A 126,672-nucleotide genomic window follows, 5' to 3' on the forward strand; every position below is an offset into this window, starting at 1 on the left:
CCGCCTTTGCAACACCGGACGGTTTATACGAATTCAATGTAATGCCTTTTGGACTCTGCAACGCTCCTGCTACATTCGAGCGTATGATTGACACAGTTCTCCGCGGCCTCAAATGGAAAACATGTCTCTGTTACTTAGATGACATCGTCATTTTTTCTTCGTCATTTCCTGATCACCTTACTCGTCTCGATGAAGTTTTGACAGCACTTTCCAGCGCTGGCCTACAGCTAAACACGAAGAAATGCCGTTTTGCATCAAAATCCATTAAAGTTCTTGGCCATCTCGTAAGCAGCGAAGGAATTAAGCCTGACCCTGAAAAAATCGCTGCTGCGCTGCACTTTCCCCGTCCAACTCGGGTCAAAGATCTCCGCAGTTTCCTCGGCTTGGCATCATACTTCCGCAGATTCATCCGCAATTTCGCCTCTATTGCCTCACCTTTACATGCGCTTCTTCACAACGACACGCCTTTCATCTGGTCTCCTGCTTGCGAAGAAGCATTTGAAACTCTGAAGCGTGCTCTGACTTCGGGTCCCGTCCTCTGCCATTTTGATGATAAAGCACCGACAATTTTGCACACCGACGCCAGTAGCCATGGCATTGGCGCTGTCCTTCTGCAACGCCAAAACACCTCTACAGAAAATGTTGTTGCCTATGCGAGCCGAACTCTGACTTCTGCGGAACAAAACTACACTATTACCGAACAAGAATGTCTCGCCGTCGTCTGGGCTGTTCAGAAGTTTCGTCCTTACCTGTACGGCCGTCACTTCACAGTCGTCACTGACCACCACGCCCTATGCTGGTTATCCACTTTGAAAAATCTGTCCGGTCGTCTCGGGCGGTGGATCCTCCGCCTTCAAGAGTACGACTTTACTGTCACTTACAAATCGGGCAAGAAGCACAAGGACGCCGACGCTCTCTCTCGTTGCCCTATTGCTTTGCCGTCGCAACCCATGTCCTCGCATTCCTCTCCTGTCCCAACGGAGTCAAGCCATTTAAACCCTACAGTTATGCAGTCTTTGAGCGCCGCCTCTATTGCTCCCATGCCAGATATACACTGCAATCTTGCTCACCACCAGAGTGCTGACCCTTACTGTCAAAAGCTGATTGATAGTCTCAGCGGTGTTATTAGACCTCCAAATGCCCGTCTCCGTCGTCGGCTCAAAAATTTCAAGTTACAGGATGGCACATTATTTTGGCACAACTACAGCCCACTGGGCCACACATGGGTTCCCGTAATTCCTTCTTCCCTGCGTCCTCAAGTTCTACAAGCCTTTCACGACGACCCCACCGCAGGTCACCTTGGGTACCACAAAACCTACGACCGCATCAAACGTCGTTTCTTCTGGCCTGGCCTTTCAACCTCAGTATTAAAATACGTAGCGTCTTGCATCCCTTGTCAACGACGCAAGCGGTCTACGTCGCCTCCTGCCGGTCTCTTGCAACCTCTCCCATGTCCTTCCACACCTTTCGAAGTCGTCGGAATCGACTTGTATGGACCCCTGCCCTTGACTCCAGCTGGCAACCGCTGGGTCGTTACTGCCGTTGACCACCTCACCCGATACGCTGAAACCGCAGCACTTCCTTCCGGCTCCGCTTCCGAAATCGCCAACTTCTTCCTCCACACCATACTTCTTCGCCACGGCGCCCCTCGCCTCCTCCTTAGCGATCGTGGCAAGTCGTTCCTCTCCACCGTCCTCGCCGCAGTGCTTCATGCTTCAGGCACGGTGCATAAAACTACATCTCCTTACCACCCTCAGACCAATGGCCTCACAGAACGCTTTCATCGCACCCTTTCTGATATGCTATCCACCTACATTCACCCTCAGCACAACAACTGGGACTCTTTACTCCCCTTTGTAACCTTCGCCTACAACACTGCCGTTCAACGAACCACCACCTACTCTCCGTTTTTTCTTGTTTATGCCCGCCATCCTACCTTCTCCCTCGAAGCATCTTTCTTCACAGCTTCTACTCCTTCTGCCGCGCCTTCCCACGAACAGTTCGTGTCTCGTATCGCCCACTGCCGTGATCGTGCCCGCCTTCAAACTGAAGCCACTCAAGCTTCCAGGAAAAGCACGTATGATGCGACTCATCGCTCAGTGTCTTTCCGCCCTGGAGACGAAGTGCTACTCTGGACACCTACTCGCATCCCCGGCCTGTGTGAAAAGTTTCTGAGCCGTTTTATTGGCCCGTACACGGTTCTGGAACAAACTTCCCCTGTAAACTATCTCATCACACCTGCATCGCCTGTTCGCGATCGTCGGTGTCGCGGCACCGAGATTGTGCACGTGTCGCGCTTGAAACCCTTTAACCGCCGACCTTAAGATTTAATTTGCGACCAGGATGGTCGCTTTCGTTCGGGAGGGGGAATGTTGTAAGCACTGTGAGTGACCTTCATCTTCATCTCAGCGTAATCATCATCGGTCATCGGGTCGTGCGAAGAAGACGAAGTGTTGCTAAGCTGTGGCTAGTCGGTAGCTGCTGCTTCGGCCTACCTGAAGTAAAAAGGTGAATTTGCTGGTGCGTTCTTCTGCCTCACAATATATATTTAGGAGCCTTCTTACGTTCACTGTACTGGGGACATATCGCTAACTGTTATCTTTTCGAGTAATGCTCCATTCCAGCACCCATCACAATTCGTAATCTGACTCACAGGTATGGGCCAATGCACTAGCACAGCGCACTAGACCATTGTTTAGGGCAACCCCAAAGGGAACTATTTCTTATAAGGAAGCATAATTACTCATTATCATCCACCCAAACATAGTAAGTGACTACGAACGAGGAACAGATTTCCTTCAACTGCGAAGTTTCTATAGAAGCTGTATCACCTTGCTTTAATTGTAGCCACATAGCTGCCGTTGGGATGGATGCTAATGAGTAATTACTCCCTCCTTGTTTACAGCCTGTGTTTGGCTAGCAGCAAGATGATGTTCAGCTTATTTCTAAATCATTTGGCACTACATTGTAGCACATATTGTCAAGTCGAACTGAGTTTTTCCTTTGTCACGAAACCTGCCACAACCAGTCTGCCTAGCGAAAAAAATAAACGCACTAGGATCAATCACAGTATTAGCAAGGCTAATGACAATGTTAGAAGGAAAACATATAAAATACGATCGCATATCGTGTAGAGTTAAAGCTGTGGTGCGTCAGGGCGAGTTTTAAAACACACTTTTATGTGGGGACCAGAGCAGCTTAATGAGTCAGCAGCTGAATAAGCGCATTCATTGTCCTTTACTTAGCGCTGAATCGCAGTCCGGAATTTCTCCGCAACTTCGAAAAGTTTCTTTGATCAGTACCCTGAAAGCTAAGCGTGCTCACAACCAACGTTAGTCCATAAACTGTTATATTTCTGTCCATCATCTACACGCACTATGATTCACTTCATATTCTAAACGCGCAAAGCGAGAAAAATGACTGCAGTGACACTTTTAGTATTGAATTCGCAGTTGTCTTTTATCCTGATTTAAACTGAGAAATCCCACTACAAAGGCAATTTCATTTCCTTCGTTTCAAACCTCACAAATCCTGCTTCTTCCTTCGGCTCACGAAACGGGCCATTTGATTAAAGCGGCATCCTTCGAAGGAGCGGTGCACCTTTCATCTTTCAACTCGCTTTGCAAAAACGTCGTAGACTTTTGTCCAGGCTCAAGCCAGCGTCACAGTCATAACGTCAAAAAGGGAGCTTTTCTTTTTTTCGACGAACCGCCGTTCGAAAACAAGCGCAGGGAAAATGTCATTCGCGCATATAGGAACGACTGTGAAGTCCTCATTTCGCCGCTGACCTTTCCCCTCTCTGCATGGGAAAAATTAAACATACCAAAAGCTCAAGCAGAAACAATAAAAACGAAATTCCATTCTTGTGACCATTACACCCCTGCAGCAACGTTGTCCTCCGCTGCCGAAATGGATTTTCATAGGCGGAAATGTATGCATAAAACATCCAGGGAAGACGAAGGCCGAGCGAGCTCCCTATAACAAAAGGCAAGCTGCAGAGACACTCTTGCTCGGGCCGTTTGTAGAGCATAGTTGCCGAAATTTGTTTTTTATACTTACTTCGATTATTCTCCGCACGCGCTATAGGTATGCACGAAAGCGAGCACATTTTCGCATGCATAATGTATCCCGCTTCGGCTTCGCCTTCGACCCTCCAAGAAATCATTTTCTTTTCTTTCTTTTTTTATTCCCAGCCACTTTAGCGTCTCAGACCAAGAACCACCACCACCACGCTAGCAGCCACTAAGGCCGCCTTCGTGGTCTAGCTGGGAGAAACGTGAAGAGCGAGAGAATCAGAGAGAGAGAGAGAGAGAGAGAGAGAGAAGAAATATTTAGCTTTGATGGTTTTGCTAGCTGGGCACGCGACCTCTACACATCGCCCAAGAACTTCAAGAAAAACATAAAGAACCTTGTCGTGATGATAAATTTCCCGTTGTCGCTGTGGAAAAGGTAATACGGAAATCTTATTTGGCTATAACCGTTTCTGTCAGGGTCAACATGCAGCCATCCTTGTTGGTGTTATATCACCTTTGCAACGAAAGCGCACAATTTCACAAACAGAACTCGAGCAGTTCCGCTTTCATAAGATAGAAATATTGCGAACAGCTCGCGGAAGTATAGTTTGAGGTTCAACCGCAAGTGGGAGCAAATAGAGTGCTGTACAGAGCATAAGCTGAAAGTTTAAATTGGACGTGACCGCGACCAGAAGCGCCATAATTAGGTGAAATTCACATAGCATTTATTCTTGACAACATTCTTAGGTCCTAGCAATATTGCAACACTGTTTTAAAAAAAAGACTGATCTCAGTTAAGCAGAAATACGCCAGCTTGCATAAATTCAGGCTTAACAGAAATTGTCAACACATGGGAAGCTCGAACGGTTATAAGACAGGAGTATGCAAATACGCAAATGAGTACGAAGGGATCAAGGAACCTAGGTGCGCGCGTGCGTGCATGTGTGCGTGTGTGCGTGCGTGTATATGCATTTGCATGCGATTGCGCCTGCTTATGTGCGTGTACGTCCGTGCGCGCTCACGTGTGTGTGTGTGTGTGTGTGTGTGTGTGTGTGTGTGTGTGTGTGTGTGTGTGCGTGCGTGCGTGCGTGTGTGCGCGCTCACGTGTGTGTGTGTGTGTGTGTGTGTGTGTGTGTGTGTGTGTGTGTGTGTGTGTGTGTGTGTGTGTGTGTGTGTGTGTGTGTGTGTGTGTGTGTGTGTGTGTGTGTGTGTGTGTGTGTGTGTGTGTGTGTGTGTGTGTGTGTGTGTGTGTGTGTGTGTGTGTGTGTGTGTGTGTGTGTGTGTGTGTGTGTGTGTGTGTGTGTGTGTGTGTGTGTGTGTGTGTGTGTGTGTGTGTGTGTGTGTGTGTGTGTGTGTGTGTGTGTGTGTGTGTGTGTGTGTGTGTGTGTGTGTGTGTGTGTGTGTGTGTGTGTGTGTGTGTGTGTGTGTGTGTGTGTGTGTGTGTGTGTGTGTGTGTGTGTGTGTGTGTGTGTGTGTGTGTGTGCGTATGTGTGTGTCCCGGTAAGCGGAAATGAATCCTTAGGAAATTTTGCTTCGGAAGCACATCTGCGCTCAGGGCTAGCACGCAGTTGGCAAGAAGAAGAAAAAGAAAAAAAAGAAAAAGAAGTAGAAGAAGCGTGATAGGAGAATAATGTAGCAGGCAAAAGAAGCTTCCGCCGCTGCTATCGCAATTCAACTAGGGTTACCCAGAGTTAAACCACAACTAATGTTTTTCTTACTTCCCCTCAAAATATGCACAAGCGAACTAAGCTCAACGTTAAAGCTAATGATGATATGAGCAATGTGTAGAGGTAGAACATGTGGTCTCGTGAAATTCTACTTTGTTCCAACTTTCAGCTTTATTTTTTACCTTTATTCCACTATAAAAGCAGCTGCTACGTTGTTAACGGGAAGGTGACATGGTAGGGCACTACTGACTGGCCGGCGGATTGAGTGAAACTGTGTGGCGAGTTGTATAGCAACAGCTTTGAACTCGGGACCCTCTTTTGAGATGGAAAGATGAGATGAGAATCCAATTTAGACAGGCTGAAAGCTCTTTACTAGAATTACAAAATGCGCACCAGCAGTAGGTATCCTATCAATCCTCTCTGCAACGCAAACATTTTTAAGCTAGCTTCATTAGCCTCGGTAGCATTAGTAGCTCATTAGTAATCATGGGCGAACGAAAATGATGCTCCTCCTCTCTCCCCTCAACTCAACCCATGCCGGCGCGCAAGAAAAAAGGAAGAAAACAAGTCGGGACGGCGCCCCAGCACTACCTGTCCCGCTCGCCTAACTTGGGAGCGTTGAATGAGCGGGCGCGCCCAGCAAACTCGCTGACGTCATTGGGGTTTGCGTGCTGCGGTGTGTCGCCCAAGTCGGCTGCGAGCGGTCGCCAGAAGCATTTCTCTAAAAGTATTTGTAAATATAGGTATCCACGCAAAGCTTTCAAATCTGACTGGAATACTAACAAAGACCGCGCATATCCGTACGGAGCGGGGTTTTAAATCTGCGTCAGGTGGTGTCAGATAATGTGCTAGCCTATGACTCTATGATAATGATTATGTGTAAGATAAGAGAGACAGCAATTAGGCGAGTAGCGAAGTGCATGTATGCGAATGAGGATCCAAAAAGGAGGTGCAGGTGGGAGCCATTAACATTGTCGTGTCATAGCCTTAAAGGCTGATCTTAAGTGTTCCCCAAAGCACTGACAGTGCAGTGGTTGTTACAACCAAAGGATAAGGGCAGCTGCAACCGATGGATAGGATGCTAATATAGTTCATTTTGTACCTCGCCAATGTGGTCAGTAATATCATGTCCGGTGCCGTTAGAATGCGTTTCCTAGTGTGCATGGAAAGGCAGAGCACTGCGTGTGAGTACGCTTTTGCAACTCGCTCTGTGAAAATGCGCATAATAAATCTTTCAATATCTACCAGAAAATTCTGCATTGATATATTTTTACTGATATTGCCTTCAATTTACAATTGATAACACCTGTATAAAAAGGGCAAAGACAACAGCGCAGTCTAAAGAGTACAACATTCTGGTGGGTTAGTTGGTTCATAATTGATTCACATAAAATAACACCTTCCAGAATGTCTTGCTTTTGCAAACCGGTCACTGGTTCCGACCCGCGCGCACGCGCGCGCGCTGCGTGCCGGTGTCTGTCATGTGTTAGGTACTTAAATATATGTGTGTCATGCTGACATAGCTGACCGAGCTGGAGTGAGTATGAGTCGGCGAGCCCAATTAATTCTGCCTCCTAATAGATTTGCGCCTTAATAAATGTGCGGTTGACGTCTAGTATGGTGAACATCGCGTCAGTGTGGCCTTGGATTAATACACTTTTACCGTGAATGCGACTTGGTTTCGTTCATTATTATTACAAGCTAGGTTCGCAGCTGCTTCCTGGGGGTTTTGAACTAGCATGAAATTTAGGATACGCTAATGCATTCGATTGACTCAGGAGGAGGTTGATGCACATTGAACCGAATGTTGGGACTTTTTTTTTTCCTAAGTGATTTTCTTTGTGATCTAGTATCTTGCACTGCCTGCTCCATCCGGCAATATGCTTTTCTACATAAAAACGTGCATATCCCCCCTCCCCCCCCCCCCCCCCCCCCCGCTCCTTTCAAAAAATCAAAATGGATGCACCATTTGCTCATTTGCCTGGGGTTATCTGGCATATTCAGACGTTGCTAGTTGAAGTCTGCAACAAAAAAGATAATTTTCAGCCATTTACAAATCTTTATTGCTTTAAAAATTACGATCGAAGCGCCTGTGTGGCTTGCTGAGATGGATTTTACAAGACGGGCATCATGTGCGTGATATACTTTAATGATTACATGATTATTTTCTATAAATTTACAAAATAAATTCTCATTTCTTTTATTGAGGCGGTAATATTATATTGCGAAATCGATCGCCCATCCTATCGTGTTCCGACTCTTTTTTTTCCTTTTAATTGGCACATCTCTGGTTGATGCTCGAATAAGTCATAGAGAGAGGCGACTGGCAATTAGAATTGGGCAAAAATAATTGTCACAACGCGGTTTTATGTTCATTTCATTCTTTATATCCACTGCTTATGAAGCAGTTAAAAGGAGCAGTAAAAGACACCGTTAATTATGCCTGCCGAGAAGATAGTGCGCGGAAAAAGTGGACATCATTATTATCGCTTTCCATGCGTACCCACGATAATATATCTACATTCACATTGAAAGTGCGACTTGATAAATAAAACTCATTAGCACGCGAAACAAAAATATGCAGCCTTATAATTTAGCGTTCAAGTAGTAGGCACTAGCAAGTCTTTCTAGCTTATTTTCTGCGAAGCTGCGTAGTGATAGCCGCTGGGTCTCGCTTTCAGACCTCTGGTTTTGCCGCTCGCCCTTCGCACTAGAGTATTCATTCTCGGTGTCATGAACTTTAAATCCTTTTCAAACCTCTCGGTGACCTCCGTTTTCAAACGGGAGAGCATTTTTTTTTTTTCCTTGTCTCAAGCTCATTTCACCTGCGCCTTCAAGAGAGCAGCTGTTTGCCTCACGCAATATTGTCGCCTCCGACAAAGAAGCACAAGTTTATCGCAATTTCTTAACATAAGAGTGGGAATATAAAGGCTGACTCTGCGAGCAGTCATGCGTAAAGCCGCTATACTGAATCACTTCCAACGCTCACTACAGGTAATAAAAATTGCCAATAGAGAAGCTATATAGCTGTAAATGTTTGAGCCAAAATAAGGTGACAGGTAAAAGAAAAATTTACAGGCGGTTACCCTAGCTTGAAAAGATGGAGCACTTAATGAGACCGGTTTGTCGCTGCTGGTGCTGTTCTTGATGCTTGTTTTCTTTGGACGAGAGTGAGGAAATGACACGACCACTGAATCACATGACTGAATATTCTCGCTACGCAGAAATATTGACATCACGGGGCATGCCAAGTGACTTATGTGGATGGGGTCAGTGCTAAAATGAGAAAGAAATAGCTCTACTTGTTATAGTTCATTTCAAATGCTTTCAGAGAAAACAAATTACCTAGTCGAGCAGCGGCGAATGAGGAAGAAAATCAGGGCCGGCTTGCACGATAAAGTCCGAGTGAAGTCCAGACTTAAATGGTGTCTTTAGAAAGACCAAGCTTATTTAAGACGGCTCGTGTTCCGAACGTCGAACGCTTCGGGTTCATGTTCACCAGAGTGGCTTCCCAGAACGGCCTCAGCAACCACTTGGGGCATTTTTCCTCGTAACACAATCTTATGCCGCAAAAAGCAATGTCACGGATTTTACACAACGCAAAATTGACAGAATGTGTACATCATAAAGCAGGGACAGTGCCAGCGCATCCCTGTATTTCCCTAATTTCTCTACTTAGACACCTGCGTCCTTGTGTCTTAACCAAGACAGCACTAGAGTCGTTATCACACAAGCGACTTATTCAAGTCAGGACTGAAGCCCAGTCTTTACTCCAGTCTTAAGCCGCCATGCTAGTGGCCTATTCTTTAGACTCCAGTTAAGTCTGGACTTAGCTAAGACAGTCTTAAGATTGTTTTGTGCAAGCGGGCCCAGATGTTTAAACTACCGCAAGTAGAGACTCGCAAATGGGGCAACTAGGCTGATAAGCACTGAGACACAAGGTTAAGCTCTGCTCTCGGAATTCCACTGTGCGTAAGGCGATGCGAGCAGCCATTTCTGGCAATCGGACAAAGACGGGGCTTGTGGAACAGTGCGGAATCCGGCGGCTAAACGCATTAAGCATCCAGCTCCGCTACTGATATTTGTTAATCACACTGACAGCGAATAAAAATGACTGTGAGCAAAGTGTGTTCACTCTCTCGCTCTCTCTTTCAGAGTTTTTTTCCATGAAAGTTCCCTTTCACCTCGGCGTGGTATTTAGTCTTGTCGATTTTGTGAGAGCACCCTATACCATGTTTTTTTCTGCTGTGTTTGACACTTTTCACGAAATAGACAGTAGCTCACGTCATTACAACATTGGTTTGGCTGGACCACTGGTCAATGTTTGAGAAAACAATATTTCAACATTGTGCCTATTACACATTAAGGGTGTGGTCATGTTTTGCTTCAATCAATCTATACAGGTCTTCTTGATGTGTACCCCAGTCCAGTTCAAAAGCTCTGCGTGAATCTCATAATTTGCAATATATATTTTAACTTCTCCAGACCACCTCTTGCAACCGGGCGTTTGAGCTGGCCCCGTACAGTGACATCAACTGGGATTTCTGAGTGTGCCTTCTTAATAAGTGGGATGCGGCGCAGTGCGGTGTCGTAGCAGCTTTCTTTCTTAATTTTTTTTTTTTGCGTGCTTCGACGTGTGTTCAGGGGGAAGAGGAGAGCATCCTTTTTTAATTACCGGCATTTTCGACGTTAGTGAAGCTATATTTCGATTTTTTGTTGTTGTGGAGATGATTGATAGAATACCGATCGTTCGTGCGCATTTCCTAGTTTCAGTTGATCTTTTTCATGGACCCTGTGACTAATAAGACTGTAAGATAGTTCTGTGGTTTCTCAACGCGACTGGTTGGTTGGTTGGTTGGTTGGTTGGTTCATAGGAAGGGAAAGGCGCAGTATCTGTCACACTTGCTCTGTGGACACCTGAACCGCGCCGTAAGGGAAGGGATGAAGGTGGGAGTGAAAGTGGATAGAGAGAAAGTGGGGCCGTAGTGGAGGGCTACGGAGTAATTTCGACCACCTGGGGATCTTTAACGTGCGCTGACATCGCACAGCACACGGACGCCACTTCGTTTCGCCTCCATCGAAACGCAGCCGCCGAGGCCGGGATTCGATCCCGGGAACTCCGGCACAGTAGTCGGGCGTCCTACCACTGCACCACCCCGGCGGGGCGCGACTGGTTTCCTGAAACGTTTTTCTGTAGGGCGATTCCTTTCCACGCACATACCACCTCACTTCCTTCCTTTCTTTTTTTTTCTAACCCACGCATTCGCTCTACTAAATACAGGATATAGTAAACCACATTGCAATTTGCATCACTGGCTCTCTATTTCTCTTAACCTTTCTCAGACTGGTTTATTGATTTATTTATAGGAAAGGAAAGGCGCGGTAACTGTCTCACTTGTTTTATGTGGACACCTCAACCGCGCCGTTGAGGGAAGGGAGGAAGGTGGGAATGAAAGTGGAAAGAGAGAAAGAGGAGCCGTAGTGGAGGGCTACGGAGTAATGGAAGAGAGGAAGGTGGAGAGAGAAAGAGGAGCCGTAGTGGAGGGCTACGGAGTAATTTCTCAGACTGGTTTACTCCTCTTTGGTCATGCGTTTCAGTACAGCTGGCTTCTCCTCAAGAAGAGTCACCTTGCAACGAAGCATCCCAATCGGCTGCAGGAAAAGAAGTTAGCGTTTTCTGCAATGCAGCATTGCAGTTCGGCGTATGAGAAAGCCATCAGCTGTCGTTGTGAAATGCACACGTAGATTTATTTTGAATTTTCCATCACCAGTAGCTGTGAGCTGTGAGAACCATTTGCTGCCACTAACCAGCCCAGATTCACCCTCAAGTTAGATACCTCGGTTAGATGGCATCTCAGTCGTCAAGCTGAAAAGATGGCATAACGAGACTATAGGGGTGAGAGTTGGGAAAGTGATCATTACATGGAAGGTGCACAGTGCAATAGACGCAAGAGTTCATATGAGCCCCAACTGCAGAGGCATGCTCGGGAGCCTGACAAAACTGACGCTGTATTTTCTGCAGAACAGGCTTTCATTTCTGTCGCGTTAATAAATATACTACTCACTAGAAGGATTTCGCTAGAGCATGGCATGTACCTTGGACATGACATGACTTGGACATGAGGACATGACTGGGCATTGATTCGTTGACAGCAGAATGAGTCAGTACTTAAATAAGTAGCGTATTCTAAGTTGCCGACTTTGTACAAACATTTCTCATAGTTATGACTCACATCATACTCATATGTAACACACCGAGACTCGGTAATTTATAAATTAACGTTATGTAATTTAACGTAACGCTTTCATGTTCTCACACATAGCAGTCTTAAATGTTTCTGCTGACTTTTTGCCTCTAGAATTTCACACTTGCTCAGTAGGATACAGTCGTAAGCTGCAATATTATGTGAAAGATCATACACAGTCCCCACTTCAACCGAGCCGTACGAACGTGCCTCCATGGCATAGCGGCGGCTTGTCCGAGTAGGAATAAAGCGGTCCCTGGTTGGACTTCTATCTCACTCTCCGTAAGTGTCCCTTTCTTCTCAAATCATTTACTTTTCAAACTCGCCGCTCTACATGTGACATCATGCCTTTTCCCTCAACCATGATTTCCCGATGCGTCGGCGCCTTAACGCTATCGCATTAAATAATAAAAATACCCCTGTTTTCACATGGTAATACCCTGTGCACACGCCTAAGCCATTCGCTCGTATGATGGACGCTGTGCTTGTTGTAGCTAAGGCAATGTACGTCAAGATCATTCTGAAAAGGCAACTGAGCACAACCATACAATCAATCCACCAGGAAAATTTCGCATTAAAGCCACTTCTCGTGCCAGCCCAGAGCCGCCTTTTTCGCGCTCGTTGCAACACGTGATGTACTAAAGTGATATTCTATACTTTAGTTTATGAATTAACTGCGTAACGACTTGTTTCACCATCACACTCGTAACTACGTCATCAGTGTTTTTTCATAGACTTTTCGTGCTAAGGAAACTAAAGAAAACAATTCATGGGTGACCTGGATGTATTTTGTTTTATTTCTATTAGTATTGGAGTGGGTTTTTGTTTAGTTCTATTACTCAACAGAAATCATGTGATTTTTATAATGGGGTTTGAGACGTGCACGTATGATAAATATTTCTACAACACCAAAGCATAACAGGTAACACGACTAGTATCCTTTCTTTGCAGATATCACAGTAAAAACGGTGGACTAGCATTCACCAAATAAAAGAACCGCATGCAGAAACGTCGCTGACGGAAAGAAATCAATAAAACATAGCAAGAAGCATGAGTGCTCTCTTATACAAGTTCGCTAAATTACGCAAACGCTGTGTGACAAATCACGAGGTCTTTTCACAATCTGAATTATTTCGCTCATTTTAATATAATATTTTCCGTGCGTTAAGAATATGTGAAAAACTTGCTTTTTTTTCAACGAAGTCCCGACAAATGAAGCGATAATGTAAAAATTGTGTGCTAAAGTACCTTCCGATGCACTGCTTTCTTGTTTGACAGAGCTGTCATAATAGAATGCAAAGCAATGACATAAGTATATCTTGTACCTGAACAAGTTCTCACGCCAAGTGAATGCAAAGTCTAGTTGACCCAGACGCCAACACGATAGAGTTGTACAACTTAAACTTTAAGCGTCCTTTCACTTCAGAATTCATATACAGACTTACAGGGGCACACACAAAATATACAGAGGTCGCATACTATCCGGGTTAGTTCAAGTGTGACCAAAAATAAACGTTTCACGGTATTCTATTATCTACTATATGAAATCTATAGTAGGTACGCCTTTGACATAGTGATTTGAATGTTTGGCAGTTTCGACTCGCTCGCCGAATGCTATATATCACAGGAGGCGTGGCTGAATTCAGATAAATAAACTAATTCTGCGAATTAAACGAATTTGTCTTCATCAGATTCAACTTCATTTAACTTGATTTGGCATAATGATCGATTCGACTGGATTAAAAGTGAACTTATATTAAATTTTAAATTCCCACCTGAAGTTATCAACGGTATGTGCACGAAAAACTATTGAGTAGAGTTCCGCTGACAAGAGAGAAAAATCCTTCAATGAAACAGGTAAAGCCTAGTTGCAGCGGTGAAGGAAAATAATTGCTCAGCTTAGTCCACCTCGCCAATCGCCAGTGGGAGTAAACTGCTTCAAGTGGCTCGATCGTGTGGTGCACGTCAATGATGTGGCGGTGCCAGTTCATTAAACGCGCCGGCGTTCAGTTTCTAGAAGTTAAGCTTATCGCCACGGATGCCAGTGACGACAGCAGCAGAATGATGGAAGCTGTTTGCGTCGAGGCTACTCCCGGGCAGTGGGGGTAGACGGAGGAGATGCTCAGATAATGTTTGCCACGAAGCTCGGCGCTGGCGTTGTGGCCCATGACTCCGCAGGCCACCTGGTCGCACGACATGCACTTGTTGTTCTTGTAGGCGCGGTAGTTAGAACATGGCAGCGCCGGATAGCTGCAGGTGCGGATCGAGTTGGCGTAGTACAGAGTAGCTCGCGAGTGAGAGCAGTCCAGGCCTTTCTTCCGAAACAGATGAGTGAGGGAAAGGAAAAGGAAACAAAGACACGCATTATTCTCTTTTCTTGGTGGTTACCAAATGGAAAGATAACATGGCTAAATGAATCGAAGTCAAGATAAATCCATGTGTATATATGGACGTGATATGCGTAGACCACTGAAACATACATCATAGGAGGGAGTGCCTGAGATATAATAACGGCAAAATCAAATGCTGTTCTCCAGAATGCGCAGAGAGCGACACATCAATACGCGTTGCAGAGAACACTTTCGCGAAAGCTAGACATTAAAGGGGCGATGACAGGGTCGGTCGATGCATTGCCGTTTTGTACGTCTGTGAATAATATACAGGTCTGTGATTCTACTCGCAAAGTTTTAGTTCCTAGTGCGCGGCGCATATTACAAAAAAACGCGATAGAAATCGGAATCTAGAAGCTCCTGCCACCGAGAGCGACCGCCATTTTGAAATGCTCGTGTGACGTCACAAAGAATACGCGGCGGAGCGTCATCTTCAATGCTGGCTGCAGTACCGAATGACACACACCTCTCTCTCTCTCTCTCTCTCTCTCTCTCTCTCTCTCTCTCTCTCTCTCTCTCTCTCTCTCTCTCTCTCTCTCTCTCTCTCTCTCTCTCTCTTTTGTGGGCGATTGACACAGTGGTCGTCCCTCATGCCGGTGTGCTCGATGAAGATATGTTACCGCACGAAAGCGATGTAGAATATGGCATAATATGGCATGTTCTCTTCAGCATAAGGCACCGTCACAGTCAGTGAGCTGCACGGTTAGGTTCCTTAGCTTATCGACGCACTGATCTGTAGCATTACACGGGCAACGACGCCAGCACGAGGTTTTCGGCGCCGCGACGCCGACGGAATTGATCAGCGGCCGGTCACCCGATCTGTTTTGGTCGGATCGGAGGCCGAGCGAGAACTTGACACCCGATGAGTTAACGGCTTGAATGTCAGAGCTTTTCTGTACCATAACTGTGTTAAAAAACAAATAAAACAGGCGGCTACATTTTATATGTTCCCCTTTCTCATCAGCAATGACCTTGGCCAGAAATGTTAGTCGGCGCCGAACTGCCAGCCTGTTCCGCGATGAGTATAGCGCGAGAACGCGGGGTTCGGGTCTACAGTTTCGGCGATTAGGGATCGAGCGCGCATTCACATGCTTTAGCGGTAGCATGTGGCCATCGAGTGCAATTCTGGCAGTAGCAACCCCAAATTTACGACTGCTTACATCACAAAGCGCGTGCACTTAGCGGAAGCGTCGATGTGACCCTGTCTGGCGAGCGCAGCCTGCAGATGTCGGTGCCGCTTGTGGGTAAACAAACGCGCTGGGGGCGCAGTCGTAATCCGTGAATCGGCACATTCCTGTGGGAGTTTAGAGCTCACACACTACATACTAAATGGTGTATGTTTATTTTTGTTTACGTTGAAGCACTCACGAGATGTTGTTTGGCTCGGGAGTCGGTCGCAGTCGCGCGTGCGGCTGCGGGGGAGGCGAGACGGAGACGGCTGCAGATGGGAGGCTCTTGTTGGGTGCGGGCAGTGAAGTTCATTCGAATCGCGTTGGGTTTTGCGATATGTCTTGTGATACTATTCTGACATCTTTATTTATTGTTACAAGACATTTAAATCAAGACCGTTTGTTGGCAGCTGTTCGTCTTCATATATAATCAGCACAAAACAAGTAAACATCTCCAAAACTTTCATCATCTGCTTATTATCATCAGTATCAGCTAGGCTAAATCAGGTATATTTCAAATTAGTCCGGTTATGTACGAGGCGCGTTTGCCTCATTCCAGCAGGTTGCCCTTCTCAGCGCCCACACTGTCTTCCTGCTTGTCCCGAGAATATAGGCTTAATGTCTAGCTCTCGCGAAAGTGTTCTCCACAACGCGTTTTGAAGTGTCGTTCTCTGCGCTTTCTGGAAAACAACATTTGATTTTATCGATATTATATCCCAGGCGGTAAGGATATCATGAAAGAGTTTGCCATTGTTAACCATTAAATAATTAAGACAACATCGTATTTTACGGCCGGATACAGTGAATGCTCTGAGCAACATCGTCACTATTGCTTTGCGGAAGTGATAATTGTCAGCCAACAGAAGGCATCGCAACATTGTAGAGTTGCCTCATACTAAGGTCACGGGTCTGAAGAAAGAGCTGACATCAGGTTTGGGGCTTTTCATATAATCTAGACGAGAGCTCTCAGTGACTGCGGAATGGAAGGATATATGCTCCCTACACGATCCAAACTAACATTAGAGTGCCAAAAGCATTATATTATGTCACTTTATTTTTTATACATTATTCGACGACTAAATGAAAAGATGGCATCGGGTTTGTCATCAGCAGTGGTGCAGGAAGAAAATTGCTATTAAAGTACTATAACTAAATGTTTAGCGAATTTGGCCCAACTTTGCTCAGCCGTTCGATATTTTATCATACCCAACACACCCATTCAGATAAAGTCGCGTCAAATTTGTTGACGAGCGAATACATTTAGCTGGTGCGAATTTCCAAGGATTCAATTTTTGTCGGGTCTTTTCTTTAGGATCGAGCAAAACTGTCGTTATGGTGAACGCGACAAACGCGCATCCTGACACTTACGGCCGAAAGGGCGACAGCCGGGCTGCTGTCTTCCTCCGTTGGGGTAGAAATCCACGTGTCCGGAGCTCTTCGTCATGCCCATGCGGCCCCGGAAGAAGTTGAAGCCCATGCCCATGCTGGTGTGAATGATGTCTACGAAGTCGGCATGCTCCTTTCGCAAGTGAGCGTCGAAATACTCGAACATCGGGCCCGCGGGATCAAGGCCTGAGTGCAGGCGTTGAGAAATGCCATACAAACGAATAATTTGTGGTGTACTGAAGTTTCAAAAGATTTCTGTTCACTGTTACGCCTTTTCTGGCAACCATCTGCTCTGATGCGGTGCACCAGTGTTTAGGGCGGTCGGCTGGACACTAAGATTCTATCCCGGCCATGGCCGCATATCGAAGAAGGTGAAATGCAATTCAGTGCACATGTCAGTGCACACAATAAAGAAAAAAAAAAACGCGGGTGGTTGAAACTACCCGGAGATTTCCACTAAGGCATTCCTAGTAGCTTGAGTTACTTTGGGACACAAACCCCACATGGTTTGCATAGTTTAACTGAGGTGTGCACAGTTTGACGGTCTATGTTAGAGGAACGCTCAAGCTTCGCCTTAAAGAGTAGAGACGATAGAGCCTTCAACATCGCCTATTCATTCCGCAATTTTTTATAATACTTTTTTGTTTAAGCTGGTTTTTGGATGAATGAAGGCTCAGCATCTTTCTCACTTCCCGGTGGACATCTATGTTATTGGTCATTCTGATTCAGCGAAGCGAGGTCAAGGTGAGTTGGACCCTGCGAGGCGAAATCCGAAATTGCACCCCAAGTAGTTGAGTTCGCTCTAAAGCATCGTAATTCAATTCGATTCAATTCAATCTTTTTTCGGCATTTTTACAGACAAAAAAACAAAAAGCGGGCAAAAAGTTGCTCTGCGATGAAAACAAATTACTGTCCTAGCCTTGCATACCGTTTTGTGGCTTTTTTACCGTTTTTTTTTTTGGCTTTTATTAAGCTATGAGCAGTCACATCTGCCACAATTCATTGGTGATATCAGTCGTACGCAAGAAAAATTATCTAATAATTCTTGGCTGAACATGAACTTTGGGTGGAGGTGAGTAACCTCTACATTGCTTGGGCTCGATTCCGTTTGAAGACATCGCTGTTTGTCGGTCCCCTGCTCACTTAAGCGAATAATGAATTTGATATCTATTTGAATCGGTTTAACTTGACATTCATGAACCAAATCAAGCTTGGGACCAGCCTTATTTCTGTCAAAGCCTCGGAGAAGGAAATAAATCGAGCACCATCTTGCACGTCTGTCCCTGATCGTTGACCGCCGTGACAATGAAGCAGATATATGTCATCGGCTTTTCTTGCTTCTTGATTCAGCAGCAAGTAAGTGTAGCCGTGGGAAAGAATGCGAACTGTGGCGACCTTTTGAAATACGCCATATCCAAAAGTTTAGGTGGGGCCGCGTAGGACATGCATACCTTATGAATATACAGGACTTCAAATTCCATTCTTTCATGGCCTAAACATGCAGAAAAAATAACCGCCAATTCATTTTCGCACATTCAACTCTTTATGCGAAACAAAACCTTCGTAGCCAACCACTTTTAATCGAAATCTAGCTTATTTCATTTTTTTCGCTCTTAACTAAGCTTTTGATATCTGGTCAGCTTAGCAAACATATCTAATCCAATTTTTGCCAGTTTTCAAAAATAGCGCATCACGTTTAGTTTTCAGTGTAATTAACATAAACTTTATTTATATCCAGATCTTCGAAGTTAGTTTTGTCACTTGTGCTATTTAAATATTCCTTAGTTACCCATATTGCTCTGAAATCAGCAGGTTCATAGAGGCATTGTACTCATCTGCTTATTGCACGAACGTATCTGCAGCTATCATATATGCACATTGTCCTTCGCCTGACCAGATCTCACTTTACGTTGATCGCACTGCCGCGGTGGTGCAGTGGTTAGGGCGCTCGACTACTGCGCCCAAGGATGCGGGATCGAATCCCAGACGCAGAGGTCGCCTTTAGACGGAAGCGAAAAGCAAGGCGCCCGTGTGCTGTGCGATTTCAGTGCACGTTAAAGAACCCCAGGTAGTCAAAATTTCCGAAGTCCTCCAAACGGCGTCTCTCATAGCCTGAGTTTCTTTTGGACGTTAAGCCCCATAAACTAAATTAAACTTCACATTGATTACATAACAACCTAAGCTTTGGCTACTCGGCCGGAATACGCGCATTAACTCCACCGCATCACGAGCTATGTATGGTGTTGGAGTGTTAATAAAATGTAATCCACTAAGGTACCTAAACAAATTGAGGTACCTAAACAACTTGCTCTGTGGGCACCTGAACCGCGCCGTAAGGGAAGGGATGAAGGTGGGAGTGAAAGTGGATAGAGAGAAAGGGGGGCCGTAGTGGAGGGCTACGGAGTAATTTCGACCACCTGGGGATCTTTAACGTGCGCTGACATCGCACAGCACACGGACGCCACTTCGTTTCGCCTCCATCGAAACGCAGCCGCCGAGGCCGGGATTCGATCCCGGGAACTCCGGCACAGTAGTCGGGCGTCTTACCACTGCACCACCCCGGCGGTGCACCTGCAGTCGTTGATACATTATTTCTAAAATATTCACAGTGCTCATTTTTATTGTGAAATTGTGCTAACTATTGCGCAGTGATTTATATGATACGTTTTCACATATGTTACGCTGTATTTACTGGAAATTAAGATTATATATGATAATTTATTTTTTGCATTCCTTGACACCACAATTTCTTGACACACACTTTCCACAGCCCATCTGACGCAATATTAAAAGTTTCCAATCCGTGATGAGGGTCGTTCATACTTAGTTTAAACAAGGCCGCTGTCTTCAAAGTGGCATGACACCCGTCGTATATCGCAACGAAGTGACACAGACACAGAATGATCTGGGGGGATAGTGCTTCAGCTACTTAGATTCATTACGCGACCGGGTCAGGCGCAATGGCCTTTTTAAGACAATGACTTTGTGCAAACTAAGAATGGGCGGCCCTGTAAATGAAAAAAATAAAAAAGGTCATCAAACTGTGCAGCCCACCTGTTATTCTTCTCACTTTGGCTCCGGTCATGTTTTGCACATCCTGCCCGAAGAATCCGCCTGCCTGGGCGCCCAGGCTGTGGCCAATGTAGTGGACGTTCGAGGGAGTCAGCGTGCCAGTGTTAACAAGTGTCTTGACCATCGTGGCCGCCAGGCGTGCGACGGTGCGCGTACTGGCTGCAGCCACGCTGTAGTTCTTAACGCGCGAGGCCGCCGACCAGTCCACTACGACCACAGTGGCCTTGTCTTCCTCCTGCACTCGACGGGCAGAGAGTGAGGCACTTTTAAAGAGAAAAGCTCACGCCGACTGCAACAAGCGGAAAAATGAGGCACTGGGCCTCGCCGAGCCCCGAAATAAGCGATATACGAGCTTTTTGACAGGGCTGAAGCGCTATCACAACAGATAGCCTCTTGAGAACTGTTCGAAGAAATCTGCTTTCCGGGGGCACTGGAGTAATCACACCAGAGTTACCGGTAAACCACCTACCACAGAATGTATTTGTTTCAGAGGAATCATACATATAAACCGTACTCTAATGGATAGTGAGGTTGGAATGAAACGCGAATGCGCATATGCCGTACTTTGATTATTGGCAGCAACACATTACACTTTAGATTGAACCTGTTAATATTTCCTTCGCTATAACGTTCACCGAAAAACACGAGTCAGGCTAGTTGTGTCTCAAAACTGAAATAACGCAAGTAAAATATTTTGTTTTGATCTCAATTTTTGCTCCCTTGTTATTCCGGTCTGACTGTATGGGGCGTACTTGTACAAGTGCTCCTCTATTGCGCTGTTTCCATGGATAGTCGAGTAAGGATAGACTAAGAGAAGGACCGAAGAAGGAAGCGCTACGCCCAGCGAATCGTCTTTTGCTCATGTTACGCACTTCTTGCAACAAACTTCTTGCACAGCACCACATACGTACCAGGGCGAGTATCTCGTCCTTGATGCGCTGCACCCATTGCGCTTTGCCCTTGCTGCGGTATCCATGCACCACGAAGTACAGGGTGCCGCCTTTTGCAACGTGCTTGGCTACGGCCCCGAAGTCGTCATCGTGACGTAGCACCAGGACGGGTTCTCGCGCAGGTGCATTGGTGGATGTGCCCGCTTCGGTGGTGTTGGTGTAGACCAGGAAGTGCGGATCGACGCTCTTGACATGGTCAAGATAAGAAAATATGCTTATATCAAGTGGTAGTAAACTGGAAAATGCTCTAACAACTACTGCTGTAACAAGTACAGTGACCTCGACAATACACAAATCATTTTCGCCTGTTCCTCATCATGTTTCCATGAGTTGTTTTTCTACTAGAAGGTAACCGCAGCACCTCCTTCTGCAGTCCGACACTTGCCACATATAGGATTCGGCTGCTGGGCGCAGGTTTGGAAGGTTTGATTCCGCTCACGGTGGTAGCATGAACTCGTATTTGATTCGTTTATGGGGTATAACGTTCCAAAGCGACTCTGGCTATGAGTGGTGGCGGAGTGTGGGACTCCGGATGATTTAGAGCACCGGAGAGCGCATTGTCGTGCACTGACATCGCATATTTATAGGCTTTTTGTATTTCACCTACGACGAAACGTGGCCGTATTCAAACCCAGGTCACCTTGCACAGTTGTCTAGAACCCAAACCGCTGAACTACCACGACAGGGTTGCTGAGATCTGAATGAACACTGTGTGATTTGCGTTCAATGCAACCCTCCTATACGCATTGAGCGTTCTGAGCTATGTTGCGTCCTGAGATGCTGCGATTAAGGGGCATAACCGCTGCTTCCAATGATCTATTGGAATCATAATTGTAGACTGCGCAAATAATATCTGAATGCAGTCTCTTAGTTTGCAAGGGAAACTGAGCAAAAGGCAACAGCTGAAACCGAGAAAAAAAAAAAACGGAACTGAAAAATTTAAAACAAGCTGATTCCTATCATTTGATGATGTAGATAACTATATCTTTATTAACCGTTTTTTAGCGTTTACGGTGGCTTAGATCTGCCTGTACCTTGGGAGGACGGGGCCAAAGGTGCGCCAGGTTCCGGGAGACGTCAAAAATTCCTGGCAATCCTGCGATTTTAACGGTGGGTGATACATCGTCGCTATAAGCTCGAGTGTTTTCCTGAAAGCGCCTGAGGGCCTTCTCCACATCTTCGATGTCAGGAACACTCAGGTCCGCGTACTCGTCTTCGTCTTCAGTGTCAGCCAAGGCAGCAGGTGAAAGGGGTGTGCCAAAGGCCAGCAACACGCCGCTTCCTGTCCATGCGAATGAGCAAAAGAATCTGTATTAGTCCACGTCACCAAGTAAGGGCTATAAACGTTATAGTGGTCGCAATGAATGAAGCTAAAATGCAGGGGCAGAAGATTCTTTATATGATGTCAAACTAAGATGTATAGGTATTCCGCTAATGGGGGGAAAGAGGGTCAGGGCGAAGAAAGAGATTGTAGACATTTAAGTAAGGAAAACTTGACCTGGCCATGAAAGGGCTGGGATGACAAGCGCAGACCTTTCCGGAAACCATCCAGTCACATTGTGCAGACTGAGCTCCTGGCATGCTCGGAGCTAGGCTGTTCTACGGACACACATTAAACATCTGCCTCGCTTCACAGGAGCCTTTCACTCATTCGTAGAGCTTCCATCTACGAATGAGGTCCACGTCTGCAGTCACCTTCAGGTGCTACATCGTTACTTAACGAGCTTTTATGCCAACAGCGATACCTATAGGCTTACCGTTGTTTAGCCCTTATTTAAAATTTATCGATTTCAGTAATACTACCAGCCTTTGGGCCTTGCAAAGAGTGGGTATCACATAAAATGTACATTCAATAAAAAAAAAAACTAACAAGGCAGTAATGTACAAGAAAAAGCAATAACATGACGTCAGCGAGATGAAATATGTCTATCGCGTAGTTGCTCAGGTTAAATGAAGGAGCGACGCAGTTAGAACTTGAAGACCACGAGGCTTGCTGCCCAGCGCGAGCGTTCAAGGTCAAATGCTCAGAGCCAGATGACCTTTAGGTTTAGCGTGAGAGAGTTAGAGCTTCCGATCTAAATATAGCCAAGCTGTTTAATTACTTCCAGAAAGTCATGGCAGTCTAAATATGGCATCGATTCTTGCATCGTGCGCTCACTTGAGCCCGAACACGCGCTGCTATAAACTGTGATTAACATGTGCAGAATGTCTGCGCTACTGCTAGCGTAGTTTAGTGAGTAATAAGGTGGTGCTCTGTTAGGTGAACTTATTGCGAAGTTTTGTACGCGCGACGCTATGCGTGACCTCACCTGTTGTCGTACAGGACAAATATGTAAAAGTGATTGTCACATTACTAAATACTGTCGGTATTTCCCATAACTAGATCAGGTTAAAGCAGCACAACGCGCGTACGAAAACAGTGTGACAAATTGATCAACATGCAAGAATTGCGACATCAAACTATAGAGAACAAGCTCACTACATAGAAAATGTCTGATTAGCACAGGTAGTGGCCGCAGATCCGGGTCACAGAAGGGCAATAACTGGAAGAATTAGATTGGGATGAAGCACATTTTGCAAGTACTCTAATATCATGAACGTCAGCTCGCCAGAACGAATCAGGATCTAACCATATACTCCCGATACTCCCATGAGGCAGAAACATGAAGGGTAACGAAAAGGGCTCAACTTAATTAACGACAACTCAGAGAGCTATGGAAGGGAAAATTGTTGGTATGCCATTCGGATAGAGAAACTGAGCAGAGTGGATCAGAGTACAAGGCGAGTTATTGGCATTTAGTTGAAATTAAGAATAAGAGAACTGACAGACAGTTTGACTCCACCAACCAACTTAGTAACGTGCGAAAGAGTCCAATCTTGGCTGTACATCCACATTTAGGGACTTTCCGACCTAATTATGGCGGCGGCCTCCGAAATTTTGGGGGTGGACCAAGGCTATTTTGAGATTTGATCACGTCAATTTTTAACGTGGGTCAACGCACACTTTTTATTTCATTTTTTTTTAGAATGCTGAAAGCTATATTTGGAGGTTGGCCAAGCCCATTCGTCAAACCATCTCTCAACTTCGACGCATCTAAATAGGGCGATGCGACAGCGGTGTATTTTGATCCATTGCTCACGGATAGAAATTGATTGAGACGATGACAAGCAATGCACAGCATGGAGGGACATGTTTTGCGAAGGCAAAATAACCAATGGTCGCAATGGGTGACAGACCGGATACTATGAGAAGGCAGAAGGCAAGCGCAGTACAAAGGGTGACAGAAAGTTAGGTCGGCGGATGGGATTACTCAGTTTGACTGGATTATGTGTATCCAGCTGGCACAGCTATAGGGCCGGGTTAGCCGGAAGAATGTGTGAGAGGCCTTTGCCACGCAGTGGGTTCAGTCACCCTGATAATGAGGATGAGAAAGCAAACCATTTAAACTGTCATTTTGAGGCTTATAGACACGTAAAGCAATTGAAAACTTGCTTCGCTGGGGAACTTCATGGCGCCAAACAAATTATTTTGCGGTAGCATATGTAAAGCTGTCAGAGACTTTAGCGACGGATACTTGATACTGAAGCCGGGGAAAAAGGCCGAGGTGGTGATTGCAACAGAAAATAAGTTTTCTATCGCGGTGCAATAGCGCGGAATTATTGTGTCTTATCGAGCGGGCTCCGGGGAAAACCGGAGTGAAGGAAGCACTTACAAAACCTGTGTGCGCGAACGTCTACTCGTTATCTTACTCCCCACAGTTATCCTCTATTTCATCGCCCTCTCTTTCTCTTCACTATGACACCGCAGTATATTACACCAATCTTTCCACCGTAATTCTCGAAGTGCATTCTTCTGCTGATTTCATTATATTTGTACAAATTTTGCGCAAGCTATTCTGTATAAACACCGTTTAACGTACCAAGCAGTGCGCATAGAAGTTCTGGCAGCCTCATAATGTAGTCGAGTATATTAGTTGAGTCTGAAACGAGAAAAAAAAAGAAACGGAGGAAAGATGACCCACAATAATTAAAGACGTGAAAGAGATCGCACACTATAGCATTAACTTTGAGGCTGGAGCATTTCTTTTCTTCTTCTTTTTTTTTTTTTTTACCTCTAATAGGTACGCTAGTGGAGAGCTCCAGAAATTTCTATCACCCAGAGATCTTTGACGTGCACTAATATCGCACAAAATGTAGGGCTTCCCTTTTCGCCTGCACAGAAAGGTGACGTCAAGAATGCTTACATATAAATGATAAGAATGGTTGCCTAATATAATAACTTCGCGCGCAGCAATTGCACCCGTAATCAATGAGAAAATCGACCTCATTTGCAATACGTTCTATATCGACTTGCAAAAAGGCAACGCTTATCCACTCGCATAACGTTGATCCCGGATGTTTCCTCGTTATTCTGACAGCAGCCAATGAGGGAAACATAGGATAAGCTTATTCCCTTGCTATTTCACATACTTGCTCATTTCGCTCATTACATTTTGTGAGATGGCTTTGCCTTTGATAGTGTGAAACCGCACGTCAAAAACGATACGATTCAACCTCATTCGTGCTGCAATATATTGCCTGATATCATGGTCAGTGCAGAAAAAAAAAGACTTCATAGATCTTTATCGCGTGCTGTGAATGTACCATTTCATGTATACAATAGATTGCCGGTACAGATATAGTACGCGTACCTTATTTACTTTTTGCGCATCAGTTCATACTAGAAAAGGAAAAAAAGTTAAAAATTTAGCTCCTATCCTGTCAATATCTGAGCCTGAAATCCTAACTATTCAGAAAAATTATTACTGCTGCCATAATTATCATTTCGCTTGAATTTTCATGCATTTATGCTCACGCAGTATGAATGACGCGAATCAAGATTATGTACCATTAACACGGAATTATGCGTGGGATCATAATCTCATCCTATTATCCTGGTTTTGATAAATTAATTGATCTTGTTATCGGCTCAAAAAAGCAAGTGCTTGTACAGACACAGCTGACATTCCGGGATCCAGTAAGTGCAAGTAAATGAAAAGATGCAGAACTTTAGATAGCAAGCTTAGCCTACATTTTTCTTGTTAGGGAAGTCGATTTCGGGTTCAGGAAAGAGCGCTATACAGACAACAGCGAAGACTGCATTTAATTAACAGTTCGCTCATATATTGAACGGGCGTTGTAGCAGTGCAACCGGGAAGCAGCCTAAGGAGAGAACAAAACGAACTAGGCGGACGCAGCGACTCGTCATCATTATTGAACAGGTCCCATCCCTCCGCGGCCTATGCACTGACCTATTTTTTTACTTTCCCTCAATGATTTTTGATTCTTTCAAAATTTCATCGTAAACTATTTTCCTCGCGAAGACCCTCGGAAATCATACGATCGTTTCTGTCCAAACACAGGGAGGTGCAAATGATGGAGGAAATATGAAACCGAGCACCTCATGAAGATCCAACCATTGATTAAACCCAGAATATGGATGAAAAGTCGTTTTGTTTTTGTAAGTGCAGTTTTCTTTTGAACGAATGAAGGGTGAATGTAAAATTCGCTCTTCAGTAGTTAAGTGTAAGCATTTGTGATAGACGTGCATGTTTAGTCGAGCCTCGTTAATATTGATACTGGGTTTCCGAACAAAACTGCACATTAAGTGAGCAGTCAGTAACAAAGAATCGGAAGGAAAAGAATATTCAGAAAAATACGTGCTATGGTTGAGGTCTGCTTTTGCTCATAGTGATGGCTAGTGAAGTTGAAATTAGACGTAATTTTGTGGAGGTACAAATCTATTATCCCAGTGATTATTATGCTGGAAATAATATGCGGTGCAACCAGACGCGCTTAGTGGTTCATGATATAGGCTTCGAATATGGCAGCTCGTGAATAAATGACTTCAGTTCTACTGCAACTGCTGCTTAATTCGGCTTTCTACGTGGCACAAGTTCAACGCCAATCATGCAATGCAGAGAATGCGAGGATGTATCAAGTGGGTGAATCATGCAATGCGGAGAATGAGAGGATGTATCAAGTGGGTGAATAATGCAATGCGGAGAATGAGAGGATGTATCAAGTGGGTGAATCATGCAATGTGGAGAATGAGAGGATGTATCAAGTGGGCAACTTCACCCTGTAAAATGAGTATGCGCAAAAGAGAAAGCTGTCGTTCAGTGATCTGCACATTTAATCAGGTTCCTCTAGCACCCGAACTCAAAATGGAAATTTGTAAATGGTTTGGTTTGGTTTATGTGGTTTAACGTCCCAAAGCGACTCAGGCTATGAGAGGGGCCATAGGGGAGGACTCCGGAAATTTCGACCACCTGGGGTTCTTTAACGTGCACTGACATCGCACAGCACACGGGCTCCTTGCTTTTCGCCTTCATCGAAAAGCGACCGCCGAGGCCGGGATTCTATCCCGCACCCTTGGGAACAATAGCCGAGCCCGCAACCACTACACCGCCTCGGAGGGGCAAATGCTGTAAATGCTCTCATTCATCAATAGAGCCTGGCTAAACCTAGATATCTTGCTTGGGAACATCATCAAAATCTTCCCTAATGAAGTTCACCTTGACCAGCTCGTATTTGCATGGGTTCTTTTTAATTAATTAATTAATTAATTGATTGATTGATTAATTGATTGATTGATTGATTGATTGATTGATTGGTTGATTGATTGATTGATTGATTGATTGCTCAAGGGTCTTTGGTGACACATTGCATGAGGGAGCTGACGTTACGTGGATGGACAAGTGCAATGAAAATCCCAGTTAAATGCTTTAGATGAGCCGCTTGAATGATGGGGTCGATGATTGTGATAACCTCGGTGGGCAGGCCATAACAGTCTCGCGCTGTATTATGTGCTTGTGAGGGATGCACTGCATTAAAGTGACTGGAGCGAGTGATGCGGTGTGTTCCTTTTATGTACGAGTTATCAGGACGCAAACAATAAAAATATTTATGAAAAAAGTCATGACGCGTTATTTTACGTCTTGAGGCCAGAAAAGGCAAGTATATTTGTGCTTTTAGCGCTGAGATGCTCGAATATAGAAATAATTAGACAAGATGAATCGTGTTGCTCCGTTCCGAGCGCACACAAGCCTTCAGTGAGGTCATTTTCGTATGAGTAAAAAAATTATTAGCATACTCTAATTTTGGTCAAACGAACATTTATAAAGCAAGTTACTTGATAGCGGAACAAGCGAGAGAACGATTATGGATATATGGCCTAGAGAACTGTTAGTAGAATTTATTATTTGGTCAACGTGGCGTGTTCAAGTTAGGTCGCAAGTATGCACACAGGGATATTTGACTGATTCAGTTTTTGCATTCTGTGTGTCATTGGTGCTATAATCAGGAAGAATGCATTTACGACGAGGTGAATGGACAGGCGGATAGTTTTAGAGACATTTAATGACGTGATAATGTCATTAAATTGTGTAAAATTTGGCTCGAGCCAAGTCTTCCGCCAGTCCTGTATACGAGAGAGGTCATTGTAATGTGAGAAGGTCGGTTGTATCTGCTATTGCACGGTAAACGGCACAGCCATCAGCGAAAAGGTAGATATAGGATGAAATATCAAAGGGAAGGCCATTAGTTAACATCAGGAAAAGGAGGGGCCGAGGCACAGGGTACCTAGCGGTACGCCTGAAAGCATCGGTGCTAAGGATGAACAGTGTGAGTTGGCATACACGAACTGCTAAAAATGAGTTAAAAATCCTCGAATCCAGCTCAGAACACAAGGATTAATGTTAAGACGTAATAACTTCAACAAGAGACGACGATGAGGATCATTATTGAACGCTTTTTCGAAATTTAAAATATTGCGTCAGTTGGGATGCTGCTATATCTAGCCTTAAATGTAGATCGTGCAGTGTGTGGGGCTATGTGAAGATCGCTAGAAGTGCTATGACCACCCCAAAAAGTAGCCCTGTGGAGATAATGCTACCTTTTGAAGATGCCTAATGTGTATGCACCTGTTGCCCATCAATTCGTCGCTTAAAAACGTGTGATAGATTCTAGCTGAACGAAATATTGGGGCTGGCGTAAAATTTATGCCAGAAGTTGTTGTTGTTGTTGTTGTTTTTTTGCAAATTATGGGAGAGAGCCTTTGAACTTAATTTTAATTTACATATCTTATAACTGCACCATAATAATCAACATATCAACCTTGTAGCCTTTTGCTTTTCATTTTCGAAAACACACAGCACTGGTTTTACTAGCATTTTTAAACTCGTTGTGGGCATAGGACAAACTTCAGATGTATTGAGAGTTTAAATCGTATTTCAATCATTGTCTTCATAAAAGTACCTCACAAATGTGTTCCCCAGTTCTCTCATAATTAATTGAAAGAGCACCTGATTTATCTTATATAGTAGCCTTAATTATTCGTTGTTAGTGCTTGGTAAACCTCAGAGGCAAATATTCGCTACTTATAGGAATCTGAGACCATTCGTACCAATGCGTTCATAATAGTATCCTACAATATTCCATGACTGCCTCACAGTTACAAGATGTCCCAGAAAGCTGGACTTCAGTCTTGAACAGCCGCACATATACGTCGACGCCAAGACATAAAAAAAGAAAAAAATCACCTCTTCGTGCATTCATAACCGCAGTCGCTAAAATGTTGAGAGGTGCTATCAGCCGCTCCACGTATTTATGTTAGCATTCATTCAGAATTCTCATTTGTAAACGAACGTCTTCACACGATCCCTATCCCAAAGAAAGAAACTTTTGTTGCAGCCAAATCATATATAACAGGTCGAAAGACTCACTTGCAAGAAAGGGAGTAACCAACCAAGAAACTAGGTTTTTCTCTGCAACATCGTAGGCTGTGGCGAGCCGGCGAGACCTGGCTGCAAACTGCCATCCCCGATAACGCGGCACCGACGCTAGCGCCGATAACAGTGAGTGGCTGCCTGCAATACAGCTCGACCGTAGATGTTATAGGCTCAAAGCCGGTTATCTATTCTTATCCACCACTTTTGGCACAAGCGTGCACTCGTCGTACAAGGTATATGCGGGCGTGCAATCTATAGATATTCCTCGACGTTCCTGGAACATGCAGGCACTTCGCGAATACATAGAGTTGGTGTATATTACCGGGTGGAGTGCCGAGTTCCTCCATCGCATTACCGCGTAGCGTGTATGAGTGCCAGACGGCTCTGTCAAAATCAGGAGTAGCGTGCGCGCGGGGCCGGAGCGATATTTATGGGGAGTCAACTTTGTCGGTTTCGCTTTCAGGTTCAGCTCCTGAGCGGAAACGCGTTCACTCAGAATCGGACTTTTGCACAGACAACACCTGCTGGGAGAAACAAGAAAATAATTAAATCGCAGTAAACCAAGCGACCTGGCTTCATATTTGATATGAGTTTCGCGCAAGTTTCAATCGTCACAATAAAAAAAAAAAAAGCAGAACGAAGGTTGATTCAGCAGTGCTGCTACTGTAACCGGAACTGGTATATGGTATGGTATGGTATGGTATGGTATGGTATGGTATGGCATGGCATGGTATGGTATGGTATGGTATGGTATGGTATGGTATGGTATGGTATGGTATGGTATGGTATGGTGTGGTGTGGTGTGGTGTGGTGTGGTGTGGTACGTTATGGCATTGTATGGTGTATAGTGGTATGGTATGATGTGGTATGACGTGGTATGGTATGATATGATGTGGTGTGGTATGACATGGTACGGTATGGTACATGGCATGGCATGGTATGGTATGGTATGGTATGGTGTGGTGTGGTATGGAATGGTATGGTATGGCATGATATGGTATGTATGGTATGATATAGTATGACATGACATGGTATAGTATGATATAGTATGACATGGCATGGTATGGTATGGTGTGGTATGGCATGACATGATATGGTGTGGTATGGTATGGTATGGTATGGTATGGTGTGGCATGGTATGGTATGGTGTGATATGTCAAGGTATGGTATTGACCGTATTGTATGGTACGGCATGGCATGGGGGCATGGTATTGTATAGTATTTTATGGTATGGTATGATATGGTATGGTGTGGTATGGTGTGGTATGATATGGCATGATACGGTACGACATATGGCATGGTATGGTATGGCATGGCATGACATGGTATGGTATGACATGGCATGCCATGATATGGTATGTATGGTATGGTATAGTATGGTATGACAGCATGGTATGGCATGGCATGACATGGTATGGTATGACATGGCATGCCATGATATGATATGTATGGTATGGTATAGTATGGTATGACAGCATGGTATGGCATGGCATTGTATGGTGTGGCATGGTATGATATGGTATGTCATGGCATGACAGGGTATGGTATGGCATGGTATTCAGACAAATTTTACGAAGAGTAATGCCGACCACGTGGGTTTTTAAAGTAGAAAATAAGCACCGCACAGTGCACGGTCGCTTAAACATTTCGCCTCCGTCGAAATGCCGCGGTGCCGGCCAGGATTCGATCCGGCCGCCTTGGGCTCATCGTTACCTTGAGGTGGGTGAAACTGGATGTCAAAACGAGTCTGTAATCTGTTATGGGCTAGGTGGTTCGTAAGATTTGTCTGAACAGAAAAATTATGAACAAATCATTGAAAAGGCGAGGCGGCGCTGCTTTCTGTATATTTTTCGCACGTTCTGTACAAACAAGAGCAAACACAGCTGTCAACTCTAACGATAGCTTGCGCATGCACAACCCCTTTGTATGTTTTCAATTCCTCCTTTGTCCACTAGTGTCGATCTGAGTAAATTTAAGGCTTCGCACCTTTCAGTCACGCAATTATGATCTTTTATACGAACTTTTCTTCCTTCACGTGTTTGAAGCTCGCTGTTTCAAGCAAAACAAGAATTAAATAGTGATGATAATTACCGGATAAAAATTTGAGAGGATTGCGAGAAATTGCTGCAGTTTAGGGTGGTCATAACGCGTACCAGCACTGTGGACAAAAACGACGTAAGTGTATAATCTTTAATGGCATACATTTTGAGGCGAGGGTTGACAGATCCATTATTTAATGAGCTGGCGAGCGCATGAGAATCACTCACTGCTGGAAGCGTATCATAGCCAAGTTGCGCGGTTGTCCCTTAGTGCCGCAATATGCGACTGCTGTCACTGCCTTTAATATAGTGCACCCTATACATGAACCGCACTTCATTTATGCATTTTTCTTGAATCGCAATCAGCTCGGATAGAGAGACATAAGTCTATCGGAAAGGCCAAGCCCTGTTGGGTGTAAAAAAAGTATCCTTTGCATGCGCCGCATTTATTCAAGCGAGAAAATATCTTAGCTTTGATGCACTGCGTGCGGTATATTTCAGTGTATTTCATTGCCGTCTGACATATTAATCCATTTACGCATTTAAAAAGGGGCGTTAACAATAATAGCATTAATACCATGACGCTCGTCACAAGAACCACTCTTCAGATACTTTAATATAATGAGTTTCTAAATAATTCACGATTACAACACTGCATTTTTGGTGAACACCATTCATTATAAAGGCAAATACGCCATACAATTCTTCCATTCTGGAACTACGTTCAAGTTACACTAAACACTCTGATAGCAGTAACCACATGTAGAACATGCAATGTATACGAACGTCAAACAGTAGCATTTTTCAGCGCTAAATCTTATGGGAACAAGTTAGCGCCAAACGGACAAAACATGGGAGAGGCGGACACGACGACGCGTTTCTTGTCCGCCTTCCTTCCCCTCCGAAGCGCTTTATCCTGTCCGCCTCTCCTGTGTTTTGTCCGTCGTGCGCTAACGTTTTTCCATAAGACTACACGCCAACTGTCCCAGCAATAAGTTTTACGTCAGCGCTAAAGTTCGGATTACCATTAATGACATTACGTTAATTAGCGTTTTTTTTTAAAATTTCTTATGATTAGATATCTACATGTAAAATAATCTCGATACAATCTAACCTTTTTCTAAAATATCATTGTTCCCATCTCTGTGTCGAGTACGGCGGTCAAAGGTATATCAGAGAACTAAAATAGTGCCAAGGTGCAATTTCATCATCAATAGAAGCACTGACATTACTTCAGTATCCTGGGAGAGCTACAGGGCTCCCACTCCTCTTAAACTGTCGGTTGTGATTAGCGAATGTTTTCGTATGAGTTCATCACAACTTCCGACATGTACTTTCCCCATTACATATATATAGGAAACGATAAAACGACCATTGGTCTGATGTTATCTATACCGCTGTTTTCCCCCTTCGATGTATTGGGCATAAAATTGACATCTCCATTTGCGATGCATATCTTTTCTTGAAGTAAATAAGCTATTTATAATGCCATCAAATATGCACCCTGGTTTTCCGATATTAGCTCGCAGGTCGCGAAGCCTCGAAATATCATAAACTGATGTCTTCTAACTGAAAAAAAAAAAAAAAAAAAAAAAAGACATAACGTTAAAGAGTCTGTGATTTCAGGCAAAACTACTGACTCTACTGTAAGCCACTTTATTGCTTAGTGGTTGACGAATAATAATTGATTCCCAGGAAGGGAAAGGCGCAGCCTGTCATACGTACGCGTTTCTGTGGACACCTGTACCGCGCCGTAATTGAAGGGACGAAGGTGGGAGTGAACGTGGAAATAGGGAAAGAGGAGCCTTCGGAGAGGGCTACGAAGTAATTTCGACCACTGTAGGGGTAGGAGGGTGGCTGATCCTGGCCCTGATGGGGCTGGGACAGGTATGTCAACGCCGCTTCGGATTAGGCTAATGCTAATGATTACTGTCACGTGAATCTCATTTATTGCATTCTGTGTTTTGTTTTTTTTTTAAGGTTCAGTGCACTTAAAATGAAATAGTGCAGCACGGGTCAGGGTGTGGAGGGACAGATAAGAGAGGAGGAGGGCTACATGTACTACATCAGCCCGGCACTGGTGGTGGTAGAAACATTTCTTCCGTTTGCCGCATGCCTGTCACACTGCTATAACACACTGCCGAATAAAATATTTTTCGTGATCATTGAATAGTGCAGCAAATCGCCGTTGAACCAGTTGAACCAGTTGAACGGTTGAACTTCTCAGCTTGACATGCGTTTTGGAACACAGGTGACACAGGCAGGCAATCTTGTCCGTCATCTTTTCTGAACTCGCAGTAAACAAAACTTTATTAAAGGCCCTTTTTCTTTGTATTACCAATGATTACAGAATAAATAAGTGCATATTTGCAGGATTCACAAAAGTTTACGCCTTTACAAGATGAATGTGACAAGCTGACGAAGGGTGGATAGCGATTGACTAATTTTAGCCATTTCTCGATGGTGTGCTGCCCACACTGGTATAAACAACCGCGGGGTGAGCCGGGCGGGGTGTGTGAAACTTGCACCACGCTTGCACGTTTTTAGTTTCGCGAAAAAGCATGGAGCTGCGACTGTTGTGAGCATAGTAGTGTGGCCTCTTCGCATAAAATGGAAACCCCTGTTGTCAGTTCGTTTACCGAGAGTGAAAGAGCCAGCGTTTATGAGCCAGCAGAGGACAGCTTTCTCTTGATAGATGCACTGGAAAAAGAGCTCTCTGAAATTCTGCTCAGAAGGTAAGGCTCAAAACACACCTCTTATGGTTTATAACATGATCATATTTCAGGCCATCGGTGTGTGTCGAAGTTGGCTCCGGCTCAGGAATTGTCAGCGCAGCCATTGCAAAAGCTTTAGGTAACAGCTGTTACTGCATGTAAGTGATGTCATTGCAGGAACATTGTTGCATGTGCTAAGCTGCTAAACTTTTGTTTACAGAGCCACTGACATAAATGAAAAGGCCGCTGCAATGACGAAAACAACTTGTGAAAGAAACGGAGCAAATGTTGACGTCATAGTGAACGATCTCGTGAGCAGTTAGCTTGCCTGTGGCCTGTTTCATTGATGCCTGCTCATGCAACCATGGTACAGGGCTAATACTGCTAATACGTTAATCCGTCGGGTATGTTACTGGTGCTTTCAGGTAGGATGCCTTGCGGACCGTCTGCGCCACCAAGTCGACCTTTTGATCTTCAATCCACCGTATGTCGTAACTCTGCCTGAAGAGGTAACTGTTTCCGCTGATATTCATCTACTATGAGGGCTCCATTTCTATTCTGCATCCCGTAATCTGCGTTGTGATATGTTTACAAAGGGACATGTGATTTATGTTGAACTTCAGACGGCCTTTCATGGGTACCATTATGTAGCTTGCTTTCGCTAGCCAATCTGAAAGTAAGACCCATTGCTCCTTTATCGTGTACATTCGTGTGACACGAAAACCGTGGTGCAGGCGTTATTTTTTCATCTTTGTGAATGCTTCCACATTACTGTCAAGCATATGGATTCTTATTGCACCTCCGGCGCACCTATTTCACCTGCCCTTGTGCGAGGCAGATTTAGCTGGAGATTTTGGGTGCAAAGCATATGTTTAAGGATTTTCATATATCTATTCCTTTTTATATTCTACTTCAGATAATGGATAATTTCTGCTACCTGTAATCTTAACAGTACGAGCTACTGAAATGCTATGCTGATGGTTGATTCAGAAGCTATCCTTGTCAGCGTCAAAGAATATAAGGTTGGTTGGTTTGTGGGGTTTAACGTCCCAAAGCGACTCAGGCTGAGAGACGCCGTAGTAGAGGACTCCGGAAATTTCGACCACTGACATCGCACAGCACACGGGCGCCTTGCTTTTCGCCTCCAAAAAGCGGCCGCCGAGGCCGGGATTCGATCCTGCGTCCTTGGTTACAGTAGTCGAGCGCCGTAACCGCTGCGCCACCCCGGCGGGGTAAAGAATATAAGCCCGACGCTAATAGCACTGCAGTGTGGAAGGCCCAGCCTTTTAAAAACAAACATGCATTCATATTTTAGGTACACACCGGCCAGCTGCTGACTCGATCCTGGGCTGGTGGCGCAAAAGGTCGTGAAGTCATGGACAGGCTGGCACCATACGTACCTGAAATGCTGAGTGATCGTGGCCTGTATTTTCTGCTTGTCATCAAAGAAAATGACCCTGGTATGGCTTTTAGATGTGCACCCGATACTTTCTGGTATCGTACAGACCATAGCATACATCAGGGAATAGACTATGTGATTTTTGTTTTACAGGTGACGTTTGCAACTTGATGTCTGCACATGGCCTGCGAGGAGAAACTGTTATTTCAAGGCGATGTGGGGCAGAGTCGCTCAGCGTGCTGCGGTTTGAAAAGTTGAAAAAAAATTCTTGACATACAAGAACTGCTTTCCTACTTTTGAGTACAGTCTCAACAGTAAGAGTTCTGTACAGATCTCTTGCATTACTCAGCATGCATGCCAGCTGTGCATCAGAAGCTGACGCAGTGCATACATTCAAGGAGAAAAGCTTTATGGAACAAAAGTGCACTTGAATATTCATCTGTGTACATGCATATGGCGTCTGTGTTCAGATAGTGTAAAAAAATACAAGGGAGATAAAATAACTAAGTAGAGATAACTTAATGAAATAATGTATGCCCCTCAAAGGATACCCGCCACGTAAAGGCATCAACCGACTGTCACGATGTCCTGAATTCCCTTGTACTTCCTAGCATAACATTGCAGAGGGCTGACAGACACAAGGATATTAACGAATTTACAGTGACAAATGCCACTGGCTGGAAGGCTTCTTTTAAGGGGCATTGCTGCTTCTATCGAGTTGTCTCCAACTAGAGAGGCTGTTAATGTTACATGATGGGTAGTACCATGTTGTCCAGTGCGGAGCTTCAGCAAAGCAAGCAGAGACAGAAGGCTAAAATCCCCACACCAGCGGAGCTTTGCAGTGCTCCACACACAACAAAAATGGTGGCCGCTGCGATTTTGGTGAAAATTCCCCCATGAATGACATTGCACTTGAATCGTGCTGCTTCTTCCTTCATCTCCAATTTTCTGTATAAATGATGAAAATGTTTATCACCTTTCCCACTCTCATTCATCTATCCTGGACAGCTTATTGCGGGCACAGATATAAATGCCGTGGGCGTCCTAATGCATGATGCTGGCTGCCTTGAAACTGTTGTGATAATAAATGGTAGTGAAATTACGGAAGGCAAACCTTTGTAGCCATTGCAGCTAGCTATGTGTAGACATGAGTTTCTGCTCTTAAACCAGTTCATTTAAAGGTAGCTCACGGCGACATGAGTTCACATTCACACAGACTTGGCAGCTTTCAGCGAGAGCAGCCCGATCCACACCCAGTACCTTCAGTATGAAAACACGCTTTTTCAACTGAAGTATACTTGTGCATAGCACGCAATGGGCTACAGGTTCATAACAGGACTACTGCTGAACTGCAACTGCCAAGCACCACACCAATGACACCAAACAGGCTTTATTTTTCTTGAGTGGGAAGCATTCCAAAAAGAGCTTGGAAACATCACCTTCGTTGACAGTTCACTTCTGTAGCTATATTACACTGAAATTGGGTGCATGAGAAGGCGAGAAAAGTTGTCATTCCGTACTCCATACCTGCGCACTCTTTCTTGAATCCCAATTCCTTGCACATATGAAAGCAACTTGCACGTTGTCACACAATAAAACAAACAGCTTCATTTACAGCTCTCATACCTCAAAAAACAAACAAAAACTAAACTTGTATGGAACACATGGCTTTGACGTAAACACATGCCATTATGCAAACAACTTAGCCTCCAGCAAGGAAACAATTCTTGGAGTAAGAACATGCTTATCAGCAAAAGAGTTCCCAAAATATAACTCTAGAAAGTATATGAAGTATATATCACCATAATGTTGCAGCTAACTAATAAACGGAACAGTATACTACTACTTTCTTTCAACGCCAGTATCGACGTCTGCCTCTTACAAAAAAGTCCCAAGTTTCACTGTACAGTAATGCTCCTCAGATTTGAAGCGGCACAGTTATACAGACGTTTACGGTCATTGAATAAATGGCTACTTTCGTGATCAACAAATACCAATGTTTTTTTTTTTTTCTTTTTGTAGATAATTCATTTCAAATCAAGGCTTGCTTCATGCTACACCTGTATGTTCACATGAAAATAAAACTTTAAAGTGAAAAGCTCACAATGTGGAGATACACATTGTAGCTGTTTCATGCATTACACATGGCAGATACCACCCTTATGACCATGTGCTGCGTTGATCACAGTTCTCCTCTTATTTAATGAAAACAATATACAGTCTTGCAGTTTGTCCTTTCTTCAAACGTTCGTTATCGAGCGCACAGAATTACCATGTTATGAGTGCACACACAAAAATATACATTGCAGGGCACGTAGAGTTGTGGGCCTGCATGCGGAAGGAACTGGGTAGGTGGAGATGTCGCACTTTTCTTTGCAGCCACTTTATTAACTGTGCATGTTATTTGTGTTGGGATTCACAGCTTACGTAGAAGTGCAAGCTTGTCTTCCTTATTCCTCAAGTAGCTCAACAATCGGGAACTGGCTTATATGGTCATCGCTCTAGTGTGCTCAACATCGAGTAGCTAGATCTCCTGGTGGGGTTTAAATTGCAACCAGATATAGTGACATCAAGATTTCACTCCTTAAAAAGCATGCAGTCAGCCCTCTTTGAGACAAACCCTGTTAAGCAACATTAATAGTGTGAACTAAGAACTCAGCTTAGATGCTATAATACATTCATTCACCTTTTGTACAACGAACTAACTGTCGAATGAATGAAAAACAAAACAAGTAGTAGATGGGATGCACATTACAATCATCTCTAATCAACTTGGCAGACTGTTCACATTAATTGTGAACACTGGTTAATACGAACTCCTGCAACGTTGCAAGTGTATAATGGACCAGGTATGTGTGTGCAGGTTCCACCCAGCCTAGCATGTGGCCTTATGTGCAACAAAGTCAGACATACTTTACTCTCTGGATGCAGCAACAATAACTGCAAGCACTTTTTCTAATAGGCAAAGGAACTCCTACACCATGTACTGCTAACACAAATACAAACCTGCAGAGGTGTAGCATGTGCGATATCCGAGCAGAGTTGGCAGGTTGAGATTTATGGCATACCATTTGTGTCTCAAAGAGAGCTTACTGCAACCCCAAAGAAGAACGTGCATTTCATTGAAGGCTATTACGTCAGCTGCTGCAAAGAATACAAGCTGCTTATGCATCAGGGGCCACGCTGATCCTCAACGATGCTGCCGCACCACAGATTAAACAGGATGATAGTTTCCAGGTCCCTCCTGTTCCAAATATGCTACCTATAATTACATAAACCGGGCCATGGTAGTAATAACCGCTGTGAACAAAGAAAACGCCCATAGATAGGGGAAATGTTTTTTCTCAAAGAAAAAAAAGGGAACAGCGCAAGCACATTCCACCGAGCAGCTTTTTTCTTTTAGGACAGAGGCTTCTTTTCTTCGGAGATTGGGCTTGTCGTAGGAGTTGCAGAGACAGATGTATTGCTTGGATGGTGGCTGTTCAGTGCATCTTCAAAACTGTTGACGCTGCTGCTTCGTGATGACACCTTGGACTGTAGAAGCAGACGGGTTGTTCAAAAGGGAAGGCCAAGAAAAAAGGAATGGAACAGGAAGAAGATGTGCAAAGCCAGTTTTAGGTGAAAAAAACAGACAGGCTCATTTTTATTCAACATACTTAGGTCCACCAGTTTACCGCTAAGATAAAATGGTTCCCCAGTAAGATGACTCTAGAGTAAAATGCTTATAATATGCAATGTGATTTTTTTCTTTTTCGTTTTTATGCAAAGAATCAGTATGGCAGTAGAGCAGCTGCAGATGATGTTAGTATAATATGTGCTGAATCTTCGCTAGATGGCGCCACCTATTTTGCCACACTGTGATCAATCAGGCAGAGGAAGTGGCATGAATTTAAAGTTCAACTTCTTAATATGCTATTAGCATCACCACATGGCATAAGTGAGGAAAGGGAGCTACAGAACTTAATTTTTTGCACTTCGGTCTAAGCTTCTAAGCTATTCTTATCTAGGAAACATCTACTTATATTGAATTTGATAGCAGTGCAGTCGCCTTGAAACAACATTTATCTTTTTGTAGTTAGTCAATAAGGATATGGCATGACTAGAGCATACACGCCCTATAGGTTGCCCGCTGCTAATGTGACTATGTGCATGCAACCACAATGTGCAGGTCGTATCATACCGTGTAGCTTCAAAAGATCTCTTGGTAACTATGCCCTTCAATTGTGATGCCTCGAATCCCAAGAAAACTATATTAACTCATCAAATAATTTTGAACAGCGGTCCGCACCGGGTCTGGTGAAAACCTGGTTTTGCAATACAGAGGCGTTGTACGAATGTGCATCACGAGAGCCATCCACCATTGCACAGTCCTCAAGCTTGGTGCATTTGTAGAAGCAAAGGTTATGAACCAAGAATTTTTACAGTTATAATGCATAGGTAAGAAAGACGTGTAGCCTGCAGATTTGGTGTGAGGACCTTTTCTGTGACTGTGTGCATAGGTGACAAGGAAGTTTAGCTCCATGGCTTTTGCATTGCATACAAAAACTGCCGCCATAAACACAAGGCCGTTTTTGGCATAGCGCCCAGTTATCCATTAATCCCCACAAGACATCTAAAACAGAATTGCATCACTGACATTCTCGGCAAACTGCGCTACCGGCACCAGCAGACACAAATGGAATTCAATCAGTTGCCTTGGTGTGCAAATATACAAGGAAGTTGCAAGTAATGGATAATTATGCAATGATGCCAAACAGTAGCGTTGACGCATGTAGCTTACAATCCAGATAGCATGCAGTCAGAAGGATAACCCAGACACACGACAAGCAAAAGACAGGTGCAGGCTTTATTAACAAAGCAAGTAAAAAAAAAATAATAATAAAAATAAAGAGGAGTGGAACTCAAAAAACTAAATGCAGAAAAAAAAATAACGAAGGGGGGACAAAAGCCTCGCCCTAAATGCACAAGACTTTGCTGCCTGAATTCAAAAAGTATGCAATGCGTTATTCAGCCTGTACACATTGGTAGGAACTTGGGGAGACTAACTGCTGCTGCACAAGAGGGAGTGGTCAAGCCAAATTAAACAAATTAAGTTTAAAAAAAAAATGACAACCAGCACGGCCACAAAAAAAAAAAAAAAACATTCGCTATCAAGCAGCCAGCATCTAGACTTCGAGAAGGGTGGTGCCCCAAGAGCTTCCTATGAAAACAAGCTACGCTTTTGGCTCAAGAGACCGACTCCTGCAACGAAAGAAAGCACACAAAAGTAACATTACACCTAGGAGAGAAACAAAGCCAAAGGACTGATAACGTCACAAAACACAAGCAAAATGGATTAATTTTTGCTGGCAACTATGTGGCATGCAGTCATTCCACGTACCTTCACATTGGTGTAGACAGACCCAACTTTCTCCTCGACAGACTTAAAAGCAGTAGAATTTCTGCAATAAAATAAAGAACAGGAAGGAGCAATGAAACTGTCGCCACCCTAGAAAAAACCTTGTAACGTCAAGAGATCAGGCACGATCTTTCAAAGGATCTCAAATGCATCACTGTTCACAACAGTAAGCTCTCAGCAACTATACTTGACCAGCCCCAAATTCTTCACTAGATTAAAAGATGAATATAGCAAAGAGGAATAAATAGTAATGCCAATCATACCTAACTCACCCCATGATGCATTCTTTTCCTTGCAGCTCAAATACATTAGTACACAGTTTATTCCTCACTTCACCTCCGCGAAGTAAAATGCATGGTATCATGATCTTACGGCATTTCAAAACAATCACCGTCTGCTCAGTAAACTTCAGTGAACAGGCTGTAACTGCCAGGCAACAATGTTACTCTCCTTCAATGTGACCACTTTTTTTGTGTTACCAAGGAATTTGTTTTCAATTTCCATAACAGAATATTTTACTTCAGTTTCATTCTGCATGCCTACATTCTTTATGGTCTGTCAATAAATTGTGCCTAGGTTGTATGGACAAAAATGTTGAAGTCACCAAGAATTTATTTTTGTACATCACAGATATTTCTTGAATTATATTTTGTGACATTTTAACAACCTAGTTTGCACACAATGGAACAGCTCAATCTTATAAGAGTGTAACAATAAAATCGTGCATTAGTTTTTTGTACCCTCATGTCTTGAGCAATCAGCACCACTCAACCCTCCACTATCCCAGAATGAATAATAAAATGTTCCCATGTCAAACAAATGGGTGAAGTGAAATACTGAAGAATGAAATAAGATTACAACGTCTTATTCTAAAGGTTGTATTGCTTCTGCAGCTCTCTATAAACACAATGTCAACAAATGAGCAAAATTTATTTTCCAAATGGCTGTTCTGGGTACAGCAGTAAACTAACCAATGCCAGTACATAAAATACAACTTCGTGAGAACAATTACACAAGTTTTAAAAACTGACCAGTTAAGATTACGATAACTAAAGACCTTGCTTTCTGCACCTGGAGAAGTTAAGTACCTTAACATCAACTTGCACCAACATCAGCAAGAGTACTCAAGTCCTTCATATTTCAGTAAATTTCATGTAAGAATATGCAAAATGGTTTAAACTGCCAGGCATTTCCTGTTAGGGTCAACACATCCAGAGTCCGTCACACACATAGCACCTATAAACTAAGCCCGATCAGCTAGTTTGGAGAGAACAGTCTCATTCTATCCTGATTTGTAAACCCATCAAGCAGACATACATAAAGTAATACTATAAACTTGAAGTTTCCTGGCACACACTGGTAGTTTGTATGAATTGTAACAGTAAATGCTTACATGTTCGTAGTGAAACCCAGTTATATAAGGAGGCCCTGCAATGATGTCATGCTGCCCGTTAAATATGCGGAACGGTTGTGCCTGTATGAAGACAATGCTGTGCAGGCTGTGCATTGTGCACTGATTTTTCAATATACACAAAGAACACCAAGGTGAATACTAACTCGGCAAGGCCAGAGATTTCAAGCCTGTTTTATTCCACTTTTAGTTTTTCGGGCCTTGTGCATGTCGAGAATAAGGCTAATTTCAGGCACTATAGGTTCTAGTCCCCCTTCCAGTTGCTCAGGCATTCTGCGTGACGATACTAAAATTAATTTCAGGCAAATATAAGACAGGTCAGCTTAACCAGCCTTGACTGGGTGTACTAAGCTGCCAGTATAGATTAGTATTTTTATACAGACTGCGTCGCCCAAGATATCTGTTGTGTAATAAGACTTGGAAATTGTGGTTGCATTCAAGAAAGTGAAGACTAAGACAAATTTAAAGGGACCGTGAAAACTTAGTGCCCCCAAGAAATATGTGTGAGCATATCGGGTGTGCCCAAATACGCATCTGTTGCACAAACACAATGAATAAAATGGCCTTTCAATGGAAAGATAATTGCAAAAGGAACATTTATTGCAGTATGCATGACCAAAGCAAAAAGAGTAAAGACATGACATGCTCATATGATCTCTATCAAAAACGATGTAGTTGAAAGTCCTGTGTTTTGCTTTTCCACTGGTCTTAAGCACTCCAAGAGCCCTCGGTCTAGCTGTACGGCACAGATTACATAACCACAAGACTGTCTTTTCTTTCTGTTCTGCCACCAGCACGGCTGTCATCAATTTTATGAGCTGGCACAACCCTACATTTATGCGCCTTTTCATCCAAAGCAAGAGCCATTCATAGCTGTTGTAAAAATTTGCCCATCTTCACAAAGTTTGCCTTGACGGCAGTACAACGTATCAAAAGAGCTGCTCTCACAACCATGTTTCTCTTTCATTTTTTTGTTCTGCAGGCCAGCAATTCAACACCACTCCTAGCCACCTACCCTCCATTCTTAGCACAATTCCGATAGATATGGCCTAGAGTGCAAGCTTCAACTTTACTTCTCAAAGAAGCACAAAATGACACCTCTGAACATTCCAAGCATGAAGAACAGGACTGCATTACTTCATCTCTCCCAGTTTCTTGGACATGCTGGCACCCAGGCTTCCTAGAGCAGTAGTGGTCTTCTCTCCAGCAGTTTTGATTGTGGCACTAGTCTTCTGGTAGCTGCAGGAGATAGGGGGAAAGAAAAGCAAACAAAAGGAAACAGCATTAGTTTAACAGAGGATACTCAATCTGGTGACAGGCGTTATTCTACATTAGCAGGGTTCCAAAACAAGGTTACTACCGCATGCAAAACACCAACTTTCACCAGCGTGCTTCAAAAGAAGCAAAGAGAGAAAAACATTAATTGCACATCTTCAGTGACTTGGTAACAGCATGCAAAGAACCCCTAAATATGTTTTAATAACATCATTTCCGTAATACACGGCAGAACCCCACTGCTACATTTTTATGACCCAGCCTCGTCCATGACCCCACAGAAACCCACGCAGACTTTGCGTTGCAACTAAGGCGAAATTCTTGCATGCAACAACAATGTCATCTCCGTTTTCCTAGACACCCTCAGCTTCGAAACGAGAGAACTGAACAGTCTTTTTTTTTGCACTAGCACAACAACAGGCGATGACCAGGAACTGGACGATGGGCATATGATGTTGCGTGCAAGCATGTCACCAACATTTTCCTGAATAACCTTGTGCTCAGTTGAAGGCATACGATATGGCCGGCGTCCAATAGATGACACTGTAGGATGAAAGCGGCTGTCTGAAAAAGCTCAGAAGCATGGATTTGCACCCGAACTTCGCCCATTCTGCATCTAGTATTATGCTGCTGCTCAGTCGTCTTGGAAATTCCAGAAAAGCTAAAGGCGCTTCCTAGAAAAAAAAAAAGCACTGCTGACAACAATCTATCTTTTTTTTATGCATGTTTGAGAATGCTTCCCAGCTACTATATTTTTCATCTAGCAACCTTTCTTTTCTCCCATGGTCTTGCGGAAATGTAACAGTGCGCTTCCCGTATAAGCCACATGTAGCACTCATTACCAGTATTCGGCATGTCGTTGTATGCAGCTCAATAATTTAGGGATTATTTTTTTGTGCCTAAATTAGAGCACACCTCAGTCGGTTCTGTTTGCAAATTAAAAGCAATTATCTATAAACCTCCCATAAGCCACTTTCTAAGCCTCCACAGTGCCCTATGCTGTAGTCTGTTTACCGATGGTCATTACAGAAATGCGGTTCCCGCAAATTAAACATATTTTCGCATCAAAAGGAGCAAGTGACAATAACAGGCGAAGTGCGCACATTCACGGCAAATGTTCCACGCCTGAGTGATGCAAGGCTTAACGATAGAAGAAAACAGCGCAAAGGCTAACTAAGCTGAATTACATCAAGAGCGAAATATTCTGATGCTGCAATAAGGAGACAGCTAGCTCTCACTTAAGTCTACACTACCAAGCATTTAAGGTACGTTTTCCAAAAGCCATACCTAAATGTACAAACTGATAGCTGGGACATGAACACTGCCAACCATGTGCATTTAGTTGTGCCTCAGTCCTTGTGCACTGTTCTAGTCAATGACCTCTCTCCTTTACTCTTCTTTTTAGGCTATTTAACTCTTTCCCTACCGCGCCCATTGAGCATCGTTAGCCCGCTAAAGATGACTTCGCGCGCCGATTTTGAGCCCTTCCGCGTCACTCACGGACACGCTATGCTATCTAGTGTGTAGTCAGATAACTGAATTTTCGATTTTGATGTTGTTTACATTTTTCCCATGAAGCGACTATTTTTGAGCACGCTCCAAAATAGCGGCAGCATCTCAGTCGCATGCGAGAATGGCGGCATCCGTGCCGACGACACGCGCTTCTAAATGTCGCAAATCTGACGACTACGCACTATCTACGATCGATGTTATCGATGACCCAATCAGAAACGACTCTGAAGATGCTGTCAATTATCGTCAGAATTCAGTTCCGACCCCGCTGACGACGGAATCCAGCCCGGAACACCAGCGGCCGCACTTTAGCCCGCTAACGATGACTTCGCACGCAAATTTTGACCCTTTCCGCGTCACTCACGGACACGCTACGCCATCTAGCGTGTAGTTGGGTAACTGAAGCTTAGATTTTATTGATGTGCAATTTTTTCCCGCGAGGTGGCTATTTTTGAACGCGCGCCGAGCACGCGGCAGCGTCGAAGTCGCATGCGAGAATGGTGGCATCCGCATCGGCGACGCACACTTCGAAACGTCGCAAATCTGACGATTCTAAACTGTCTACGACAGATTTTGTCGATGACCCACGTAGAAGTGACTCTGAAGATGCTGCCTTATCGTCAGCATTCAGTTCCGACCCCAATGACAATGGAAACCAGCCCGGAACATCAGCGGCCACACTTTGTGAGCCTGTTTTACATGCGTCTGGGACCACTCTGAATGTTTCTTTTTGTGTTGTTCGGGTCACTCATCTCATTTCCAGGGTTTCAACATCATTTGGATACCATATCTTGCCTCTCGCATAACAGGGAGTGGCATTCTACCCAAGAAGGGAACTGGGCAACCGTTTTGACATGGCGCTCTGCAGCGGCCCCCGTTGATTGCTCAATATGCATCAAGAACACTATTCAATACTACGCTTTTATTTTTTCACAGGGAGTGGCCAATATAATGCTCTGCATTTTATATATCTCGAAAATTTTTTAAACACTTTTGTTGTTTCATTTACAAGTGCATTTTGTCAAGCTTTGTTCAATTTTTTTCTAAGATCTGGTTTTTGGGAAATTATATTCTGTGTTACAACCCACAACTTCATATTCAAAGTTGTATGCCTAAAAAGCTAATCTATTCAGCTTTCTTTTCGTGTATTGCATAAAATTTTAGACATGATAGTTTTTACAGAAAAAAACCCTACTGAAACCTACAGAAAGGCCATTTTGCCCACAGTAGGGAAAGAGTTAAGATGCAAAGGTGTCCGTGGGAGACATTCAGCATAATTAAGGAAAAGCATAACCATGCTTAAGCCACCAATTAGAATAACTACCAATACCCATTTGGTATTCCCCGTAATGTCACAGAAAACAGCTGTTTTGGAGCTTGCACAGAGACTACCATATCACAGGCACCAAGAACTACTAAAAGGAGATTGAGAAGTGTCATTAGAGTCTAAGTTTACATGTCATTCAGTAAACAGCTTTGAAAGAACAAATCCGTGTGCACAATTTCAAACAATGCCTTGCTGTGGCATAGCCTATAAGCTACATACAGATTTATTAAATCCCGGCATAATCATGATGTCACTTAGCAGCTGAGCGGCCTTTACGTAGTAGACCCTTCAGATCACCATCGCAAAACCACAGATTTCAAACTTATACCTCTGGCTTGCACACAACTCCCCCAAACCTCCTTCTGTTCCTCCTCGATGGTGTTGTCGCAATATCACGTGGCTAACAAGCTTTTCGGAGAATGTACATAAAACTATCTACGCAGTTTAAAAACATTTAAAAGACTTGCTGATTGCTTTTTTCAAAGTAAAATCACCTTGACACCGTGACCGAAGAAAATGATTGTACTTTATGAAATATTTTAATACAATAATAATAGTGTTACTTTGTAAGTGTAACAGGCATGCGCGCAACTTTACAAGCACAGTGGTTTTGTCTGCTCTGCTGGCCACAATGTGCTCCTGCTTTCTTAGAATCTAATGTAGCCACTAGAAACATCTTTATCCAGGCCCGAATACTCATGTAATGTGATAAAAGCGTTACAATTGAATAAAAATGAAATGAAAGCAAACATTTCTGTTTTAAAGAACTTAAAATCAGTGGGAACGAAGCTACAGTGCAGTCCACTTATAACAATATTGAGAAAACCTGAAAATCCAATTGTTATAACAGATTATCGTTATATCTGGACCGGCAAAAAAAAAAGAAAAGGCACTCCCATGTATTTTCCCATGTTGTAGGCTTGCCTACTTACTAGCGATGAGTAATCAGGTTGAACAATGCTACTCATCGTAAAGAGCACTAAACACTTTCTTACAGTATACATCAGTACCCATAAAGTAACTTAAGCATACTTAAAGAAGTCGGAAATTTGCGCTCGCTTGAGCAGCAGCTGAAGAAAATCGCTGTGAGCATCGCTTCCAGTAGCGTGTACGCTGGCAGCAGTACTTTTTGCTTGCACGAAACCAATTTGTGGCTGGATGAACTGAAGGACATCCCCAGCCTTGATGATCGTTAAAATCAAGTGCAAATGTCCATATTTTTTCATGAGGCTTCCAACCTTGAAACCCTGCGAAAAATCCCCATGAATTTGCCGTTTCATCCCATGAGCTATCGCGCCGTCCGTCTATGTGGCCGTCGCCATCTTCCACAGATGCGGAATCCGTGATGGCGATGACGATACAGCCGCAGCAGAACCCTTTGCGCGATTGCGATGATGATAGTGCTCATTTTATTCTGTTTTCATCGCATATCACTGATTCTTTTATTGAAATTCAGTCAAATTTTCATGGTAAACACCTGCCGGGCGGTGATAAATTTATCGTTGTATCCGATGTACCGCCGACAATCGTTATATCTGGTTTATTTTTACATAGGTGCAATGAAAAAAAATGATAAATCACAAGAATTTGATCGCTATAAGCGATATATCTGGTATTGTTATAAGTGGACTGCACTGTACTCGCTTTGCCTGTTTGAGCAAGGTGATCGTGCGACATGCCATTTATCTCCGTCGAGATGAAGATTACTCTGGAAGAAGGAAGTTCAGTCGTGCCTGTGTCACAGGTGGTATAACATTTCAACCAAACTAAAACCCATTGTATCTAATTGCTTAGTAAAACAACATTTTCACATTATGATCAAATGAAACCTCAGCTGACAGTCCAATGCATATGGCAAGACACAAAGCAGAAAGGAGAGAAAAAGCATCCCACGTACGTGGTAGAGTTAAAGATGCCTGGGAAGCTTTGACTGAGAGCACAGACATGCGAAGAAAACATGGTCACATTATAAGCAGGCAAGTTAACGGGGTAAAAGAAGTTGAAAAGGCACAAGAGGTCAGGCCATGAAAAGACCGCTGACAGGGTACCTGCCACCTAATTTGTTTCCCCAAAAGCAGGAAGAAAGCAACACATCAGCAAGGCTTTCGGGCAGAAGCATAATGACACAGTCCATGTTCAAGCAACTTGGTAGCATACATGTGAGCATAAGCAAGGAGCGTATACATACAGACAGAAACAGTAGAATATGGGGAAAACATGAGAAAAGCAAAGGAACACATTTGACAAAAGGTTGCTTTCACAATGCGCAATTTGCAAATACATGACTGTATTTGAGGAGGTTGAAATTTGGCAATCATACGTCATGTAAAACTTCGTATTCAGAGAGATTTCAAATTACCAGTGTGGTGCCAGCTGGTTCTAGGACTAAGATGCACCTCCGAAAATTGCTACACATACAAGTAGGCAATGTGACACAACAATAAGATAATTAAGGCTGGCGAACCTCACACGCATTGTGAAAGCTCCCTTAACCGCTCTAAGTTTGTGCAATGGTATCAAGTCAGCCTGGAGCACTAAACAGCAAGTTTAGACCTGCCTACATCAAATAAAAAACACTCAAAAATGTTTTCTAAGCGCAATGACTGCAGCACACCCCAGGCATGACATGGTGCCATTGCAAAGGTGCATATGTAAGTTTTCAAGAATGTCACATGACATGACGGAGGACAGGACTGGTGGCTATAGCAGCATGGCTAGTTTGCACAACAGTTGGGTTGGGGAACTCACATGGGAGCGCTTGTGATAGCAGCATTCCATTCGACCAATTTCCCACTGACATCCTTAAACCTGAGTCAACAAAAGAGTCAAACAAAAAGTTTCCTCAAGTATGAGTGAGTCTCCACCATGACTACTACAGTAAAGATGAGAAAGTTATCCCAAGTTTACCCATAATCAATAGAAACATTCAATTAAATTTATTCTCATCATGTTCAAAGATGCTTCAGAACTTTCCTTTCTGGAGAACGAACTATGCTCTCTAAGAAAACAAAGTGAGTGGGTAAGATGAAGTTACAGATGCATGGTGCATGAAAAGATCATGACTTACGTTTGTGGCAACAAAAACGTAACCAGGGTGTCTAGCAAACCACTATTTTCAATATCCCCGACTTTTCCAGGTTTTTCCTCGATTATTTCAGTTCAAGTTCCCTGACGAGTGAACAGGCTAAAAGATGTAGCTGCTGACGATAATAAGCACAGACGAATAGTTCACAATGAAAAACTATTTATTAATCAAATTCTGCAATTTACAATAGTTAAAATGCTGTCATTAGTGTTAATGGCCATTAAAAGTTTACTGAAAATTAAAAGCACTGATGCCAGCCTCAGAGCACGCGAGCTGCCCACCCCGCAAACAGCCGAGCCAATCCAATTCAATAAGGCTGCACGCACGCGCTTGGTAGCACAGCCCGCAGATTGCTTTCGCGATGGCCGCTACCGGTGCAGTTACTCCTGCTTTTTGTCGCGTACTACTCTCACGCAGCGCTCCTGCATATTTAATTGAGTACCCACCTCCCGCTCGTATTGGTTCTTCTATTGTGGCAGCTCAGGGATGCGGTGGCGTCTAAGTAATTATATCGCGCCTCACCTTGCGGCGGGACTGTCGCTGGAGAGACAGCACAAAAAAATCTGCATAAATAATATACTTGCTTTGCGCAAGCTTAAAATAAAAATGCACTGCAAAATATATTGTGCGATTTTCCCAGATTTGGCAAAATTTTAATGGTTTCGCTGATATTTCATTGATTTTTCCTAGTGCATAAAATTTCCCTGACAATTCCCAGTTGCTAGACACCCCGGTAACTTAATGACCTTAAGATGTCAACAAACTAACACATGGAGGCTCGTAATACAATAACAGTAACGGTGCCAAGGGGAGGCAAGGTGGCAGTCACCACCCCAGAGGTGTTTGGCTCTTAAGAAATTTGCATAGCATTTACTTCTTACCTGTCAAGACAAATAACCTTGATAACGCAGCCTTAATTAGGGCCACTAATCAGTCAGCATGTAGAGCTACTGCTGCAGTATTTTATTTCATTTATTTATTCGGTATTTATGAGCAGTGATGTAGCAATACACATAACGCCTGCCTGAAGGTGAACTTGCCACCCTCCTTTGCAGATCATCCCTTACTTGCTAACCTTTACATGACCAGGTCAACATTCATTACGTTACTACTCATGTTACTTCGGAGCCCCAGTAAATCAACTCATATTTTCATTTAAAGAACAGACACAATTCCCCCAGCCCCAAGAGGTTGCTCATAAAAGCTCCTTAAATATGTGACTATCCGTATATCACTGAAGTGCACAGGCTACTACTAGCCGCATTTTCTTTTTTCCCGTTTTAATTGAGCGTACGCTCGGGAAGTGATTCAAACTGACCATCATATGCATAGTTATTAATTTGACTACTGTCTGGCATATGCTTTTCAAATGCTTTGCCACTATTTCTGGCATTATGAAAATGTCAAGAACATTTAACTAATGCGAGCCTAGCACACAAACATTCAAGTCTACAAGTGCATCTTGTATCACGGAGGCAGCGAAGTTGCACCTTACTTAGTGACACCAAAATAATAACGCCTGGCCTGGCTACTCGTACAAAGCAATATGTAACCTTAACAAAATAGTTTATGTACAAAGGCCAAGACAGTAACTCAGATATCACATTTAGAGAGGCTACGGCTCCAGATTATATGCAGCCACCATGAATTATTTATTGTGCCCAATGTTGTTTTTGCACAAATAAGTTATTTGAGTAAAGCAGGAGTACCTCAGCACAAACTATACATACCATAACGGTGCTATGTTATGATTGAATAAATAAGATCCCTCAATGACATGCTGTGATTGCATAGCATGCTAGTTGCCATAGCCAGTAACAAGAAGCAGGAATTCAAGCCCATCACTACTAGTTGCAAATATAACACAACACAAAACATTTCAGATGCTCTAAATGTTCTCAGATTGCATCCCTACAGTGCAGTAGACTGCCCTACAGCAGTTAAAATTAAATTATCTGCAAGCCATGCACTTCTTACTGAAGGAGTAGACACACCAAAATTATGGGGTGCTTGTTTTCTTCCCTTTACAGTAGTGCGCAAGACTGCACCATACATGAGGCGCGACTTGGAATTCACCTATGCCAACTAAATATTTATAACTGAATTTTTTCTCGTGCAGTTTTGGTTTCAACTGCTGAATGACGACTGATGTCTCAAACCAGTTCAGAGATCATGTGAGTAAAGAAAAGAAAATAAACCTGCCACATTTTCACTGCTTAGTATTTTTTTTTTAGATTCCAGCTCCTAGACTTCAGTAGTCTTGCATTTTATTACAAAGACACAGCAATAAAAATAAAATAAAGTAGTCTGGGCACTGCTTTTTCTCTAAGAGAGGGACTAACATCCAAGTTTGAGGCACAGTAACCGTTCGAAATTTGACAACACAACTTCACGCAACTCACCGATTAACAGTTCATTTGCTTTGTTATATTTTGCCACCCCTTAGCAACGAGGGAGATATGGGAGAATGGGGGCATAGCTGTTTCAATAGTATGCTCTGAACACCAACTCTGCAATGAAGTAACTGATGCTGCACTGGCTCGAAGGATGTAGCTCAATGTTGTGTGAAGAGACCGATAGGAAACCAACACTTTTTTCAATAAATTTTAAGAATGTTCACACCGGAAGTAAGCTTTCTCCTGAAGTCCGACAAAACTGCCGCAATTCTTTCCGATCCGATTTGCTCAGAACATTAATTTATGCCTTAATGCATTCCACAACACTCTGAAGTATTTCCACACGCCAACATTCGTCCACAACATCTGCTGTTCAATAGCCAAGCTGCCAACAGCCAATGCTTGCGATGGAGTGTATGCTAATCAATATTAGACAAGATTCCTTTCAACAAGAGTTTTTGTAATAAAACAAAAACTATTCATTCTAGGAGGAAAATCACTGCATTCTTGGCATAAGCGTATCCGAAACCAAAAATAAAACTTAGTAGAAATAGACCTTTTAAAAAATTCAAAGACCAGGATCTTTATAGCAGTAACGACTTGACTCCAGTGCCAGCACGTACCTGAATTTTTCTGCTCGAATAGGAGCACTTCCAGATTGCAATGCAAAAGAACATTTTGTGGCTCTAATGTTTGTATGACATTCTTTCGTCGACATTTTGGAAGCATGCACAGCAAAAGGGATTGAGAAGCGCTCCCAGAAGAGGAAGGTCGTCCCTTACGCCGCAGTGTCCTGGATGTTCTTGATGCCCTGCTCCATGTCATCCTTGAGCTCCTTCCAGACTGTGATGCCCAGCTGGCGCTTCAGCTCTTGAGACCTGGCCACTTTGGTGGATAGCACGGTCCGCAGGGACTGGATCTCCTCCTCCACCTGTGCAGTATACACGCACAGTATGTATACAGTGAAATATTAATACGACAGCACTAATTAAGGGCCCAGTTCACCAGAAATCTGGCGTCGGCACTGTAATTGCGAGGAAAAAAATCAAGAGCATAGCGCTGGCGGGCAGTAGCTATTCCAAGGGTTGCCTGACATTACGTTCGGTAGTATCTGACAGCTCTGGCCTCTCCTTTCGTATGGGAGGGCGGTACCAGAATGAGCCTGTCAGGACCCTTGCATTTATATTACCCTAGGCCATGCAGGCACATTTATACGGATTGGTTAAACCGGAGCTTTATATGCTGGGTGGTGGCCTACGTTGTCGCATCATACCCTTAAAGGCAGAGCTTAAATATCCTCAATGTGTTTTTTTTGTTAATTCGGATAATTTGAACTAGGAGCAGAGCACCGGCTGATGCCATGCAAGTCTACAGCGTCGAACATTTGTTAATTAGGACGTGAATGGGGCACGTTGTTCAATTCAAATGAGCGGTCACGTCGAGATACAACCCACGAAGCAGACAATTGTCCAAACATGAACTGTGTGGCACAGTGATGCCCGCGCACCTCAAGAATGCGCGCTATGGCAGGCATGAGGACGATCAGAAGTTCTCTACTGACAAAATATAGCCCAAGATCATAGCTTCAGTTTCACTTATCTTAAATTCACGCCATCCCGCTGCTGCCAGCAAACTTGCGCGCCCACCTGTAACGTCGTTTCGGACACTGCTTTGCACATCACTGGTATTTTTGTTTTGGTATAATGCTGCACCGTTCTAATGCCCACTTTGTCTCGCATCAATGTGCCTCCTTTGCTCTTCACATACACTGAGCCATTTGTGAAGAGTCGCCACTGCAACTGAGTCACATTGTGAAAAGGGTCGCAGGGGTACTCAAGATTTTGGAGCAATTCTTCGACATCCCCAACAACGTGTGAAAAGCAAAGCACTTGACAAAATTCTGAGAAATCATCGCAGTCGCTTAGTTTCATCTGATATTGACAACCACATTCCAGACAATCATTAGATAAAGTTGCCATGACGAAAATGGTTTTTGCCAGTTTCTTTAGGGCCATTCAATAATACAAACTTCTGGATGGTTTGGACATCTCCCCCTCTCCACTCTTTATCTGTATACAGCAGTTTTGTTTCAATAGAGCAGTGACAACCCATCATAACGGGCCTATGTATGCCCATGGTCAAGGAACACAAAAAGTAAAAAAGAAAAATTACAGTGGTTCAACCATAGCTAACCACAAGTTTTATGTGCGAAAGTGAGAAGTGGTTTTGCACTAAACAGGCTTAGGAGGGTGCAATTACGCCAATGTGCGTACAGACCGGTTTAGGCTACATTTTCTAGCCTGTGTTTCACACAGGTTTAATTGGTGTTGATAAGGCGTAATTAGCTTTCACTTCAACCGTGGTTGTGGTCATGATACCCACAGTAGTTCATCTGCCATAGCATGACCATGTATAGCTTATCTAGGATTGGTTGTCCCCACAGAAACACACTGTACAGCGGACGGAATCTGGAAATTAAACTCCACTGCGCAGGGCTAGAAGTGTTTTCATACTGAAAGCAGCAGTTTATCTTGCCCAAGCACGGATACACATGCAGGAGCAATGCTTGGCACTCATTTAACCATTTTTTGCTTCGTTTAGCTTTGCACTGACACACCTTGCCATGTTTAGCTAAGTTTTGCTTCATCCCAACTTGTACTTCTGTCACAGCACTGTCGCCATTCCAACTGCCAGTAGTAGCAACAGCACAGAGAAAATGAAGACTGACAAGGCGAGGAATCTAAATGCATTTTATAGTCCTTTGCATCGGGCAAGGAGGTTAAAACACCTCCTCTCTGGGCTGTTGCAAACCAGTTCCGCTGTCGCTTCCACCGTGTTGACGTCAGGTGCACACAACAGCCCAGCGAGCATTATGGAGATGCCTGGGGGCCCTCGTTGCAAAGGTATATACAGAACCACTTTGTTTTTCCATGGGCTGCCATGTTTAGCCAAGGATTTAACGGGTGCATTAGGCTTTTATTAGAATGAAAGAGACCTAATTTATGTCTTTGACACAACATTGCCAGAGGAGGCTAAGATGAACTGTGAACTCGATGACATCCGAAGGGCAGCATGAAGAGCTAGTCACTTAGCAAGTGAAGAAACCGGCTACTGGGATAGTGCAATGGTCGAACACAGTGGCCAGTAAAGCTGATCTCTATGCCATGGCTTGGGCTGGAATGTACTGGTGGTTTTTTCCTAGCAGTTGCTCAAAGGGGGCTTCACAGCCACCTCGGCGAAGCACATGAACGTGGGTAGTAATACTTCTGCATTAAAGCTTCATAACCAAGCCAAACGAACGTGCCTGCATCATAGAGTGAGGGAAGTCAACTGTGCCCCACCTACATAAATGCAGACTTCCCGCTGAATTTATCCACAGTAAAGAAAGCACCGCAGGATCAGCCTCGCAGCAGAAGGGAACCAAAGCGCATCACGCTATGTTTCCTGTGACCTAACAAACTGTTTGATTCGGTTTGGTTTATGGGGTTTAACGTCCCAAAGCGACTAAGGCTCTAAGAGGCACCATAGTGGAGAGCTCTGGAAGTTTCTACCACCTGGGGTTCTTTAACGTGCCGCCGATGCCGGCATTTGATCCCCCATCCTTGGGCACTGTAGTCGAGCGCCCTAACCACAGAACAACCTGGCGGGGCCCCAACAAAGTGTGTTGGGCCTATCTCGGGGGCCAGCAAACAGCCAAAAAGTAAAGGGAATAAATACCCTATTCTAAGAATACTGAAAGCTGCCTCTTTTTTTTTTCCCCCGAAAGCATGACAAGAGCCATACGTCAGAATGCTAAGTGACTAAAAACGCATTCCACCAACATGTTTGCTCAGGCGTAAAGAAATGCACACTGCTGAAGGCCTACAAAATGAAACACATTCTTCTACAGATTTACTAAGGGAGTTATTTGAAAAGAAAAGTATCTAAATTTTCTCTATGCACCAAGTTGCAACGTATCAGCATAGACATGATTTAAGCACACTTCAAATATGCATGGTAGTTCAGTGCACAGCCCGTAGATGCCCATGGATGATGCAAGTCAGAGAGACTGAAATGCGAAATACAAATGTGCCTGTTCAATACACGTCTCAGCTATTGCGTTCTGGATAGCTGGCCCCATTCTATTTTAATCAGGTCACAGAGGCACCGCAAACAGCTGTCGTTTCTCCAGAGTCACAGAATCTCACCTGTGCCAGTTCATCCCTCCAAGCAGCCTCTTGACGAGCCTTCTCCTCGGGATCCATTCCCGAAAGGTCGTGCACTCCGCTGTCCGGGGTGGCGTCACTCGCCTTCACGTCGGTACTCGCATCAAAGAAGTTCTCTGTGGGAGAAAAAAAGAAATGAAATTAAGATACCAGTCCCTCAGTTTCTTTTTTGCTTTGAGCAAAGGCAAAACAAAATAGATAGGTTGACAATCACTTTCTTTCTACTGCACACAGAAAAAAAACTGCTCGCTCATTACATAACTGAATACGTTCTTCCTATAGTACCCGCATAAGCTCCAAGCCAGTGGCCATTCCCAAAACGTAGAGAGATGCCACCATAGCAGTTAAACAGCCTGGTGCTGCTACTGCTAGCAACAGCCACTCTATTTGTGTACCGTCTGATTGACACATAAGTGTTAGCTGACACATACACTGGATTGCAACAGGTGCTTAACAAATCTCACAAGAAACTAAGCAAACCTGGTTTATATACATCAAGCTATTTTTCTAGGTGATGCAGACAAGGGAGTTGTACCAACGTTAGCCTGAGAACCAGAAAAATGCAGACCAACAAATCTCATACTAGTTTTTTAAGTCACTTGCAAGAGAAAATGTTTCGAATATTAAACAATAAATGCACAATACTACATGTTAACAAAAAAAGTGGTCACAATCTCGCGCAGATTTCAACAGGCGTTAAATTTTAAAAACAAAATTTCATATTGCCCAGAGAAAGAAACATAAGGTCCAATCCTGAGCATGTAGCAGAGTAAATAAAAGCATCTACTGAGGGGCCCAGTTCAGTGCAAATTGGGCATGCATCCAAAACCACGCAGAGGCCCCTGACAGACGTGTCAACAATGTGACAGGCCTGTGTTTGCTTTTCAAGATCTGTCATGCTGTGATCAAGAAGGTGTATCCAGACAACAATGGCAGCTTGAACCACAGCGTGCCAAGAAAACAGACGAGGAGCTTAGCCTGATGAGGCAGAACTGCGCAGTAACATGGAGCTGACAATAATGTTCACATGAAATGCACTGCAGTTGAATATGCATGCATGAACGATGTGCCTCAGCTATTTTTGACAAAATATGACACACACTGGTGTGTACAGTGCTAAAAAAAAAAAATCGAAAAAAGATGTCTGATGGCAAGAACGGGGAAAAAGCAGAAAGCCTGGACATTAAATGCACTATTACAAGGCCTGGAATGAAGCATAAAAAAATTGCAGCTGTAATGCAAAATATCATTTTTGACTGTAAGCTACAGCCCCCGTTATAAAGTGCAGGTGGTATGATAAACAGTGAACACACCCCAGCACTGGTTTAGTTTAATAAACAAGGCGCAAATGACTTTACAGAGCAAGAAGAAAAAACGCAACAAATGACCATGAGGCAGAAGTCGCGCGCCGTGCCCATTCATTCATTCATTCAGTCTAACAGCTGTTCGCGAAGTGTACCAGCTGGGATTCCCCTAAAGAGGACTGCAGTAGCCCCCGCACCTAAATACAACATCGTTCCAGCTCGCAAGTGACAGCGCGGCACAGAAGATAAAACGACCAAAGCAAATGAAAAATGAGCTAGCAGCCAGATAACGGACGAGCGTGCGCAGCCACCAAGCCGGATCACGAGGCACAACTCCAGCAGATATCGCGTCCGTCTTCGACTCTTTGAACCACCATTCCGACACAAAACCACAAAAAGGCAGCATCAGAATTGCGATGCTCCCCTCACCGTGATGCAACTCTTCGATCTCTTCGCCAGCGGCTAGCCTGAGGAGGCTGCGCCCTTCGTCGTCGAGCGTCGGGTCGGTGGCGCCCACCTGTCCCAGGTCCTGGCCCGAGTCGTAAGCGGGCGACTCCTCTTCGCCGGCCTTGCAGTCGGGCAGGTACGGGTCTTCCTCGTACGTCACGGCCCCGGCGCGGTCCATGCGAGCGCCGCTCGCTCCGAGGCGACGACGACGACGCGCGCGCGCTCACCGGTCGACGGCGGCGGGGACCTATCCGTTCTTCAGCAGCGGCTACGCCAGTGCCTGCCGGTGCGTCCACTCGACGTGGCGGCGACCGGCTCGAGGGGCGCGCAACACGGAACGCGGTCACCGCGACGAGGAGGAAAGGCACGCCGACGGCATCGCAGAGCGAGCCGCGCCGCACACGACGTCGCCGTCTCTCGCCGCGGCCATCCGGCCGGGCAGCACCACGCTAGCCACGCCACACCACACCGGTCCACCGGCCATCACCCTTTCTCGCCGCCGTCGAGTTCTTTCTTTCTTTCCCCATTGTTACGCTACCTGGCAGCTCGGTGGAACGGCCCTTCTCAACGGCGTGCTGCACGTCGTGTGTGACTCATGCGCGCGCCCTTGCTTTTCCCGGGCCTTCTGTTTTTTTTTTTTTACTTTTTCTCTTCTGATTACTCGTCGTCGCCCTCGTAGCGGGCCCTTCTCTCACGGAGACAACCGCGTGGCGGCTCGCTGTCCTACCTGCGCCTCTTTTCTAACCATTTCTCGCCAGTTCGTGTTCCGCTGCTCGCCTTTTCACCGTCTTGGTCGAGGAGCGGCCAATGCGCAGATGCTGCAGCAGACGCCGACGGCACCCCCTCTTCTTTCCAGCCCATTCGTCCATCCCGAGCGGCACACATCCCCGTCAGCCCGGCCGGGTCAGCGCGGGCCTTTGAACCGTCGCGTCAACTTTATCGTGCCTCTTCTTTCTTACCCTCGCAACGCGGTCAGACGCAACTCCCCGTTTCTTGAGATCCGGGCGAAACAAACAAAATCGAGCGACGTGGCCAAGCATATGCAACGGACTCCGAACGCGGCAATCGATCGCTCGCTGACCACAAGCGATGCCAGAAGCCCCAGTCGCCGCGCATGCTAAAAGAACGATCATGAACGCTAAAATTATGCGGAATGATAACCACCATGAACCAAAATTATTTTGCAAAGTGAAAAAAGAAACGATTTCCGATGTGTTAGACGGTGTTTCACTGAATTGAAACCTGTCATTTTCACGTGTCTTTAATGAAATAATGAGTAAAATAACGTAAGAAAAGAAAGATGTTGAGGGCTGGGCAAAGACGCTTCAAAAAAAGTTATTCTATACCGATACTCGGTACCCTGAAAAATTGAATTTCTGATACTGATACCGATACAAGATACAGAAGCGAAATCGATTTTCGATACAGATACTCGATACCCGATACATCACGGAAATATCGAATATAATAAAGATTGTTTTAAATTTTGCGAAGTTTACTTCACGGAAATAGCAATCTAACAAAGCTGGTAAATCCATTTTCAAAGTTAAACTTACCCATTGTTTCTGGAACCATCAGTGTATCCCTACAGCGTGCCTTTAATGCGAAAGTAAAATCGTTTCAAAACCCCGTTGTGAGGTACAGAAATTAATCGATGGTGGTAAAACTTTATAAGAAATGAAAATAAAATGAATGTTGTCCACTGAGCGCGCCAACCACCAATCTACGTCGACTTCCTGACACTGAGCCCATAATTCTTGTCTAGCGTAAGAACGTCGGAGGGCTGAAAGGGTAATGACAAGTTGACAACAGCGGCGCTGGGGAGGAGGAGGAGGAAATTGTCAACGACAGCGACGCGATCGCAGCGCACTCGCCCGCCTTTTATACGTCGCCGCGCGGAATCACGAATTTCATTCCACATCGCTATTGGTGACGACGCACCAGGTGTAGTCGCAGGCATGTAATCTCACTCGCCGTATTCGCCGTTAGGAAGTGGATGTGGAAAATACGTGCGTTAATGTTTAAAGTGTGTACTTGTAGAGTTCAATTTCACAGAGAGTGATTGAAGGAGAAAGCCTAGTTGGAAGTTTTGTTAAACTTTTTCATCTTTCACATTCATAAAGAATTCTCGTGAGCATCTTTATGAATGTGAGCATGGCGGTGACCGCTTTACTTGGCCGGCCGTTTTCCAACACATCAAGCTGTCACACTTAGATGTACTATGTATAGATCCGCAGACAAGCTTTTTTTTTCTTTTTTTTTTTTCGAACGCCGACGAGCAGCAGAACTTACTACCTGTGTACGCAACTACGCCCCACACACCGTTAATCTTGGACGGCTGCAGACAAAACTGCAACTCGGCAGCGCGTCCAGGAAGCCGAGCATGCACAAAAAGTGTGAGGCGGCGCAACATATAATCGCCCTAGCTAAAGCCCCTCAAGTCAGTGCGAAAAAAAGGAGTCACCCTGTTTTTCCGCTGTCTGACGTTACTAAAACGTAACGTACCGAACGCACTATAACGACATCGTGAAGCATCGCGGCAGACCGCATGTCACACAATGATCCCAAGATCCGTCCATTCTAGTACTATGCATCGAGACACCCTATCTGGTAAAAGCATATGAGGACATCTAGCTCACATGAAATCGTCTTCCGCCACCTAAAATCGCCAACCAATATGACTCACCAGCATACTCTCAGAACTAGCTGTCGTCTTTATTACGCGAAATATGGAAAAAAAAAAAAAAAAGGGAGATATTAAAGCACAGCTGGTCTAAACCGCCAAGAGCAATGCATTACGCTGATGCCTTGAATGCCCACTACCCACGCTTCAATTCCAAAGTGGACCCAAAGGGAAACTGTAGCGATCTTATAAAGCATGTAGTTTAAGCCTGCGAATGGCGCTAGCATTTGAAGCAATGACGAAATTAGCGATTCATAAAACCGCGACAGCTTTTAGGCTTCTTCACAGTGCACTGCGCAGTGTGGAGGGTGCATGAATGACACCACGTACAGTACCCGTATGCTTGTTTCGAAAGAGCAAAAACAATGCTACCGAAATACCGGAAGCAAGTCCCCAAAATATTGTTCGGTGGCATCCCATTACGCGCTGCAGCGTGTGGGCGAAGACAGCAAATATAAGAAATTATCGTGCATGCCGTCATCACCAATATTCTCCAAAGCTTCGAAAAAAAAAAAAATCGAGTTTTAATCGTAGATTACGCCGTCAATTACATTGCTAGAGCCAAAATACTTTGCATACTTCACCTATCGATTTGAATCCTTGAATATCGCAAAAATTTCAAAAGGAGATGCAGCCGGCCTCTAAAATTACCATGCGCGAATTGCAATTTATGTGCTTCACATTAAAAAAAAAAAAAAAATGAAGCTTCGCGTATTGCCGTGACATTCCCAGCATATTTCAGTAACTTGCCATCGTTAGTGCGAATACTAATATCAGTCCTTTCCCACCCCCCACCCACACACACAAAGAAAACTGACCACAGTGGTCTTTCTCAAGAAGTCCACTGCCGTTTCCAAAGCCGGAATTAGACTGAAGAGCTTATCGGCGCCTTTTGTTGGCGAATAATTACTCTTCCGGTTGCAACCGGGACCGAGGCACGTGCACATGTCGAAACCCACACGAACCGGGATACGTTCCGGCATATTGTAGCTGCGGAGGACAACCGAACCGTAGCAACCATGCTACTTTTACAACAGCAACCAACCGTGCAGCAAAAGCTCGCACTAAACATCACGGGCGGCGGACAGGCCTACTAGCTCTTGGGAAAGATGATGAACCATCGATAAAACAGCGCAACCGACCGCCACGCACGACAGGTCGACCTTGAAAGCAACACCCGTTGCCCGGGAAACTCGAGCAGGGTTAACGGCGCCGGCGCACGTAACAGGCACGGGTCGGCCCTGCGCAGACCTTGCACTGCGCTGAAATTTTGCCAACACGAGCACTTATCGACTGCTGCAGCACACAGTTCAGACTCTGCTGAGTGATAGGCAAAGTACGTCCTGATCACCTCTCCCCCCCTGCCTATTATGAAAAAATACATAATAAATAAAAGACGCGCGGTGATGCCAACGAATGAGCTGAGATTAGCCCACGGAAGTGATGAAGAAAATACGTAAAAAAAATCGCTTGAAGTACGGCACAGCCAGTAAATGGAGACAGGAGGGAAGCCTGAGTAGACATCGCAAGAAATCTGCGAACCGAAGCGATGAAATGCCGCACATGATTCGAACGGCAGTGGGCAAGCTTGCCAAGCCAACGCGATACCGGCACGGCGCCAGTCGTTATAAAGCCTGTCATTATTCACCTGCTACACGAGAAAATTTAATGTCATTAGGTTCGAATGACATTATTCGTCGAATGAGTTTGGTAAATGCATTAGCATTCGATCGTGAACCGAATGTGCACTCTCGAAGCCAGATACGCAGCAGAACCAAGCAACGCAACAAAATATTCTGCGCACAGTGAAAGTTATATAGATTTTGTTTTAAAAACTTAATTTAGGTGTAAAATTATTCGCACGGCAGGCTCTCGTGGAATACAATTACTCTCGGTCACAGAAGTGGTTGGTCTAGTCATGCCAGCCACTCACGATCATTTTAGGTTCTGTGTTCCTTGGTGGCCGCTTCTCCCCGTGCATTTATCTCAGAACTATTTAAAGTTGTGACTGAGTGCTTAACAGCTTCTACGTGTCTCCGTGCGTCTCCGCACTGTGTATACGCGCTTTGCTGTGGTCAACTCGATACTTGGCTTGGATTTTTTTATGGCTGAAGTGCTACAACACAGCCAGAAGTAATGTTTTTCACTTGAATTAACGTACAGAAATATTTAAATCAGCTTTAAAATGCTACACAGTTATTTCAAACGGCGTTTGTGCGCACTGATGTTCCTTAAGTACAGTATTATTTTATAGCTGATCGTAATTGTCACCATTTGCGAATGACATAATTCACTGTGTAGCACCGAAAGAAACCAATTGACATTCGATTTGAATAAAATTAGATCTGCTAGTGTGACAGAGGTATAACGACGGTGAATAATGCCGAAAGTTGGGCAAGTTGGTTAACATTCATGATGGAAAATAGCGCGAAAGTATACGAAGGACGGAAGGAAGTAAGACAGGGACAAGCACTAACGGTAGCGCTTGTCAGTGTCTTACTTCCTTCCGTCCTTCGTGTACCTTCGCGCTATTTTCCATCATGAATATAACAACGGTGCCCTCGGACGTCCAGTCAAATATGGACGAATATTCATGGCTGAGAAAAACCCTTCAGGCCTTTCTCGCTTGTTTCAACAGTTACATAAAAAGACACCGAGAACTGCTCGACGAAGCGGAAGCGGAATGCTTAAGAGGCAATTATCGGGGAAAGAGCAACAAAGAAGAGAGTTCTCCCAAATGCAGCATCGAATATCACAGTGAAAAGAGGATCGCGAACGCGCAATCGACACTGCTCAAGCAACAACAAAGCAGCAAGGAAGGTTCTTCATGCAAGCGGTTCACCTCTCTCCCCCAATTGAAACGGTGAAACAATGGGACGGAAATGGGCGTCCAATGTAGGCAAACATTTAGTCCACCGTGGCTGGACCTGGTCCGCAGCCAGAGACGAATGCCGGCCAAGTGGAACTAGTACACGATGGTGTTACATGCGACGTCATTAATTTCGCTATCCACTCGGCGCATATGGTAACAGCGCTTACTTCCCGCTGATTCGTTGATTTCAGGTAGACAGTACTGCAACATGTATCGGTACACTTGATCGTCAGTACTAGTAAAACGAGGGAAATAACAAAACACACACGAAACAGCCAATCTGAATAGTGGCATGTGCAGATGTTAAAATATATACTTCTCACTCGATAACAAAAGTCAGGGCCCTCTGACGCATTCGCCACTACGAGGCGTCACTCTCGCAACTTCAGCTTTGCTTGTTTCAACATTTTATTTCAGCGAAAGGAGAGAAACGCCACCGCTATCTGCTGCGCCGCGCCGAAATGCGCGATAGTGTGCCCCTGCCACTGCGCAGTTGGTGCTCTGGGCGGAGAGAGCTAGGACTTCCTCGTCGCAAGAAAAAAAAAAAAAATTAAAAAGCCAGCGAAGTCTGCTATCCTCATCTACCATTTTCCGTCTGTTCGGCCGCCGCGCCAAGATCTTCTTGGGTTGCTAAGCGGCCCAAGAACCGCTACTACGAGTATGACTAAACAGTGCTTTCCTTCCAATTCTGCGAAATTTCCTTCAAAAAATTGGTGCCTAAACAAAGCCGACGAATGTGAGACTAATCATACAGCAAATTCAGACTGTCATTGAAATACGGATCGCCGTTGCGAATACTTCACTAGCTTGGAGAACTCGTGCCAGTTGAATACATTTTCTTTTTTTTTTTTTTTTTTTTTTTTTTGCGAACGCTAAAAGGACAAGTTGACACACGAGCGCAGCTGTGAGCAGAAAAGGGAAAGAGAAAATGAGTCACGCGGTTTACGTTCCAATCGAGTATGTCAAGCTGAAACGGCCCTTCGCAGCGAAAAAATAAATAAATAAAACACACACACAACAAACGATGCCAACCTCTACAGCAGCAGCCAGCAGGACAATGGGAAAACAGAGGCGAGGATAAAGCAAGAACCCGTTGCGAGCGGAAAGTAAAAGCGCGTTCGGATACGAGAGAAGAGTTACAGAATCATTGCAGTACGGCCTCCCGAGAACAGCCTTGACGTCAAGATGGCGGTGCGGTGCAACTCTGCAGAGCGGAGCTACGGGCAAGCAGTGCTCGCGTGAGGCTTTTATGCGTGACCTACCGGCTTCAGCGGCCTGCATAAAGCGTTACACTTCGCTTGCCCGATCCCCGAACAGCAAATTGCTGCACAGAAGCGAAGCTTCAAGACTCCCTGTTTGAGCCTCTGCGGAGAAACGAACTTTAAAACTGCGCAATTGTTTCTTCTCGGTGTTCCATCGAGACATTCGAGGTGCGATTGCCGTTTAAATATCTGCGCTTGCAGACAATAGAGACTGCCGATGTAACGGAGCAGCGTTTCGACGCTGACTGGGCGACCACTTGCCATCGAGTGCGTTGGATAGGCATATGTTGCACGTGCGAAGTGTAACACACCGCATAAAATGCTGACAAAACCCCGCGCAGGAGGGAAGAAACCTTCGCTCAAAAGGCATTTAATCTGCCGACATCGAGATCATTTGGCCTACACCCTTGCAAATGCTATGGGCTGCATAAAAGTCTCAAACATTTTCCGTAAACACGACAGGCATTTCCATATCAATAGGCACTGCACGAAGCCGGGTGTTGCACACTGTTTCTGACGGTTACAGCGGTACAACGGGTGGCATCGACCGGTTATGCAAGGCGCCTAGACTTAGACTGAATGAAAACCCTGCTTTTGCGGGGCGCCTGTCAAAAGGCGGGCTTCAGGTAATCAGAACCTTCAGGAATTTTCCCGAATTTCTCACGTCAAATTGATCCACCCATTTACAGTAACACTGGCTTGTCTCGCGGAAGACAAACATGCGGCGACGGAATGAGCCGTCACGACACGTGCGTGTGGAGTTTTCGCGGATTTGTCGCTTATTTAGTGCACAGAAGGTTTTAGCTCCGGAACAAAGCGAAGCCCACATTCACGCATGTTTTTACAGTCGTGGGTGAAGGAAGGGGAGGGGGACTTGCTGACAGTGCCCTTGCCCAACTTTCAACACGATGGTCGAAAAGGCTTCACCGAACCCGGAATTGAAAAAAAGAGAGAGAAAAAAAAAAAAGGAAGAAAACGTATCGAAAAATAATAATAAAAGCGCACATGATTTCGCATCAAAACTGTGACGCAACCGTTCTTGTGCAGCTTTCGCGGCGGTGTCATAACAGTTTGCGTCTACCTGCTAGTCGAACCAGATGCTACAGTGTTTGCGATATGGATTCCAACCAACGACATATGTGCCTCCAATTGCACGCCATTGTAAGCGTAAATGTCAACCGAAAAATGAGGCGGATACTGCGCCTTTCCATTCTCCCCAAAAATCGAACCAACTAAAGACGTTTACCACTTTGGCAAACTCGGTCACAGTCAACAAAAAAATTAAAAAAAAAAAAATGTCGTGGAATGAAAAAAAGGTGTTAAAGGCGCTATCGTGTCTACTCTCATAGCAAAGGATATATCCGCTCCTTCAAGGAAGTGTAAAACTTAGAGGGCGAGAGCACTACTTTCGGCCCGTTTTCCCCATGCACAAGACAATGCGCGCAATAAGTCTCCAAAAAGCACGCCATCATCCATGCAACTACAACGACCACATCATTATTGATTTTTCGATCTCGAGTCACATTCTGCACTCCAGACGGCTTATCTAAAATACAGAAGAGGCGATACGTCAAACGCGTCAAACGGCAAATACTGACCCCCCCCCCCCCAAAAAAAAAAAAAATAAATAAAAACTTGGATAATCACTGACACCACATTAAGACCGAACTAGTCATGAAGCAGTGCTGACATCTTTCCTTTTTATTTTTTTATTGTTCTAAACTAACTGAGGGAAAAATGCCGAGCTGCATGCACCTGTACCGTCTACTGACCTCGCACATTTCGAACGCCAATCACTGCGAGCAAAATGTTTTGCAGCCGCTTATGTACCTCCACTCGTAGCTTTCATAATGCTGTGGCATTTAAGATTAACTTCAATCCTGTCCCGCCTCCATCCACCGCTACAAGATTTTTCTTTTTTGTTCTCAACTCTTTTCGTTTCTCACTTCTTTACACTGAGCTTTCACTTCACGGCCACACTGAGACCCAGAGAAAGGAGACTGATAAGCACCTAATTAGCGTTTTTCTACCTTAACTAAGGTTAGGTGAGCCGGGACCAGCTGGGGACTTCGTTAAGTAAGCGCTGCAGCTGCACATGCCTCCTGTCCCAACGCTTCAATTATTTTTCCTCTGTGCTTCATCGCTATTTTCCTAAATCTAGCCGTGCAATTTCCTTGGCTGTGGGCGATTTAGAAGAAACTTCAAAACATTTTCCAAACTCAAATGTAATTTCAGGCAGACAACCCGTTTACGCGCGTTTCTACCAAACTGCGATTTAAACCCTCCTCGCCTTCCCATCCCCTCACAACCATTAACAAAAAGCTAGAAGGGGAATGTAGCGCATTCTAATTATGGGTCGAAGGAAAAGGGTCAATTCGTTAAAAAAAAGTGCAAAGGAACTGGACGCAGTGCAGCGTAGCTTCTCGATTACTGCTTACGCATGCTAATAGCATTTACCCAACGGGATGCATAGTGGGCTCGTTAATTTGAACCACGGTGTACGATTTGAATTTCCGCTTCATTTGAACTGGCGCGCTTCAGCCCCGTAATCATCAAGCGCATCGAAGAGCCTTGTCAAATTGAACGCCGCAAGATTCGAACAAATCTTCGGGCCCCCGCTCGGGCTCAAATTATCTGGATGACTGCATTGCACAGTGACAGAGAACCTGACTGTTCAGAGGCGCCCGCAAAAAAATAGACAACACAGCCCGCAATTACCGCATAGGGGGCCCCGGTGCCGAAAGCTGAAATGATGGCTGAGCGGCAGCCGGCGATGGACGAATCATCGACACACCCATTAGCGCCGCACGGCACGTGTCCATAACCGCACGTCGATTCCCCACAGTCATCGTGGTCGGCGCGGCAGCACTCTAGGGGATCCCGTTGGCTGCCATCCAATCGCCCCCTCCGTGTGCCCCCGCGCGCCTGGCTTTGCTGCATTTCCTCGAAGCACCGACAACCCCGAATCGAAAATAGAGCCCGTCAGAGCGGTGGTTCCCCCTCGGATCGACGTACGACTGCCTTCACTTGGTGCCCAAACTCATAATCCAAAGCATAAGTTGAAATAACCTGGTATGCTGGGAGATGTTTATTGACTGTGCAGCACCACAGAAATAAATTTCATAGGAAAATAAAGCAAACGTGGGTGTGATCTGTTGGCTTCGAACACAACAGAGACAAGATGATCTCTGAAAGAAAATTTTTTGCAGGTTTGATCTTTGGTTTCGTATACATTCCATGTATGTGTGTTTATATTTGCACTTTTCAAAACATAACAGGAGTTAGTAGTGCAAGCCTTGTTGGTGTATGTTCCTCATTCACAAAGCCCCTAAAAGACCAGCCCGTCGCCCTATCAGTCTTTACATGCACTACCGTAGGTGGGTATCCTACATCAGGTGACCACAGCATGTCATTTCCCAGTACTACAGCGACCTTGTGTGTAATAAGTCACACTAAAATTACGCAACTTTCCTCTTCGCATGCTAGCTCCCTATGTGCATTATCATGATGCCAGTGATAATGGCCCACAAAATGCAACGCATATATAAGTGCTAATTAAGTGGCCCCACAGTGAAACTTCACTTGAACTAATTTCAAGGGACCTCAGGGCAATGTTTGTTAATGTGAACATTAAACTGAAATAAGCGTAGACTTTTCTGAAATGCCCAGCGCACAGTCTTAAGGGCGAGGCCGAGCTCTAAACTTTCTGATGTGGCCACATTTGCTCGGTGCCGGCTTATTCGTAGACAGTGCTGACACTGGAATCCCTGAATACCTTCGCAGTGTCAAGTTGGCGCTACCCTGAGTCCAGCCTAAGTAAAATATCCCATTTTTGATCTAGAGTAAGGTGTTTTCGTTTGGCAATCATAGTTAGCCAGCACGCGTACATACGCTATTCTTGAAGCTTGAACGAAGGGCTAGTTGGGCTGAACCTCTGGCTATGGCTAACTATTGCTGTGACGCCAATTAAATGTGCAAAGCCAGCTATGAACTCATTTAGGTAGCCAATTCAGTCTAAAGACAAATGGAGGCCACTTTTCATCATGCAGTAATGGAGTGCGGTTCTCAACATAAAAATGCGCAATAAAAATTGCGGGTTGCACATGTGCTCAATACGACCTCGCAGACACAGGGTGTCACCGCGGAAAATGTTCGTACAAGTGAAATGCACACTGTGCTGATTTTCGTTAAACTGAAGGGTGTTTGCCATGCGTTCAATGGCACTTCGGCGGGCAATTTAAAAAAGTTTGTACAAATGAATAGTTCGTTAAAGAGGTGTTTATTCAAGTGGTATTTTACTGTATAAAGCCACGAATAGTGCTAAAAATTTTATCTAATCTATTTTGCACCTGCATTACCCTACTGTAGGCATGGATGCAAGCTGTGAAGTGTTTTGACCTCATCCCTACACAATATAACGAGTGACCAATTTATGACCTATCGCACACAACTACAAGGACCTTCAGGTAAAAACCGATCTTGTGCAATTGTTCAGAGATATTATAACCGCACACTGTTCACAGGAACAAAAAAAAAAAAAAGAAACAATGCAAAATGCAGTGTTGATCCAATAGAGAAAAATGACTAATGCACTAGTGAACCCACTTCTTATGCCAAACAATATATATATATATATATATATATATACATATGTTTCTTTTAACGAGAACTTTTTGTTAGAGCTTTCACCTCTCAAGGGAACCGCAACTTTTTAGTTCAAAACATGTCATGAGTGGTCGCTCACAATATACTAAATGTGAAAATTTCTTTTGGGGGACCCAGAAAAGTGAACTATGAAAGAGTAAAACAAAGGTGAAAATGTGGTATATGAACTTCTTCTCAGAAAGAAATAGAAACTAATATCAAAGGTTTTGCCATGAAAACAATTTCGGCCCGCGACAATGTCGCAACTGCACAGTTATCACATGTGCCCAATGTTGTTCAGTTAAAACCAAAGGGTAATTTTCATACCTGTAAACTAAACAACACTTTGTGGATTAAATTTGTGGGCACATTCTAGGTTGACAATTCCTCTACTGGGCCCCTGTGCCAGCCCTACACAGCCGCAGATTACTAATTCATTTACATTTTGACAAATTGTGTAACGCTTCTTGCAGCTTCAGCTTGCTCACTTCAATGCGTCATTTCAGCGACGGATGCCCCCTCTTAAAAGCTTTATCACGTAATCAGGGCCAAAAAAAAAAAAAAAAAAAGCAATCAGGTCATTCTCTAAAGTGCTGATACACTCGCATGAAAAGGTAGTAAACATGTTTTGCATTGGAAATATGTAAGAGAAGCATTAATAATTTTGTAGATTTTTCTCACTGATTTCACAATCAGTAAGCAGTGGGCAGATACTATGCCAGACAGGTGCTCCATATGCCAGCATTATCGGTCAATGAGGTAGAGGATAACAGTGATTGCTGAGACAATGGATACAATGTAGGCAAAAGTTGGAGCTCTACATACGATTAAAATCAATCTGCTACAACAGCATTTCTGCAGTGCTGCACAGCAGCATTCGATTTTCACCAAGCAATTGATAATGGGATAACGGACGAAAGTTATCCCTGTCTGTCATTGATTCTAACGTCCATCTCGCTTCGAAATTGCTGGTACACTTCGAATCCGCGTTGGGAGCCCTCTCATCGGCCGCTCCCATTTCGTGCCGGCGAGACCGACCGACCCACCCACACGCTGTGGGCAGCCGGGCGAAACAGGCAAATGCGGAAGAACGAAAAAAAAAAAAAAATGCACCGGATATGCCGAAAACCGATCACATATAGACTAGGCTTGTGACTGGTTTACCTCACGGAAACAGGTTCCTTTTGTCTGCGAGTGTGGGACTGGAAGCGAACGACCGAGTCGCGAGCAGCAGTCGTTCGTTGCACAATGCCAACAGTAGCTGCTCGTTCAGAGAGGTCATGTTCCCAGCTCGCGGCGCACATGACATCATTAGAACTTCAGCACACCAAAATTATCGCACACAGTTTGTCGTAGTTGCCTGTCGAAACTGGCAAGATGGGAACTCTAGCGGTGAACATTAAATCAGCTCTATTTCAACGTTCGAAAGCGACGAGAGAAAAAGCAATGGCCCGCTTAACAGCAAATCTAATGCTGTAATACAGGGTGCATGCGCGGACATGCGCACGACTGCGCAGTGAAATGTATTAGAGATAGCGGAAATAAAAAAAAGATGACGTTTTGGCAACAAGTGCAAAAAGCATGGGGAAGTTCGAAGTAATGCTGCGAGACACGGCAGCCCAACTGCGGAATTTATCGATTTTGGTACGCCTCCTCAGCACCAACGTGGATTTCGCGTTTCCGCGGATGCGGGTTGGGGCAAAGGCCATGACAAGACGCTCTTCAGCTTGGTTTACGACAATGAGGCAACTCACACTGGCATGCAGCATCACGACGAAACCAACGAAACACAACAGCTGCTAAGCTATCGCAGTGTGGGTAACGCCAACATGCCAACTCAACCGGCGAAGCAGCTGATGCCGCGATGACTAAGCCTACAAGACGATGAGTTCTGAAACAAAGCATAAAAGCTGCTCTTACCGCCGCTCGACATCGTGAAAGCCTTCCGTTCTTCCCTTGGAGTAGTGGACATAGATGCCAACACGCCTGTCAAACACGGAGGAGGCGATTCTTCAGTGGATTTGTTTACGCCGACGCAAAGTCGCTGCCGCTTTCAACACCCTCCACAAGCGTACTTGAGTTGGCCGCCAGACCAGCTTGCCTTGGCTCTTTACGGTAACCTCAAAAAAAAAAGAAGAAGCATTATTGTTTTTGAAAACGAAACATTTATTATATTAATAACGTTTGAATGTACATTGTGTGAAACTTTTGAAAATATTAAATTAATTTGAAATAATTTGTCATTACGTTTTGTAGAGTTTTAGCTAAATTGGGCCAAGTCAGGCCAAGTCAAGCCGCAGCGAGTCAAAACAAAACGCAATCATGGCGATGCAAAGGAAGACAAGCGTAAGTTATATATTAGTTTGTCCATTTTACACTTCATGTGGGTTATTTATCATGCTGTACAGAAGCCAAAAATACCTTCAAGCATAGTGCACACATTAATTTATTTCTTGTTTTGTTGTTCCTTGAGTCCTCTGCACAGCAAACGACCGCGGGGTCGCATCTGTCCGTCAGCGTCTTTCAGCTGATTTTTGCTTTCTCCGCTGTAGGTTCGACTGCCGCCAGAAGTAAACAGGATACTGTACGTGAGAAATCTGCCCTACAAAATCTCTGGCGAAGAAATGTACGACATCTTCGGCAAATACGGAGCGATCAGACAGATCAGAGTGTAAGTGAGATTGTTTTCGTCTAGAAATTGGTGAAAGTTTTAGCAACGCTGTGTGGTTTTGACGGCAACTTCTGTACTTTGTTTTTTTATCTTAACCTGGAACGTCATGGTTCCATACATATCAGTGTATGTCATGCTGATATGATTGTTGTTGTTCTCTAAATTGATGGCACATACCCACACAGGGGGGGGGGGGGGGGGATCGGCCAAGATTTGAGATGCAGAGATATTGGTTTTGGAGATGTATGAGCTGTTACTACTTCTCGTTTTCTTTTTTCTTTTTTTTCAGTGGAAACACACCCGAGACTCGTGGCACGGCCTTTGTTGTTTACGAAGACATCTTCGATGCCAAAAATGCCTGCGATCACCTTTCAGGCTTCAACGTCTGTAATCGGTACCTTGTTGTACTGTACTATCAGCCTACAAAGGTATGTATTGGCCCTGTGCTCGCTTCACAGTGTCGCACTGTATCTATACAATAGTCATGTATGTATTGTATTCGAACTGCAATATGCAAAAGCAATATGCAAAAGCAATATACAAAAGCACATCGTAGGTGATGTGGAATGACCATTTTTATTTGGTTGAAGGGCACACTGAAGGAAACACAACACATAATAAATTACACTGAAAATGGTAGCGTTTTGCCGGAAGAGGTCACTTCAGTTGGTTTTGTGCGATTTTCAATGCCACATAAAAATAATAGATCTTCATTTCTTGGATATACTATGAGGCAAGACGTTTTCAATGCCATCATCAACTCGTGACACATTTTGATCTGTGATCGGTCTCTTTGGAATTATTCTGGACATCACAAGAACTGCAGTTCTTATACCTAGGGGTGGGTCATGCGAGTTTAAACAGAACAGATAAAAAAAAAAAAGAAAAGAAGAAGAAGAAAACAATAAATGTGCACCATCTTCAATTCTAAAAAACGTTTTCAGCCAAGAAAAGAAGCTAGGGGCATGGTGTAATGGCGGAACTGTTCATTTACTGCAGTTGTGCATTTTTAGGCACTTCTTTGCTACCTTACACAACATCTGCTAACAAATCACTGTTTGTTCACTGTCATTGCCCGTTTAGGGCAATTACTTAGTCTTGTAGGTTTCTCCATTGTGTGTGAGGACACAGAAGCAAAACCATGCATAAGTCCCAGGAAATGGCATCATGCTGTGGCTACCACTCCAGTTTACCAGCAGTTCCACCCCTGCCATAATACTAAACCTATGTAACATCACATTCTCTTCTCAACACAACGTAACAAGCCATTGATAACAGGGTGACCCAGTTTTGGAAGTGAACTGCCGCTTGCAGTTTTGTCTGACGGCTGCTGCGTTTATCTTTTATTGCCTTCAGCCTTCGTTTTTTAATGACGATATCACTTCCTTCTACAAACACAGCTCTAAATATGATGATTGTTGCGCTTATTACTAGTAAATTGTTTGCTCTCCAACAAAAAGGCCAAGGTGACCTTTTTACTAACGTCATGACTGCACAGTAATACCACATTATCGTGAAAAAAGAAAAAAAGCTAGTAATTGATACATAGGAAACAATATGTGGTGATAAAAAAAATTACAATTCAGATAGATACCAAAAGATATTCCCCAAATTTTCGAAAGATAGAAATGAAAAGTGCCTTCCAGTACTTACAGCCCACAGCATTACTTTAGCATAAAAACTCATCAGTGAAAGAAAACCCCCGAGTTTTTGTTTCTTGATTTTGTTATTAAATGGAACAAGTGCAAACCAGCCTAATGTTCTAGGAAAAAAGCAGCGCACCTGCACAAACACGAGGGAGGAAGAGTCTTGTCTCTTCCTCCCTCATGTTTGTGCAGGTGCGCTGCTTTTTTCCTAGAATGTCGTACCAACTCGCCCATCAGTCTACGTTTCTGCAGCCTAATGGGCTGTTTATTGGTTCTCTGCAATGCACTGTGCACTACACTGCATTGCACTGCTGTAATTTCAATGCATAACTTACATGCAGTATTCGTGTCAGCCGCTACATTGAAAAATTTGTGCTGGAGGCCCATCGTATGAAACATACTGTGTAGAGCACTCGTTGATATAACTGACTTTTTGTTGTTGTTGTTGTTACTTCATTCCTTCACCATGATGATTGGCCTTTCTTGCCTTTATCACAGGCCTTCAAGCGAGTTGACCAAGAAAAGAAGAAAGAAGAAATTGAGAGAGTCAAGAAAAAGTATGGTGTGTCTGATGACTGAAGCAGTCTTACCAAGCATCACGCTCATGCATTTCAATAAACGAGCCCTCCCATTCATGCCCTTAACTGGTTGCTGTTTTGATTCCTCACATCATAGCTTCTCTTGAAAGTGAGCCTCTAAAACATTAGCTGCATGAGGCTACTTCAGTTAAGGGGGTAACTAGAAAATTTTGTAGGAATTTGTGATTTCTGGAGGATGCTGTACACTTGAAAACCATTGGTGGCACAGTGATATGCAACTTTTTTTCCACTAGCATAAGGTTGTGGTTACAGAAGGATTGAAAATGGTGAAAAAATTCTTTAGGACGGCTTATTAGCAGTTGGAGCACCAGCGGCCAGCACAAAAAAAGGATACCCTCTGAGGAGACGAAACTGATGAAGTTCGGGCTTGCCCTGAGAACTGCTACCCTTTGACGCAAAAGCATTTTAAGTAAAGATCCTTGCCATACAAATTGGCTGGTTTGTCTCACTACAGTACAGGTTTGAAGTGTTAAGAGAATGCAGTTTTATCTGAAGCAAGTGTCGGCATAGGATGGTTGATAGTGGCAGCAGTTAGTCCAGGAAGTTAGTTAGCTCTGTTCGCCTCAAATGTTAGTCGCAACAGGTGTTTTTAGGACGTTTAAATTTTATGTGACTAGTAAAAACCATTTTATGTTCTAATTTTGTTATCGATTGCAGATGGGGGGGGGGGGGGGAGGGGGGAAATGTGTGATAGTGAAACTACCAGTTCACTGAGCAAATGGGGTTGTGTTGAATGGCTTTATGAAGTAACGAAGATAAAAATATGAGGTACAAGAAGAGATAGATGGAAGTAAAACCTGGGCTAGTTGGTGCATTCTAAAGGAAAAAAAAAAGTTCCATAGTGCTAAAACATGACAAGCACACAGACAAGAACATGATGGATGCTGAACTCCGACTGGTTTTATTTCTTCCAAACATGCAGCAACAAGAACTTTCGCAATGCAAATGTCCTCGAACACCTTTACACTGCCGGTAAGCATAAAAACCTCACTTTTGAATACTTTTATCTGATCAAACTTGGCAGACTTTCGCCAAAGTGTGAGCCAAAGATGAGAGAATTCGAAGCAAGAGCACGGACACATTTGCTCGTAAATTTCTCTAAGTTTGTTTTATCGAAACGCTGGGTTCTAATTCCCTCGGCGTCTTTTTTTGAAGACGTCCGTCTGCTAAGTTCTATTAGATAGGTGTGCTTTAAAGTGAGGTTCATATGCTCAACAGCAGTGTGAAGTTGTTTGAGGGTGTTTACATAGCCAATTTTTTATTCATGCTCGGAAAATTCTTGCTGTTACTCGTTTGTAAGAAATGAAACCAGTTGGAGTTAAGCGCCCATCCTGTCCTTGTTTACCTGTATGCTTGTCTTATTTAGCGCTGTGGAACTTTTCCATTAGATAAAAGGTTTCTTTGCAAAACTATACATACAGTATGACGACTGTGCTTGTGTGGAATGAAATGAACTTCATCGTTAATAACTAAGGTAATCGCTAATAGAATTGAAGCAAGCTTAGACACTTGAACAAATGAAACAGGCTAGGTTTGGAAAGAGTACTTCCTGACAGTGGACCATACCATCAAACAGGTTACAGAAACTGAGCTGATGAAGGTGATCTTTATGAAATTACAGAAGTTTAAGTACCATGTAGATGCAGCCCCATTATAGTTTACCACAATAGTTTACCATGCATGTAGCTCAATGTGAGTAAACTTAGCTGCTTCAAGAGAACATTAGAGACAGTAGGTAGTTGATGTGAATTGTGCCCAATAGGGTTTTCTCAGGTACTGCACCTGTATTTGGTAGCAGTAATGTCATCTTGAAAAAAATAATGCAAATTTTGTTCTTTACCTAATGGGAGGCTGCACATTTGTTGACATATGAGTGTATGCTAAAGGATGCATAATGTAGTGACTTGTTAACCTAGATAAACTCATCCTTGTGGTACGCCAGGAGGAATGTAGCTTAATGGCAAATTAAAAGTTGTTAGGAATCACAAACTGCAGGCGGCAAACACAACTATTATGAATGATTACGACAGAGATTTAGTTTGCATAGTTTTAAAGTAGTTGATAGAATATTCTTTAAAATCTATAAATTGTGATAAGAAATGCTACTAGAGTGGTATTAAAGTAGAACGATGTGACGAAGATGGCTACACAATATCAGATGAAACTGAACAAAAGTTCAGAGGGAGCCTCAGCCCTTAAGCCAACATGTCGACAAGAGGACCTGTCATCGTTAACTTAGTAAAAACTGCCTTAAATTTCATATAAAAATGTGTTACATAAACTATGTTGTGTGCCAGAAAGCAAAGTTTGTTAAAGGAATGTTTACGTTGCTAGAAGTAGAAAATCTGCAAACAAAATTTTGCAGGGGCACTAATTGATATTATACTCCTTCTAAGCCTCTATGGTTTAGTCTGTAAGGCGTGCCACACTCTTCTTGTGAGGATGTTGGCCGCAAGAAAGAATTGAGCGGCAGTTTAGCATAACTAAGCAAAGATATACATTCAAAAGCATAATTTAGCACTTGTTTAGGCAAGTTTTACTTTGTTTAACATTTTCTGCTTCTCTCACAGCACCGTCATCGTCTGAACCAGCTGCAGCAGCAGCAAAGTGATGACTAAGCAGCTGCTCAATTAGCTCTGCTTTACTACATCTTGCCAAGTTCAGCAAAGTATTTAATGGATGTTTTCAGTTTTTGTTAGGAAGAAGGCCTACTTAAGATCTCTAGTACGACTTTGTCAGAGGAGATAAGATGACATTTGAAGCACAGCATGAAAGAAGCACATGAAGCCAGCTATCGGTGTGGCGCAGTGGTCTCAGTGCCCCGCGAAGCTGTTCTCTTTGCCTCGGCCTAAGGTTGAAATCTACTGGCAACAAATTTTTTATGAGCAGTTGCTCGATGGAAACTTCACAGCCACATCTGTGAAATCCAAGAATGCAGGTAGTAATGCTTCTGTGTTGGAACATGTCACCCAATCTGGGACCAGGATTGTTTGGCTTCTCTCACTAAAGCTCTACAAGCAAAGGTCGCGCACATAGTGAATGAAATAAACATAGAAATGAAGGGATGCCAACCCTCTACTTTTGTCAATTGCATGCAACACCACACAACTCATATGAAAAAGGTTTGGCAGAATAAGTCATGGTATTGCAGCATACAAAGAAAATAGTTTATGGGCGATTTTTTTTCTATTTATTCTTTGTATGTCATCCATGTTTCATGCTTGAAGGTACAAAAATAAAGGCCTGCTTTGCATGAGACAGGAGGGCGATTCATTTTACGATTTGGTTCCTATGCCAGTATTGTTATCAGTATAAAAGAGCATAAAATAACTCAGTATGTAATATATTTTGTTGCTGTTAATGTTTTTATCCACTCAAATGAGAGGAAAAAATTTGCACTTGCTTTTTGCACCAGTATGACATCATGTGGTCAAGAACAAAAAGGAGCATTATTCTTCTATTAGGCTCCACCTGAGCCGATCTATGCGTTCACTTCAAAGTGTACACTCTTGTTATTATACTCTTACTTGAGCATTCTGCAGCAACTCACGCCAGAAAAATGCACCAAAGGTGTTTTTTTGGCCATTGCAGACCAAACTCATTGGTTTATTACCTTACGCAAAATGAATAGTCGAACATTAAAACATTTAACCATATTATTTTATTAATCTGTCTAAACAAGAAAAGCAAGTTAGAGAACGAACAGACATTCCTACGAATCTGCCTTCTCGGGGTTGTCGCTCTGTTCAGTCGTGTTGTCACTAACAGCAGCAGCCTTGCTGTCATCGCTGCCCGTTGTACCGATGGCCATAAGTTTGGCGAGCATCTTTTCTTGTTTCGCTTTCTTCCTTGCCTCTCTCTGGGCTTTCTTCCTCTCTTCCTCCTTCATCTCCATAACCTCCTTGAACTTGGGATCGGAAGGCTCCACATTGTAGCCAATGTACTCGCGAACTTCCAGTATCATTTGTTCACGCTTTAGCCGCTCTTCCTCGGCCTTGGTCTTCATTCCAGCCTCCCTTTCTAACATTGCTATCCTCGCGCTCGCCAATTTAGCCATGTTTCGATCGATTTCCTCTTCACGAAGCCGCCGCGCTTCCACCTCGGCCCGCTGCTTAGCCTTGTCTTCGTCAAAAAGTTGTTGAAGCGTCGGGTAGAACTTCTTTTCGATGTATACAAGGTCTTGGAGCTCATCTTTGGAAGGCCACATAATTCCTGGGTTGATGCCCGTCGCTCTACCAAACTTGGCGTAGTCCTTGCGCATGTTTTTGATATTGTATTCGAAATGCATCGTGGGGTAAGTGTATTCCAGCTTGACGGCTCTGGCATAATCACGCGGCGGAAGGCGGGATACATCACGCTTTCTGTCGATTTCTTCCCTGGACAATGTTCTTACCGCGGTGCTCGTGGATACGGCCGCCGATGCTTCAGATGTGGAGCCGGTGCAACGACGAAGAGAGTTCGACGCGACTTTCGGCGACAAAATTGCGCTTCTGAAGGCAACCAACATGTTTGTCGATACTGAAGAGTAAAATATAAAGTTGACCGCTTTTCCAATTCACGACAATGAACCAATTTACAGGCGCGCAAAGTTCATACTCAAGCCAGCGCAGGTCTCTCGCAAAAAGTACCCACCGTACTCGTAACCACGCACGCCGCCATCTTAATGGACGCAAGTGCCAGGAGAAATAGAGAAATAACAGTTCGCTGCCCGGAGGGGCAGGCATACCTCCATGGGCCATGGGGGCATATGACATCGCTTTATGGTAGCATAATGGTAGTGACCCATTTGTGTCAAGTTCAGACTGGTTCAGAACTTTCTGAGCACACTTTTCTTGGTAACCTTTCAGTATCTAACTACAGGTATAAACGCGCCGTTTTTTTTTTTTTTAAATTTATTGCGTGGTGTTGCACAACGCTTACTTGTTATCAGCATCATCGCTGCTGCCGAAAGTGAAACCAAAACTTGGCGCATCACTCCGCATAACGCAGTTGCGTCATATCATGGCTGTAAATTAAACGCTAATAAAATAGTTAAGGTTTGTTATCTAATGGAGAAAGCGTAGTTAAACTGATAAAGAAATATTTCAGTGGATCCAGCTAACATAGAGGAGAAGGCGTGGCTCTATGGGCTATATTTAGGCGCACTGACCCTGGTGCAGGCCCCAAAACTGTTCTCGATGCTCTCGCAATTCTAGGCGACAGAGGTGCACATCTCCGAAGGTATTTCGCGACCCTTGTGCGGGCTATCTGTGAACTGCATACAATGGATCTGCACGGCAGGATAAAGCGGCCACGCCATGTCAGAATCATTACAGTCGGAAACGTAGAAGCTGGAAAGGTACTATTGCATGAAAGATGCGTGCATTTTGAACTTTGCACGTTTCGATTCACGTAGCTCGTCGTACAGAGAGCATTGAAGAAGCCACCTGACGGCATGTACAAATTATATGAGGCAAATGTTACACTAGTTGCGCATGACTGGTTCATGAAATAGTGCAAATAAAATCCCGTATACACTTTTTGAATGGCACCAACTAGTAGTACTCGTTCATGCACATTTTCCTTTTTTTTTTTTTGTACAGGTAATTGTGTAAGGTGGATTTATTGACTGGAGGCTAATTATAGTACAAAGCAAGGCACCCGTGTGCTGTGCGATGTCAGTGCACGTTAAAGAACCCCAGGTGGTCAAAATTTCCGGCGTCCTCCACTACGGCATCTCTCATAGCCTGAGTCGCTTTGGGACGTTAAACCCCACAAACCAAACCAAACCAATTATTAAGTCTCAGAGCAGCAGTACAACACACATACACTGACGAAGATTCAATAAACGTTTGCAGACCAGCATAATCAAAAGGTACTGCGATGGAAGATTTTCTTCGAAGTATCAAGCAACAGTAGGCGTTGACTTTGGAGCAACCAGGTATGCTTCAAATGATATGAATGTGTTTTTTAAGCTTAGCATAGCCCTTTCATCATTTCTAAACTTTAATTTTGTTTTGTGCTTTGTTACTGCCACAGGGTTTCTGTTGACAGCACACAAGTTCTGGCCAACATATTTGACCTTTCTGGACATCCTATATTCAAAATAGTGAGTCCATAAACCAAAGAAATAGATAGATTTCCCACCAAACTATATGACTTCTATATCTGTCTTAGGTACGTATGGAATTCTACTCAAACATTGATGCAGTTCTCCTTGTATATGACATCAGCAACAGTTCAATGAGCTCTGAAACACTTGAGCGATGGCTCAGCGAGATGGCACAAGGCATGGACAATACATCAGTGGTCTGCGTGGTGTGTGGAAACAAGGTATTAACTAAGCATTCTCCCATGTATAGTGACCAGTTTATGTTGGAAGGCACTCTCTCGCACAACATAGTGATTGAACCATTCCCTCTGTTCCATATATCCAGAGCGACAAAGCACACGCACCAAACAAAGAAGTTGAGAAATGGGTGGACCTGCACAAATTCTCACATTTCATTGTGTCTGCATGCACTGGCACTGGCATCCAAGAAATGTTTCAGGTATGTTATTACATTCTCCCAGAAAAAAAAAAAAAAAGCATTTGGTGATTTTCTGTACCTACAGGTGTGTTGAATAAAAAAAAAAATCCTGAACCAAAAAAGCCTATGGGTCTTCCGGGTTCTGTGGAATAATTTCCTCGTCAAGGTGCCATCCACAGGGCAAGCAGTGGCGTTTTGAATCAAATCTCTCAGGAAGTAGCACAATACCTCTCCCAGAAAGGTGGAGAAAAATAAGTCAATTTTTATGTAGCCAAAAGATTGGAACGCAAGAGAGTATATCTTGGAGAATTTATTGCGGACGCCAAGTGTACTCGTGAGCTAAATGGTGACAGAGTACAACAGATTACGGGATGAGCACGCACCGGAAGGAAGACATGATCATCACCGTGTTTGTCTACTGCTTCCATTGACCATAAATTTTTGCGCGGTAGAAGCTGATCGTGTGAATGCTGGGTATGCTAGACAAGAGTTTACAAACTTAAAATAATTATTAGAGTGCTGACCAAGCTGCTGGACTGCAATAAATGCATCTTGCTTTTTTTTTTATTCCTCCATTATTCATATAGAGCCTCCTAATGCAAGTCCTTGAAGTGCATGACAGGGGAAGGGACCCAGTAGCACTATGGTCTTCATGCAATTACAGTAAGGAGGAACTCCAGGCAGTCCATCAAGTACGTTGGTCCCGATCAGAATACGAGAAGTTGGGTGTTGACTCCAGGGCATCTAGGTAAGTGATGAAAGTAGCACACTCACAAAACATACAGCGTAACAAGTAATCAGTAAACACCAGTTGAAAGAAGAAGTGCGATATAGTCAGTGAAAAGCATGGAGGAAGGAAAGAACTTGGGAGAGGCCCTGACATCGTTTGTTTTGAAGCCGGCGCGGCCGCGCCACGATCGGATGCTGCAACATCTCCTCCTCCTTTACCCTCCACATTTTCTTTCTCAGCGACGCTTACGTACCTAGGGCCCTTAGCAACGCTGTTGCTAGTGGCCAGAGTTTTCATAGCAACAGCATCGCCGTTGCTAATGGCCCGACTTGGCTAACCCTAAATTTTGACGTCACTTCCGCCACACTTTCTCCAACGCATTGGGAATGGCAAGGGCCTCTCCTAAGTTGTTTCCTTCCTCCATGGTGAAAAATCTTGTCTGCAGTACTCAGAGTGGTCAGTTAGCATCGCCTGAATTGAAGCAGTCGCAAGAAACTTGAGCCTTATAATTTTGATTACTGTGTTGTATTATTGAAAAGAACAACAAATGAAACACAGAAAAAATCATTACTGCACACAGCTCCATTCTTTTAAGTTAGCCATTAATTAAATAATAATGGTGCCAGGTCTAACGTTGTCAGATGCCTTATAAACAATACCAGAAGCAATCTATAGCATTTTGCTCAATATATCCACAGATTGTGTAAAATTTTGTTCAACTGTCACAGCAGATGCTATCAGGCAGATTGAAGCAGAGAGAATTTACATGACAGAGCACACACATACACAGTTCTGCATATCACACATATGCCCCTACCAATAAATGGTTACCAAAATTGGGATGAAACTGCCACTAAAAGGCACTGAGCTGCCGCAATTGCTGTCTTCATCAAAAATATAAAGCTCAAGAAATATAAATTCCACAGATGGTGAAAAGTAGAATTCCTCACATCTCAAAGGAATTCAAAATACCTACTGACAATCCAATTTAAGCTACACTGTGCGGATCACACGAAAACCCGATGGGCTGAATATTTTTCACCTTCATCACATATCTATTAAAAAGCGAAACTAATGTATGATGTTGACAGTGGTTTCTTGTTTTTGTCAAAATTGGTTGCAGGGACGATATCAACAGGTCTTACCGTCGCCTAGCAGTCCTGCTTCACCCAGACAAGAGCACGGCTCCAGGATGCGAGGAGGCATTCAAGATGTTAGCAGCGGCACGAACTGCGTTGCTCAAACGTGTACTCCATTGACAGGGACTACCACTTAGTCGTGCATTCACTTGAAATTTCACCTCGCACGTTTCTATACCTACCATCCTTTCACGAGTGTTGTCTCCAGTTTTAGCACCAGACGATCAGGTTCATTTATTCTAAAGCCTTGCCATGAGCATTACCTCAACTTTTGCCACCAGATGAACAGGATTATTTTATTTAAAGAGATGCTGTGCCCTGTATTAAGTACATTTGAAGTCATGAGATTTTGCCATGGCTTGGCACACAACTATGTTACACTATCAGAAGTTTTAGAGGGCACTAAAATGGAAATAGATTTTTTTTTTTTCTGAGAATCTGTAGAAAAGATGAGACATAAAATGCAGGGCAGGCATTATGGAAGCAGTTCAGTGAATAACGTTGTTGAAGGCATTAAGACAGACTTTCTAGAATTTAGCCTCTGGTCAAAAGTTTATAATTTTGGCACGACAAAATAAATATTTTTCACAAATATGGTGCTCTGTACACCTTCAAATACAGACATACGCCCCCACTGACATACAAGAAATAAGACATTTTATCAACTGATCCACAGACACAATCTGCTGCTGAAAATTCGCATATTTCGATGACCCGAGGGCTGAGGCCCAAAGAAAGAGGCACATCTATAATTGAAAGTATAGTATTTAATAAACACCTTGCAACTAGAGAGACTAAACATGCATATTTTGCTCTGTATGATAGGAGGGGTAACCTTCACATGAAGCCAACAACTTTCAAGAATATTTGCATAAAGCATAACATTGCAACTAGTACAGTGTGACTAGAACTAGAATAAGCAGTGAATCTAATTAGAGTAAATATATATGCTGTGATGTGTTAGACGCATTCATACAAGCAAGTGGCAACGCATTGCCATCAAACTGCAAAGCATATGTGGCACGCAGGAAAATAGTGGCAGAACAGGTGGCACCAATCCACAAAGTAGCAGCAAACTGTACTGAGTTTGTCTCAAAATAATAAAAAAGACCTTCCACACAGTCGCCACATTATGTTTCACACATGTGCCGAAGTGTGTCACACACATCTGATCGTGAAAATCTCCCGGAACATCGAGCAAAGCAGAAATTTCGTCGTCAACTAACATTTTTTCATCTTTGTTCTTAATATTCTTTGTTCGTGCTTTTGAGCAGATGTGGGTTAATCAACATGCAGTCTAAATGTCACGTGCCCACGGGCAATATATGCGCACAATATGCCGATAAAACCTGGAAACTTAAAATGTGAAATTTTCAACAGGTAAGAACAAAAATAAAAGTTCGCAGCCACTTTGTTAAATCTTTCATGACAGCACAGCAGAGTAGAGCCTCCTACAGTCACTCAAAACGCTCGCTAAAAAGCTCAAAGACACACACTTTAATATTTGGCTACGTGTTTCTTATTTCAGAAAGCAAACATCATTATTGCTCCATCTCACATACTATATACTGCCCATCTTCAGCCACACAGAAATGATGCTATATTCTTCCCTCGAAGTCTAGATGTTTAGACTGTTGAAAGACAAAGTGGCTGCAGCCATGTGTGCCAACATGCTGAAAATACACGATTCAAGCAAGTTTCTGACTTTGTAGTCTTGGGATTGATTCCCCGGAGGAATAAAAAGCAAGCATTGTATAATAGGTCATTTTTGATTATAGTTACAGCCAATATTACCAACTAAAACCTGGTGCAAGGCATGCTTGGTGGCCCATATGGTGATATTAAAAAGGGCATGCCATACAACCAGTTGATGCACTTGCAAGCATACCGCCTTATAACTTTGGTGTTAAAATATATCTTTCATATCTCTATCGCAAGATCAAAACGCTATTTATTCACATCAAACACACCTCCTGAACAAGTGTCCAACACCAAAGTCTCCATTCATGCAATGTATATAGCACCCAAAATTCCACCTCTATCTATGAGCTGCAAGGCGTGGGTTACTAACTTTGATGTGTACAAAACAGGTGGGAAGAAAAAAGGAAAACCTTGCCTTACACGCCTATAGCACCCAATCCCAACAGTCACACAACCAAGGTTATTAGATCTTGGAACCACACTCGATAGGCAGTGAATGCAGCGATAGGTTTCAAAAGAATTTAAAACAATAGTACAGAACAGCCGTGCTCAAAAGTGCTTTGAATGACTCAATAAAAATATATGCTTTGTTACGATGGCAGCCTCATTAAATAATAACAATAATTAATAATAATAATATGGACGTTGTAACAGATGCCTGCGTACAGAGGAGGGGCAGTGCAATAATTAACCGAACAAGAAGCGTTGCCCTTCTGCACAACGCAAACAAAAATGTGCATAAAGCACAAAGCAAAGTCACTTAATAATTAAGGGTAAAATACGATTAAGTAAAACATAGCGCACCAAAAAATAAAACTCGCAACATGAGCGACGAAAAATTAAAAGCCAGAATATGCTAGCTGGAACGCACATGGCCTATGCATTCCTTTACATGAAATCAAAGACCGCATGCCTGCAAGGATCGGCATCTGTGTAACAATAAAATAGCTTCGTGTAAATAGTATTTGCAAAAACCACAATGCAAGTTTCGATTCTGCATGGAACAACAACGACACTGTCAACGAACAGCAACATAACATCAGTCCCTCTTTGCAAAGAGTAAAAAAAAATGGCGTCAAGCATAAGACGCTAATCTCGGTGCCATAAAATCATGGGATAGGAGTGCACTAGGTTAGATTCGCGGTTGCATTATTGCGGGCTCATTTCGCCTCTTCCGCAAAGTACTGGTGTGCCAGACTACCCTTCCGCGTGCATTCAATACGCTGCCAGGTTTCTCCTGTGCTCTTCAACTACTCTGGGCGCTGCAGATGTCTTAAGGCGCTTGCACGACGTGTTACCACTGTCATGCTAGGAGAGCTCTCCAATGGGAGCATTCTGAAGCCACAGCTCGTGCATGAACATGTAGAGGTTGTCCGAGACAGACACCTGTTTTGAGGGGTTCCAAAAAGAAAAAAAAATGGGTCAAAAAAGGCAGGGATGCAAAAGAAAACTGCAAATGCACTCGGAGAAGAAATACACAAAAGGGCAAGCAAAAGTCAGCGGAAAAGCGAAGTTTATGAGGGACACTTCAAGAGTATGGTGCAATAGCTTAGGCTACAATCTATCATATAAAGCCCCACTTCAACCGAACCGTATGAACGTACCTGCGTGGCCTAGGAGTAGTATCCCTGACTCAAGATCAAAGAGCACTCGAAGGTTGATTCTTATTAGTATGGGCAGCTCTACACATTTACCTTCAGTGACCAGAATAAAATTTCCAGTTATAAAAATGTTCACCATTTTGGCCCCGGCCACAAAGGCATCTTTAAGATCGAGCAGCAGTAGCAATTCAAGCAATTAGAAAAGGCAGATTACTGAAGTCATCTGCTTGAGGCATGTTATGCTATACTCACCTGTGCAACCTAACGAAAAGGCATGTTCATCCTGGCATGCATTTTTCATGAAAAGATCAGACATGACACATTTTGGAGAACTGAATTTGATGCACTGTATCTTTACCAATAAGAGACCTTGAAAGTTATTAGTATTTTGGGGCAACTCAGACATCTTCTCTTAATATCTGTGCCATTTTTCATTCCAACTGCATGCTTCGTATCATATCTATAAAGTAGAGTACCATTATTATTTCTCAATTTTTACAAACCATGGTCTACAATGTCTCCGATCACATTCTTTGACAATATGTTGGAAGTTTTTAAGGGGGTTATGGGCCATGGAATACGGGATTAGTGAATAAGTGAGCTGAAGAGTGCATGTAAGCAAACGAGTATCCTCGGGGGAAGCTGCCGATGGGAACCTTCAACGCTGTCACGTCGCACCGATAAAGGTGGAGCTTAAGTTCCCCTTACCTTTTTGTCCATTAGACGTTATGAAAAGGTAAATATAGTTTTTCTTTCTTGAAAAAAGTTTATGCAGTGCAGATTCTAAGTAAAAGAAACAACTTTTTTCGGTAAAAGAAACAATTGTTTTCAATGCTGGGCAAAGTAGGCAAATGAGGAGCATAGCTATGCGAATAGACATGTGTGTTCCATCTGCTGGATTGAATATTAGCTAGTTAGGTACCAAGGCAATACAGAAATATTTTCTTTCCCATAAATCCGCATCCTGAAAACTGTTGTCCATGACTGTGCTCGCTGCAGGACAACACTTTGTAAACCACTTTGTAAACACTTTGTAAACCACTTTGTATGAGAGGCCTGAATATGTTTTTCAAAGCATGCAAAAACAAAAGTATTTATTTTCATTACAAGAGCAACAAATGCCAGCCAGAATATGTCTTTATGTGCGAGGATATGGCATTCACGCTAGAGACAACAAAAGAATCCAGAGTGATATGAAACAGGCCTCGATCACTCATAGCCTCCTTTATACTTTCTCGGCCTGGCAACTAAGTGCTCCGTGGCTGTCGTTGCCACTCCTCCTCCGTAGAGAAGTTACGGCATTCACTGCCAAGAGACGGCAACAGTGACGTTAGGGTGACCAGCACTGGTGAGTGCTGGTGTGCCAGGTTCCAATGCAGCTCAGCGGCCAGCCATGTTGTGCTGTCGTGCTTTCGCTGTGTCGTGAATCGTTTTTCTGTTTGCAAGGCCTTGCTTCTACTTTTTTTTTTTCTGCCTTCGGCTGCTGCAGAATTACAGCATTGCTCAGGTGTTAAGTGCCAGCTTTGGTTTATCCCTCCGGTGATCGCTGTATGCTTCTCTTGCATCGGAAATGGCAAAACTTTTATTCACCCGCAACGAGGCCCTTTAACGACAATGAAAGCAACAAAAACTGTATTTATTATGCGTCAATACTGCAATAATAACATTAGATGCACATGCGCGCTTTCTGGACTGCGATGCTATTTTCTTCCCTGCCTAGCTCGGCTGCGTAGTATGTTGCATGTGCTCTCCTGTGCAAAGTTTCTTTTTTTTTTCTTTTTTTTTTTTTATTTGCAGTAGGAACAAATTGTTCAAATCTGTGATAAAATCAAAACAAGCTTTTCCTAATGTCACACTGAGTACCTTGAAGTGACTGCACCCGAACGACGCAAAACGTGTAATAATAATTAGTTTCTCTTGTTTGGAAAGTTTGAAAAGTTTTGTTTGCACGAGGTGCTGAACGATTGAAACAAATAGTCTATTCCAAGAACGTTCTTTCTTACACGTTCTCGTTACAGATCACAATGGCATACTGCTGCGTGCCACTGTGCTGGTAAGGCAGCAGAAAGGAGCAGCATGGCATTTCCCGATATTCCATGAGACCCCAGCTGAAGCTGCGCTGTGCGAGCAGTGGCTGACAGCAATACGAAGAGACGACTGGGTCCCAAACTGCAACTTATTCAAGGGAATCCAGCACACATTTCCAACACTCCGATTTTGCAAAGGGTGAAAGGTGCCGCCTGAAGAAGGGAGTTGTGCCATCAGTGTTCACCGACTACCACTCATACAGTTGCAATGTCAAACTTTGAAGGAGAGGAACAGTGTAAACATAAAAGAGAGCAGATCTGGAAACCCACCACAGACAAGGTGAGCCCATAACAAAAGCGTGAATGTGGAAATGATAACGTCTGACACTGACAGCCAGGTAGCTTAAACTCTCCAAGTGGCAGCTATTTTGAAGTGACACAACTGCATTCAAGAGACGTTTGTACAAACCAAGATAAAGAACTTCTTGTTCTCGTCGACAAAACAACTCAAGCTGACATCAGATCTTCCAACCTTCTGTGGAAAAAATGAACCGTCTGATAGCAGCAAGAATGAAGTGGAAGAGGAGGGAGAGAGACCTAAAGACGCAACTAGTCTCTTGTTACCACAGTAGATCAATTTAAAATGGAGCTGAAAAGGCTTAAATAAGTCCAGTTTTAAAGATATGACATCTATAAAAAAAAAAAAAAAAAATGAAAGAAAGAATTGTTGCAGTTTTCCTGCTGTACCATGCTGTCAATTTCAAGCTAAAAAATGCCAATATGGTCGGAAGACGCAGTACGACACTCGCACAAAGGCCTATGAGCTACTCTTGTAGTTACTCTTGTAGTTACTCTTGTAGTTACTCTTGTAGTTACTCTTGTAGTTTTCTTGTAGTTACTCTTGTAGTTACTCTTGTAGTTACTTCTGAGGCACAGCTGCTGCTGTGAAATATTTAAATGTTCCTAAATTTCGCTCCATCTCATTGTGCACTACCAAATAATTTTCTAGTTACCAATGGCGCGAGTGGAACACAAGTGAGGCCGAGTCGTGCGGTGCTTTGAGCCATGCACACACTGCATAAAACTGCGCCAAATAAAATGCCATAGCATTGGTGCTACTGCCTAGTACGTGTCGTAATCGCTTCTTACACTTACAGCCAGTTGGCTTTAAAAGTAAATATACTGAATAGGTACAAGTCATGCTTAGCAGCAGTTATTCCACGAGCAGGTAACAGTGCCCGCCCCGCCAACATTCATACCCCGGTGCCTCAACATCAGTGGCGCCCTCAGCAACGGGGGCAGTGGTGCCACTGCACTGTTTGCGCAGCGCGTTGACAAGCATAGAAAGTATAAAGAAGGCTACGGCTCACACTTTGACACCTGCCAGCAGTAAATATTTCTCCAACACTTTAATCAAAGGCAGGACAATTCTGTGGCACATATAGGCCTAATCTACAAAGTTCTTGAATATGATGATTAAGGGAAGCTTATGCAACCATTTCACACACTGGAAATGGTGCAGTGTTGTTTCGTCAGCAGTAGCCTAAAATGGATGGCATCTTACACCTGCGATCAGCATGCAGCGCAGCAAAGGAGCCACATCGACAGCTGCCCCAGTCCTCAAAATGTCACCACGAAACGTCTTGACTAATCACAGGCGGCGGCGGCGCGACCCGCGGTGAGCGCCGCTGCGCGGGCTGCGCATTTTGGCTGAAGAAGGGCGATTTCTGCTTTATTCTGCGCAATTTCAATCTGATATTCGACTTCGTAGTATGAAAAGCTAAATTTTTGCAAAAAGTGCTCCAGTGTCCCCTTAAGTGTCCGCAATAATTTTGTAGCGAGAGCTACATTGGCCCCAGTCTCACCATTTCGCCGCGCCTGTAAAAAGAAGAAGGAGGAGAAGAAGGCAGTCGTGGGGGGCGGTAGCTGGCAGCTGACATGGCCGAGCACTAACTGGACCTCCTGACATTACATTTGGCAGGAGCTACCAACTCGGGCCTCTCCTTTCATATGGGAGGGTTATATCACAATCAGCCTGAAAAAACCCTTGCATTCACGCTATCCTTAGGCCACGCAGGTGCATTCACACGGCTCGGTTAAAGCAGGGCTTTATATTGTAATGTGGTGGCATGACAAGCGATGGAACGGCGACACAACAGAAATAAAACGACGTGATGACATGACTATGAATATGCTTTTATGGCCAGCGGGCCTGGCGCGAGCACTCCGCCCCACGCCACTGCCCGCTTCGTCATCTGCGTAGCATTACCCGGGGCCACCGAGCGATCGTCCCAATCGATTGCTAGAAATTGGCTGGTAGCTTACGCTATGGCGTCATCGCGAAGGTGGCAATAAAAAGAGAGAGAAAGAGGTGTCGTAGTGGAGGGCTTCAGACCACCGCGTAATAGAGGCTTTCGCCTCATCGCACTTTAGTGGTCAAAAGTGCCCCCTATGGCATAAATAAAGCTGAAACCATAGGGTAAACTACTATGTGCAAAAGCTATGACTCTACTTCAAGTCGAACCTAAGCGTAGCCATGCAGATAGCTCTCGCATAAGTCCAGGTTTAACCATAAGCTAAACCACAGCTAATTTTTTTGTAGTGTTCATTGAACAGGGCCACTGAGCGGACAGCATTTAGACCGAACCAAAGCAAGTTTGGCAGCATTTAAGAAAACTCTTTCCAGTTAAAAATTTGACCAAACATGGAGCATAGCAACACACACATACAGGATGTTGCAATTGCATAGCTTATAAACAGTCTAAGCTAGAGACAACCAGTTACAGAAACGATAGCCTTCTTGCTCGAACGTACCTTGTATGGTGTTGGGTTCAGGGTTCGCTTGATGTCCGGACGAAGGGTTTTCAACGACTCTCCAACTCTGTTTCGTATGGCATCAAGGGACGGTAGTTTCCTTGCAATCTGAACAAATTGTGCACCATATGGCACCTTTAGTGAACGACTCTGTACCTTACAGGGCTAATGCCACGAACGTGTGATTAATTTCCAGTATTAACTGTATATGAAGGAAGCCAGAAGTCATCAGAACTAGTACAGGAAGTATGATGTCCACCGCTATGGACAAGGGTGGCATTGGTGAACGCTCTTAAGACTAGGCTACACAGAACATAAATACCGATGAGAATACAGAAGATTGGCCAACCGCTGCAGTAAGCTCAGTTGGCATAGCACTGTACATAAAATTCAGAGGTCGTTGGTTAGGATCCTACCAGCAGCACGTGATTATTTTTTGCTTTTACTTTCTAATCAATTATCTTTCAGTCACAAAGTGATTACATAAGTAGTTCCCCACTGATCAACACCACAGATAATAAAAAATTATTTCATCGCTTTCCTTGGTTTCAGTGATTACTGGCTTCCTTCATGTGCATTCCACAATAAACCCTTCATTTTTCTGCCTTTCCCAGCTCAATATTGTAACTGTAGTTGTTGCAGGAAAAATTCAACAGGGGATAAACAAAGAACTGCACATTGCAAGACCTCTTCACGATCCATGCCTGTGGTACAACACAAGCTATTTCTTTAACCTGCTCCTGCTGCTCACTATTATATCTGCAAGAAAGCATACTAATACCAGGTATGTTGTAAATCCCAATAATCTTTAAAACCAGAGAGAGCCTTGAAGAGTCACAGTAGAGCAAATGCCATATAAGATGCAGATATCATGAAGCCTTAAACAACAACAAAATAAGAGACAGCTGACCAACGTTTAAACAGAAAGAAAAACATTACAGGGAGGTGAAAAAAAGAAATGCCTAATGATGGCTACTCCTGTGATATGTACAATAGTAGTGCTAACTTGTTTACACCTTGCGCTTTTGTTTTACACAGGGCCAAAAGTGCTTATTTTTGTCAGAAATGTGTTGATCCAAATTTGACCATGTAATAATTTCAACACACAACCTTGAGTGCCATTGCAAGGCATTCTGTACTACAGTCTTGTTGCAGCTGTGCACCCCGCCTGACAACGATGAAGTAGTGCAAGACACGCGCAGGAGCTATGTGTACAAGGTGTTCACATTAGAGCAGATGCTTTCAGGAAACAAATGCCACTATGCGCTTGCCGAGAACCTTTGCCATAACAGCTAGTGCTAAACAAGTCTTTTGATCCCGCTTGCATCCAAAAGATTAAAGATCAACGTTAAGAATGCATCCAGCTTTTCTTGCATAGGCATCCATATATCCCAAGCAATACTAGAGTGACGATGATGTTAGGAGCTGTAGCCGAGGCAAGGCAGCCATGGCATGAAGCCTCCTGCAGTAACACTTCCATTTTTTGATCTGTTCTGATTCTAAATTTTATAAGGAGAACATTTTTCGAATGCATGTGGTGGTAGTAGTAGTAGTATAAAATATTTGCGTTCCATGATTTATGGGTTAAGGGAAGGGTTGGTTAGGTCCACAGTCCGGGACTCCGTTGGCTGATGCCGCTGCCCGACCTCTCGCCAACAAGGTCCTTTATGCCGCAAGGTCGCAGCTGGACAGGGCCACCTCCCAATCTGCCCACTTTGGGATTTCTTTGCGAGGTGGCTTGGTATTCTTGGCAAGCCCATGCCATATGGTAAAGGTCTGCTTTCTGGCCATAATATGTGCATTTAGGTGAGAAAGTACCTAGACTAATTTTGTGCAGTCTAGCTGGGCTGTTGTAGGACAATGTTTGTAAACGCCTGAGGTGACGCTCCTCTGCATTATTGAACCCTTTAGCAGGTGCTGGGAATGTTTGTCTCGCTAAGCGGACGTGTTGCAGTATCTCACGATATTTAGTCAAGGGCTGAGGGTGGTCATGTGAAGGGAGTGATGAGGGAGCCTAGGAAAGGAATGCTCGGACGGCGGCGTGTGCATACTTGTTTCCCTCTACCCTTTGATAACCAGGTACCCAGATTAGTTCTTTGTCTGAGGCCTGGTGTCTGGCTTGAGATAGAATTTTACAGGCCAAGGGAGAGTGATCCCTACTATTATTTCTAGAAGCACAAGGACCTTTGGGCGTGCAATAATTTGCCACAATGTGTCGCAAAGCCTTTTAAGGTAATCCCCGTGCATGCATATGTGTGACATGACGTGAAACGTGTCAAAAAAGTAAAGCAGATAATAGGTCTGAAGCACTTGCCTTGCCGCGATCCCACCACAACAGGCACAGATCTTCAATGAGGTCAGGAATCACATATGCACGCTTCGATTCCTGTTTTTTGAGGGAGACAAGCATAGTTTAAGTACTGCCAGCAGTTTATGAAACATATCTAACACAGTGCATATTCAATATCGGCTACTTAATTATATCAACTCATACAGTAGTAGTAGTAACTCTGAATCAGAAGTTGACCTGAAATGGATGCCGACAGAGAACTCGCTTTCCCTTCTCCGGTGGGGGATCGTCCATTCGCTGCATCAGGTCCAGAAGGGCATAGCCTGTGCAAGCAGTACATTAAGTAACAATGTGCATGCAAGAAATCCATGCAGTTAGAGTAAACACTGGCAGCTTCCCAACCTACGGTACCTGTCAGATGCCTGTCTAACAAAGGCATCTTGCTTCACACAAAGAGCAACAGCTGAGAGAGGTGGCAGTCCACAGCTCCAAAAGCTAATGAACGCTCGGTGGCACACATACACTGCAGACGACAATAGTAGCGAAAGCTTCAAAATTAATGCAGGAGATCTAACCGAGCAAGAATATTTAACGATGAAACATAATTGTATCATTTTGCCACAATGAAATGGCCACAGATTCGTCAAACAAAACTCACAAAACTAATTTATAACCTTGTACTGAGTTGTGTAGCTCTCTTTTGGTCCCTATACGCTGTTTAAAATCAGCAGTCATAATTTAGCTACAAAAGTAGCATTCAACACTTCACTCGGGTGACCTCTTTAACATTTTAAGGTCAAAGCATAGACGGATAACTGTCTATCGATTTCTTCTAAATATGGCTGGCAGGAGCAATACCTGAACTTAGTTTTTTTTTTTCTAGCTTTTCTATCCAATGAAATCTACATTTTCATCAAAGGTACAGCCTTTTTGCTAACAAAGTTAGGCCTAACTTTGATCTGCCTTCTCATGTGGTTATTCTCACCTTGTTGCCCATAGAGGCGATAACAGGCCTTCTTCCCTGGTATTGTCACCTTCTGGATGTCGAGGCTGAGCTTGATGCACGAGACGTTCTTCACTTCCACCAGCTTCGCAAGCAACCAACAAGACATTTTTAGCAAGGTGTAGAGAAATGCTGTTCACAGCAACTACATAAGCCTACACAGCACAAATCCGTGTCCGCACCCATAAACTTCTTGCAGCCTGTGGCCCAGCACACAAAAGCAAAAACATACATGCTTGTGAGCATGTTGAAGATGTACAATTGAGCCTTAAGAACTATCAGTAAAAAGTGATCAAAGGGCACCGTTAAAAGCAGCTGCACTCTCAAGGGCACAATAAGCTGTATGATATGTATATAGAATGTCCGCTGAACGAAAGTTTGATGACAGCGAACAATATTGCAAAGCTTTTCAAGCAGGATCGCTTGATATAAGCAATAACTTGACATATCCAAGCTCGATTGTACCATCATGTACAAACTGATCAGGGACTGTATTCTGAGTCAGCATAGTTTCCAGAAGTGTCTATTTCGCTGTTTTTGCTCTCATTTCCTTGGTGGAGATTCAGGAACCGAAAGTATGGCAACTCAACTCACATCCAGTTTCGGTGTTCTTACCAATCAGGCAACTATGTGAGGGCAAAAACAGCACTTCTGAAAACAATAAAAACTCTTAATGCGGAAGCAGAAATGGCGAAGTAATGATTAAAGAATAACCATGACATTGAGCATCCCAAGCCAATCACAAGATAAACACTGACATGAAAGTGCATGCAAGAACACCTGGAGAGGCGCGTTTAGTGCTAACCCTTTCTCGACAGCAAAAAATGAACAAAAATGGGACCAAATATACCGGAAGTTTTTTTTCATTCAGTTCATAAAACTTTTGTTCTGAATAAAATGAGGCTATTTTTTTAACTTCGTGGGGTTCTTTTACTTCAGAAACTGAATGAAAGAAATTGCTTAAAAATGGCTTTACTAGATGGCGCACATGTCTTGGGGAAAAGCATCTTGCAGATTTCGGTGCACAGTGAAATAAAGAATATGAAAAGAAAATGATAAGATGGAACAACATAGATGTGAATAGCACATACATTTCATAGCACATCAAGCACAGTTAGTAGGTCACTTTCGTTTGGAAGGATTTGATACATGACGCAGCACAGGGGCCCGCAGCACAGGGGCCCGCACCACACTGTTCGCACTAGTACCACGTTTCCCTTCTTTGCTTTTCTTCTTTGATACACCTTTGGTTCCAGACTGGTAGCAAACAATGCACCTGTGCGTGGGTGTTGCTTTCATCTCTATGGGGGGGATGCTCTTCTCTATGTAGCGTCAACAAGCTGCTTTCGGGGCATTTCACTCACTGCGGCATCTTCTCTTCATCTATATTTTTCTGCAGCAGTTATTCCGCAAGTTTTACCCAGAAATCAAGATGAGTGCCTTTTCCACGAGACTTTTAGCACAGAATAAAGGCATTGCAAATAGCCCTATCCATAAGGTGTCAGAAAACTTCCTTCTGGCCATTTCTAGTACAAGGGTAATAAGACAAATTTTGGTCGCATTTCTCCACACCACATATTGTGTTGTTGTAGTTCCATAAAATAGTTGGCTTCCGTTTTACATCACCTCTTCTGTTCAGAACTGTCCCCATAGTTGTTGCAGCGGGCCAAGGTGTATTTTTCTCGGGCGGGCTGGGCCGGACACCCCGATTCCGAGCCCATGCAACTTTTGAGAACGCACAAATATGGCCATGGTGCGATAAAAAGCGTCTAGAATGCACAATATTTCCCACGTCCTTTCCATGCAAGACCTTCAGAGTTTTTTCGCCGGCATCAACCCACCTGTGCTCCGCGCCATGAACGAATCTTAGCTAGCCGGCTAACTGTCAATGACGGAGCAGAGGGGCTGCTTGTGGGCTATAAATTTTGAGTTTCACACCTCCGCTTCGGTAACGCTGGCGCAGATGTTTAGGCATCCATTTCAAGATGCGTGCCATGCTGTCGCCTTTCACACGCTGTTGAAGCAACGCATAGCTCACAGCATTCGTGGTGCTTGAGTTTCCTCTGTCTGTGCAGGCAATGCAGTGGCATGCCTTGCCGGCACCATGAAAAGCACACATTAAACACACGCAGTGAGCCAGATAAGCTCACCGAGTACTTCACCACAAAATCAATCCTATTTTTGGATTTATAGCTAGCGCATTTTTGGAGAAGCAAAAAAGCTGCTTAATAATAATATTAATTGGTTGAAACGAAAAGAAAGGTGCAGTATCTCTCACACTTGTACTGTGGACACCTGAACCACGCCAAAAGTCACTTACCCAAAACTTGCTTTCCTTGCTAAGAACGTGTTATTCATTCCAGCTACAAGTTGGAGCACCGAAAGAAACTTCAGCGCTACCGCATTCATTATCCAGGAGCAACGTGAATAAACGCCTCAAACCTTCATGAATGCAGAACTTGTTGTTTTGCATAATAAATAGAATTGTAAAGAAAATGACCTGGCGCCAGCATGAGACGAAAGCGCTAGCTATTCAAGCTAGGACCTGCAAGCGCCACTTGTTTTTTGCATAATAATAAAATTGTAAAGAAGAAGATGACCTGGCGCCAGCGCGCTGGCACAAGACGCGAGCACCAGCTGTTCGAGCCAGGACCAGCAAGCGCCTACCTTGACCTAGCCCTAGCAAGCGAGCTCACCCTACTATAAAGCTCGTTATAATCTTGGTGGAGTGTGCGAGAACTGATCCTGGAGCTATGCAGTCGTACCCTCGGTACCACGATGCAATCCGACGCCATCCAACCAATCGCTTCTTTACAGCCGCCCGCAACCTGCCCTGGTGCGCTTAGTCAACGGGATCCTGCTATTTTCAGTGGCACTGAAGACCATGATGTGGAGGACTAGCTGTCCTCCTACGACCAGGTGAGCGCTCACAACCGGTGGGACGACAGCATGAAGCTGACAAATGTTTTCTACTTGACGAATGTTGCGAACCTTTAGTTCAAAAACCATGAATCGGTCTTCGGCACCTGGTTCGCTTTCAAGAACGCCTTTATTGACATCTTCGGGCGTCTGGCCGTGCGCAAACCTCGCGCTGGGCAGTGTCTTCACTCTCGTTCCGAGCAGGCTGGTGAAAGCTTCACCAGCTACATCGAAGACGTCCTCGACCTATGCAAGCGCGTCAGTGCATCAATGATGCAGACTCACAGCGTCAAACATGTGCTTAAGGGCATTGAGGAAGACGCCTTTCACCTGCTTGCAGCCAAACGCCCCATCTCTGGCTGCACCGTTATGGCCGTCATCAATCCATTCAATTGTCTTTTCTTCGTGGTGAGTGTCTGGTACAGGTCCAGCCTTTTGCCTCGATGCTGGAATGCGACACCTGCGATGATTACCCTTGTGATATACCGGTCGTCGAGCTTACTGCTACTTCTGCTGGTTCATCTCCAGTAGACATCTTCGCCAGTTCTATTGACGATAAGCTCACGCCGACTCAACAGACCCAGCTTCTTGCCCTGCTTAACTAGTTCCGTTCCTCTTTGATTTGTCACATCATAGTTTAGGCTGCACATCAGTTATTAAACATCGGATTGACTCCAGTACCCATTCGCCCCTGCGCCAATGACCTTACCGCGTTTCCGCGACCGAACGTCAAATCATCGACGAACAAGTGGCCGACATACTTAAGCGTGGCATTATTCAACCTTTGCACAGTCCTTGGGCCTCTCCCGTCGTTCTTGATACCAAGAAAGACTGCTCTATTTGTTCTTGCGTTGACTATCGGCGCTTGAACGAAATCACCCGTAAGGACGTCCATCCCTTGCTTCAAATTGACGACGCCCTTGACTGTTTGCAAGGCGCTGAATTTTTCTCATCTTTGGACCTCCATTCCGGGTACTGGCAAGTACCACTGGCCGATATAGACCGTGCCAAGACAGCTTTTGCGATGCCAGACGGACTGTACGAATTTAATGTCATGCAGCTCGGACTGTGTAATGAACCTGCCACGTTCGAGCGCATGAGGGACACAATATTGCGCGGCCTCAAGTGGAAAACCTGCCTGTGCTATTTGGACGACATTGTTGTTGTTTCGCTGGATTTCCCAACGCATCTCACTTGATTGAAATATGTGTTGGAATGCATTACTGCAGCTGGCCTCCAACTAAATTTAAAGAAATGTCACTTAGCCGAATGCGAATTGACAATTTGGGCCATGTCGTTTCTAAAGACGGCATGCTCTCCAACTCAGCTAAACTTCGTGCTGTCACTGCGTTCCCGAAACCATCTACGATAAAGGATCTCTAAATTTTCATAGGCTTCTGCTCTTACTTCCGACGCTTCATCCAAAATTTTGCGTCATCATGCCATTGACAACCCTCTTTCGTAGAAGCAACGACCTCTCCAGCTGGTGTTCTGCCTATGATGAAGCGTTTAGTACACTGTGCCGACTACTTACCTCACCGCTCATACTGCGGCATTTTGACCCTGATGCTCCTACTAAGAACCACACTGATGCAAGCGGCACAGGTATCGGTGCTATTCTAGAGCAACGTGAACCCGGGTGTGCTGACTATGTTGTCGCCTACGCGAGCCACACCTTGACGAAGCCGGAACTAAACTACTCAGTTACTGAGGAGTGTCTAGCCATAGTTTGGGCAATAGGGAAATTCCGCCCTTATGTGTACGGCTGACCCTTCGAAGTCATTACGGACCACCATTCCCTGTGTTGGCTGTCCTCCCTTGAAGCCGCCTCACTTGCTGGGCGTTACGGCTTCAAGATTGTGATATTCGCGTTGTGTGGAAGAAAGTATATGATGCTGACGCACTGTCTCGCTCCCCTCTACTCCCTGAAAGTGTTTGCGATTTCCTCATCGACTGCAGTTCCTTGTCTTTGACCAACATGGCAGTCGAGCAGCCCAGAGATCCCTGGATCGCATTCCTTCTCGCTTTCCTTTCGGATCCTTTGCCCATTTCGATGCCTCGAGCAATTAGCTGCCAGGCTGCTCATTTTACACTTCGCGACGACCTCTTATACCACCAAAATTATCTTTTTTACAGCCACAAATGGCTATGTGTCATTCCTCGACACTTGTGTTCAGAAGTCTGCGCTTCATTTCACACTGATCCACAAGCCGCTCCCACTGGAGCATTCAAGACTTATACTCGGCTTCGCTTGCATAACTACTGGCACGGAATGTACACCTACGACTGCAAGTTCATCCGCTCATGCCTCGATTGTCAACACCGCAAGGTCGGCCATCGCCATTTCACCGGCCCCATGCACCCTCTCCCTTGCCCGTCAAGACCTTTCGACCGAGTAGGCATTGACCTCTATGGCCTGCTTCCCTACACTGCAGCCAGAAACCGCTGGGTCATTGTAGCGGTAGATCATCTCACCCGCTACACCGAAACCGCCGCTCTACCTGCTGCTACGGCACGCCTTCATCTTACACCACTTCATCCTTCGGTACAGAGCACCACAGGAACTGCTGAGCAACCATGGTCATTTATTTTTATCTGAAGTGGTTTCATCCCTCCTGGAGCAATGTAACATCACTCACTGCACTACTACAGCCTACTACCCACACACTAATGTTCTGACTGAAAGATTCAACCGAACCCTAGGCAACGTGTTGTCAATGTACATGGCTGCCGACCATTCCAACTGGGACACATTGCTACCCTTCGTCACGCATGCATACAACACTGCTACGCCAATCACTACGGGATTCTTGCCATTTTTCCTATTATATAGACGTGAGCCATCCTCACCAATCGACACCATACTTCCTTACCGGCCTGACTCTTCTGAAGCCACCACTGTGTCTAAAGTCTCTAGACACGCTGAGGAGTGCAGGAAGCTCGCCTGTTCGTTCACATCTTCCGACCAGGGCCGACAGAAAAATCGTTTTAACACCACTTACGCCACCGACAGCATTCTTTCGCAAGCCCGTGTTTGGTTACGTCTGCCTTCTACATCACCTGGCCTCTCCTCCAAGCTACCGCCAAAATACCAAGGACCCTACCGCGTCCTCGAGCACACCTCACCCATCAAATATCTTGTTGAGCCCGTCATGCCTTCGCCAGACCTTTGACGACATGGCCGTGAAACCGCCCATGTCTCTCGTTTAAAACCCTACTATGACCTAGATGTATTGTTGTTCCCTTAAGTCGCCAGTATAGCTCCCACTTCTCCTTGGAGGTGATTGTAAAGAAGATGATGACCTGGCGCCAGCGTGCCGGCACGAGATGCATGCACTAACTGTTCAAGCCAGGACCTGCAAGCACCTACCTTGACCTAGCCCTAGCAAGCAAGCTCGCCCTATGATAAAGCTCGTTATAGAATGATAATTCAATCTATGTTCTACAAATTTGTCATCTTAAATACGAGAAATCAACATTTCAAGATCAACTCATCACTTTGAATTTTTTTTTCTTTCTGCATCGCTGCTTCAACTGCAATCGTAGCATGTCGGGCTGGGCCCTTTCACGTTGGGCCAGGCCGAGCTCAGGCCTCTGTATAGGGCCCGGGCTAGACTCGGGCTAAATATTTCGGCCCGCGCACACCTCTACCGTCTGTTCTCCGCTTGATAAGTGCATCTACGAGCTTTGCAGAGTTGTAGTTGTCAACTATTACTGTATACCCCGTGTCCAGAAATGGCTCCATCAGTGTCATTACAACCTTGGTTCCCATAGCCATTTCCTTCTCTTCCGGCACCGAGCTTCTACTCATGTAGAGTATCATGCTACAAATATAACTACAGCTCGACTCAAAAAGAAGAAAAAATTTCGATATCCGATCCTCGCTCTTGTTTCGGGGGGCATGTACTGCTTCCATCTGAGTCTGCCTTTGAAAAGTAAGAAACTTTCGTCGACTGAAACTTGTCTTTGAGCTTCTGAAGTACAGGCCATAGCCTCCGTGGCTTTGGATTTATATAGGCTTTCTTGTCTGTTTCATCTTTGTTGTTCACAAAATGGAGACAACACATCAGCATTTGGAAGCGGTTGCAGCTCATTACGTCTCCAAATAAGGGCGTGCGAGAACATCCTTCTTTGACTAGAACAGATGGATCTGGGGTTTTACAATGCCTTGCAAAATTGCAAGAGCTTTAAAAACTGTCACCTCTTCCTTGTCAATGTCCTTCCACGATGAAGATTAATTGGAACGAAGTGACTTCCTTGCATGCTGGTTCGTTTCAGTGACCAAGCCACTACCTCGTCAGTGTCACGTGGTGCATTGGTTATTCTAGGCATTTGAGTAAATGGCAAATGCCTGAAGGCAGCAGGCGGATGTGACACGGTGATGGGGCACCACTCACGGGCAGTCGCAAGGTCCTCCGTTCCGTCCGCAGAATCGTCATCGTCAGAGTAATCAGATGAGAACATGTCATTTTCTGTTCCCAAGCAAAACACTAGAGAGCTGTCGTTCGATGAAGAGTCGTCAAAATACTCTCTTTTACGCCCACTGTCATTCTCATGCGGCACATAGGTAGGTAGCCATGTTTCCCGCACAGGTCGCAAAGATGGGAAAGTAGTCAAAGAAAGACATATGACACATCATGGACAAATTTGGCCGTCTCGTGTCAGAAATCGCAACTAGATGGAATAAGACGATTATAGCCATCATTGGTTCATTGTAAGAAAAATTTTCGTTCATGACGGATATAGTCGTCGCTGGTAACAATGGTACATGACTGTACTCGTCATCGATAGAGAAAGGGTTAAGCAAAGTGTTGTGGCTCTTACCATTCCTACGATTTCCTCGACTGTTCACAAGGGCAAAACGTAGTTTACTATGGTTTGTTTTAGTTAGCATGCAGGGCTTATTTGAAAGGTGCAGGAGGAGTAGACACCGCCCAAAGCGACAAGTTTACATAGGCAAATTATGCCGAACTTTTTTTGATGAAAAAAAAAAGAAAAAAAAAAGCCCTAGAAATACACTGTTCAAATAAATCTAGACACTATTCATTTAAGCAACAACACAGTTCTTATAACATAAGACATGAGTCCTTTAGTCGAAATTTTAGATTTCATCACAAAGGTATACACTCTCCCTCCCAAAAAAATTTGCCTTGGTTCAGAGAGAGAGATCACACCATGTCTTCGAAATTTAATTATGTGTGTTGCCAAGTCTTTCCCGTCCTTAAAAGTAAGCAGTATTTTCAGACCGTTTACATTTTGTAAAGTCGAACACAGTGCTCATAACATTCACGGCATTACAAGCACACAAAAATGCGCTGATGTGTTCTGTGCAGTACAGCACTGCCGGTCTAGATAGTCTAGATAGCTATTAGAAACGAGTGCCCCAAGTAATAGTGCACGAGTGAGTAAGAGGAGAGGACACGGCTATGATGAAAATTCAATGGCTCGTATGTGCTACTGGAGGTTTGTCTTGACATTTACCTTGTAGACGCAGCCAAGGGCGGGCTGCTTTTGACAAGTCACCAAGTGGGTCCCGATGCCAAAACTGTTTATCTTGTGCCCCTGCAAAGAAGTCAATGAGAGAGGCAATCTAGTTGTAAAAAAAAAATTAGCTGGGGCTTAGCTTTAGTTAAGACCGGTAGGTTGCAAAAGCAATAATAGCATGGCTAATAACATGTCGACAAAAGGTCCTCACTGTTCAAAGCGTCCATTACATTCCATTCGGAGTCGTCATCGGTTGAGGACGATTCAAGAGAGGCATGACGCGCTCGCCTAGCTGCATCTTGAGCGCGCCGTCGAACGAGACGCTGTTCCCGTTCTTCATCTGTCTCTGTAGCCCACTGTCGTTTCCTGGCTTCACCGAGACGGCGTGACTTTTTTTTCTTTTTATCAGGATGCATAGTGAATGCCTTAGCTGAGCAAGCGCGAGCATTTATATACCCATCGTTTTCCTCCTCCTCCTCTCAACTGCGAGAGAAGAGGTGACAGCAGCGCCTCCACTTGGTAACAGCGCGGCTTCAGCTGCAGCGCGCCGTGCCTACCGACCGCCACCACCCGACGACTCGACTTGGTAGCCCATCTCTCGCAGCTGGTATGACATCACAGCCATCTGGGGTCATTAAAGGTCGAATGTGCCTACCGCAAAGGGCTGAATATGAGAGTAGTATTGCTTTCGCAATTATTTCGCAATTAAAAAAAAAAAAAACAGGACAAGAAGCACACATGTACAAAAACAGCACAAACACTTGCTTTCTCAGAGAGAGACCGTACTGAATCACACCAACAGCAAGACTGAGACACAAGAGACCTGTACGAGGAAATGATGCTGCACTCAGGCAATGCTCCTTACACAAGTGGTGCCATGGTTTATGCTCTTCCATGCCTGAAAAAAAAAAGGAAGAGACGAAAACAGAAGGAGAGGAGCAAAAGCAAAACCTCAGAATGCTTAACCTTTTCACTTCATCCACATACTATATCTGGCAAAATGTTTGCTAGGGCTGCTAATTACCTTCAGCAAAAATTTATTAGTTTCACAAATTGAGCACTGGGCCCGTATTCCGAGTTCGCACCATTAGTGTCATTTTCACTATTTTCGCCCTCACATTCAATTGGTGGAAATGCCGGAACCGGAAGTGGTGGCACGCGAACCGACATCAGGTTCCAGCGTTTCCACAAATCAAGCGACTCGAGGTGAGGGTAAAAACGACGAATATGCCTTTCATATTCCAAATAAACATTCACTAAAGTCGAAGGCAGCTAATACAACTCATAATCATGCAGTGCTCGGCATTCTCTTTATTTGAAGAATGGCGATATCATGCCTCAGCCCCAAGTACTATATCACTAGTTTTTTTTTCCTCTTTTTCTTTATTTTTCACTGTTATTTAACTTTGTATGTACTGTCAGAAATGATGCGCCACAGAGCTTCATCTTTTGCAATGCCTAGTAACTATGTTTGAAAAGAAAAATCGACATGTAAAAGAGCAGAGGAATAGAGTTACAGCACGGGACGATTCCCTACCATGATCTGCTTCTGCGTCGGGCCACTGCTGTGCCTAACAAGTGACCCCCTTCTCATGGCTATCTCTGCATGAGCAGATATCTCCCCGCAGAAGCAGTTTATGACAGAGAAATGCAGATCGCACTGTGCTAAAGCTGCATTTTTGTCCTCTTTATATATCTGCATTTACGGCTTGAAAGGACAATGAAAGAATTCTGAAGGTTGCCAGTAAATGTGTTCAATGCGTAGAATGATCCACGCTAAGTAGGAGTTCAAGGAATAAATCCAGCAGTTTATTATTACCTTAAAAAGAAATTGGCAATTTTTAAGAGGACAGATCCTGCTCTGCACTTGTATATACAGCAGCCGGGCATGGCAGGGCTGAAGGTAAGGTGTGACAACACACATACACCACCACCTCCAGTTGGCTCGTGCGAGTGACGTGAGCCTATCGCGGAGTTGCTGCAGACATCGTCAGTGTTCAGTTGAGCCGAGTTTCTACAAAGGGCATGCTTGTAGAGTTCAAAGCCCATTGTGGTTGTTACTCGAAGAAATTGTGCCTTAAAATTCAGGCGTATGATGTCCTCCACAATGGTAGCGGTGAAAGGCGCTTAAACAATTGTACTGACACGCTGCTAAATGTTAGGGCTGGAGGAAGTAAGCTAAATGGGTGTCGATATGAGACATATTCCTGAATGCAGCATAGTCCCAATGTGTTTACTTTATTCTCCAAGTATATGAGTTAAAGGGGGGGGAGAAGGACCATTTTTATTTGCAGATATCTTCAGTGCTAAAGCAGCTGGTTCAGAAATACTTGCGGTAGAGCGATGAGCGACAGAATACGTATAGCTTCTTTGCCTTGCCTAATATTAGAAAACATAGGGTGACATTCTTTTTTTTTCAACTAATTTAGAAATTCGTATCTTGAAAGCTATGAAGGATGCCTGTTCGGTTGGTGCAAGTGAGTTTTACAATAGCACACGTGATCTACATGATAGAGTTGGTGATGATTAAATGAATTAACTAAAGTTAAGCAAAGCCCCCTACAGGCACTTGAAATACTGTCTATGCAGCTATATTTTAGTACAAATTCTAACAGGATGGTGTAAACATTTTAGTTATTAAAGTTCTTCTTCTATTAGCCTTTCGAGTCGCTTATATTTTTCATGGTGTCAAACAAGTTAACATGAAAAAAAGAAGGAAACTCGCAGATACGAGATCCACATTTTCAAAAGAAAAATGACCCTGAACCACATTTTTCACATTTTGAGCTCTTGTATTATGGTTTTTTACTTTTATATCAATACCTTTTAAACTTTGCATATTTTTTCCGAAAATTTTGCACTGAAAGACTTTCTTTGTTACGTCAATGCTTAATTGAAATACTATTTATGAGCATGAAAGAATTTTAATTGCTGCACTTTGATATATCTTACATCAGAGTTGTTTAAATGTGTCATTTATTATAACATTTTTTTGCACTACTGCATGAAATCCCCTCTTTTCTTCATGGCCCTAAAAGGGTTAACTGTGCTAACTAATCTGACAAAGATTCCAATATGAAATCAACATGGTGTCTGAGAAAGACTTATTACATATAACATGCAGTTAATAACTACAAAAATGCGGGCACTGGAAGCAGAAGAATGTACAAAGATTAAGAAAGGGAAAGAAGTATACTTTGGCGGTGATTTACAACCATTTCTCACCATTTTCTTTCAAATGTGTTATAAAAGTAATTTCTCTTTTCCATCATTCAGTGCTCTTCTTTCCCTGCCTTGTGAACTCTCTTTTTCAACGTTTCTGAACGAGGAAAGCCATAGGCACAAAAACTCGCTCAATTTTTATTTCTGGTTAATTAAATATTTCTGGCTAACCCCAATGTGGCTAACCCCAACATGATAGAACTGCCTCTTTCAAAAAAACGGTAGCAGCAGATCAATGCAATAACGCAAGTATTCATAGCACTACATTATCAGTGCCACGAATAGCAAGCGCTTCACGAGTGTCAAGCCCGAAAAACACCTGACGTAGAACATGGTTGCGAAGCAAGGTTTCGATTTCAGATGATTTCCACCTCATCAAATTTCTAACCAAAGTACATTCTGGCAAAGTATCAATGATGAAAGTACAAGACAGCCTCCCAAAAAAGAGAGACCACGAGAAACCAAGCCTAGTGCTGTCCAATCATCACCACATATCAGGCAAAGTAATCTCGCTGTCAGCACACATAACCTAATTAGAAACTTTACCGTTAACACAGATGGGAGAGGACCCGACCAGCCGCCATAATCCACTCACCTGCTCATTCAGTGATATGATGGTCTCCTCATTGATGTCATTGCTAGCGACTATGGCGAGGCTCTTGAACCAGTCTTGCTGGTACTTGCTGGCAAGCTCATGGAAGAAGTTGTAGGCACACGAGGAGAGATAGGCCAGGTCACCACTGTCTATGCGGATGCCCACTGCCTGATAGCCAAGATCATTGAGCGCCATGGCAACGGCACAGAAGTTCAGCAGTCCACTCCTGTGCCAGAGATCATGTTGCGAGATTTTCAGTTAAGTTCAGTCGTTCAGTCTATCTGACTCTTCGTGACCCTATGGACCACTTTCCGGTCTCCCATCGTCTTCCTTATATCACATAGCTTCATCTGCAGCGCCTCGAGGATGCCATCTAACCATCACGTTCGCTGCCTACCCCTTCTCCTGTGACCCTCAATCTTTCCCAGCATCAAAGTTTTCTCCAGCGACTCCTCTCTTCTCATCAGATCACCAAAGTAGCTGAGCTTTAACTTTAGAATTTGACCCTCCAATGAGCAGTCAGAATTTATGGTCGACAATATCGACTGATTTATTCTTCTGGCAGTCCAAAGAACTCTCAAGAGTCTCCGCCAGCACCACAATTCAAAAGCGTCACTTCTTCGGCGGTCAGCCTTCTTCACAGTTCAAATCTCACATCCATGCATCCAAACTGGAAAGACCATAGCATGAGGTACTATACGGATCTTGTGGGATTTTACTCTATCTTGAATAATACCACTAACTTCGTTTTGAGGCTGCTGCAGATTTGTCACAAAATGCCAACGACAAAAAGGAAGTTCATGCAATGGAAGCACCAACACAGGAAGGTCAATAATCGTATCTGACATCATCAAAACAGGTTGTGTGATATATCACACAAAACAAAGCGTGCACAGTAAGTACGGACCATATGATTTGTTAACAAGAGGTATGTATGTACAGCCTCGTCCACTTCTAGCTAGAACACAATCACTGCTTTCAAGGTGTCATTGCATCCGACCCGGCCACGCAGTAATCTAAAGTGGCTGGCCATGTGAAGCAGCACATCCGTGTCTCTGTGTGCTTGCATCGCTTTGCATCGATATCTGCCTGCGTCAGATACAATGTTGCTTTAAAAGCAGTGACCGTGTTCTAGATAGAAGTGGACGACCCTGTACATGAAGTGCCAGGGTATAATGGTTCATTCAAATACTATCTGTGTGACACTAGAAAGAAAACTGCTGAGACATTAAAAATTAATAATCTGCACTTCCTGATCGCTTGAGTGGAAAATGGAAACAAAATGTGTTAATATAAAATTATATCCTACAAGGTGTTTTGAGTGTTTTGTTCTCATAGTTCTTTTTTTTTTCTGAGACTGAAGTGTAAGAAAAGCACGAAATCCAGTTTTTAATGTGCCTTTTATGAGAAGAAGGACGAACTTGAAATGTGAGGTTTGGCTACACAATTACTAATATAGTGATGACACTTGATTTGTTCATGAGTTCAGCTGGAGGGTGATTACACTATATTCAAAATAAACCTAACTGGTTATTGCTACACACTTTTCTACTTAATCTATATGCATCCCTCTGGGTATGGAAGACTATACATGACATTTAATGCAAGTACAGAATAGAAAAGAGAACAGCGTAACATTAAGTTGGTATCTGCTAAGGCAGATGGGACCGGTTGTTTAAGAAAGAAACAAGCGAAAAAAGCGTTTGACAGTATATATTGCACATGTCTAACCTATAAAATATGAAAAAAAAAAAAAAAAACTCTTCATATACTTGTATCCTTAGAGTGCTTATTCATATTCAACTCCACAAGGAAAAATGGAGGGCTTTTTTTTTTTCCTAATGCATGTCATAAAAAATGATTTCTTGCGATTCAGTGTCATCTGCCACTCTCGACATGCTATCCTGTCAAGAGCACTGATAGCAGTTACACTCAATATTCATGCGATTTTACTTTTATTCGGACTGTTGCATGAAGATTTAACTCCAGGTCATTTATGTAATGGAGAAATAAGACACTATAATACCATTCCATGGTGTACATCAGGTTATACTTTAACAAGGCCCAATGAGTGGCCGTCACATTGCGCATGCTTGCATCGGTCTCAAAGATAGCCTTATCTAGTCCGCAAATTTGTCATAGCAGAAAAAGTGCTGAAGTCTGAATGTCACTTGGTGCAATACATGACCGAATTCTATTGATGAGTCAAGGACTACGATTTCAACTTTTCTGCGTCTAAGAAGAGCAGATGAAAGATTTTAGATTGCTCACCATGAGTTGAAACTCAGATGATAAAAAATGAAATAATTAAGGGTGAAACTAATTGAAAATACTGACTGAAGCCACTGCCCCCAGATCTGCCAATTAAAAGATAGAAAACCCGCAACAGGAAGCCCCAAAACCTGCTAAATTCTATATTTGCACCAAAAAGTTGATTTTTATGTATTTTATTCTGTTATTTGGCTTGTAAGCAGTATAACCAATATTCTAAATATATTACAAAGCACTTCCTTTTCTTTTTTTACTACCAACTTCTGACTACGATTCATTTAATTTTCAGGGATATCCATCTGCTTTCCATACGTTTCCATTAAAGTTTCAAAGGTGCACATTTCTTTCCAGACTGCAGGCACTATCACTCACAAAAGGACATCCTCTACTTCCTCTTGGTTTGCCAAGTTCTCTGAGGGAGATAATCTGCTCATACCGCCAGTTCTAGGCAGTATTCCTACATTCTGCCAATGAACACATTCATATCAAGCCGATCGTTTGGATCACATTTGCGACCAGTTCGTAGTTTGAGACGCATTTACTCTGTTTTCGGAGTTTAAGATGGCATTCGTAACATCTGCTCACATTGTACTCCCGTTTACAAACGGTAATGCTCAGGTGGCTGAACATACTACGTCCAACCTATGTGTTCTACCAAAGTGTGATGGACGCTGCGCCTTTCCTTTCTCGTAAATTTATGATTATTTGATAAGATTGAGCGGCACATGACCGCACACTACAACTGAGCGGGCTCACCTGAGGACATCATAAGTGTCGACCAAGGCGAGAAAATTCCGAGGAAATGCAACTGCGTACGAGATGAACGCAGCCAATTCCCCACCGCTTGCCTCATCTTCGATGGCCTTGAAGACTTCACTTAGTTCCTTGCGCCACTTGCAGCAGAGGGCCATGAAGTCAACTTCTTCTCCGGTGGCAGACTTCAATTTCTGAAGGACAACGAAGATAAAATTATACGAGCTTCATGGTTAGAGCCTGTTGATAAGATGTCCAGCCATAGACCGGGCTCACAAGCAGACAGCATCAAGCTATCACATGGAAGTTGCACATTGTCCTTGACACCACCTCTGCACCGTAAGTCCGCACTTGCTGCACCATTGTAACCTACATTTGTAGCCCTGCTAAAACAATGACGCATTGCTCACAATAACCCACACTCCCAGAAACACTATTTTTTTTCCTCCTATGTAAAAATAAACCACATATGGCACGATTATTTTTCGCATGTTTGTATACAATGATGCAATCTACAAACAGCATTCTAGGCAAATTGCGCCACCTAAAGAAGCAACTTTACGGAGTTCATAGGCTAGCTCTTGGAATGTGAGCACTAACCAACTGATATGTAAACCGAAATTTCAAAGCCTTATAACTTAAATTTCCTAAACATACACTGAGACGTTATGCCTAACATACTGTTATACTCTGTGATCATAAGACACCTGATGTAAAGCTTCCCAACTCCAATAAATTAAACTTGCTATGTATTTCTAACAGCTACTTTATTCTTCGATACTTCAGTTTAGGTAGAATACTGTGTGCTTCAATGACAAAAAACACTCAATACTTTGTTTATGGTTTGCAGGATTTGGCCCCACACAAGCTAAGTCACTGAATAATTTCAACCACCCGGGGTTGAAAAATCAGCATTATTCTATATAAAAAAAACAATACCTTTCCGGGGACTGAATACCTTTGTTTTAAACTTCAGAGATGGCATAACAAAGGAAAATATCATGACAAACAAGAACCAAACATATTAAGACATAGTACTCACTCGAAGCTTACAATCATTCAGGCAAGAAAAGCTCATGATAAAGGCATGGGCATGAGTTCCTTTCAAGGGAATATTGAACAGTTTGCCGGCTAGGACATTACTTGTTCCATCGAAGCCTGAAAGGCAATCGCAATGCACTAATTAGTGTTGAGGCTGGAAATACTGCAAAGTAATGGACTGCTCCCATTTGCATTTCTTCCCCCCTTTAGGTAGGTAGCTCAGCTACAACTTCGCTTAGACATGTTAGTCAAAAGGTGATGCTATACAGTGACAGGACCCACTTGAATATACATCATCCCTGAGCGGGAACAGGAAAACAAAAAAAAAAAAAGAAGAGAAACAGACTATATGCTTTGTAAAGGAATCATTCTTATCAGACGCGGAAACTGCCATACTTGTTGCTACACCTTACACAATAGAGAGATGACTTATATTCAAGATATAGCTTGTGGTTGTACATTGTGCATGGGGCTTTAACGTTCCAAAGCTGCACCCGAATTACTGAAAACACCATGGTTGAGGGCTCCGGATTAAATTCAAGCATTCGTGCCATGAGATGCTTCCACACTACACCAACACGAGCACGTCAGCACCCCCAAATCTTGTCTGAAAATGTGTGACACGGCACTGCAATGTGAATTCCCTACAACGCAAAGACGTCACACTTTTGCCTCCAAATGGCCGATTACAAAAGCTGCCACTGTGAAAGTGCTACTAACACCTATAATAAGGAAACAGGTCAGGAGGAAAAAATTGTCACACTGCCCAGTGACATCTGGTGTTACTGAAGTTGGCAAGAGAATTTTGAAACAAGGAAGCAGAATGCACACTAACTGAGCAGAATCATAAATAAAAAGACTAGCGCAAATAACACAGACACAGACATTCCTATGTCTGTGTCTGTGTTATTTGCGCTAGTCTTTTTCTTTTCTTTTTTTTTAGTCTTTTTTTTAGAAGACAGGACGAGCGCTAAAACAAAAAACACTCAATATTTGGCACGGGGCACATCTGCTGGTCGTACCAGCCACGCACAAAAAAAAAAAAGGAAATTTTGGCGTATAATTCTGCACATTCCAAGTTGGTTAAACGGGGTATTGCAAAAAGTTGCCTGCGTGGTGCTCTTGAAAGGTCATGCGAGCAGTTTACAGATGCAAGTGCACCGGTTGCAGAAGGCCGGTTTTCCTGAGGACATAGTGATGGCTGTGGCGGAATGCCTCCTGAAAGAAGTCAGGGCAGGTGGTCGCCCTGTCATGGCAGGCGACAAAAGACACAAAACGCTGAGGCGTGCAGCCATTGCTTACGTGCATCAGTTACCGCACCGGCTGAAAACGGTTGGAGAGAAGTGCGGTGTGGATGTTTTGTTCCCCACCCCCGAAAAGCTGGTGCACATGTGCAAAGCCGTTAATGAGGACAGGAAGCCGATCTGCACCAAAAAACACGAGTGCCAGTTTGTATCCTGCATTGCCGGCGTCGTTTACCGCATACCTCTCTCCTGCGGTAGATGCTACGTGGGGCAGTCTGGTCGCTGCCTTAATATCGATTACGAGAGCACTGTTCGCTGGCGGATTCATTGGTGGGGGGCGGCCATTTGGCCAATCATTGTAAGCGTTACGGGTGCGTGCCGGCGTTTGATGCCATGTGTGTGCTTGGTAGGGGAGGCACAAGGTTAGGGCGTGAGATATGTGAAACATATCACATTAGCAGGGAAGTTCACACACATAACTGTGTCAGTGCGCCTTCAGTCACCCTTTGAAAAAAAGAAAAAGTGTACCTAAGGAACAGTTTGCCCCCTTCTGATTAGTTTTTGATCGTTGGTTTTGACTAGAGTGATGTGCCACCATGTGCTTTTATGTTCCCTTTATTGCAAGTAAATCCTCAGTTGATGTTTAGCACTCGTCCTGTCTTCTATGTCTATGTCTGTGTTATTTGCGCTAGTCTTTTTATTTATGATGACACACCAACTAGCCCAGCTTTCTGCTTTAACTGAGCAGGCACGGCTGGCTCTACAGCACATCAAATGTCACAACAGAACGCGGAGAGAGTTTTGCCTCTGCTCACAGCCCCGTGACAAAGTTGGATTGTGCCAAAAGGCAGAAGTTGCCCTGCTGTACAGAGTGCATGACGTAACATGAGAAGATCCTGCAAGAATTAAAACAAAACAGCACTGTTGGCAGTCACTTGCAGCTAGCAGAAGCAATTTAAACTCATACCAGTTTAATACATAAACACTAACATCCAAATTACTTGAAGCAGACAAAATGCTTCAATCAGAGAGCTGCATAGCATAAAAAGATGTGTGATGACATAAAAGGTATCTGGGGTTTGACATCCTGAAGCTATAAGCTATGACGACCTATGAGGGATGCCACGGTATAGGGGTCTAGTTGAAGTTCAAACAAATAAAGTTGTTTAATGTGCACTGATCAGGATGTCGGACCAGAATAGGAACTGAACCCAAACTTTTGGCCGGAACTGGAGCCGAACCGAACCCGAATTTTTTCCCGCCATCTTGGAGCTGGACCCAAGCCGGAACAACTCGGAGGAACCATTCCGAACCGGTGCACGGTACGGTTTTATCGTTGCTTGTAAAGTGCTCTTGTTACTTATTTCCAAAGAGCCACAGCATACCGCACACATCACAACCATACGGTAAAATTGTCCCTTGAAAAATGATGACAAGAACAAACGAAAATATACTGTCACATGGATAGCACCAATCTCTAGTGTCGGGCTACCATTTCATCCTGAACACGGGTGGCCGCTACACTGTACAATGGCGCCACTCAATGAAATTCGTTAGTGGAGTTAAATATTTAGATAAATAAATATATAGTCATGTCTAACTCAAAAACAAAATGATGAATCTGTTTACAAAAATGTCCTGCAAATCATTTTATTTTCCTATCGTTCGACGACATCGCAATGAGTCACATGGCCCGTGCATAGCAGCCGTATGCGATGCCATCAGATGAAATATGGTTGACCGAAACTTCAGAATGATAAGCCAACGCTGATGTTGGGAAGGCCATCTTGGGCAGAAATTTACCAGTCTGTTCTTGAGTTACATCTGAACTTAGCCCAAATATGATTGCACAAGTTGATTTCTCCTTTTTTTCTTCTCTTCCTTTTGTCCCTAGCAATGTCTGCTTGTTCTATTTCCCTTGGCAAGCTAAACTATGCCAGGAGTGATGCTTCGATGTTCAAATGTGAAGACTGGGTGGAACAGAGAACTGAGTGGAATTACTGGTGGGAGTTTTAATTCACAAGCTCTATTTGGTGTGCTATTGTTTTAGCCCGTACAACTACGGTGTCGAAAAAAGAATGCGTTTCATCACTTTATCCACCATCACTGACGTGAATACCTAAGACAGTCTAGAAAGGTGGCACTGAAAACTGAAAGTGCACTGTTGAAAAAAAACATAACTAGTAACCTGGTCTAGAGGTTGTACGGTGATAATGGAGGTCGGGACAAAAACCTTGAACAGCAGTGAAAGAGACAACGTAAAGCGGACAGAAAGAACCTGCGACTAGGCCCCAAGGAAAAAAAAAAAAACAGAGGAGAAAATGGTAGTAATTGTGCAATGGGTGAACTTCAGCGTGAGAAACTGAAAGAAACAAAAACTAGTGAGGCAGCGGGAAGAGGCTAGCCTGACATAGCAATAAAGGAAGTAAAAGAAAAAGAAACAAGAGAAAGGTAAATGAAGTCTTCATTCCAATGCCACTCGTGTGGATGAGACCGCTAACAAAACACAGGGTCCCTAAAGCTCTCCGTTATCGTTAAGAATTTGTTTTTTCTGAACCAGTCTGAACCGGTTCTGGCAGGGTCGAACCAGTTCTAACTGAAAAGTAATATGTCTCTGGAGCCGGGCAGAGTTGAACCGGTTCTAACTGAACAGTAATGTGTCTCTGGAGCCGAAACTGAGCCCAAACCCAAAAGGTGTGAACCCAAACCAAACCCTAAAAAATTCCTGTTTGAGCCCCTGGCACTGATATCACACAGCATATGGGAGATTTTGGATTGCACCTTCACCGAAATATTGTTATGAAGTGTAGCCAAGATGGCGCCAGACAACAAGGATGATTGTGTACTGTGTCAAATGACGACGACACTGAAGTTGAAGCTGCTGTGTTGGTGTGTGCACTGGTCTTCCATTGGTGTTCCTGACTTCGGAGTGTGACTTGCTGCTCAGGAACACCTTGTAACATTATGACTGCTGCAGTGGGCAAAGCGCCAAAAAGCACCATAAGTAGCAGAATTTCAAAAATGGCAGCTTGATAGTAAAGTTCTCTCTAAATTTGGAATTGGTGAAGCAGGAATGAAGTTCTGATAATTGGGATTCTGAAAACAAGTACATGCTGAGCCATGGCAAGGCCCACCCAAGCCCACACAGTTGCAACCCCTAACACCAAGCACAAAAAAACTGTGACCACGGAACAGCGGTTCTGCAACCAGGAAAAAAGACATTCTGAATAAGTCTGTGTTTCTACAAATAGCCCATTTCCCGGTTTCTTATGATGATTTGCAACTTTGCAAAATGGAACTTTTCACATATCCCTGGTGCCCAAGGAAACAGACTCCTCCCTTAAGACCTTATGAAGGACCTGATACTTCCTTTCCTTTCCCCACACTAAGCTCATAACGGTTATATGTTCAGAACCTAGACAGCACTGCAGTGACCATATTAGCTAAGTCATACAGTCCTATACATAGCAGTCCAGTGCATTGTTCTATACTATGCCTTACAGTATACTAACTATCTGCCGCAATACTATGCACTGTAGACTACCACACATCATGCATCTGAGTTACTTTCCAGTTTCCAAAAAGTACAAAAATTCACTGACCTTCTTCTATGTTTATTTGTTGACTTCAGAATGTAATGTCCGGTTGTTGTTTGTTTTTTTGGCAAACAGCATTTTCTAGGTACAAACATTCCTCTTTTTGTGTGCGTGTGAAATATATGATGTTCCAATGCAATCAAGCAACAGAAAGTTTATACCATACATATAACACATTAATGCCATATTAAAAACTATCCTAGCAGAAAGCTATTGTGCAGTCACAACGAAATATATAAAAATGCCGAAGTTAACTGACAAGACAGTGAAGCACACATTGAAGGGAAAGTAAAGCTCTAAAAGCCTGGCTGTCCTGTCATGTTCTGCATGCACTCTGCACCAAAGAGAGGTCAGCTCATTACGTGGCTCACAAGCTGAAGGCAGCGATGGAACCGCCACTTAACTGTCATGGAAGCCAGAGCATGATGCTTGTATGACGTTTATGCCTGTTTCGAGTTTTTCGTTTCTTTTAAGTTTTACCGGTTTGAAAAGTTGTCAATGTCCTTAAGTACAGTGGAAAAACCTACTGGAGCATACAGTGCTCGGGTCAGTAGTGCAGCCTCCTGGTCTGCAATGACGCACTTGAGTTAGCAGATCAACGAAATTAGCAACCATAGAACTAAATTGCAAAGCTGGCATTGTCTCACAGCATTCCTGGTTTCTCTAGTGACCTGAGTAGCTAGTTCAGCTAGTTCCCACATGCATGCAAGGAAATAATGGCATTTCTCAGTTAAAACCGAATTTTAGGAAATGGATTTGGTGCACTTGTACGGGCGTTTCTCCGTACGAGTCGAAAACTCAGAAACCGTAGCCATGCAGTACTTATCATGACAGTGCAGTACTACGTGCCACATACTACTCGGCACCATATGGCACCCCCAAACAGAGGACAAAAGTAAGGCCTTTCATACACCGCATCTGTTCCCTCATTGTGACATGGTGTGGCTGGCCTTTGAGGGGAGCACATCCACACAAACCCTTGTCATGGCTCAAAATAAAGGCAGGCTGTCACAGGCTACGGTGCCAGCTAAACCTGATGGGCAGGGTGGCGCTCACAGAGCCAATATTTTAGGCAAAGCTAAAGAGGGTTCAAGTGGAGAGAAATAACAAAAACTAAATACTCTACACCTACTTTCTCTGCCTTCTATTGCATACGAGAAAAGAATTTACATTGATACAATATTATTCATAACATACCCCAAAAGTCTCCAAGGTATTTTTACCTTGTCTGACAAAGGGACACAGCAGGGCTGCTTCCATTACTTTTAAAAAGGTCTTCAACCTTGCTCTGGACGGCTGCCAAGAATGTTGCTTTTGTTCTTTCTGGCAACAAGCAATAAAATGTACATTCCTGCTTTCCAGATGATGCTCAGATTCCGCTTGAATCTTTTGTTACATTGTTCTGGATGTATTAAAGAAGCTTGAAAAGCCAGCTGTCATGCATTACTCTCAATGTGCACTGCAGGACAGAAGGAACACAAGAATGACAGCCATAGCAACGTAAATGCAACCTCACCACCCAGGTAGGTGTACTTTGATGCAGAGAGGCCCCCGTCAGGGCCCTGGGCCCGCCTCAAGCCGAACTCGAGCAGGCTTATGTGCGAACCAGCTGCTAGCCGAAACCTCGCGGCATTTGTGGTCACCAAACTGCACAAAGAGAACAAAACACAATCCATCCAACTTGACACAAAAACCATTATTCAATCTTGTCCAGTGCAAATGCATGCTGTCCAGCTCTCTACTACTTATTTAGGATTGCAACGAGGATGGTTAAAGCCAAATATCAAGACGAAGTTATTACTTTTAAGTTCCTGAGACACTAATATTCTTAAACACTTTTCTTGCTTTACTGCACCGAATTCTACACTTCTAGCAAGTTATCTCTTTAAACTATATACTGTTCAACAAATGGGTCATTACTCAACTGAACTACAAACACTAAATGCTAGGGAGAAAACAACCATTTGCACATTTAAACACATATCAATGTGGCACCTACTCGCATAAGAAAGCAGCTCTCAAAACACTACCCCCATGAGTGCAGATATGCACTCTTTACATGCGTATGCATAATGCTTATCCACACATCTAAAGCAAGTCCAGCCTCTAACTTAGCAAAAAGTAGTAATAAGCACAACAGTGGAGGGACACATGATAAAAGATAGATATATTACTTGCTTTCACTTTAGAAAACAGGAACACATTGGCAAGATAAGAGACCAGTGAGTGGCCAAGATTATGTCAAGGTGTTCCAGCTGGAAATTGCAGTAGATATGAATAAAGGCACTCAGAATGGAGCCAGATTAAAGTATAGCCTTACGCAGTGTTTCACTTGAGTGGCATCATTTCTAGCTTGGACAAGTCGTTGATGAACATACGCAACACAGTGAAACTTATGCAGCTATTTGTATCTGACTACAGCCTAAAATTCTGACCTCAGTACACATAGCTCGTTTAAAAAATGAGCATTTGATCATTGAAATTTTTTAACTTTACGTTGAAGGCTTTCTATATGACTGGTCATATCTTTCAGATAGCTTTTCTGCACAAAGTTCACTTTAAGAAATACTTTGTGCCAGTCATGGTCATCAGAGAAATTATGAAACAGAAAAGGAAAAGGTGTGTTCATAGCAGTAAGGTCTTGTTCTGTGTGTTGAAGGGCTGCAGCATTACAGCAACTCACCTGGCGTAATTTACAAGATTTAACAGTGTTGTTTCAAAGAGCTGCAGGACAGCGAGTGGCCCCTCAACTCGTATCAATGGCACCCTTGGGAAAACAACTGTCCCTTCTGGTACAGCATAAAGCTTCACTTTGTCCGCATTCAAGGAGGCCAGGTAGTCATAGTAGCCTGGATCAACGTTGGCTGGAAGGATAGTCTTCAAGTATGCAATATCTGAAAAGAACAATCAATAACCCTCACACAAGAGCACGAATGTGCGTACAGCCTACTGAGCAAACAAAGAAAATAAAAGGAAATGGTCACTGAAAAAGATATCTGCATCAAAATAACCTTAATTGAACATGACTAGCCAGAACAAGTCACCCAAACTCGGACGTTCAAGGCTACATTGCGCATGGACAGGATTCGTCAATATGCTCACTTTTGGCGATGCAATCCACGATCATGTATTTTCATATTTTACAAAACGATTTTGCAATGATAGCTTGCATCAACGGCAAAAAATTTCAGCTTACCGCTTTGTGAGTAACGGAACGTTTGCAGGAAGCGAATGCAGTCCTCCAAACCTGCAAACACGGTGAACTCTCCTTGAAATGGGTTCTTCCTGAAAAAAAGGTCGAACACGGCTTCGTCGTCGTGCTTGCCGCTTTTCCAGTAAGCGTACGCCATCGTGATCTGGTACAGGTCTGAAATAGGGAGAAAAGACATGTAATACATGCAGAGTAACGTCCAGAGCAAACGGCAATTAAAGTCGAGATAAACGCGAGTGTGCTGTACCAGTACAAAGCGCCATGCTCAGAAAGTCTCCTGTTCGCCGCTGGCCCACTGAGCCCAGGGTATGCAACGCTCGTGTTCCTGGCGCTCGCACAAGAGAGACCGCTGCTGCTCCCTCTTCCAGCAGAAACACAATACAAAGAGCGTGAATGTGTAAGTGTCGCGTTGCCAGTCGCCCTTCGCGCACTCGGCTCCGACAGAATGAAAGAAGGCGATGCGCTGAACGAGCTCGACTCACAGCACTGTCTCATGTTTACACCGCTGCGCGGCCTATAATGAAGAGATATCAGTTATTTCGCGCAAAGATGCATTGCCGAAGCCGCCTGCCCACCTGTGAGCAAGGGCTGGACGACGCCAACCTGCAACGAAGTCGAAGTCCGGGCTTCGGGCCCATGATGGGATCCTCCTACAAGTGCCATACCAAGTTGCTCTGTGAAAGTGTCCTGGGAGCTTCACTACCGCAAATTACGCTTGTCTTATCATGAGCGGCGATTATATACGCATGCCTGTGCTCCAGGCGTGAAGGGAGAATTTTGCGCGGCAACAGGTTCGTGTCAAGGTTACATGATTACAGAACACCCAACCAACGCCAGCAACCCAGCGGCAATGGAAGCGTGCGTCGGCTGTGTGGGCTGTGTCGGCTGCGCGAATGTGGTCGCCATTTCGATGGCGCTGAGTTGAGCGAAGGAGCTTTGTGTGGCGCGTAATACGATTGTGACGATTGCCTGAAAGCGTGGCCACATTGCCAAACAACTAGGCCTTTGCGTTGCCTTGTTTCGTTAGTTGCGACAAATCATTTACGGATGTCATTAACAGAACTTCTATGTACGAGTACTGCTGCATATATACATTTTGAAAAAAAAAAAAAATGGGGGGGGGGGGGGGGGGGGTTAGGCATGGCTTGAACCTAGTGACAGAGCGAAAGTTGTGTGTTGTTGGTGTAAACTTTATTGTCCATTAAAAATGTAAGCGGGTGGAAGAGCCCCCCTTATGGCCTATGGGAGGGGCCCGTGCAACGAGTCCTCCCTTATAAGTGGTTCGCCAACCCCTGTAGGGCCAACCTGTTAGTGGCACTGCCACACTGGTGAGTCTCTGATCTTGTAATGATTAGTTTGACATCAGCTGTTCCCAGTAAGTGAGCCACTTCTGGGGGGAAGGGGGATGTGGGTAAGTGGAACAGGTGAGTAATACAGGTATGAAATCTGCTAATTTGCTGCATAGTCGGCAGGAGGTGGAGGAAAGGTCGGGGAAACATCTGTGAATAACTATCGGTTATGAGCGTTGCAGCGATCATATTTTTCTTAAATAATTGAAATAATTAGTTCATAGGAAGGGAAAGGCGCTGAACCGCGCCGTAAGGGAAGGGTGGAAGGTGGGAGAGAAATTGTAAAGAGGAGCCGTAGTGGAGAGCTGCGAAGTAATTTCGACCACCCGGGGATCTTTAACCTGCACTGGCATCGCACAGCACACGGACGCCTCTTCGTTTCACCTCCACCGAAACGTCGTCGCCGAAGATTGGGTTCGAAACCGGGTACTCCGGCACAGTAGTCGGGCGTCTTATGACTGCACCACCCCTGCGGGGCGTGAGGGAAGGCAAGAAAGTGGGAGTGAAAGCGGAGAGAGAGAAAGAGGGGCCGTAGTGGAGGGCTCCGGGGTAATTTTGACCACCTAGGAATCTTTAGTGTGCACTGCGCTGACATCGCACAGCACAAGGACGCCACTTCGTTTCGCTTCCATCGAAACGCAGCCGCCGACAGTCAGGATCAAACCCGGGTACTCCGGCGCAGTAGTCGGGCGTCTTACCACTGCACCACCGCGGCGGGCAGGGCACTCCCCTGATGGGGCTGGGACAGGTAGGTCACCGCAGCTTGCGGCGGGGGCTTGCCTGCCACCGCATTTTTTATCTGTTGTAGGCCGTCATTGCACCCGCCACCGTTTCGGTGGTAGACGACGGCTGCTGTTGCGGCGCGCGTCTTTCTCTCCCTCTTCCTTTTCTTTCTTCTCTATTTTCTCTGCTGCCCGCCCCGCCGGGGTGGTGCAGTGGTAAGACGCCCGACTACTGTGCCGGAGTACCCGGGTTCGAACCCGACCTCGGCGGCTGCGTTTCGATGGAGGCGAAACGAAGAGGCGTCGTGTGCTGTGCGATGTCAGCGCACGTTAAAGATCCCCAGGTGGTCGAAATTACTCCGTAGCCCTTCACTACGGCTCCTCTTTCTCTCTTTCCACTTTCACTCCCACCTTACTCCCTTCCCTTACGACGTGGTTGAGGTGTCCACAGAAAACAAGTGAGGCAGTTACCACGCCTTTCCCTTCCTATAAATAAATCAATCAAATCAATCTGCTGTCTGCACGAGGCAGTGGAGGTGGGCCCCGCCGGGGTGGTGCAGTGGTAAGACGCCCGACCACTGTGCTGGAGTACCCGGGTTCGAACCCGACCTCGGCGGCTGCGTTTCGATGGAGGCGAAACGAAGAGGCGTCGTGTGCTGTGCGATGTCAGCGCACGTTAAAGATCCCCAGGTGGTCGAGATTACTCCGTAGCCCTTCACTACGGCTCCTCTTTCTCTCTTTCTACTTTCACTCCCACCTTCCTCCCTTCCCCAACGGCGCGGTTGCGGTGTCCACAGAAAGCAAGTGAGACAGTTACCGTGCCTTTCCCTTCCTATAAATAAATCAGTTTTTTTTTTTTCAGTGAAGGTGGCTCAGCTACAGAGCCAGTAGCATGCCCGTGCATTTTCTTTTCCTTCTTCCTACAGCCACAACAACAACAACATTATACAGCACACGGACGTCTCTCACTGACCGACAGGAGCCAGGAGCTGCTGGAAACATTGAGTCCCGCAACTAGAGAACCACCTCATCTGGTGCCTGCATGCACCATCGATTCATTTCGGACCCAATAAATGTTGATTCATCATCATCATCCGTTTCGCCTCCATCGAAACGCAGCCGCCGGCAGAGCGTAAAAAGCGCAGCAGCCGAGAGAACGAGCGTGAGACGGCGAAGAGAGAAGCGGTGACGCCCGAACAGAGAGAGGAATGTCTTGCCAAATGGTGATGCCAGAGTGATTGATTGATTGATTGATTGGTTGATTGATTGACTGATTGATTGATTGATTGATTGATTGATTGATTGATTGATTGATTGATTGATTGATTGATTGATTGATTGATTGATTGATTGAGTGAGTGAGTGAGTGAGTGAGTGAGTGAGTGAGTTATTAATTGCTTGAGGATCTTTTATCTTCGCCTCTTCAACCGAGGCTGACGAGCGGTTGGCGTGCCCATGCCCAGGCTGCCGAACGCAATAGACAGCATAACTGCCCAGATGGGGCCTATGCAAGAGCTCAGTCAACGGGAACCAACAGAAGGGGATCTGGAGGCACGTCGTGTGGTTGATCACCTCTCGCTACGTATGTCCTGGCATAGCTTGCAGTGACAATAGCCCGTAGTAATTTTAAATTTATTAATGAGGTTATCATTGCTGGCTTTACTCCAAATACGTAAATGTTATTGGTAATTCTTTCCGTGATAGAAAAATTGATACCAGTACCTGCCGCTGGCATGCCTCGCATGAGCTTCAGTAGAAGCACCGGGCTCACTCCCTTCTTGATGCTTGATTTCTATAGGTGCCAAGCGAAGCTATCCCTCTACTGGAGCCCTGGTGCTGGAACGCGCCACTTGCATGACAGAAGCAGAGGAAGAAGACTGCGCGCGCGAACCGGTGCTCCTGCAGGCTGAGCGAACCGCTGCTCTCTACCATATGACTTCAGCGATAACGAAAGCGTAACAGGACGTTGTTAACACGGTGTGGTCTTCGTATATACGTGAACATCGCTATATGCGGTCGCGTATTTGCACAGTCGGTCAAGTCGGCCTTCTTTCCACGGAAGCTGTGAAGCAGCCGGAGGAACCATAGGACGAAGACGTCCTTCGCAGAAGAGCTCATCCAAGTGAGATTTTATTGCATGGAATGCTATCACTTTCATTCTGCACGAGTAATAGTTTGCGCAGTAACCGTTGTATGTCTGCTTTCTTCTCCACAGACATGACAAAGGCGGCGGTTTTAGCCGCTGTCATAGTATTCATTTATCTCGTAAGACTTCACTTTTTGCCTGCGCACTTGGGTTCTCGAAATACTTATCTAAAGCGGCTCTTTCGTTCATTTGCAGATAATCCACTGCCTCTTCTTGCATTACACCTTCCGAAATGTTCTTCTCTGCGTCGACAAGTATAGTAAGTATAGTTCTCTGCACAGATTAGCGCTCTCTTTATTGAGCAAGAAATGACAATAGTTGGGCTGCACGGCCTCAGCTTAGTGACCAGCTTTTGTACACGTTAAAAACGAGCAGATTAACCTATTTCACCATTTTCATACAAGGTCGTTCATTCATTTTATTTGGAGAAACAGATCTGTCATAACTCAGTCTCACAATGGACGACACGGCTGGATGAACTGGGCGACAATGGTTTAGTGTGAAAAGTGAAAACCAAACAGTAAGAACGGTTTAAGGAAACTGGAAGGCTGATAAATTAAGGTAACTCTTATAGTCATAGATACTTTGCTAGGTGGCCTGTAAACGCGTTAGAATCTAGCACTTTAAGCACATATCAGAGTTCCAAGGATCAAAGAATTGAGGGCCCGGGCTCCATGCAACTGAATATTAACAGCGGAAAGCCTAAGTGAGGGCCTGGCGGCAACATATCTAGCACAGCGCAGCTGCCCCTTCTATGGAAAACAATCATCATTACATATGCGGGGTGTATACCTCACTTGTCTGAAAGTATAGTTACTCGCACGCGCCGTATGCGCGCTCGCCGCAGCTGCCAGCTGCGCATACTTATTGCCATATAGCTGCATGCGACCGCACGCATTTGGCGTACAGAGTTACGGTGATAAAAGATTTAGCATATTGAGAGACGTCCATGCATTTCGATTAAAACATGTGTTCTCTTTGTTTAAAACCGGGAGGGGTCTATATTTCTAGGCGGGAGGGACGGGTGTCGAGCGTAGAGAAGCAGTAGTTATTCATCTTAAGTTCAGTGCACACACACACACACAAAAAAAAATCGTTATGAATTAGTTGCCTTCAGAAATAAAATAAGGGGATATGAAGAAAAATATCTGCTGCTACGCGAGTCCCATACTCCATCTTTTCGCCGAGTGTCTTTACCTTCCGCTGTTTCATCAAGTTCATGAAGTCTGCCGCTGCAAATCCCTGAAGGCGCTCAGCAGCATATGCATGTATACACGGAGTAGTAGTTTGCGGATACAACTTAGTGAGAAGACTATACAATTTACCTCGTGAATGGCCAGAACCCGAGATATGAGGACATATTTAACAGAACAGCGCGTATATATATGACCACGCCATGACCGGGTCTTGGGCAGAGCAAAGTGGACGAGGTGTTGTAGCACGACAGTTTATACCTCTATAAAGCGTTTGACTGCGTAGATCACAGCAGATTGTGGCAAGCTTTCCAAGAGATGGGAGTTCCAATTCACCTCATCTGTCTCCTCAGGAACATTTATGAAGGGCAAGAGGCCACAGTCAGAACTGGGCATGGCCTTACTGATTGGTTTCCGATTGAGAAAGGGGTGAGGCAAGGCTGCATACTGTCGCCCTGCCTATTTAACCTATATGCAGAGTGCATCATGAGGAAGGCCGGTCTTGACGAGTCTTCAGCTGGAGTGAAGATTGCTGGAAAACGTATCAACAACCTTAGATATGCGGATGATACCACTTTAATGGCAGAAAGTGAAGTGGTACTCAAGAGACTTCTGATGCGCGTACAAGAAGAGAGTGAGAAGTTTGGGCTTAAACTGAACATTAAAAAGACGAAGATCATGTCGTCTTGCCCTATCAAGTCCTGGAGCATCAATGGACAAGAAGTGGAAGCTGTGACAGATTTTCTGTTCTTGGGCGCCAAGATTACCTCGGAAGGAGACTGCAGCCATGAAATTAGGAGACGCCTGCTTCTGGGAAAGAGAGCAATGGTTAGCCTTGACCGCCTAGTTAAGAGCAGAGACATTAGTCTACCAACCAAGATCCGTATAACCCGTGCTATGGTCTTTCCAGTTGTGATGTATGGATGCGAGAGTTGGACTGTGAAAAAGGCTGACCGCCGAAGAATTGACGCGTTTGAATTGTGGTGCTGGCGAATACTCTTAAGAGTTCCTTGGACTGCCAGAAGATCAAATCAGTCGATATTGTCGACCATAAACCCTGACTGCTCATTGGAGGGTCAAATTCTAAAGTTAAAGCTCAGCTACTTTGGTCATCTGATGAGAAGAGAGGAGTCGCTGGAGAAAGATTTGATGTTTGGAAAGGTTGAGGGTCGCCGGAGAAGGGGTAGGCAGCGAACGCGATGGTTAGATGGCATTCTCGAGGCATTGCAGATGAAGATGTGTGATGTTAAGAAGATAGTGAGAGACCGGAAAGCGTGGCGTGACATGGTCCATAGGGTCACGAAGAGTCGGACACGACTGAACGCCTGAACTGAGGAAGTGCATGATGTCCTTAGTGGAATAATGTATCGCGAGATACACAAATTGGCATTGCGAATAGCTTTAATTCCTTTGTTGAAGGTATCTTAAAAAGAACACTGCCGGGAGCGGCCGAGAGGCGCGGGGGCGAAGGACATGTTGCCAGTGATATCATGCACTACTGGAAACGAAAGCGTTCAGCACGCACGAATAGCGACTTGTGCGATTCAGCTCCAACACTGTCTTTATTGGCTGACTCAGATTAGAGAACGCTATCACAATTTTCACCGCCACAAGTGGTACCTATAGGTTCAACTCACCAGCCAACAAAACTATCGGCTTCGGTTCCAGCTCACGTGTTTCTGACACTTTTGTTTCTATATGGTACGAGGCATATCGTTTTTATTGCACCGATATCTGTACGGGGGATTTCCCTGAGGCAAGCACTCTCGACATCATGTGTCGTAACGGAAGGCTTCGTGTACTGGCTTGATGACCTCAGTGAGCGTCGTCCAAGTGAGCCAGCGGACAGCGGTGCATTCTTTCTACACAAAGTTTCATTTTTGTGCGCTCGTGCAGTCCAGATGAACGTATATTGTTACGTTTCTCCACCGAGAAGTGGGACAACTGACGCGGCCACCGCATAGCAACAGGCAGAACCGCGAGCGGATCGGCCATTTCGACGCCGTTCATCGGCCGCGCAACGCTTCCTCCCGCCGACAAGTCTCAGCGTGTTCCTGTGCGTGCGTGTGTGTGCAAAAGCTGGCCAAGCCTGGAGCTCGAGGGAAAGTGCGTCGCCCTCTCCTGTCTGCAGGAGGTGGAGGAGATGAGATCGGAACACCTGCGATTGAGTCATTCGTCGTGAACCAACATGTTTGGCTCTCCCTTTCCTGTGAGGGTTTACCCTTTCCCTGTGAACTGGAAAAACTATAAAAAGCAGCGGCCGACTCCGCTGGGACAGAGACTACTTTGACGCGCCGTTGGCACGACGCTAGACACCAGCTGTGTGAGAGTGTCTGTAATCTCTCCGGGTCAGCTTCACTGCCCGTTTCTTCCTGATGTTACAGTAAAGGTTGTTTCGTTAAAAGACGCCTCGTCTTTGCTGGCACCTTTGATGCCGTCCGCCGTCCACGGAGCCGCCAGGCCAACGCTACCGAGAGGCCGCGCGCCGCAGCGGTACGCTACCCCGGCGCTCGCGACCCAAACCTAACAACTGGCGTCAGCGGTGGGTTGAGCACGCGAC

General features: G+C 44.2%; 7 protein-coding genes across 14 annotated transcripts; 3 read left to right on the forward strand and 4 right to left on the reverse strand.

Annotated features, from left to right (window-relative positions):
- Positions 1-12,699: 12,699 nt before the first annotated feature.
- LOC146190651 (phospholipase A1-like) lies at positions 12,700-29,772 on the reverse strand. Its single transcript, XM_084601029.1, has 7 exons — positions 29,658-29,772; positions 24,813-24,872; positions 21,927-22,174; positions 20,854-21,078; positions 19,925-20,177; positions 16,853-17,056; positions 12,700-14,236 (listed from the first exon to the last, which is right to left on the reverse strand). Exons 2-7 carry the CDS (start codon positions 24,844-24,846, stop codon positions 13,932-13,934), a joined length of 1,269 nt encoding a protein of 422 aa, XP_084457155.1. The 5' UTR covers positions 24,847-24,872; positions 29,658-29,772; the 3' UTR covers positions 12,700-13,931.
- Positions 29,773-34,176: 4,404 nt separating this feature from the next.
- On the forward strand, positions 34,177-37,071 carry HemK2 (HemK methyltransferase 2). Its single transcript, XM_084601035.1, has 6 exons — positions 34,177-34,437; positions 34,488-34,574; positions 34,637-34,727; positions 34,842-34,925; positions 35,732-35,876; positions 35,969-37,071. Exons 1-6 carry the CDS (start codon positions 34,313-34,315, stop codon positions 36,085-36,087), a joined length of 651 nt encoding a protein of 216 aa, XP_084457161.1. The 5' UTR covers positions 34,177-34,312; the 3' UTR covers positions 36,088-37,071.
- A 120-nt stretch (positions 37,072-37,191) lies between these two features.
- LOC146190653 (uncharacterized) lies at positions 37,192-71,731 on the reverse strand. 7 transcript variants are annotated; one of them, XR_014706563.1, is made up of 8 exons: positions 58,158-58,628; positions 56,407-56,540; positions 53,002-53,150; positions 49,487-49,546; positions 43,762-43,863; positions 42,607-42,641; positions 41,196-41,256; positions 39,293-39,349 (listed from the first exon to the last, which is right to left on the reverse strand). XR_014706563.1 is itself a non-coding variant. In XM_084601034.1 (7 exons), the coding sequence occupies exons 1-7, from the start codon at positions 71,606-71,608 to the stop codon at positions 39,215-39,217; spliced, it is 693 nt and encodes a 230-aa protein (XP_084457160.1). In that variant the 5' UTR covers positions 71,609-71,731; the 3' UTR covers positions 37,192-39,214. The 7 variants fall into 7 exon arrangements, 5 of the variants coding, with proteins under 5 accessions (XP_084457160.1, XP_084457157.1, XP_084457156.1 ...); XR_014706562.1 differs by lacking the exon at positions 39,293-39,349 and adding an exon at positions 40,641-41,056; XM_084601034.1 differs by lacking the exons at positions 42,607-42,641; positions 58,158-58,628 and adding an exon at positions 71,557-71,731 and having other exon boundaries at positions 37,192-39,349.
- Positions 71,732-71,896: 165 nt separating this feature from the next.
- Sf3b6 (splicing factor 3b subunit 6) lies at positions 71,897-74,597 on the forward strand. The gene is made up of 4 exons (XM_084599828.1): positions 71,897-71,982; positions 72,189-72,307; positions 72,597-72,735; positions 74,452-74,597. Exons 1-4 carry the CDS (start codon positions 71,959-71,961, stop codon positions 74,530-74,532), a joined length of 363 nt encoding a protein of 120 aa, XP_084455954.1. The 5' UTR covers positions 71,897-71,958; the 3' UTR covers positions 74,533-74,597.
- Positions 74,598-78,190: 3,593 nt separating this feature from the next.
- On the reverse strand, positions 78,191-79,237 carry CRIF (growth arrest and DNA damage-inducible proteins-interacting protein CRIF). Its single transcript, XM_084601036.1, has one exon. The coding sequence runs from the start codon at positions 79,057-79,059 to the stop codon at positions 78,265-78,267; it is 795 nt and encodes a 264-aa protein (XP_084457162.1). The 5' UTR covers positions 79,060-79,237; the 3' UTR covers positions 78,191-78,264.
- Positions 79,238-79,742: 505 nt separating this feature from the next.
- LOC146190656 (dnaJ homolog subfamily C member 27-like) lies at positions 79,743-83,444 on the forward strand. Its single transcript, XM_084601040.1, has 7 exons — positions 79,743-79,890; positions 80,390-80,472; positions 80,571-80,640; positions 80,709-80,864; positions 80,969-81,082; positions 81,649-81,809; positions 82,915-83,444. Exons 1-7 carry the CDS (start codon positions 79,816-79,818, stop codon positions 83,048-83,050), a joined length of 795 nt encoding a protein of 264 aa, XP_084457166.1. The 5' UTR covers positions 79,743-79,815; the 3' UTR covers positions 83,051-83,444.
- Positions 83,445-83,570: 126 nt separating this feature from the next.
- Naprt (nicotinate phosphoribosyltransferase) lies at positions 83,571-119,602 on the reverse strand. 2 transcript variants are annotated; one of them, XM_084601038.1, is made up of 14 exons: positions 119,278-119,602; positions 118,688-118,858; positions 118,175-118,385; positions 117,008-117,138; positions 110,653-110,768; positions 109,614-109,804; positions 106,587-106,812; positions 103,635-103,667; positions 102,767-102,847; positions 94,349-94,451; positions 93,601-93,686; positions 93,388-93,459; positions 91,074-91,181; positions 83,571-86,017 (listed from the first exon to the last, which is right to left on the reverse strand). In XM_084601038.1, the coding sequence occupies exons 1-14, from the start codon at positions 119,363-119,365 to the stop codon at positions 85,940-85,942; spliced, it is 1,695 nt and encodes a 564-aa protein (XP_084457164.1). In that variant the 5' UTR covers positions 119,366-119,602; the 3' UTR covers positions 83,571-85,939. The 2 variants fall into 2 exon arrangements, with proteins under 2 accessions (XP_084457164.1, XP_084457165.1); XM_084601039.1 differs by lacking the exon at positions 103,635-103,667 and having other exon boundaries at positions 119,278-119,601.
- Between the last annotated feature and the right edge of the window lie 7,070 nt (positions 119,603-126,672).

The sequence above is a fragment of the Amblyomma maculatum genome, chromosome 4, assembly GCF_055883805.1.
Source record: "Amblyomma maculatum isolate TAMU_Amacu chromosome 4, ASM5588380v1, whole genome shotgun sequence".
NCBI lineage: Eukaryota > Metazoa > Arthropoda > Arachnida > Ixodida > Ixodidae > Amblyomma > Amblyomma maculatum.

Coding starts and splice junctions, on each gene's coding strand:
- LOC146190651 (XM_084601029.1), bottom strand. CDS start 24,846: ATGAGGCTGCCAGAACTTCTATGCGCACTGCTTG. Junction 21,079..21,926: donor TTTGGCCCCGTCCTCCCAAG/GTACAGGCAGAT, acceptor GACCATGTCAAG/AGCGTCGATCCGCACTTCCT. Junction 20,178..20,853: donor AGGACGAGATACTCGCCCTG/GTACGTATGTGG, acceptor CGTCGAGTGCAG/GAGGAAGACAAGGCCACTGT.
- HemK2 (XM_084601035.1), top strand. CDS start 34,313: ATGGAAACCCCTGTTGTCAGTTCGTTTACCGAGAGTGAAAGAGCCAGC. Junction 34,438..34,487: donor TCTGAAATTCTGCTCAGAAG/GTAAGGCTCAAA, acceptor ATCATATTTCAG/GCCATCGGTGTGTGTCGAAG. Junction 34,575..34,636: donor GGTAACAGCTGTTACTGCAT/GTAAGTGATGTC, acceptor TTTTGTTTACAG/AGCCACTGACATAAATGAAA.
- LOC146190653 (XM_084601030.1), bottom strand. CDS start 58,353: ATGGACCGCGCCGGGGCCGTGACGTACGAGGAAGACCCGTACCTGCCC. Junction 56,541..58,157: donor GATCGAAGAGTTGCATCACG/GTGAGGGGAGCA, acceptor TTTCTCCCACAG/AGAACTTCTTTGATGCGAGT. Junction 41,257..43,761: donor AAGAAACTGGGAGAGATGAA/GTAATGCAGTCC, acceptor ATTTTATTGCAG/AAATTCTACTGCTTTTAAGT.
- Sf3b6 (XM_084599828.1), top strand. CDS start 71,959: ATGGCGATGCAAAGGAAGACAAGC. Junction 72,308..72,596: donor GCGATCAGACAGATCAGAGT/GTAAGTGAGATT, acceptor CTTTTTTTTCAG/TGGAAACACACCCGAGACTC. Junction 72,736..74,451: donor TGTACTATCAGCCTACAAAG/GTATGTATTGGC, acceptor CCTTTATCACAG/GCCTTCAAGCGAGTTGACCA.
- CRIF (XM_084601036.1), bottom strand. CDS start 79,059: ATGTTGGTTGCCTTCAGAAGCGCAATTTTGTCGCCGAAAGTCGCGTCG.
- LOC146190656 (XM_084601040.1), top strand. CDS start 79,816: ATGGATCTGCACGGCAGGATAAAGCGGCCACGCCATGTCAGAATCATT. Junction 80,473..80,570: donor GTTGACTTTGGAGCAACCAG/GTATGCTTCAAA, acceptor TTACTGCCACAG/GGTTTCTGTTGACAGCACAC. Junction 81,810..82,914: donor GTTGACTCCAGGGCATCTAG/GTAAGTGATGAA, acceptor AATTGGTTGCAG/GGACGATATCAACAGGTCTT.
- Naprt (XM_084601038.1), bottom strand. CDS start 119,365: ATGGCACTTGTAGGAGGATCCCATCATGGGCCCGAAGCCCGGACTTCG. Junction 118,859..119,277: donor CGTCCAGCCCTTGCTCACAG/GTGGGCAGGCGG, acceptor TCCCTATTTCAG/ACCTGTACCAGATCACGATG. Junction 110,769..117,007: donor AAAGTACACCTACCTGGGTG/GTGAGGTTGCAT, acceptor ATTGCCTTTCAG/GCTTCGATGGAACAAGTAAT.